The sequence below is a fragment of the Nuphar pumila genome, chromosome 9, assembly GCF_984573655.1.
Source record: "Nuphar pumila chromosome 9, dmNupPumi1.hap1.1, whole genome shotgun sequence".
Lineage (NCBI taxonomy): Eukaryota > Viridiplantae > Streptophyta > Magnoliopsida > Nymphaeales > Nymphaeaceae > Nuphar > Nuphar pumila.
The window spans coordinates 108654379-108798557 of record NC_143257.1 but is presented as its reverse complement, the minus strand read 5'-3'; the positions used below and the strand labels follow the sequence as shown (position 1 = coordinate 108798557).

Below are 144179 nucleotides of genomic sequence, written 5' to 3'. Positions count from 1 at the left end.
GAAAATCGAGTCAAACTTGATATTTTATGATATTTTTACCATTTTAGGGTTTTTATCATGTAAATAAGCATATAGAATCATATTAGGGTTAATTTCAATATCATTTGCATTCCACATTTTCTATTTTTCCAAAATTTATTTCAGAAACCCCTGGTTTCAAGGCCATAGTCTTGTTATCAGGGGCATTTTGGTCATTTTGACCTAAATTTCGAAATTTCCAACTTCAAATTTCCAAATTTTTGTGCATATCATCATATTTCATCATATTCTGTTTGATTTATTTCATTTAATTTTTAAATTTCCAAATTTTACAAAAATTCTTTAAGAAAACCCTGATTTCAAGGTCATGAGGGCATTTTGGTCATTTTGACCCCAATTTCGAATTTACAAGTTTATTTTCAAAATTTATTCCTTATTTCTCATGTTTATATCAAGAGGGGTATGAATTTGGGTTTATATCTGAATAATATCCGATAATTTCCAATATTTTCGGATAAATTAAGAAAAACCTACATTTTTGTGCTAACATTGTTTTCTAGTTTTGCAGGAACATTCAAAAAGAAGACTTAGATTTTATTCTTTTATTTTTATTCAATGTAAAGATGTAATAATTTGGAATAAGAATTTACATTTCTGCTTAGAATACGACTGTCTGTTCGAAACATACCATTCTGTCAGATATGGCTGGGACTCTTTTGTTACTCTTCCACTTTTTCTCGGTCCTCGTGTCTCTGCTGATTATAAAGAGTGGTGGCAAACTGTCTGTCTGTCCCCTCTTTCTCAAGTTTATTATTGATGCAATCATGTTTTCCCTTCAATGAATAAAAAATCTTTCAAATTCTTCATTCTTGGTTTGACGACCTCGCCTAGGTAACAAGGCATAATTTTCAGTTGTTTATTTTTTTTGCAAAGGAATGACAACGCAATTGTCGTAATCCCAGCGATGACTCAATCCCTAGTAATGGGATATTCTTTCAATTGTCTACCAAATTTTTCAGCAAATATTTTCTTCAATCCTCCTGTTTTAAAGAAATATTTGCTCAATCCTCCTGTTTTAAAGTTGTTAGAATTAGGAAAGCCCCTATTGCTATACATCTCAGTTAATTAAGTAGCTTGCAACGGATTCTTGGCGCAATACGAAGAAGGCAGGCTGATAGAGCATGCAATTTACTATGTCAGCAAAACCTTCATTGATTATGAGAAGAAATACTCTCAGATAGAGAAGACATGTCTAGCTCTGGTTTGGATGTGTCAAAAATTGAGACACTATCTGTTAGCATCTGAAGTCAAAATTCTATCCAAATTAAATCCTCTCAAGTACATTCTCGAGCAACCCTTTCTCAGTGGACGGATTGCCAAATGGCAAGTCCTATTGATGCAGTATGATCTGAAGTATGTCTCCCAACAATCTATCAAAGGCCAAGCGATCGCAAATCAATTGGCAGATTTTCCTCTAGCAGAGGATGTTAAAGCTGAGGATGATTTTCCCGATGAGCGGATCTGTAATATTCAACAATCTTTAGTTTGAAATTTATTCTTCGACGGTTTCAAGAACATGTCAGGCATAGGAATCAGGATTCTGCTAATCACACCAGAGAAGGAGATGATCCCCTTTTCTCTCAAACTGGATTTTCAGTGCACTCATAATATGGCCGAGTATGAAGCTTTGATACAGGGTCTGAAAATTCTACAGTACTTCAATGTCAGAAGAGTGCATGCTTATGGCGACTCTTTTCTCGTCGTCAATCAAGTCCTAGCCGAATGCCAAGTGAAGGATCAAAAATTACTTCCTTATCAGAAGATTGTCTCAACTCTTGCCAATAAATTCAAAGAATTCCAACTTTTCCATATAGAGAGACTTCAATCAAGTTGCAGACAGGTTAGCCAATCTGGGATCCATCATGTCTTTCAAGAGCAAAGAATCTTGTCGCTCCTTTGAAATTGGCAGACTTAATCAACCTACTTTCGTCCCAGTAGAGCAGATAAACCAGGCTGAACAAAAGAAAAATCCCTGGTATCATGACATCAAAAATTTCATTGAAACTGACGAATTTTCTCCAAAACTCTCAAAGAAAGAACATCGAGCAATTCAATGCATGTCTGCTTGATATTTTATTCTTGCTGATGTTCTCTATCATTGTGGATTTAGTTCTGAGTATTTCAGATGTTTGGACGAAGAAGAATCCAAAGAAGTCGTGCGAGAGGCACACAAAGGCATTTGCGCTGGTCATGTTGGCTACCAAACTCTTGTCAAGCAAATCATTCGAGCAAGATACTACTGGAAGCAACAAGATTGTTATCATTTTGTGAAGAAGTGCATTCAATGCCAGATGCATGCACCTTTCATTCATGCGCCAACGACAAATTTGCAATTTGTCGTCTTGCCATGACCATGTTTTATGTGGGCTTTTGATGTTGTAGGCCCCATCACTCCTTCTACTTCAAATGGCCACAAATATTTTCTTGTCATAACAGAATATTTCACTAAATGGGTAGAAGCAGTCACTCTACGCACGGTAGAAGGTCGACATGTAGTCTCATTCATCCACAAGAATATCTTGTGTCGCTTTGGTATACCGCATGATATTGTGTCAGACAATGGCAATCATTTCAAGAATGAGAGAATGAGGATATTCTGCTCAAAGTTCAGAATCCATCATCATTTCTCAGCTCCTTATTATCCTCAAGGGAATGGTCAGGCAGAGGCCACCAATAGGATTCTGATTCGAATCCTGGAGCGAACTTTGGAAACAGGCCGTGACTGGAATGAAAAGATCCATGATGTAATGTAGGCATACAGAACCACCATTCGAACTCCAACTAATGCTACTCCGTCAGAACTTGTCTACGGAACTGAAGTAATACTGTCTCTACATGTTCAGAAACCTGCTCTGAAATTTGCATCACTTCTAGAATTACCTCTTGATCAGTATCAGCAACAGTGGCTAGTACAACTTGATTTGCTAGATGAAAGAAGACTCAGAGCAGCAGAGCACGCTCAATCGTATCGTTAGAGGATAGCCAGACAATATGCAAAATCTGTTATTGAAAGAAAATTCTGAGTCAACAATCTAGTGCTCAGATCAACGGCTTATCTCAAGCATCGCCCGGGTGGCAAGTGGTCGCTAAATTGGGAAGGTCCCTATGTTGTCAAAGAGGCATTACCCCACAATTCATATCGGCTCATCAATGTCGACGGAGTGGAATTACCAGATCCCATCAATGCTCGGCATTTGAAAAAAATTTATACTTAAATCATGTCTTATTCTTTGTAATTCCTCAACTTTTTTTCAATAATGATCAAATTCTCTTTTCCCGGTTATACTGAGGCATTTTTAAAATTTCTTTTTTATCCGCAAATACCCTGTATGCAAGCAGGATAAACAAATCTCTCATTTTGCACGCATGTGCACCCATTTACATCATTTTGCATTTATTTGCACACATGGGCATTCAATTGCATTCATCTGCGTTCATTTGCATCAATTTGCATTTGCATCAAATTCACTACCCACTCAGGATAAGGGATAATCCTGAGACCCCGACAATCATTCTCGTTACAATTCCCAAATACTTTAAGAGCATAAGCCTCTTTCAAAAATTCAAGTCTCAATTTAAAAACAAGGTATCTTTTCAAAATCCAGTGCTCAAATTCGACCTTACATCAACACAATGGTTCGAAACATACCATTTTGTCAGATATGGCTGGGACTCTTTTGTTACTCTTCCACTTTTTCTCGGTCCTCGTGTCTCTGCTGATTATAAAGAGTGGTGGCAAACTGTCTGTCTGTCCCCTCTTTCTCAAGTTTATTATTGATGCAATCATGTTTTCCCTTCAATGAATAAAAAATCTTTCAAATTCTTCATTCTTGGTTTGACGACCTCGCCTAGGTAACAAGGCATAATTTTCAGTTGTTTATTTTTTTTGCAAAGGAATGACAACGCAATTGTCGTAATCCCAGCGATGACTCAATCCCTAGTAATGGGATATTCTTTCAATTGTCTACCAAATTTTTCAGCAAATATTTTCTTCCAATCAAAATCTCTCTAAAAAACCTAACCATCAGCTTTGCCTTGCAGAGAGCGTTCATGATATTCAATGGTTCAGACAAGGTCAGGGAAGAAAGTTGCATCAATCGAAGGCATTGCATATTCAACCGCTTCAGAAGAATAGATGGACTCACCCCGATCTGTCAAAAGTCAGGGTCAGCAAGCAGATGATGGCATTGATCCTCAGATGTATGCCATGTTTAAAAAGATGATGACCAAGATACTGGCAGAACAAGCTGAAGCCAGTACAGAGCAAACCCAGGTCAAGAAGAAGGCAAAAGGTCGGGTGGTCAAGAAAGTTTTGAAGATAGCCAAGAAGCATGTTCAGAATGCTTATACAACTGATGAGGAAGAATCAGTAGAAGACACATATGAAGAAATTCAAACTCAGCAGGTACTCCGCAAGTCTACTCAAGGGAAGGGGTCAACCCATAAATTTAAAGAGTAGTCTGTCAATGACTCTGACCAGTCGCAATTCAGAGATATGGTCAGGATGGTTCGAGATCTGCAAGCCCGCGACAAGGGCAAGAAAGTCTTCACCAGCGAAGACTTCTACGATGGTTTGGACGGGGATGATAATCTCGAGAATCTCCCCAGAAAGTTTATCAAATTTGATGGTTCTGGCGACCCCAAGGCACATCTAGCTATGTTCTGCGCTGAATGCACCAAATTCAAGCGAGATAATCAGGCTCTTTTCCTTTGTTTCCCTCGCAGCCTGGAGGGAACCGCAGCTAAGTGGTATTCAGAACATGTCAACCCTATTGAGCTGAAAGAATTTGATAAAGTGGTGAATATGTTCATTGAAAGATTTTTGTTTAATGCTGAGGCACTTCCCACCCTCAGTCATCTCTGCGACCTCAAGCAGAGAGAAAATGAGAAGGCCAGAGATTTTATTCATCGCTGGAGGTCAGCCTGCAATAAAATGAGAGATCCCATATCATAGGGGCATGCTTTGTCCCTAATTTTTGTGTAATTTCTCACAGCCTCTTAGGGGCCTCATCTCTACTGCACCATCCAGAACATTTATTGAGCTAACAGAGCGAACCGAATGGCTCGAATTGAGCGTGGAAAATGGAGTTTATGAAGGCTTCACATTTACTAAGAACAGTAGTCAGAATGAGCAGAAAAAGAAGACTCACTTCACCCATTCTGTCAGAAAGGACAAATGGAATCATCGCAAAGGGTAGAATAGAGATTTTTGTTATGGTGCAGAGGGTTCAAATCCCCATAAGAATGATCAGAAAGGAAAATCTATCCCTCAATTCAACAAGCCGCTCCAACTAGAGCAGGGACCAAAACCTCGAGAGAAAGTGAAACATAAAGGCTGGACTTATGACAGGAAATTCACTCCACTGGATCAATCACTCAAAACTGTGCTCGAGTACATGTTGACCAAGGAGATGGTCAAATTGCCCAGATTAGTCGATCCCCCTGTGCCCATGGGGAAATTCAAAGATCAATTTTGCAAATTTCACAAAATAGTGGGGCATAATACTGAGAATTGCTTTGTTCTCAAGAATATTGTTCAGGATCTCATCGACAAAAATCTTTTGATAGAGGGTGCCGAAGATGAGAATATGGAAATTCTGAAGAAACTGTTTCCTCATCATTCTACAGTGGTTATTTATGAACAACCTTTTCAGCGACAGAAGCATATCAGGCCATGCTCTGAAAAAGATATGAAAGTTCAACATCAGGTCCTTGTGCTGCAACAGGCTCAGTCCAGTACTCAGAAGATGGACCTCATCTCAGCCTTTGGCAAAATGAAGGTATCTGCAAAACCTGCCAAAGCATCCTCTGAGGCTACTAAAGGAATTCCTGAATTCCTCAAACACTTCATCAAGCCTGCCCCAGAGAAAAATGATACTTCAACTCAAAAGTTGATAATTGCATTGTTCAATGTCTCAATTTTGGATCTAGCCCAAGCTTCCGCCAAACATCAGCGGGTGTTGGATGATCTGTTGCGGAAAATCAAGGTGAAACAGAGTATAACTCCTTAAGACATGGCCCAGATAGTCAATCAGGCCATGATGAATGCTCTGATTACTTTTTCAGATGAGGATCTCCCGAAGCCTCATGTATTCCACAATAATGCTTTATACGTTGTGATTCGAACCAGAGGAATGATTGTTCCTCATGTGCTGATAGATGGAGGCAACAACCTCAATATATGCCCAGAAATGACAGCCAAAGCCTTGGGCATCAAATAAGAGGAGTACATTCCAGACCCAATCACCATCTATGGGTTTGATAATCACGTCCAGACGACGAAAGGAAAAATCTTCGTAGGGATCTTCATTGATTACTCAATCCATTCAGTTCTCTTCCATGTGGTCAATGTGCCGCCAACCTATAATCTATTGTTGGGACGACCATGGATCCACAACACGAACGTAGTGCCGTCTACTCTGCATCAGTGTGTCAAGTGGTCAAAAGGTGGAATGATCACAACAGTCTTGGGCGAGAATCCAGAGCAGAGACTTGCACAACCCATGGTTCCCAGACCCACTTTCACTACCGATATCCCTAGTATTAGGGGAATTGATGAGGTCAGTTTCGAAGAGAATTCAAGAATACTGCAGACGGCAAAGCAGCCAGAGCACACAGTGGCTATGACTCGATGGAGAGACCCACAATTCTTTAAGATCGGAGGACAAATTGACTACAACACATTCAAGGATCATCCTCTGTTCTCTCAATTTATGAAAGCCAAAAAGGGATTCGATCTGTTAGTAAAACATGGCTATCAGCCTTTTCAAGGCCTAGGCAAGAATGGAAATGGCCGCCTCGAGCCAATCATTCCTCAACACTATCTTCAGAGAGCCGGATTGGGCTTCAATGGCAGAAGATCTTAGAAGGGCACTGTTTTCGTCAAAGGAACGCACTAAAGGCATATGCTTGTCTTTTCATTTCTATTCTTTTGTTTCCGCATTGGGATGATATCCCATTTTATTTCAACTATCGTCATTTGATCAATTCTATCTTTCAATAAAGTTGCAAGTTTCCTTTGTCTATACGGATGCCATTTGTCTCTTTACTTCTCAATATCAAATCTTTGCAAAATTGTCATTATTTTGCTCTTTTTCAATTATTTTCTCAATAAAAAGCAATTTGTTTTATGATGGGAGATTTCTCTGAATCAATTTATTCTCCATTTTTCAGAATGTCTTCCCGATCTATCAAGAAGTTCGTTCTTAATCCAAATGCCTTTTCGAAGCCGACAATAATTCATCAGGTCAAAGTAAGAGCAAAATGCAGTCAGACTACAAAGCAGTCAGAAGAACTCGTAGAGTTTGATTCAGCTCTTAAAAAATTACCAGAATTTGCTTCAATTCAGAAACAAGATGAGCCATCATCCTTAGTTCAAGATCTGACTGAGGACGTCAATATTGGGTCAGAAGATGATCCTAAAATTCTCAAGATTGGTAGCAGTTTGAGCCCAGAAGAGAAAGAAAGGCTCACCAATTTTTTCAAGCAACATGAAGAAGTGTTCGCATGGACTTATGAGGACATGCCAAGTCTGGATACCAAATTGGTTAAGCATCGCCTCGTCCTAAAACCAGATGTCAAGCCAGTTAAGCAGAAACTGAGAAAAATGGATCCCTGAGTAGAGCAACAAGTCAATGAAGGTCTGGAAGACCTACTCAAAGCAGGGTTCATTTGAACCATTGACTATCCAGATTGGCTGGCAAATATTGTCGTTGTCTCTAAAAAGAATGGCAAAGTTCGAATTTGCATCGACTTCAGAGATCTCAATAAATCGACCCCTAAGAATGATTATCCGCTTCCTAATATTGATCTTTTGATCGACAACACGGTGGGTCATGCTATGTTCTCTTTTATGGACGGATATTCTGGATATAATCAGATCAAATTGGCCGCTCGTGACCGGTCCAAGACATCTTTCACTACTCCTTGGGGCACTTTCTGTTATACAGTCGTGCCATTTGGGCTTAAGAATGCTGGAGCTACCTATCAACGTGCTATGGTCGTCATTTTCCATGATCAGATGCACAAAATCATGAATGCATATGTCGATGATATTATGGTAAAATCCAAAGAAGAGGAAGATCACATTGAGGCTCTCAATCAAGTTTTCAAGTGGCTCATTCTTTACAAGCTAAGACTCAATCCACAAAAATGTGTTTTTGGAGTCGAATATGACAAGTTGTTAGGCTTTCTAGTCAGCAAAAAGGGAATAGAAGTGGATCTCGCTAAGGCCAAAGCCATCATTGACATGCCGCCTCCGACTAATCTCAAAGAATTGCGTAGCCTTCAGGGACGTATGCAATCAATCCGGCGATTCATATCCAATTTGGCCATGAGATGTGAGCCTTTCAATCATTTGTTCAGAAAAGGAGTGAGGTTCGAATGGGGACCAGAGTGTCAGCAATTGTTCGAACGCATCAAGAAATATTTGCTCAATCCTCCTGTTTTAAAGTTGTTAGAATTAGTAAAGCCCCTATTGCTATACATCTCAGTTAATTAAGTAGCTTGCAACGGATTCTTGGCGCAATACGAATAAGGCAGTCTGATAGAGCATGCAATTTACTATGTGAGCAAAACCTTCATTGATTATGAGAAGAAATACTCTCAGATAGAGAAGACATGTCTAGCTCTGGTTTGGATGTGTCAAAAATTGAGACACTATCTGTTAGCATCTGAAGTCAAAATTCTATCCAAATTAAATCCTCTCAAGTACATTCTCGAGCAACCCTTTCTCAGTGGACGGATTGCCAAATGGCAAGTCCTATTGATGCAGTATGATCTGAAGTATGTCTCCCAACAATCTATCAAAGGCCAAGCGATCGCAAATCAATTGGCAGATTTTCCTCTAGCAGACGATGTTAAAGCTGAGGATGATTTTCCCGATGAGCGGATCTGTAATATTCAATAATCTTTAGTTTGAAATTTATTCTTCGACGGTTTCAAGAACATGGCAGGCATAGGAATCAGGATTCTGCTAATCACACCAGAGAAGGAGATGATCCCCTTTTCTATCAAACTGGATTTTCAGTGCACTCATAATATGGCCGAGTATGAAGCTTTGATACAGGGTCTGAAAATTCTACAGTGCTTCAATGTCAGAAGAGTGCATGCTTATGGCGACTCTTTTCTCGTCGTCAATCAAGTCCTAGCCGAATGCCAAGTGAAGGATCAAAAATTACTTCCTTATCAGAAGATTGTCTCAACTCTTGCCAACAAATTCAAAGAATTCCAACTTTTCCATATAGAGAGACTTCAATCAAGTTGCAGACAGGTTAGCCAATCTGGGATCCATCATGTCTTTCAAGAGCAAAGAATCTTGTCGCTCCTTTGAAATTGGCAGACTTAATCAACCTACTTTCGTCCCAGTAGAGCAGATAAACCAGGCTGAACAAAAGAAAAATCCCTGGTATCATGACATCAAAAATTTCATTGAAACTGACGAATTTTCTCCAAAACTCTCAAAGAAAGAACATCGAGCAATTCAATGCATGTCTGCTTGATATTTTATTCTTGCTGATGTTCTCTATCATCGTGGATTTAGTTCTGAGTATTTCAGATGTTTGGACGAAGAAGAATCCAAAGAAGTCGTGCGAGAGGCACACAAAGGCATTTGCGCTGGTCATGTTGGCTACCAAACTCTTGTCAAGCAAATCATTCGAGCAGGATACTACTGGAAGCAACAAGATTGTTATCATTTTGTGAAGAAGTGCATTCAATGCCAGATGCATGCACCTTTCATTCATGCGCCAACGACATATTTGCAATTTGTCGTCTTGCCATGACCATTTTTTATGTGGGCTTTTGATGTTGTAGGCCCCATCACTCCTTCTACTTCAAATGGCCACAAATATTTTCTTGTCATAACAGAATATTTCACTAAATGGGTAGAAGCAGTCACTCTACGCACGGTAGAAGGTCGACATGTAGTCTTATTCATCCACAAGAATATCTTGTGTCGCTTTGGTATACCGCATGATATTGTGTCAGACAATGGCAATCATTTCAAGAATGAGAGAATGAGGATATTCTGCTCAAAGTTCAGAATCCATCATCATTTCTCAGCTCCTTATTATCCTCAAGGGAATGGTCAAGCAGAGGACACCAATAGGATTCTGATTCGAATCCTGGAGCGAACTTTGGAAACAAGCCGTGACTGGAATGAAAAGATCCATGATGTATTGTAGGCATACAGAACCACCATTCGAACTCCAACTAATGCTACTCCGTCAGAACTTGTCTACGGAACTGAAGTAATACTGCCTCTACATGTTTAGAAACCTGCTCTGAAATTTGCATCACTTGTAGAATTACCTCTTGATCAGTATCAGCAACAGTGACTAGTACAACTTGATTTGCTAGATGAAAGAAGACTCAGAGCAGCAGAGCACGCTCAATCGTATCGTCAGAGGATAGCCAGACAATATGCAAAATCTGTTATTGAAAGAAAATTCTGAGTCAACAATCTAGTGCTCAGATCAACGACTTATCTCAAGCATCGCCCGGGTGGCAAGTGGTCGCTAAATTGGGAAGGTCCCTATGTTGTCAAAGAGGCATTACCCCACAATTCATATTGGCTCATCAATGTCGACGGAGTGGAATTACCAGATCCCATCAATGCTCGACATTTGAAAAAAATTTATACTTAAATCATGTCTTATTCTTTGTAATTCCTCAACTTTTCTTCAATAATGATCAAATTCTCTTTTCCCGGTTATACTGAGGCATTTTTAAAATTTCATTTTTATCCGCAAATACCCTGTATGCAAGCAGGATAAACAAATCTCTCATTTTGCACGCATGTGCACCCATTTACATCATTTTGCATTTATTTGCACACATGGGCATTCAATTGCATTCATCTGCGTTCATTTGCATCAATTTGCATTTGCATCAAATTCACTACCCACTCAGGATAAGGGATAATCCTGAGACCCCGACAATCATTCTCGTTACAATTCCCAAATACTTTAAGAGCATAAGCCTCTTTCAAAAATTCAAGTCTCAATTTAAAAACAAGGTATGTTTTCAAAATTCAGTGCTCAAATTCGACCTTACATCAACACAATGGTTCGAAACATACCATTTTGTCAGATATGGCTGGGACTCTTTTGTTACTCTTCCACTTTTTCTCGATCCTCGTGTCTCTGCTGATTATAAAGAGTGGTGGCAAACTGTCTGTCTGTCCCCTCTTTCTCAAGTTTATTATTGATGCAATCATGTTTTCCCTTCAATGAATAAAAAATCTTTCAAATTCTTCATTCTTGGTTTGACGACCTCGCCTAGGTAACAAGGCATAATTTTCAGTTGTTTATTTTTTTTGCAAAGGAATGACAACGCAATTGTCGTAATCCCAGCGATGACTCAATCCCTAGTAATGGGATATTCTTTCAATTGTCTACCAAATTTTTCAGCAAATATTTTCTTCCAATCAAAATCTCTCTAAAAAACCTAACCATCAGCTTTGCCTTGCAGAGAGCGTTCATGATATTCAATGGTTCAGACAAGGTCAGGGAAGAAAGTTGCATCAATCGAAGGCATTGCATATTCAACCGCTTCAGAAGAATAGATGGACTCACCCCGATCTGTCAAAAGTCAGGGTCAGCAAGCAGATGATGGCATTGATCCTCAGATGTATGCCATGTTTAAAAAGATGATGACCAAGATACTGGCAGAACAAGCTGAAGCCAGTACAGAGCAAACCCAGGTCAAGAAGAAGGCAAAAGGTCGGGTGGTCAAGAAAGTTTTGAAGATAGCCAAGAAGCATGTTCAGAATGCTTATACAACTGATGAGGAAGAATCAGTAGAAGACACATATGAAGAAATTCAAACTCAGCAGGTACTCCGCAAGTCTACTCAAGGGAAGGGGTCAGCCCATAAATTTAAAGAGTAGTCTGTCAATGACTCTGACCAGTCGCAATTCAGAGATATGGTCAGGATGGTTCGAGATCTGCAAGCCCGCGACAAGGGCAAGAAAGTCTTCACCAGCGAAGACTTCTACGATGGTTTGGACGGGGATGATAATCTCGAGAATCTCCCCAGAAAGTTTATCAAATTTGATGGTTCTGGCGACCCCAAGGCACATCTAGCTATGTTCTGCGCTGAATGCACCAAATTCAAGCGAGATAATCAGGCTCTTTTCCTTTGTTTCCCTCGCAGCCTGGAGGGAACCGCAGCTAAGTGGTATTCAGAACATGTCAACCCTATTGAGCTGAAAGAATTTGATAAAGTGGTGAATATGTTCATTGAAAGATTTTTGTTTAATGCTGAGGCACTTCCCACCCTCAGTCATCTCTGCGACCTCAAGCAGAGAGAAAATGAGAAGGCCAGAGATTTTATTCATCGCTGGAGGTCAGCCTGCAATAAAATGAGAGATCCCATATCATAGGGGCATGCTTTGTCCCTAATTTTTGTGTAATTTCTCACAGCCTCTTAGGGGCCTCATCTCTACTGCACCATCCAGAACATTTATTGAGCTAACAGAGCGAACCGAATGGCTCGAATTGAGCGTGGAAAATGGAGTTTATGAAGGCTTCACATTTACTAAGAACAATAGTCAGAATGAGCAGAAAAAGAAGACTCACTTCACCCATTCTGTCAGAAAGGACAAATGGAATCATCGCAAAGGGTAGAATAGAGATTTTTGTTATGGTGCAGAGGGTTCAAATCCCCATAAGAATGATCAGAAAGGAAAATCTATCCCTCAATTCAACAAGCCGCTCCAGCTAGAGCAGGGACCAAAACCTCGAGAGAAAGTGAAACATAAAGGCTGGAGTTATGACAGGAAATTCACTCCACTGGATCAATCACTCGAAACTGTGCTCGAGTACATGTTGACCAAGGAGATGGTCAAATTGCCCAGATTAGTCGATCCCCCTGTGCCCATGGGGAAATTCAAAGATCAATTTTGCAAATTTCACAAAATAGTGGGGCATAATACTGAGAATTGCTTTGTTCTCAAGAATATTGTTCAGGATCTCATCGACAAAAATCTTTTGATAGAGGGTGCCGAAGATGAGAATATGGAAATTCTGAAGAAACTGTTTCCTCATCATTCTACAGTGGTTATTTATGAACAACCTTTTCAGCGACAGAAGCATATCAGGCCATGCTCTGAAAAAGATATGAAAGTTCAACATCAGGTCCTTGTGCTGCAACAGGCTCAGTCCAATACTCAGAAGATGGACCTCATCTCAGCCTTTGGCAAAATGAAGGTATCTGCAAAACCTGCCAAAGCATCCTTTGAGGCTACTAAAGGAATTCCTGAATTCCTCAAACACTTCATCAAGCCTGCCCCAGAGAAAAATGATACTTCAACTCAAAAGCTGATAATTGCATTGTTCAATGTCTCAATTTTGGATCTAGCCCAAGCTTCCGCCAAACATCAGCAGGTGTTGGATGATCTGTTGCGGAAAATCAAGGTGAAACAGAGTATAACTCCTTAAGACATGGCCCAGATAGTCAATCAGGCCATGATGAATGCTCTGATTACTTTTTCAGATGAGGATCTCCCGAAGCCTCATGTATTCCACAACAATGCTTTATACGTTGTGATTCGAACCAGAGGAATGATTGTTCCTCATGTGCTGATAGATGGAGGCAACAACCTCAATATATGCCCAGAAATGACAGCCAAAGCCTTGAGCATCAAATAAGAGGAGTACATTCCAGACCCAATCACCATCTATGGGTTTGATAATCACGTCCAGACGACGAAAGGAAAAATCTTTGTAGGGATCTTCATTGATTACTCAATCCATTCAGTTCTCTTCCATGTGGTCAATGTGCCGCCAACCTATAATCTATTGTTGGGACGACCATGGATCCACAACACGAACGTAGTGCCGTCTACTCTGCATCAGTGTGTCAAGTGGTCAAAAGGTGGAATGATCACAACAGTCTTGGGCGAGAATCCAGAGCAGAGACTTGCACAACCCATGGTTCCCAGACCCACTTTCACTACCGATATCCCTAGTATTAGGGGAATTGATGAGGTCAGTTTCGAAGAGAATTCAAGAATACTGCAGACGGCAAAGCAGCCAGAGCACACAGTGGCTATGACTCGATGGAGAGACCCACAATTCTTTAAGATCGGAGGACAAATTGACTACAACACATTCAAGGATCATCCTCTGTTCTCTCAATTTATGAAAGCCAAAAAGGGATTCGATCTGTGAGTAAAACATGGCTATCAGCCTTTTCAAGGCCTAGGCAAGAATGGAAATGGCCGCCTCGAGCCAATCATTCCTCAACACTATCTTCAGAGAGCCGGATTGGGCTTCAATGGCAGAAGATCTTAGAAGGGCACTGTTTTCGTCAAAGGAACGCACTAAAGGCATATGCTTGTCTTTTCATTTCTATTCTTTTGTTTCCGCATTGGGATGATATCCCATTTTATTTCAACTATTGTCATTTGATCAATTCTATCTTTCAATAAAGTTGCAAGTTTCCTTTGTCTATACGGATGCCATTTGTCTCTTTACTTCATAATATCAAATCTTTGCAAAATTGTCATTATTTTGCTCTTTTTCAATTATTTTCTCAATATAAAGCAATTTGTTTTATGATGGGAGATTTCTCTGAATCAATTTATTCTCCAATTTTCAGAATGTCTTCCCGATCTATCAAGAAGTTCGTTCTTAATCCAAATGCCTTTTCGAAGCCGACAATAATTCATCAGGTCAAAGTAAGAGCAAAATGCAGTCAGACTACAAAGCAGTCAGAAGAACTCGTAGAGTTTGATTCAGCTCTTCAAAAATTACCAGAATTTGCTTCAATTCAGAAACAAGATGAGCCATCATCCTTAGTTCAAGATCTGACTGAGGACGTCAATATTGGGTCAGAAGATGATCCTAAAATTCTCAAGATTGGTAGCAGTTTGAGCCCAGAAGAGAAAGAAAGGCTCACCAATTTTCTCAAGCAACATGAAGAAGTGTTCGCATGGACTTATGAGGACATGCCAAGTCTGGATACCAAATTGGTTAAGCATCGCCTCGTCCTAAAACCAGATGTCAAGCCAGTTAAGCAGAAACTGAGAAAAATGGATCCCTGAGTAGAGCAACAAGTCAATAAAGGTCTGGAAGACCTACTCAAAGCAGGGTTCATTTGAACCATTGACTATCCAGATTGGTTGGCAAATATTGTCGTTGTCTCTAAAAAGAATGACAAAGTTCGAATTTGCATTGACTTCAGAGATTTCAATAAATTGACCCCTAAGAATGATTATCCGCTTCCTAATATTGATCTTTTGATCGACAACACGGTGGGTCATGCTATGTTCTCTTTTATGGACGGATATTCTGGATATAATCAGATCAAATTGGCCGCTCGTGACCAGTCCAAGACATCTTTCACTACTCCTTGGGGCACTTTCTGTTATACAGTCGTGCCATTTGGGCTTAAGAATGCTGGAGCTACCTATCAACGTGCTATGGTCGTCATTTTCCATGATCAGATGCACAAAATCATGAATGCATATGTCGATGATATTATGGTAAAATCCAAAGAAGAGAAAGATCACATTGAGGCTCTCAATCAAGTTTTCAAGTGGCTCATTCTTTACAAGCTAAGACTCAATCCACAAAAATGTGTTTTTGGAGTCGAATATGACAAGTTGTGAGGCTTTCTAGTCAGCAAAAAGGGAATAGAAGTGGATCTCGCTAAGGCCAAAGCCATCATTGACATGCCGCCTCCGACTAATCTCAAAGAATTGCGTAGCCTTCAGGGACGTATGCAATCAATCCGGCGATTCATATCCAATTTGGCCATGAGATGTGAGCCTTTCAATCATTTGTTCAGAAAAGGAGTGAGGTTCGAATGGGGACCAGAGTGTCAGCAATTGTTCGAACGCATCAAGAAATATTTGCTCAATCCTCCTGTTTTAAAGCTGTTAGAATTAGGAAAGCCCCTACTGCTATACATCTCAGTTAATTAAGTAGCTTGCAACGGATTCTTGGCGCAATACGAAGAAGGCGGTCTGATAGAGCATGCAATTTACTATGTGAGCAAAACCTTCATTGATTATGAGAAGAAATACTCTCAGATAGAGAAGACATGTCTAGCTCTGGTTTGGATGTGTCAAAAATTGAGACACTATCTGTTAGCATCTGAAGTCAAAATTCTATCCAAATTAAATCCTCTCAATTACATTCTCGAGCAACCCTTTCTCAGTGGACGGATTGTCAAATGGCAAGTCCTATTGATGCAGTATGATCTGAAGTATGTCTCCCAACAATCTATCAAAGGCCAAGCGATCGCAAATCAATTGGCAGATTTTCCTCTAGCAGAGGATGTTAAAGCTGAGGATGATTTTCCCGATGAGCGGATATGTAATATTCAACAATCTTTAGTTTGAAATTTATTCTTCGACGGTTTCAAGAACATGGCAGGCATAGGAATCAGGATTCTGCTAATCACACCAGAGAAGGAGATGATCCCCTTTTCTCTCAAACTGGATTTTCAGTGCACTCATAATATGGCCGAGTATGAAGCTTTGATACAGGGTCTGAAAATTTTACAGTACTTCAATGTCAGAAGAGTGCATGCTTATGGCGACTTTTTGCTCGTCGTCAATCAAGTCCTAGCCGAATGCCAAGTGAAGGATCAAAAATTACTTCCTGATCAGAAGATTGTCTCAACTCTTGCCAACAAATTCAAAGAATTCTAACTTTTTCATATCAAGAGAGACTTCAATCAAGTTGCAGACAGGTTAGCCAATCTGGGATCCATCATGTCTTTCAAGAGCAAAGAATCTTGTCGCTCCTTTGAAATTGGCAGACTTAATCAACCTGCTTTCGTCCCAGTAGAGCAGATAAACCAGGCTGAACAAAAGAAAAATCCCTGGTATCATGACATCAAAAATTTCATTGAAACTGACGAATTTCCTCCAAAACTCTCAAAGAAAGAACATCGAGCAATTCAATGCATGTCTGCTTGATATTTTATTCTTGCTGATGTTCTCTATCATCGTGGATTTAGTTCTGAGTATTTCAGATGTTTGGACGAAGAAGAATCCAAAGAAGTCGTGCGAGAGGCACACAAAGGCATTTGCGCTGGTCATGTTGGCTACCAAACTCTTGTCAAGCAAATCCTCCGAGCAGGATACTACTGGAAGCAACAAGATTGTTATCATTTTGTGAAGAAGTGCATTCAATGCCAGATGCATGCACCTTTCATTCATGCGCCAACGACATATTTGCAATTTGTCGTCTTGCCATGACCATTTTTTATGTGGGCTTTTGATGTTGTAGGCCCCATCACTCCTTCTACTTCAAATGGCCACAAATATTTTCTTGTCATAACAGAATATTTCACTAAATGGGTAGAAGCAGTCACTCTATGCACGGTAGAAGGTCGACATATAGTCTTATTCATCCACAAGAATATCTTGTGTCGCTTTGGTATACCGCATGATATTGTGTCAGACAATGGCAATCATTTCAAGAATGAGAGAATGAGGATATTCTGCTCAAAGTTCAGAATCCATCATCATTTCTCAGCTCCTTATTATCCTCAAGGGAATGGTCAGGCAGAGGCCACCAATAGGATTCTGATTCGAATCCTGGAGCGAATTTTGGAAACAGGCCGTGACTGGAATGAAAAGATCCATGATGTATTGTAGGCATACAGAACCACCATTCGAACTCCAACTAATGCTACTCCGTCAGAACTTGTCTACGGAACTGAAGTAATACTGCCTCTACATGTTCAGAAACCTGCTCTGAAATTTGCATCACTTCTAGAATTACCTCTTGATCAGTATCAGCAACAGTGGCTAGTACAACTTGATTTGCTAGATGAAAAAAGACTCAGAGCAACAGAGCACGCTCAATCGTATCGTCAGAGGATAGCCAGACAATATGCAAAATCTGTTATTGAAAGAAAATTCTGAGTCAACAATCTAGTGCTCAGATCAACGGCTTATCTCAAGCATCGCCCGGGTGGCAAGTGGTCGCTAAATTGGGAAGGTCCCTATGTTGTCAAAGAGGCATTACCCCACAATTCATATCGGCTCATCAATGTCGACGGAGTGGAATTACCAGATCCCATCAATGCTCGGCATTCGAAAAAAATTTATACTTAAATCATGTCTTATTCTTTGTAATTCCTCAACTTTTCTTCAATAATGATCAAATTCTCTTTTCCCGGTTATACTGGGGCATTTTTAAAATTTCATTTTGATCCGCAAATACCCTGTATGCAAGCAGGATAAACAAATCTCTCATTTTGCACGCATGTGCACCCATTTACATCATTTTGCATTTATTTGCACACATGGGCATTCAATTGCATTCATCTGCGTTCATTTGCATCAATTTGCATTTGCATCAAATTCACTACCCACTCAGGATAAGGGATAATCCTGAGACCCCGACAATCATTCTCGTTACGATTCCCAAATACTTTAAGAGCATAGGCTCTTTCAAAAATTCAAGTCTCAATTTAAAAACAAGGTATGTTTTCAAAATCCAGTGCTCAAACTGGTATATTTTCAAAACTCAGTGCTCGAACTGGTATATTTTCAAAACCTAGTGCTCGAACTGGTACATTTTCAAAATCCAGTGTTCGAGCTGGTACATTTTCAAAATCCAGTGTTCGAGCTGGTACATTTTCAAAATCCAGTGCTCAAGCTGGTATATTTTAAAAAAAAAAAAATACAGTGCTCGAACTGGTACATTTTTAAAATCCAGTGCTCGAACTGGTACACTTTCAAAACCTAGTGCTCGAACTGGTATATTTTCAAAATCCAATGTCTATGTTGACATATTTTCAAAACCCGATATTCATACTGGTATTCTTTCAAAATTGAGCACTCGTGTTAGTGTCTCACTGGTTGGTCGTGTCAGTCAACCTCTTGGGTTCAGTCTTCGTGCTGATTATTCATCAGAATTCAAGTTTTATGCCAATTCCGGCCCTCAGGCCACCCAAATTTCTAATTTCGACCTTCGGGTCAATCAATTTCCAAATTCTCAATTTTGACCTGTGGGTCAACCAATTTCCAATTTCCAATTTCCAATTTCCAATTTCCAATTCCGACCTTCGGGTCAATCAATTTCCAATTTCCAATTTCCAATTTCCAATTTCCAATTTCCAATTTCCAATTTCCAATTTCCAATTTCCAATTTCCAATTTCCAATTTCCAATTTCCAATTTCCAATTTCCAATTTCCAATTTCCAATTTCCAATTTCCAATTTCCAATTTTTAAATTCAAAATTCCAATTTCCAAATTTCCAATCTCCAATTTCCAAATACCAATTTCAGTCATTTCCTCTTACGAGAGATCCTTTTTACAGGGAGAGTTCAAGGGAGCTCGTTCTTTTTGCATGCTATTTTTTGTTCACTTAGCCCCTTTTTAGGGAGAGTTTGAAGGGACGTGTGTCTTTGTGGACCGTTTGCAAAACAAATTTCCAATTTCACACAAGAAACCCTTAGTTCAGGGAGAACTTCGACGGAAGTTCGCTTTTCTTGTGAACTCAATTTCATACTAGGCCATTTCATCATGGAGGACCATCTTTTCAAGGAGAGTGTGATGGACTCGCTCCTTCATGACCAATTCACTGACCTCACCATTATCGGCCCCCTTTCCATAAGAGAAGCCTAATGTTAGGAAGTTTTGACGAAAGCTTAATTTCTCTTCGAAAGTTTGTTTTGTAAATACCTCCTCTTCAGGGAAGAGAGGAGTAATTTCTATTTCCCATTTTTGAATCTTCTCCTTTGGGGAAAGGAGAGGAAAATTTTTTTCATGGATGTGTTGAGTCATGCTTCAGATGCTCGCTTTCACAAAGGATTTGAAGAACATTTTGTCAATTTGTTGTCAAATACTTGTTGATTTCAAAATCTTTATTGCACAAAAGAATTACCTTAGAATACCTTCAGTATTACTTTCAAAAAGACAAAGCTTTCACGAAAAAAAATTCAAAATTCAAAATCTTTCTATTGGCCAACCAAAAGGTTGAAGAATAAATTCTTGATATGGCCAGCAAAGTCATAAGTGATCAGTATTGATCGCAGTCAATGGCACATTTTTAAAGATCATTCTTGGAAAATAAGGCAGTCGAAATATCCTGGGTGATACAGAAAAATCCATTCAATTTCCATATCTCCTCAATCACCTAAGTTGCAATTAAATATCTGCAAAAGGGATCTCTCAATTGTCGTCAAGATGAAGATGAATTATGCGAGTTAGACCCCTGGAGCCAAAGAAGATTTGGATCATCTCCAAGTTGAAGGAGTTTGTGATGGATCCTTCCAGGGAAAGTTCAGATCACTGTCAAGATGAAGGCGACTGCGATGAGCCTCCCGACAAACCCTAAAGGGTATTTAATTTCTGCTATCATTAAGAGACTTCCAACCAAAGAGCCAATAACCGTCAATATAATCTCTGAGAGAAAAGAAGGATCAGAACATCTCAGAGATGAAGAAGTTTGTGACGTACCCTTCCAAAAAAAGAGAGAGAAAAGTCAGAACATCTCCAAAATGAAGGATGATGTAATAAAATTCCCCAAAACCCAAAAGAGCTCTAATTCTGCCAAAAAGAAAAAGAGTGCAGAAAGATCATCATGAGAAAAGAATCCTAGGATATCAGACTGCCAAATTTGTCAAGAATTCTCTTTAAAATTTGTGAAATTCTATTATCAATATTCTTTCACCAATTGCTTTCATAATATAAAAAATACTCTCTTTTCTGATCATATCAAGGAAATTGATAGCTTCCTTGAAAGAAAGTCAATTACAAGCAATTTGAATTCGAAACTTGATTCTACAGAGTTAAGCCCAGTCGAAGGTAATACTTCAGGTAGACAAGAGGGAATATTTTTGCACCAATATGCATCATTTTCAATTATTTTGAATCAACAATAATTTTCAACATTTTGACAATAGTTTCTAGTTGTCCTAGCATGAAGCGAGAGCTTGAGGTTCATCTTTGGCATATTCTGACACCATTTGTTATCCCTTTTAGGACTTGATAACGGGAGTTTTCAATATTCCTTCCCTTCTTTGGTATAATCTGAGCGCCTGACTCTCAGATTTGCACACTTCCCTGTGTCACCACTATCCCACATAGACAGTCCAATTTCGGCTTGAGGTTAAGCCACCAATCATTTTCTCGCAAAAGGTCATCAATTTCAAAAGTTATTTAGTCTCAACAATGAGGCGCCCAAAATCAAACCCCTTTTCAAGCTTTAGGGACCCCAATTTCATCCTTTTGCAAAACCCCTATCGGATTCATTGTGTGGAAATCCGAAGGTTCCATCACATGTTTTTCTTTCGAGAATCCCATCTTTTTCATTTCCAGGTCAGGTTAAGGGTTAAACTTGAGCCTCATTTTGATGAGGTATTTCATTTCCCGGTCAGGTTAAGGGTTAAACCTGAGCCTCATTTTGATAAGGTATTTCATTCCCCGGTCAGGTTAAGGGTTAAACTTGAACTTCGTTTCTATGCGAGGTATTTTTCATCCCATTTAGGTTAAAGGCAAAACTTGAATCTCATTTCTTTTGAAGCAAATTTTTCTTCTTCATTCTCCATTTCATATCTACCATTTTCATCACGGCTAATTTCTACATACCCAGTCAGATCCTTCTAACATGGGCATTTTTTATAGCCCAAATTTGGTGTGTTTTTCTTTGCCACTAAGCTCGACCCTAAATAGGCTTAGTAGCAAAGAGGGGCATCTGTAAACACCCCAAATTTTTCTCATCCATTCTCAAACAACCCTCCTCGTGCAGTGCCAACCCTGTCAGGTCGGTGTAGGAGTCAAACCCCGAGTCAATTTCAGAAAATCACCACTTTACCCATTTTCACTAGGAAAATTGCCATTTTACAACTAGGACATCTCGGACCCCAGTCAACCGGAGTCAACCAAGCTCATTGGTCAGTTCAGAACAGTTAGAATATCAGTCATTTCAAGCTCACCCGAGCTCACAATGAACAAACCATTTTCATTTCTGACCATTCCTGCCAAAATGGGATCATTTCTTCATAAATGAGCTCATTTCTCACTCAAATCCAAGCCAATTGTCTTCGATTCAGTCATTCATAGTCAGTCATATTCCCCAGAGTCTAACTTGAGCTCACCAAGAGTTCAAGTGCTCCAGTTTCAGTTCAAAACCATTTCCAAGTGTCTAGGAGCCCGTTTCAGCTCTTTCAACTCAAATTAAGCTGAGTTTGGTCGATTGAGCTAGTGTTTGAGCTTCGATTTTAGTTCATGTCAGTATTACTGATCTTTGTTTTAGCTCAAACCCAGCTGAGATTTGTAATTCACTTTACTCCACTGACCATTTCTTACCATTTCTCTAAAAATGGCAGCTTTTCTTGAAAATTTAGTCGGAGAGTTCAGTTGAGTCAATGTCTTGTCAGTCCAATTGGGTTCTCAAACTCTAAAACCCAGCTCAATCCAGTTCATTTTAGTTCAATCCAGCTCACATCCTAATTTCCAGTGTCACTCTAGCTCGGTAGAATCCGAAAACTATTTCTTGAATCATTTTGCAAATTTTATCAATTTTAACACTTTTAGAACTGGTACAAGTGTCAATCGGGGTCTAACATCCAAAATTCTTCATTCAGGGTATGCATTTCGCATAGCATTTCATGTCATTTCTCATCATTTCATATCATTTTTCAGCATTTCATAACATTTCATCACATCTCATTCCATTTTCGAAGCCCAGAACTCCAGTTTTATAAATTTCAATCCAGATTGAGTTTTAAAAGTTTTCAGAAATCAATTTCAAACACTAGGTTTCCAAAATTAACATTTTTACCCCTGGGAGTCTAATATTGGAAATATTTTCTCAAGAAAAATAATCTGGATTTATTTTAAACTCAAATTTTCAAATTCTACGTTGGATTTGCTTCGCAACTGGGTATTGAACTTCAAAATCCAAGCTCGTTTCAAAAACTGCCAAAAATAGCTCGTTTCGTCCGGAAATTTTCTAAAAAGACCATTTTACCCCTATGATTATCAAAATGAATTTCAAATTTGGAAAGAGCGCCCACTCTGAGATGGCTCCTTCATTCTCATTTTAATAAAAAAAAGATGTTATCTTCTCTTTTTCTTTTTGATTTCTTTCATTTTTTTTTGTTTTTTATTTATTTTTTTTATTATAAGAGGCGGTGGGACTCACAAGGGAGTCGACCAGCCCCCTCTCCTCTTCCCTTTCTTTCCTTTTTCCTTCCCCATTTTCTTCTTCTTCTTCTTCTTTTCTTTCCTTTTTCTTCCCTTTCCTCTTCTTCTTTTTTTTTCTTCTTTTTCTTCCTCTTTCTTCCTTCTTTCCCTTCTTTAGCCCACTCACGTAGAGCTCCCCCTCTCCCTTCACTTCTTCCTCTTTTCTCTTCTTCTTCTTCTTTCCTTTTTCCTTTTTCCTTTTTCCTTTTTCTTCCTCTTTCCTTTCTTCTCTTCCCTTTCTTTCCTTCTTTCCTTCTTTCTCTCTTTCCAAATAACTACCCCATACGGCTGAAGCAAGGGGTCTCCTCTAATCTCACGCACACCTCTCTCTCATAAGATTGATCTCTCATTAGAACCTAGGTTTTTAATTTATTTTTCCCTAAGTTCATAGTCTCCAATCCTAAAGGGCTCTCTCTCACGGTGGTTTCTCTCCAGCCCTATCTTCCCTTCTCACGCTCCACTCCTTCCAGCCAAAAGAGCTCTCTCTCTTCAGATCATTGCAGATACAGCCTCCAAACTCCTTGGCTCCAGCCATAGTCACCCCATCTACAAGGTGCAGCCATCTATACCTTCATGCCAGCCATCACTGCAAGCATCTTCTTTGCAGCAAGAGACGCCCAACAGTCCACCTTCAACTCGGCTTCACCCCCTACAACACCTCCTTCACGCCCAGGTGGTGACCATCTTCTTCAAGTCACAGCTATAGTCATTGCAGCCAGCATCTCCATTACAGCACCCATCTTCAGCAAGTCTAGCCTTCTAAGGCTCTTCCTCACGTAGCGGCTACCTCCCTTTGGTGTAGTTAGCCCTAGTCGTAGTCGCAGCCTCCTTCAACCTTCAGCCGGTTCCAACCAAGCTTCCCTCTCAAGGTAAGAGTAATGATTTCTTTGTTTTATTTGTTATCATTATCAATGTTATAAATACAACATATGAGCTCATTTTTTTTTTAGATGAAAGGCTGTGTGAGGGAAGAAGACCCATCCGATGAATAGATCGGATCACTTCACTCCACAACCACATTAAAAATTTATGATTCGTATGTCCCTTATTATCTTGTTTTTATGTTTAGATGTATACTATAGGCATGGTGTTTAGTTTGATTTGTGGGTTTCTGATTACAAACTACATTAGTTTCATTAAAATGCATCTAGTATTCTGTAGGGTTATCATCAATATGCATCATCTAGTCATTATTTCATGTAGAGGATAGTCATGTTAAATTCTGAATTTTTTTTTTAAATGTACTTGTTTGTTACGGATTCTCTGTAAAAAATACAGAATGGTTTGACACCTGCAACTCTGCTTTAAAAATCCAAAATCATATCCTGTTTTAAACCCCCTGGAAAATCCAAATTCTATTTTAGCAGACTTTAGGGTCCTAAATCACCCCCGTGGGAGATCTGGATCCTCTTTTAAAAATTACAGTAGATTCACGGTGGAATATACTAATTGTCTAAAAAAATTTGAGATGTTTATAAACAGATTTGGCTTCTGTAAAAAAAATCAATTTTTTCATACCTCTGGGAAAAGCTCGATTTTTCTTTGTCAGGGTATAGACCAACTCTAATGTGTTGTGTCCGCTCAACCCATAGCCCGAATGCCAAAACTTTAAACATGAAAGTTATTACTAACCCATTCCTCTGTCATTTCCCAAAATTTGGGAATTTTTTGGATTGTCAAATATTTTTCCCAAAATTATCTTTTCTGTCTGACAGATTCCAATATCCAGAAACTCCAGAGATCCAGATCTCTGATAACAGTGTGCCCATTTCCAAACTGTAACCTGAATCCCAATGTTATAAAAAAATGAAATTTGACCCTTTTTGTCAGAGACATTTTCCCACAATTACAGCCATTTTCCCATCTGTCTGCTATTTTTCCCACATTTTCTCCCAAAACCTGTCTGTTTGCCCTAAACCCTAGAGTCGCCGAATTCCGATCCGAGTTGCCGGAGCTGTCCAACTCTAACCATATGTAAAAACCAGAATATATAAAAGAAAAAATCCTTGCCTTACTGTCCTCTGTCACCCCATAAAATTTGGGAAATTTTTATGGAAGTTTGATATCCGAAATCCAATTTAGAATCATCATTTTAGGCAAAATCTTGATTTTTTAGAATTTTTAGCTATTTTCTATATTAAGAAAATACAAAAAAATATATTTTTTCGAGCTTCATTCTGTTTTTAGGGTTATTCTAGGTGTCCATGCCAAATTTGGCTCAAATCTAAGTTCATTTGCTTTGCATGTTAGTTTATTTTTAAATTCAGAGGCGAAAATCGAGTCAAACTTGATATTTTATGATATTTTCACCATTTTAGGGTTTTTATCATGTAAATAAGCATATAGAATCATATTAAGGTTAATTTCAATATCATTTGCATTCCACATTTTCTATTTTTCCAAAATTTATTTCAGAAAACCCTGGTTTCAAGGTCATAGTCTTGTTATCAAGGGCATTTTGGTCATTTTGACCTAAATTTTGAAATTTCCAACTTCAATTTTCCAAATTTTCGTGTATATAATCATATTTCATCATATTCTGTTTGATTTATTTTATTTTATTTTATTTTTAAATTTCCAAATTTTACAAAAATTCTTTAAGAAAACCCTGATTTCAAGGTCATGAGGGGCATTTTTGGTCATTTTGACCCCAATTTCGAATTTACAAGTTTATTTTCAAAATTTATTCCTTTTTTCTCATGTTTATATCAAGAGGGGTATGAATTTGGGTTTATATCTGAATAATATCTGATAATTTCTAATATTTTCGGATAAATTCAGAAAACCTACATTTTTGTGCTAACACTGTTTTCTAGTTTTGCAGGAACATTCAAGAAGAAGACTTAGCTTTTATTCTTTTATTTTTATTCAATGTAAAGATGTAATAATTTGGAATAAGAATTTACATTTCTGCTTAGAATAAGATTGCATTGGATATAGTTTAATTTCTGCAAATTCTGACATCTGATGCATATGCATATTTTCCAAAATCACTATGGTTGACACGAATGGCACATGCACAAGCTCTTATGGAGTTTATAAACTTGTTGGGATATGTATTTATGGTCATAGTCAGAATACAAAGAAAACCAAGATTTATGATCTTCGTATTAGTCACATTCAGCCTACACTCTTAGGCTAATTTCAAGAAAATGCACTGCATTTCTCAAAGTTTCAAAAGGATTTCCCAATTCTTCAATGAAATTCTCTTTCAAATTCATTCATTCATTCAAATTGCATTATTTTCAAGTTCATTTTCCAATTCCAATTTAAAAAAAAATCAGTTTTCTCAAGAATTTCTAAGTCTTTCTCAGGATTTGATTTCCTCAGAACTCTGAATTTTCAAATTAGATTCCAAAGTATTTCCCAAGTTCAAATCAATATTTTCCAAGATTTCCACATTCTCAATTTCATTTTCAAATCCCAAAATCGATTTTCTCAAAGATTTGATTTTCCTGAGAATCAATTTTCCAATGCAAATTTCTGATTTCCAATGAAGTTCAGTGATTTTCCCAGGAATTCCATTTTCAAGGCACATTCCAATTATTTTACAAGCATATTTCAACTTTCCAAGCAAACATCATCCTTTCAAAACTTGCATCTTTTCAAAATTTCATAGCACATGCCTGATTCTTTGTGCATTCTAGGAAAATAGAGCATAATTTAGATAATTTAACTTAGTCAAAGCCCACATTTGATCCTTGGTTCGATTGCCCCTGGTAAAGGCACCAGGAACGGTTGAACCTCGTACCGACAGGCGGATCCCATTCCACAAAATTCTCCCAAAATTTTTCAAAACGGAGGTGAGTAATTTTCAAAAACCATTTTTAAAACTTTGGTCAAGTTTGACTCGATGGATCGTTCTTCTAACTCTCACAGAGAGAGGAGTAAAAATTTTGCGATGATAACAACGATTGCATTCGCATCAAAATTTTGAAGAAAACAAAAGTAATTTTATCAAAATTGGAGTTCATACAAACTCAAAACATGCTCGACAAGTTTAAGGGTATATTGGTAATTTTAGTAAATTTTGAGGTTCACGACGACCTAATGGTCGTGGTCATTCATACCTAGGTTGACCAAGCCTAGTCAAATACATATAAACATTTTTGACTCATATAAAACTTCATTTTTATAAATAAAATTGTTTTTTTGAATTGAATTAGAAATTAACTAAAACATAGAGACCTAGTTTTTAAAAACTAGATCCCTACTAGGAGTTGAAATCCAACCAAACCAGTGAAATCAATGTTATTTCATGATGAGGTTTACTTAGTTGCTTGCAAAGCTAAAGAATAAGCAAAGAATATGCATCTATCTGAGGCACTATCTATCGAGATCAGTCCTTTGGCAGTCATCCAACTATCTCAAATAGTGAACGATATTGACGTCCCAAACATTCAGTTCAGGCATGCAAAAGGCTTACAATTGTCTGAACTATTTAAGGATATAGATGTTCGACGTGCAGGCAATGAAGAATGAACAATTGATGTTGTACATGATCAAAGGATCACTACAAAGGATATAAAACCACATGATCAAAGGATCACTACAAAGGATATGGAACCACGTGGGCAAACAAGTTCTAGTGATCTTTATCAAAGTAATTTAAATGACATCCAACCTTCCTGAGTAAATGAGAAAGCTAGGTACAAGTTATTGGACTTTGTAATTTATGCTTGAAGTTTTTATGATTAATCTTGAATGTTGTAAATATAGGAATGTTGAATGCATGAAAGTAACAGATATGATGAATTTTGATTTAGTTTATGCAACCAAATAGTCAATTAGTGGTAGAAGCTATCACGTCGATAGTGGAGAATCAGATGATATTGACGATCATGACTATACCATATCGATGAAAGGGGAGGAAGCCAATGATGACATTGGACAAATGGCATTTGAGAAGTCAAACCCTTAGTATGTTATATAACATATATGAATATTTATTGGATGGTATAATTGTTTTATGTTATTGCAATAATGAGACATAGTTGAATAGGTTCTTGTTCAATGGATTCTCTTACAACAAGAATCAATTGAAAATCATTGAAACGGAGGCATCTCGTTTGTATGGAGACTTGCATAATGAACTTAATGATTGTGAATAATTTGAGTGGCTAACAACATGCTCAAATAATGAAGAAATTACTTTTGGCAAAAGGCTTAATGATCTTCAATACTCTCAAAAGTTTTTGAAAAGTCATGAGAGGAAGAATAACTATAAAGCAAAAATTTTAAAGAGATGCAATAACAAAGTTATGGTCGTATATACGTATATACGAGAAAGAACTCATAGATGATGGTTGATTTCCCTTGAAAGATCTATTGCACAAAGGTGCACGAAGCAAGATTCTTTCAAATGAAGAAGTATCAAAGTGAACGTACATATGGTAAATCACTAGGCAACTTTATAGTGAAGAAAATGTCTTCCAAGTAGAATTTAAATGTTATTCATAAACGCATGCACAACAACTCAAAGATATCTCCAAGAGAAATCATAAATGACATCAATCGCAAGGAAGGTGTGGAGGTTACTTATAAAGAAGTATGGTGTGGATGAGAATACACTAAGGCTGCATTATATGGTTCATTCAAACAGTCTATCAAAATGCTTTTTGCCTATTTGGATCATCTGATGAAAGCTAACCAAGGATTATTAGGGTATATTGAGGCCTATTATAAAGATCGATTTCACTACATGTTTTTATCTTTTTGTCCAAGCATCGATAAGTTTTTTAAAGGATGCCCTCAAATTCTTAAAGTCGATGGCATGTTTCTAAAAGAAAAATACTCAGGTATATTGTTATATGCATATAGTATTGATCCTTGTAGTGAGATATTTTTGGTAGCATTTGATGTTGTTGATAAGGAGTCGAAGGATTCATGGGCGTGGCTTTTAAAGCATCTACAGGAATAACTCATATTTTGATGAATATAATGAGATAATACAACTTATAGTTATCTCAGATATGCATGAAGGTCTAAAGTATGTTGTTTCCCATATATGGCCTATATGTCGTGCTAGATATTACATGAATCATCTGGCAGAAAACTTTTCTAAGAAATTTAGTTCATCACTCATTGCACTTTGGTGGAGTGCAACTCAAGCAGCCATGAGATAACAGTGTAATTATTTTTTTCAAAAATTTTGAAAGCAAGATGAAGCCGCATACAATTATGTTATCATTGACGTGAAATAAGAACATTGGGCTAAGAGTCACTTTCTAATGAAAAGATATAGGTGCTTAACATTTAATATAATAGAGAGCTTCAATTTGTGAATTCTCATCCTAGATGATAAGACCTTAATTCTTCTTATTGAAAGGCTTTATCTCATGCTGATGAAAGTTTTTGAGAAAAGAAAAAATACCGAGCAGTATATCTCAAGCATTGTGGTGATGAAGGTAAAAGAAAAGCTAAAGAAACTGAAAAAAAAGTCACAACAACTGTGTGTGCATGTGGTGCATTGCCACCAAAGTCAGTACGAAGCCCGCGATTGATCTTATGGTTACAATATTCATCTTCAGAAGCACTTGTACTCTTGTGAAGAGTGGCGGGTTAGCATAATGAATCCATTATATGAGCATGTTTGTTTTTTAAATGAATAAAACAAATGCAATATATGAGCAGGTTCATTTTTTGAATGAATGCAATATATGAGCTTGTTCATTTTTTAAATGAATTGAATGAATAAAATATATGAGCATGTTCATTTTTTTTAATGAATAGAATAAATGCAATGAATGAGAAGGTTTATTTTTTTTAATGAATAGTATAAATAAGAAAATTCAGTTTTGAATGAATAAAATGAATGCACTGTATGACAAGGTTCATTTTTTTGAATGAATAAAATTAATGCAGTGTATGAGCTGGTTCATTTTTTTTAATAAATGCAATATAGAAGTAGGTTCATTTTTTTAAATGAATGCAAATATAAGCATATTAAGTTTTAAATGAATAGAATAAATGCAATGTAAATGCAGATTTATATGAATTGTAAAACTTTAAAGATGTTCCTTAAACAAATAAACTGTAAACTTATGAGGATGAGAAAGTTCACATAAAATATAGACGAATAATGACCAATATTTGCGAGAATGAGAAAGTCCATAAGGTATATGCGAACTTAGTTCAGTATTTGCATAAAATATATGCGAACTTCATCTACTATTTGTGATGTTACATGGTTCAGTTTAACTTCACATATGTTTTAACAAAATTCACATATATAGAACGAAGTTCGCACAAATGTATATGTAAACTTTATGTAACTGAAACGTGTCAAAATTTCACAAATATTGCATAAGAGATTCGCAAATTTACTGAAGACTTAAATGTGAACCTTCCCATATTTTGTGAAAGTCCCTACCAACATTAATTATAATGTTTTAATTTTTATAATGAAGCTTCGATAGTAAAAAAGCAATGGTTCGCATTTTAGTGTTTGTTTTCATCTTTAAAAAGCAATAATGACGAAGATTTTGGAACAACAAAGGGAGGATATCATGGCCGAGGTGGACAAGATTTTGGAGAAGATGATTTATTTTTTGGCTTCTTAGTGTCAGTTCGGTTATTGTTTTTGTCTGCAGACCCTCTATTTTTTCAAGCAAATAATTGAGGCAAAATCGATTGACAATGACCCATGTAGATGAGGTGGTTTCACCTCAATCATTTTCTCAAGAGAAGAGAGAGTTTGTAGACAAAATCAGTAACCCGTTTGGCATTAAGAAGCTAAAGAACAAACAGCTTGATGTTGAGTCTTCCTATTTCATCAATTAATGACCCTATGTGGCGTAGTCTACCAAACCCTCTAATATCGAGCTATATACTATGAATGTTTGTAGCATGTTTATTTTTTAATGAATCGAATGAATATATATATATATATATATATATATATATATATATATATATATATATATATATATATATATATATATATATATATATATATATATATATATATATATATATATATATGAGCGGGTTTATTTTCAAATGATTAAAATGAATATATATGTATGAGCAGGTTTATTTTTTAATGAATATAAATTAATGCAGTGAATATATGTATGACCACTTTTAGTTAGAATGAATTTAATGAAGTTGTATTGCACCCTCTAATTAAAAGATAGATTCACACAATTTTTTTTATGGATCTCACGATATTTGCATAAAATATAGGTAAAAAATGATAAATATTTGCAACGATGAGGAAGTTGACATAAAATATAGGAGAGAATGATTAAGTCCACATAAAATACATACGAGGATGAGAAAGTTCACATATATTTTATACGTACTTCCTCATCCTTGCAAATATTAGTCATTTTTTGCCTATATTTTATGTGTGCTTCATGAGGTCTTCCTGATAAAATATATGTGGACTTCCTCATCCTGGCATAAAATATATGCAAACTTGTTTGCATTCATTTCATTCTTTTACAAAATGTAGGTGCTCATATATTGCAATCATTTCATTCTTTCAAAAACTAAATTTGCTCATATATTACATTTATTCTATTCTTTTACAAAATGAAGTTGCTCATACATTACAATCATTTTATTCTTTCACAAAATAAAGTTGCGTATACATTTCATTCATTTCATTTTTTCACAAAATAAAGTTGCTCATACATTGCATTCATGTCATTCTTTAATAAAAAAAATGAATAGTAATACATTGCATTCATTTCATTCTTTTACAAAATGAAGTCACTCATATATTATATTTATTTCATTCTTTCATAAAAATGTTATTTCTCATTGCCTCTTTGATGGAGAGAAAACAAAGTATGTGCAAAGGTACCTCATCTCTTGGGCCTCAAAAATGCTAAATATCACTGCATCTTTAATGAGGAGAAAACACAGTATACCATCATTGGTACTATAATCTGTGTTGTTCTCTTAATTTTTCTATCTCATCCATATCATGTGATTGAACACTGATTATGAGATACGTCGACTATGTGTTAATGAAAAAAAATATAGTATACCATTTATTCTATATCAATATCGTCCAACGCATCTATCTGGTTATCACAGTTCATTAAATCCATAGACTTCACATCAATTCTTCATCATCATCGTTCGCGTTCTCTATGATGAGAATGAATTGCAAACTTTCATTTCTTATCACACCCATACCATAAGATGCGCTTACCAAAAAACTCACCGTCGATTATTTTTTACTGATGAAGTGCCACTGATCTTCTCACTGACAATGCTTGGCCCAGAGAAAATAACCACAATTTCTCACTGGTTGGAGGCCACAAAAACCCTAGATTTTGTTAAACCCTAGTCTTGCTTTTATACTATGCTTGTATGAAAATCTGCATGTTTTATAAGAAGATTGCATATCTAATTGTGAAGAGAGACGCAAATATATCACATCTCAAAATTTCTTATGTTCATAATATAAAATAAGCATTTTTTCTCATAAAAATTGTATTGTATAGGTACTAAATATATACAATTTTACTAAGGTATTTGCAAAGTTATAATTATAAGGAGGTTCGCAAAACCTATTTTTGCGCACTTTGTTAAGGCTACAAAAAATATATGAAAAATGATGGTACTGTATGGCTAATTTGACACATTTCTCAAAATGCCCCATAATTTTTGTTATTCTCCCCATGTCCAAAATCACAAATATTCGATTTTAAAATAACCTTTTTACCATTTGCACATGCGAAGTTCCAAAATATACTTAAATTTTCTCTCAAATACGTGATTATTTTCTGCAAAATAGTCTTTGTTCTCAAATTTGTATTTCTCTGATTCGATGTCAAAAACTTGCAGTCATTGGAAAGCTAAGACACAAGCCTATAACTTTCTCGTTTTGAGTCAAAAGTGAAAACCCCTCTAAGGTTTCTGTTTTTTAGTTTTAAAACCAGAATATAAGCATACTCTACAGACTAGAATAGGTGTGACTGCACCTTTTTTGTCTATTCTATGCTATTTTCTGACCACCTATATTAAAAATCAAGAAAAATAGAAAAAAGAAAAAGGACAGATCGAGATGTTAGCTTTCCAATGTCACTATGATCACCTTGATCTGATGAGTAGTTAGGGAGAAATATTCTCTAGAAGATAGACTATTCTGATTTTGAAACTCAAAAATAAGAACCCTAGAGGGGTTTTAGGCTCTTAAAACAAGAAAATTATAGGCCCGAGCTTTCTAATGATTGTAAAAATATAGATCTTTGATATCATATTGAAGAGATACAAATCTGAGAATAGAGACTGCTTTGTAGAAAACATATATATGAGTTATGATTTTCTTTCTATATATATAATTTTTCTCAATATATGTGATTTTCTTCTTATATATGTGATTTTGGTCTTATATATATATATATATATATATATGTAAAGTTTCTCATATATATGTGATTTCTTTTTAAATATGTGGTTTTCTCCTAAATATATATGAAGTTCCTCCTATACATGCGATTTTCTCCTAAATATATGTGGAGTTCCTCGTATATATAAGATTTTCCTCCTAAACATGTGATTTTATTTTAAATACATGCAATTTTTGAAGTTTAACAGGATATTCACACCTATTTTTATGCAAACTTGTAAGGTAATGCAAACTTAGTAAGATATTTGTGAAGTTTTGAGGTTTGAGTTTAACAGGATGTTACACTTATTTTTATACAAACTTTCTCATTTTATGCGAACTTCCTCATCCTTGCTTATAGTTTATGCAGACTTCTTCACTCTCATGTATATTTTATGCAAACTTTCTAATCCTCGCATGTATTTTATGCAGACTTTTTCATTTTATGTGAATTTCATCATCATTCTCTATATTGAAGATGATGTTTCTTTCTAACCTCTCATCAGATCAAGGTGATCTTAGTGGTATTAGAAAGTTAACATCCATATCTATTTTTTTATATTATTTTTTCAACGATTCAATGCAAATGACCAAAAAATATCATAGAATAAACAAAAAAGGCACAATTATACCTATTTATCTCTTATTTTAGAAATATTATCAGGGTTATATCTTATCGCTTGTTAATCATTTTTTCAAATGAAGTGTCATTGAAAAAGTATTGTTTGTTCAAGTCTGCAAAGTATATTTTTATTCTGGTTTTGAAACTCAAAAATGAGAACCCTAGAGGGGTTTTCGGTTCTCAAAACATAAAAGTTATTATTATGTGTCTCAACTTTTTAATGACTATAAAAATAAAGTTTTTGATGTCAGATCAATGAGATACAAATCTAGAAAAAAAAGAATGTTTTGTAAAAAGGTTATATATTTGAAAGAAGTTGGGATATATAGGAAGTTCACGTGCAAAGGGTAAAAAAGTCTTTTTAAATCTAGATATTTACAATTTTAAACATAAAAAAAATATAAAAAATTAAAAGGCATTTCATAAAATATGTCAAATTAATCGTATAGTATAATTTTTTTGAAAAATATATGCAAACGTACATTTAAGTATGGGTTAAATAAAGGAGAAAGAAGGTTCACACGATGTTCAACAACTTTGGTATAAAATATATGATTTTATTAAGGTATTTGCAATTTTACAATTAACATAAAAAACCACATAAATAACATAAATTTTTGCGTGCTTCATGAGATCCGCAAAAAAAATTCCAAACCTCCTTTTAAGTGAGAGTTTGTGATACCCAACGAGTGAAACGATATATCATGCAAACTTTGTAAGTTCCATGCATGCGATGGGTAAAAAGGTCCTAACAAAGTTAGCTATTTACGGCTTTGGCCATCAGGCAAATTTAACAAATTATAAGGTTTTTAGAAAAATGTCATTTTTACCATACAAGACTGTCATTTTTCATTTTTTATAATTCTATTTCTCTCAGCTCTAGAACAATGCATTTTTCTATAAACAAGTCAGCTCAAACTCGACTTCTTTTAACTCGAGCTCATTATGAGCTCAAACTCAGCTTGGCTTGCCACACGAATGAGCGAAGCTAACACTTCAAGCTCAGCTCATTTACCAGCCCTAACCATAAGAGCATAGACCCCAAGGAGTTGCCTACATGGCCTCAGGCTCGTGGATAGGAAGAAATCCCCTTACCCTAAGTTTGAGTTCCTGTGTAGCCACCCTCGGCAGTAAAGCAAAGCAGGAGGCTCCCCGAGGATCAAGAGAGGGCACCATAGTTTTACACAACCTGAACAGCGACCCTAGGTACGACGGCGAAGTCCAGCTCAACTAGGTCTCTGATTACAGGGGTGTTTTCTTCGTTCCACATGAAAAAAAGAAAAAACAAGTAGCGTAATAGCATGTACCCACCACTCTCTTAGGTCAGGAGGCCAACGGCAGGAAAATGAAGATATTGAACTAGAAATGTCAAGAGACATTAAAGTTAACATCAAAATATGCGCACAATGATCATACCAAGTCCACAAAGATATCAAGGTTGACATAATAGAATTCATTGCACTTTTCTCCCTTCGCTTGGGAAATTAATTTAGAAGTAGCATTTATGTTGAATAACAAAAACTCCTAAACAAGACCCATATCTCAAAAATAAGGGGAAGAAATAGATTGGATAAAAAATTTAATGAAAAAAAATTATAAACATGATAACCTCACAACATGATTTCTATGTACAGTGAACTTTGTATAAGAGACAATTAGAAACCTGAAAGAATTCAATCCACTCTGAACCAAATACCTGAAAAAATAAACCAGACAATACTCAGGCCCTTCACTTTTCTGCAATAACAGAACTGTCACAGAACATGATACCAGATGACCATTACGCACATTGAACCAAATGTGCGAAGACAATATTGGACAACAATTATATGAATATCATCAATTTTTGGTGAATAGACATGGCTTCAAATTTCAACTGGGGACAGCCAAAGAAACTTACCGCAAAAATGGACAAGAGGTGATAGTCGATCACTATGAGAAACACAAGGAGCCCCTTCTGCAGGCTTGGACAAGCTCACACCAAACCTTTGAGCAACCAATCCAGACCACCACTAGTAATCTAACATACCAAAACCAGTCAAGATCCAAAATGTGATCTATTCCTCTTCAACATCTCCAAAGCATTCTTTTTCTGTGTGGCATAAGTTGACAACGTCATGGAGCTCAGGGAACACTGCTTCGAGAAGCAACTCAAGAAGGCTGTAAGCCAATTGCTTCATACAAACAGCAGACTGAATGGGAGCAAAAAGAAAAAGAAAAATCCTTCATGAAAATTGTAGAATGCATACCAAGAAATTAAACACTTAATATTTTCAGCTTGCATTCAGAATTTAACTGATATAGATGTACTTCCAAACACCATATTACTGCTTTTGGGAAGTGGAATGTTTTCAAGCAATAATATCAATGAGATCAAAAGCAGGTGATAGTAAAACCACTTCCCAAAATTAAATTAAAGAAAAAACATGGCCATATCTCAACACAGAACTAGCAAGCTACCTGAATGAAAAAATAAACATCCTTTGCACAACGTTCATACTCCTTACGACCAACAAGACTAACAAGAGCAGCAGGTGCATTATCTGCAAAATGCTCAACAATAGCACAAAGGAGAAAACATCGAGCTAAATCAATGCATAATCTATCAGGCAGAGAAAAAGAAATTGTTGCTGGAAGTTGTAAGATCATATAAAAGGAAATCAGTCTGAATCATTCAAGGGAGCATCCATCAAGTTCATTAGGCTATTCTGGAAGGACGTAATACATTAATGACAATTATGACTCCCTTGAAATGAAATAAGCGGAAAGCAAAAATACAAATGTGCAGAAACACAAATATAAATTCACTAAGGAATAATACAAAAGCACTAATGCACTACACAAGCACAAAGTGCATACAATGACTACAAAGAGCCTAAATGTGCACAAACACAAGTCCTCAAAGGGACAACACACGATCCAACAAATGGCAAATATATAAGATTACAATACAAGAGACATTAATGAACACAAAAAACATAAAATAATAATCTTTTATTGATGTAGAATGCTTAGGAAAAGCATTACAAACAAATGAAGGTGAGATCCCTTTTTTATACACATCAAGAGACTCAAAGAGCAGTTGGCCCTGATCGGACCCCAACTAGGTCACTGATTCAAGACCGCTGATCCACATGCCTCTTATGTGTTTTTTCTCATGCATTTTGTGGTTTTAATGCATAAAAACCATAAAAGAATACTTGTTATAAAGAATCATATGTTTTTAACTCATAAATATTAATAATTATGCATAGTTGAATACTTATATAGCTTAGTCATCGATGTAATGTGCTTAATTTAGTGATTATATAGTATGGATTTTGATCTTTTTCATATCTTAACACTAGAAAATGCATAGTCCTAACTTGTCCGAGTTACCAAGTTGACCCGCTGACTTGCAAGTCAAGGGTTGGGCGATCCTAATCCAAGTCACGAGTTTGTCAACTATGATAAATAGTCGTTGGGGAGTTTCCAACGGCTCTTAGGGCCTTTGACCAAAGTGCCCTTAGCCTATTACAAAAAACAATATAAAACAATAAAAATAAAAGAAAAGAATAAAAAGACTGATGTGCCCCTAATGGGCACAGCCTATTACAAAAGACAAAAATACCCCTAGAGGGTATTACCTATTACAATATTATAAATTATATATATATATATGTACAATATGAAACAAATATAAATATGTATGTAAATACATACATAATATATATAAATATACATGTACAACTTAACACACCCCTTCAAACTTACTTTGTGATTACCGAAAGTTTGAAAATACAAAAACAAATGGAAGGATCCAAGTCTTCATTGATAGTCTTCACCAAATGCCTTCATTGGCTATCTCAATCTTCATGATACATCAAAAACATAATTTCTTTCTCAACTCATGTCATCTTTAAGGACCTATAGAGAGAACCTATGTAACATGGACACTCTATTTGGGGTGTTGTACCCATGTCAACATGGGACGCAATGTGGATACGACATGGATCAAGTCCCGCACTGCGTTAGGTCGGGTCCAAAAAAAATGATCCGTGTTGGTTTTTTTTAAAGACCCCTCCCACCGACTCTCACTCTTTCTCTCTCTCAGTCCTCTCTGCCCTAACCCCCCAACTCGCTTTCTCTCTCTCAGCTCCACCCCTCACAGTATTGCCTCCACCCCTCGCAGCGTCATCTCTCTCAGTCCCTTGTAGTGTCGCCCTCTTTGTGCAACTCAAGTACTCTCGTCTTTGTCTCTCTCTATGTCTCCCTCTCGACTCGTCTCTCATCTTTGTCTCCCTCTCGACAGATACGATATTCCTATCAACGGATTGCCTCTCATGTAGAGAGGGGTTATTGTTGATGATGTTCTAGACGGTAATCATATGCTGAAGTTGTGGCTTTACTAGTTATTGAATTTTGATTCTTTAAATAAAAGTTGTTATCATGTTCTGTTACTACTTTAGTTGGTTGTTAAATCTTAAATGTTAATTATTTAAATATTAAATTAATTTATATTTTCTTGTAGGAATAATAGATTTTGATTTTTTAAATTTATTTTATATTTATATAATATTTAAATTTTTTTCATATATATACCGTCATGTCCCCGTACCCACATTTTTTGGAATTGTTGTGTTGTACCCTCTGTACTTGCACCCATACATGTACCCATGTGACTTAGGAGAAAACAAAAGAGAGAGATTTCAACTATACAAAGGAAGATATCAGATTTAAAAGAAAACATTTTAAGACAATAGTCAAAAAAAAGTTATATGTTATATGTATATAGCTTTAAAACAAATATATTTTGAACAAGAATATATGAGTGAGTGGTAGTTGTGCAACCCTTAGGTGTGCAGCTACCGATGGAATGCCTGTGGTCATCCATCACAGAGCCAAAACAAAACGAAAAAGGGGCAAAACTCGCTATTTGTGCATTTTTTCCCCTTTAGCGGTGGTCAAAACCGTGGACGGCCAAAAAATGCAAAAAAGGGGCAAAATGCACCATTTGCACATTTTTTCCCTTTATCCGCATTCAAAAATCGCCTTTAAAACGCACAAATAGCACATTTTAGCATTTTTTGCGCTAGCTGTCCATCAAGCCCCGCGATGGACGGCCAGCGCAATTTCGAAGGTAGTTGTGCACCTAAGGGTTGTGCAACTACAACTTTTCTATATATATATATATATATATATATATATATATATATATATATATATATATATATATATATATATATATATATATAAAGAGAGGATGATTAAGTTTAATATCGATATAAAGGTTAAAAAGCGAGTAAGATATTTACTTTAATCAATAATTTAAATGTTTTAGCAATATTAGCAACAATTCAAGCAAGTTACAATAGCCATTAAGATCGACACAAGGAATATATATAAAAATCAATTTTTAAGAATCTCATTTAGACAATCATATAAAAATAATATATTTTTCAAGAAAACAAATTTTGAACATATTAGAATTTTTTATCACTAAAGTCCAAAAGACAAGTACATATTAGACAAACAATTTTGCAATAAAGTTCCAAAGGCTTAGGTAAATTTTCAAATAAAGAGTCATCTCATCAAAAAACCCGACATGTGTATTAAATGTAAGAACTCAAGGAGTTCACAATAAACAAGGAATTAATTAAATTCATACAAAAATGCAAGATATCTAAATATCCTCAACATATATATCCACCATGCAATTAAAGCATATTTAATATAGATGATAATGAATGAGAACAAGCACAATGGGCCTATCAACAATCTTAAAAATATAAATATTATTATTATCAATAAAATGCACATAAGATGCATGAAATAGTTTTAATGAATAAGCATTTTCCATACAAGGAAAAACGGACAGTAAAAAAGATTAAAAATAACATGAAGATATTTAAAAATCACACATACAACAAAACATATCTAAAGAAATGATATTTGAAAGTTTCAACAACAGTTTGCTCACTACAAGCAAACACCTCTTTGACCTCCAACTCAATAAAATGAATAAGATGCATGAAATAGTTTTAATGAATAAGCATTTTCCATACAAGGAAAAACGGACAGTAAAAAAGATTAAAAATAACATGAAGATATTTAAAAATCACACATACAACAAAACATATCTAAAGAAATGATATTTGCAAGTTTCAACAACAGTTTGCTCACTACAAGCAAACACCTCTTTGACCTCCAACTCAATAAAATGAATAAGATGCATGAAATAGTTTTAATGAATAAGCATTTTCCATACAAGGAAAAACGGACAGTAAAAAAGATTAAAAATAACATGAAGATATTTAAAAATCACACATACAACAAAACATATCTAAAGAAATGATATTTGCAAGTTTCAACAACAGTTTGCTCACTACAAGCAAACACCTCTTTGACCTCCAACTCAATATCTTAAAAATTCAAGTATATCAACGCATAGGACAAGAGATCAAACAAAAATGTCAGCAATAACCAAACTAGTGGCCATGCACCAGCAATACTAGCTATCTAAACTGGCAATAACAACCAGCTACAACCATAAAAGGTGCACGTCCCTCACCTCACAAATGATTGTAAAACTGTAAACATCAATTTCAATAGGTGCACATAACTCACTATATTGAAAAAACAAAATCTCTTATCTAAAGAAAAATTACTCAAATAAGAGGAAAGAGAGGAGAAAGCAAGATAGGCAAAAATACAGTAACGAAGACAAACTGATGTCAAAAAGCAAGAAGATTTAAAAATAATATTCAAATTAAAGCAATAAATTTTGCAATAATATGAGATTTAATCCATAAAGACCACTATAATCACAAGCAAATAACAATTGAGTCATCACTAACAAAGATTGATACGAGCATCCAATAAACAACAAAGGCCAAATAAGCAATTGAGTGATACAACTCACTTATAGAACCAGAGGTCAATCAACTGTCAGTCAGAGCCAAAACAAGTGCCAATACAACATTCATAAAATTGGCAATCTAAAGATAGAGGTGCACATATAACTCACCTCAACAACTAACTTTGGCTACACAACACCGAGATGCATAAAAAAAGTAATTGAATGATACAACTCACTCATAGAACCATAGGTCAATCAACTGTCAATCAGAGCCAAAACAAGTGCCAATACGACACTCATAAACTTGACAATCTATACTGACAAGAAGATAGAGGTGTACATATAACTCACCCCGAACAACTAACTCTGGCTCCGCAACATCGAGGTACACACATAACTCACCTCGAAAAGGCCAACCAAATAATAATGGATGTATCGAATAAAAGAGTGATGGACTAAGCCATATAAAGAGGCAAATAAGAATCCTTGAAAGATACATTCCAAGGAATAAGAACCGATTTGACAAAAAAAATTCAAATCAAGTGAAATAACAAGAGTTTGAATCCTCATATAAGTTTAGTAAAAATATGCAATAAATGCAATCATATGACAAGATAAAATGACCCCCAATGAGTCTTCAACAAGAATGTCTAATAGGTACAAAATGGACAAGAACAAAAGTGAACCACAAAGGGTACACTTACAAAACTCAAAAAGGGCATACACAAGGAAGGCTCTCAAAAACTCACAAATTTTATTAATACCAAGTATACAAAAAAGAATAATACTTAAATCTCATGTGAGGTAACACAATGTAAAAACATGTAAGATAGCGTTCACAAAGGAGCCATGAATCCAAGAAATATCACAATCACAAGGCATAAACCATTCAAGTGCAATAAAAATACCTCCCAAGAGGCAAGAAAACAAGCCTTAAAGGGGCACAACCACAAGGGCTACTAAAGCGCCAAAAGAACAAAACAAGCATAAAGAAAAAGCATTATAAAATCAAAAGAGCATTATGATCCTATAAATTTAATGCATGGCAAGATACAATATTACAAATCTAACCAAGGTAAGAATATGAATATGTTATTTATAAAGAGAGCATATCAAAATCTTCTAAAGTGCTTATGCATGGAAAACTTCTTTATAATAATATATAGTATCAAATAAGACTACAAAGAACTTTATACAAAAGATAATTTAAAAGTATGCAACCTTCAAAACGAAAGGGCATGAATTTGAAGTCATACATAAAGACATGATTTGACATTTATAACCATGAAGTGTTCAAATAAAGCATCTGAGTGTCAAGAACACATAAACTCAAAAAATGCTATATCACATACATATTAGATAAAGAGATTTATAAACGCACATGTATGCATAATTATTATTTCATAAGATAATATAAGCCTTATGAAAACATTTTAATAAACTAGTACAAATATGAATGCAATTTAAATCTAACAATATTTTTGAAAAAAAAATTAAAATATTTTGCTAAATAACCCCATATACCCAAGGGAATTCAAAAATCTCAATCATTTGCTAATAAACACTCATAAAACAAAGGAGATTTCAAAAAAGTTTTAAGAAATAACAAATAATTTTTCAAATATAAAAAATGAGTGTTTTTCTCATGTATAATGCATGAGATAAACAACACAAATAACCAAAAGATTTAAGATACATACCGAGTCAAAATCTCCCTTGAATCCAAGCCATACATCGATCATTATTTTTTCACGAGGCACAAATCCAAACCAAGGAATCCCAAAAACCCAAAGAGACAAAATACCAAGAAAATTTTCTTAGCTCTGATACCATGAAATGAAATAAGCGAAAAGCAAAAGTACAATGTGCATAAACACAAATATAAATCTAGTAGGAGATAATACAAAGGCACTAAGGCACTACACAAGCACAAAGTGCATACAATGGCTACAAAGAGCCTAAATGTGCACAAGCACATGTCTTCAAAGGGACAACACACAATCCAACCAATGGAAAATACATAAGATTATAAGAGACATTAATGAACACAAGCAAAAGAACACAAAAGCATAAAATAATAATCTTTTATTGATGTAGAATGCTTAGGAAAAACATTAAAAATAAATGGGGTGAGATCCCCTTTTTATACACATTAAGAGGCTTAAAGAGTTGTCGGGAGCATTGCAATGGCTATAAATATAGTTGTTGTAATGATCCCAACGGTTCTTAGGGCCTTTGACCAAAGTTCCCTTAGTCTATTACAAAAAGGCAAAAAAAATAATAAAAATAAAATAAATAATAATAATAAAAGACTAATGTGCCCCTAATGGGCACAACCTATTATAAAAGATGAAAATACCCCTAGAGGGTATTACCTATTACAACATTATAAATAAAATATATGTATATATATATATATGTATATGTATATAAGTACAATGTAAAACAAATATATATATATATATGTATGTATGTACATAAATACATATATATACATGTATAACTTAACATCCCCAACCATCAATTCATTATCTTTTTTCCATTTACACAACAAAAGGAAATGATACAATGAAGGAATTATCTTGGTCAATCCCAGACCTTCACAAGTACACTTCATTTCAATTCCTTTCACAAGTGACTAAAATGATCCTAAACACAATACCTACGTCGAGTAGAGAATTAATGTTAGATTCACTATAGTTGCATAATTATATGTTAAGAATTAATGTGAAAATCAAAGAAAAGATGCTGCTTCAATTTAAATATGATTAAATATATATACTTATGTTACAATTTAGCACTCCCCCTCAAACTTTAAGTTTGTTAAGTAGAAAATGAAATCGGCGAGAGGAAAGCGCTTTGATGAAGATATCAGTCAACTGAAATTCCGATGCTACTACCCAGTATTTCCTTGAGCAACATGATCAAGAGAGATGTCTTATTTAAGCCAAGTCCCAATGTTCCTCGGACCGATCTTAAAGAGAAAGCACCTGAATTTTACTTTATTCCTCAAGTGCATAGAAGCTTTCATCCTTCAATTCCTCCTCGTTTTGTTTCTTATGAGTCTTTTTCTGCTACTCACCAAGCATTCTTGGCCATGATTCGATCTTATTATGAACCAAGTCCTATCTTGGAGTCTGAGTAGCAGAAAGCTATGTTTGAAGCTGTCACCTAGCTACAGATACGGTGCAGATACGTAGGGTACGACATGGCAAGTTTGAAAAATGTGGATACAGGGATAAGGCTATATATATAATATTTTTAAATAAAAGAAAATAATAATAGCATTTTAAATGCAAAAGGGGAAGAAGGGTTAAAATGATTTTTTTTAAATAAAAGGTGTTTTAAAAATGTGTTTGAAAAAATATAAAAAGGAATCTTTTGGTTATTTTTAAATAAGAGGAAGAAGATGCTATTATGAATTCAAAAAGGAGTAAAAAGAATTTTTTTTAAGAATATCAAGATTGGTAGGGGCCTCAATGAAATTTTTAATTTCATTAAGAAGAAAAAGGGTGTGGGACGGGCACTGACTTTCTCTCTCATCGATCTCGCTCTGCAAGGAAGCCCTGGAGGAGGCGGAGGCAGCAGCACTAGGTACGGGCCATTCCTCTCTCTCTCCCCTAACCCCTCTGGTTTACCACCCCCCCCCCTCATTTTCCCCTCCCCCAACTCCAATGGTTTACCTCTCTCTCTCTCTCAAGTGACCTTAAAGTCATCGAGAGAGAGAGAAAGAGAGTAGGGGGAAATGAGAGAGGGGAAGACAAGAGCCAGAGAGCGGGGGAAGAGCGAGACTAGAGAGAGTCGAGGGTTTCGACAGCGAGACTAGGGAGAGAGTCGAGGGTTTCGGGAGGGGGTGATATTGTTTTTTTTTTCTTTTCTGAGGTTTGGGTTTGCATAAGACTTGATCCGACCGGAACTGGAGCAATGCGGCCTGGTACCCATACCGGTGTCAACATGGGTACGACAATCGAACTATTGTGTCGCGGTATCATAGGTTTGAAGAGTTAGAGGCACTGGAAAGAATAAAGGCTTGGGAGTTGGTAAAGCTGCCACATGGAAAAAATATGGTTGGATGTAAATGGATAAACAAGATCAAAACCAAGGCACACAAATCAAAAGAAAAATACAAAGCTCATCTTGCAGAAAAGGGATATGGTCAACAATTCAAGATAGACTTTGCTGAGACTTTTGCACCAACAAACCATATGACCACTATCAGAACCTTATCAGCAGTGGCTGCAGCTAGAAGGTGAGACTCGTGGCAGATAGATGTCAATAATGTCTTTTTGAATGGGGATCTAGAAGAAAAAGTGTACATGGAGTTCGCTTAGAGAGTAGATGATAAGGAGGGCAGAGTGTGTAAGTTGAAGAGAGCTTTGCATGGTTTGAAACTTTGAAGCAAGCTCCAAGAGCTTGGTTTGACAAATTCAATATTGTGATTATGAAATTAGAGCTCAAACAAAGCTTTCATTGTAACACCCCAAAAATCCAGGACTTATAACTTTTAGAATAGTTTAGAAAGCTTTGAAATCATACAATAATCAGAGTTTAAATAGTACTTCAGCGGCAAATGATATTTTTAAAACCACAAGTCAATGGACCTTGAGTGCATTACAGCGTAAACTTTCATTTGCCGAATTCCGCACAACTACTGAAATCAAATGGTTTTGAAATGCAATTTCAATGATGGAGAATTTGTTTGTTGAAACCGAGAAGAAGTTTACTAAAACAGCTTTAGTAACTCAAGGTTTAATAAAAAGAGAAATTTTGGAATACCCTTTATACCAAATTTACCAACATGTCCTCAGGAGCGAAACGTCAGAGAAAGAGCTCTATCGTGATCTCATCACGCCATCGTGTCATCGCAGACTATATTACCTATCCAAAATCTGCCCATAAAATGGGTCAGTTTCACTAAAAACTGGTAGGTGCACAGACAGGACAATATAGAACATAATTAAGCAGAATAATTTAATATGTCAAGTAGACAGACAATTAAATAGCAATTTGCTTTCAGCAAAGTCATAGAGCAAACTATCATGAGCATAATGCTAAAATTATTACAAGCATTTTACTGGCACAAGTAGGCTAACTACTACAAGCAAAAAACTGCATAAGAAATTTAACTGGCAAAATACAATATTTCATCAACCACACACACAATTCCATAAGTATTGAACTTGTTGTACCCTATAACTTTCATACGTGCATAACTGAACACATTGTGTGATCGGATTTAAATTATGTTTTGATATTATCTGGCCAAGCGGGTACGCACAAGGCACGACTCTAGAAACAGCCTAGACTGATCTGGGGGTTTATTATGCTATTTATTTTATGATAACCCGGATAGTTGACTGAGTCCGCACCTAAGGGGACGATCGGTGACCAAGAGAGAAATCCCCAAAGCAGCATAAACAATGGATGCATACCAAACATGGAGAGCTACCACCTAGGATAATTATTGTAGTCCCATTCCCCTAACTCCGATGACTGGGGAAGCCGAGTCTTTTGCTCGTAACTGCCATTAATGGCCTGTCCATCGAAGTTTTGTACCTTTTTGTCCTCTCTCCTGACAGGAGTCAGCGATTCGAATGAGTACATCAGGGGTAGTTAACTGAAGACCCATTCTACATACTCTGGTCTTTCGACCAACTCGAGTATCTTGTCGGTGAAGGCGAAAACATCACTTATTTAGGTGATCACAACATTTTGTTATTTGCACTCATCGAGGTTGCCACAACCTACTTATCCAATCATCGCAACGTAAGAAGACGTACTTGTCAAAAAGTACGGTCGTACTTGTCAAAAAGTACGGTCGTACTTGTCAAAAGTACGACTACGATGAAAGGGAAATGGTTCCACAAAAGAAACCCCAACAGATCTTATCTGCAAAAGAATTTATACAACACATCCTGGCAAGATAAGTCTTGAATTCAATTCAACAACATTTTTCATATTTCATGATACAAGGTCATCTCGAATCTCTCGTCCGATCAACAAAGTACTTAACATGTTGTGCATGTCTAAAAGTACGCTATACTGAACCAGGGAGGTGTGTGAGAAAGGAACACACAACTTCATAACGATCCAAAGAATAAAGGAGTGCTCATTTGACACGATTCATCCTTAAAACCCATAATGCCACATTAAGTCATTCACGCAAGGCACAACACTATCAAACTCGCATCCAAAATTTATCTTAGTATCGACATGTGACACTAGATTGATAAATAAAAAATGGGTCCTTCAACAGAACCCCACTCATTCATATGCTCATGCCCCTGATCGGGGTTATTCGAATTGGGTCGCAACTCGAATCGGGGTTATAAAATATTTCTCCCAAGTGTGCGGACTTGGGAGGACTCAAATGCAACTTCGAAATCCTGCGAGGATTAAAACTTAACTTTGCAAAAGTTGTGTCATTTGAAGAGCACTGGGTTCGCAGGAGGAAACCCTCTTTTAAAGAACTGCAATGCACAAGTACAACTTCTAGTGTTTTGAAAGCAACTGAATCAGAATAGGCACAAGACTTCATTTATGTAAGTACATATTTACCATAAATGTGAGCATATGCAGGTTATAACATGACGACAAGCAACTCTCAACTTGTGATGCCGCACATCAAGCGAAAAACACATAAGTAACACACGAGGTGCCAAACCATACCTTAACCACTTAGATAGGCAAACACATAAGGTCATAAGTAATACATGAGACACGAAATCGTACCTCACTCAAAGGAAACATGCAGGCAAAAATATATGCAACCAAACAAGGGCATAGGTATTTCAAGAAGTACGAAACCACAACTCACACCCATAAACAACTACACAAAATAATAATCGAAGAATGAAATTATACATCGACCCACAAGAACGTACAGGCAAGTAATAGATTTAGTGCTATCACGTTACAATTGGGATTTTATTACATATGTCTTAACACCCCCCCTCAAACTTTACGAGGGAATGACCGAAAGTTTGCCAAGAAGGAACAAGAAGCGAGGAGCAGGCAGAGCTTTGGTAAAGAAATCTGCAAGTTGATATTCTGAAGTGACATATGGCAGTGTAACTGTCCCACGAAGATATTCATCACGTACATAATGACAGTCCATTTCAATATGTTTAGTCTTCTCATGAAAGGTGTGGTTGCTGGCAATGTAGATGGCATTTTTGTTGTCGCAACAAAGCTTCGAAGCACCGGTAATTTCGACTCTCATATCTTGAAGAAGACTTCGAAGCCACACAAGCTCCATTGTAGTAGTTGCCATAGCCCTGTATTCTGCTTCAGTAGAAGACAATGAGACTTTCTGCTGTTTCTTGTAGTCATCTTCTTTGGCGGATGATTCTTCAACGGAAGCCACCTTTGGCTTGAATGCTCCATTTAGCTTTGGGCAAACGGGTTTAATATGCCTCGGCTCATAACAATGATGACATATAATCATTTTTCTTCCACCACTCCCTTGCTTACCAAAATGAGGTGGTTTGTATGTTTTGACATGATTGTCGGGTTTAGATACGGCAAGAACTTCATCTATGCTTTTACCCATATTATGCCTAGTCTCTTCTTGAGTAATCTCGGCAATAGCCTCTTCTAAGGGAGGAAACGTAGATCTATGGAGAAGTGAGGATCTAACTTGTTCAAATTCGGGACGAAGCCCAAATAAAAATTGAAACAATCTATCTTGTTCCATTTGTTTTTGTCTTAGTACCACATCCTCCATAGACACCCATTTAGGCTCTAAAAGAGTCAATTCATCCCAGAAAGGATTTAGAGCACTATAATAGTCTTGTATGCTCATGTCACCTTGTTTTGTGGTTCTCACTTTTTCTTGCAAGATCCTTTTGGGTAAACATACCCTTCATAAAAAACCAAGCTTCATTTGCCCAGCGGAATTTTACAATATTTGCACATACCTTAAGTACAACATTATTCATAAACCATGCTAGGATTTTTGCATGGTTGCTCTCCCAATCTTCCATTTGGTGACGATAATCTTCAATAGCCTTGAGACGAGCATCGCCTTCAAGAGCTTTCTCTTGATCTTCTTCCATCTTTGTGAGCTTAAGTTGGGGTTCCGGAATGGTTTCCATTACATAACCCCAAAGCTTCTTGCCTTTGAGATTATTCTCTATTGCGGATGCCCACATCATGTAATTTTTCCCATTGAGCTTGAATGATAGATCGATCTTGACTTCCATTGCTACAAAATGGAGGTGTGAGAAAAAAAGGAAGTAGAGAGATACACGATTTTACCTTAGAAGATCGTATGGCTCTGATACCTATGTATTATTACATATTATTACATATGTCTTAACAAGTATATATGCAAGCAATTAAGGGCATAAGTATTGCAAAAAGTACGAAACCACCTTCAACCACATAAGCAAATACGCAAATTAATACTCGAAGAGTACAACCATACCCCAACTCATAATTATGCAGACAAGAAAATATGCAACGCAGAAGCAATATAAATCTAAGTATATCCAGCATGGCATCTTAATCATTTCAACTTAAATACGTTCATCAATTGCCCTTTGTGCGATTTTACCCTACCTCAGAATGTCGTGCAGCTGTGTACGCCTACGCGTGAGGATAATACGAGGGTTGAGCCGCGGAGCACGATCGGGACCTGTTGCGTAAATATGCAAGTGTTAAATATTCAATTTTGCTAATATAATTAATGGTGCGACGAGGACATGGGTAGGTTTAGGCGACAGGGACGAGCCACTGCCGAAAACAACAAGGCGGCAGAGGCCCTCGGCTCCTTCCGACAGAACAATAAAATAGCAAGGGCTTCGGCCCCTGCCTGACAAGGAAGCGAAGGGCAGGGGCCCCTGCCCCTGCCAAACAAGGTCACGCATGGCAGGGGCATCGGCCCCTACCTGACAAAACAGCCGATAGGGGCCTCGGCCCCTGCCTCACGAAGGTAACAAGTGGCAGGGACACTGGTCCCTGCGCGCCAGCTCAGAATGGTAGGGGTCTCGGCCCATGCCAGACAGGATAATGAAGGGCAGGGGTATCGGCCCCTACCTCGCAAAACAGAGAACGGCAGGGGCCTCGGCCCCCTTGCCTGAAGAACAGGGAATGGCAGGGGCCTCGGCCCCTGCTTGGCACAAAAATGAATGGCAGGGGCCTTGGCCCCTGCCTGACAAAAATAGGGAATGACGAATCAAGGGACGGCAAGGGCCTCGGCCCCTGCCAAAAGAACCAACAAATGGCAGGGGCCTCGACCCCTGCCTGACAAATCCACGGAGCCGCAAGGGTGACAAGCCCCCTGCGTGCCGAGAATCAAGGGGCAGCAGGGGGATATCCCCTGCCCTCCCAGAAGCCAAGAGGCGGCAGGGGGCGAGCCCCTGCCAGCCCAGCAAAACAAAGGGCGACAGGGGCATCGCCCCTGCCGGTCGGGAAAACAGGAAATGGCAGGGGCATTGCCCCTGCCCATCGGAGATTGAGAGGCAGCAGGGGGGCTAACCCCTGCCAGAGAGAGAGAGAGCTCGGGACGGGGGTGATAGGGGGCAACCGACCTCCTGTTGGTTTCCCTATCACCCACAGGGGTGTCGCAGGGGCCATTGGTCCCCTGCGGCACTCCAGCGCACCCCCAGAGGGAAGAGGGGACGACAGGGGCCTCGTAGGCCACCTGTCGGGCCTCCAATGGGCACGGAGGGAGGTGGGAGGGCGCGGCAGGGGCCGTGCGCCGCCTGCCAGCGTCCTGGCGAGGTGACAGAGAGAGATTGGAGGGGGAGGAGAAGAGGGAGGAGGCGACGTACCTGGGAAGAGTACCTGGGAAGAGGCCGACGACGATGGCCGGCGTCGTCAATCGGCATCGGCGGGGGGTTGCAGCAGCGGCGGCACTGGAGGCGTGCGCAGGGAAGGAGACGCAAGGGGGAGGTGTGCCTCCCCTTGTCCTCCACTGGTGCTCTTAAAGAGCTCGGGGGAGGATGCGTGAAATCGGGAAACCCCGATTTCCATCCTTATCGGGTTGAAAAAGGGGGGGGGGGGGTTGCGGCGCACAGGGGAAAGACCTCCTGTGTCGGTTTTTTTTAAAAACCCTAACGACGATGGGCCTGGGTCGGGTCCGGACCCGACCCGTCCCGGGTCCGATAATTTTTTTTTTTATATGCGGGTTTTACATTCATGACCCTGCATTGTTTGTTGCATCTTCTACTTGAGGACAATGTATACTTTTATTATATGTGGATGACATGATAATTGTGGGGGATGATAAGACTATGATTGAGAATGTGAAAGCTCAGTTGGCAAAAATTTTTGAGATAAAAGACTTGAGAAAATTAAAGTATTTCTTGGGACCTGAGGTTGCATACTCTCAAAGAGGTTATTTGTTGACTCAATATAAGTATGCAGTTGAATTGATTGACAAATCAAAGCTAAGTGAAGACAAAAAACAAATAGATATTACTATGGAAGCTAACTGCAAGCTAAAGCATTTAGATGGTGAACTTCTTAATGGCACTATTGTAGATAGACAATTAGTATGAAGACTAATTTACTTGACCATCTCCAGGCCAGATATTACCTTCAATGTACATGTGGTGAGTCAATTCATGAGTGTTCCTAGATCTTCTCACTTGGCAGTTGTATTAAGGATTATTAGATATATTAAGAGCACAATGCATTATGCTTTGTTCTTTTCTACATTTGCGTTATAATTGAAAGCATATTGTGATGCAGACTTTGGGGGAATATCTCACGACCAACATTCTATAATTGGGTGTTGCATATTTTTAGGAGATTCTTTGATTTTGTGGGAGAGCAAGAACCAGTAGAGAGTTGCTTTGTGCATGGCAAAAGCAAAGTATTGTGCTATGGCTCAGGTCACTGCAGAGATCATAGGGTTGAGATGGTTATTGCAAGATATGGGAGTTACTGTTGAGAGTGTCACTACCTTGTATTATGACAATCAGAAGACTATTCATATAGCTAAAATTCAGAATTTCATGAGGACCAAACACATTGAGATAAATTGTCACTTCGCTCATAGGGCCTACTTGGAAGGAATCATCTCATTGTCTTACATTGAGACCACCAGTCGAATAGTGGTTTGTTTCACCAAGAGTCTACCTTTAAAGACATTCTAACCCTTTCTTTTCAAACTTGGAATGATTGTGTTCTCATCATCTCAAGTTTGAGGGGGAGTGTTGAGGAATGTAAAGCTTATATTACATGTGTATGTGCTACCTCCTAACTTTTATACATATGTCTATTCTAGAGGGGTAGTTTTGTAACATAGTTATAAGGACTACAGTCAATCATTTTTGTCTTATTGTGTAAGCTAAAAGGGATGTCCTGTGTATGTTGTGTATGTTGTATCTTTCATTCTTTAAAAGCTAATGAAGTTCCACATTTGTAGTCAGTTTTCTCTCTTCTCTTCTCTTCTCTTCTTTCTCTTTGTGGTTGCCCTACTACCACGCTTGTGTGAAACACCCACCATCTCCATGTAAAGAGTCTTACATACAATCAAGTCTACAAACAACTTGACAAAACATACATTCACCCAATATGGTAAACCAAAATAGCATACAAAATGCTCCACAGCACAAACATAAGAATAGTGTTGTTGGGCAGCATGCCCTTATTTATAGAGAGGTTACATGAGAGGAGCTATTAAAATAGCTGTTGGGATAGCTGTTGGGCTACTCCCAACAGCTCTCTAATTAGAATTGCAAGAAAGAAATAAGAAAGAAATAAAATTGCAAAAATAAATAAATAAAAAAGTATTACAAGAATATAAGTATATACTTTAAATATATAGTTATATACATATATATATATATACATATATATATATATACATATACATACTCTTGTATTACGAAAAGTATGTATATATATATATATAAATATATATATATATATATTCAAGTATATACATATATATGTCATTTTCTAACAGTCTCCCTCAAACTTATGGTGAAATCACCGAAAGTTTGTCAAGTAAAAAGTTGAATCTTGGTGAGCATAGTGCCTTGGTGAAGAAGTCAGCAAGTTGATATCCTGATGTCACATAGGGAAGATCAATAGTCTTCTTCAAATATTCTTCACGAACAAAATGGCAATCCATCTCTATATGCTTAGTTCTTTCATGAAATGTATGATTTCGAGCAATGTATATCGAACTCTTATTGTCACAGCACAATCTTGTAGGATTCTGAAGGTGAATCCTCATATCTGAAATCAGTTGTTTGAGTCACACGACTTTTATAGTAGTAGTTGTCATTGCTCTATATTCAGCTTTTGTAGATGATAATGACACCTTTTGTTGTTTCTTGCACCTCCATGAAATCAAAGATTCACCTAGAAATATACAAAAACCAGTTGTTGAGCGCCTGTTATTTGGATCTCCTCTCCAATCAGCATCAGAATATGCAATAAGATCTAAGGAAGAAGAAGAGGACAGAAAGACTCCCTTATTTATAGTGCCTCTGATATATTTAATAATTATCATGACTGCACTCATATGAGCTGATGTTGGAGCATGTTGAAATTGACTGGCTATATGTACAACATGGGCTATGTCTGGTCTCGTAATACTTAAATACATAAGAGATCCCACTAGCTGTCTGAAGGGAGTTGGATTGTCCAAAGGAACTCCATCATCGCCTCGCATTTTCATTCCAACAATCTCTGGAGTATCAACAACTTTATCATCTGAAAGTCCTGACCTGTCAATAATATCTGAAGCAAACTTTGTTTGTGACAATATGTATCCTCGGTTAGAGTATGAAACTTCTATACCAAGAAAGTGTTAAAATGTACCTATTATATATATATATATATATATATATATATATATATATATATATATATATATAAATTCTGTATATTACATCAATACCCGATAGGGATATTTTTGTAATTTCACATAGTTGTTGTAGAAAACAACTATTTTTCTTTTTTGAATAAATATAATTTTTATTTTTATTTTTTTCAATTCATTTTTATTCTTTTTGAGGACCTAAAGGGGCTCCAACATAGAAGTCGTTGGAGCCCCCAACGGTCACAAATGTGACCGTTGGGGGCTCCCAACGACTCTATGGGAGCCACCTTTTGGCTCTCCTTTTGAGGCCCTTTGGCCCTCCTTTTTCCTCCTCTTCCTCTTGTATAAATAGGGGTGAACCCCTTGTGTATTCTCATCTTGGAGAGCTTCTCTCTCTTTTCAATAAGAGGCTTTGTATATTGTTGCCTTCTTAAAGGCTTGTGCTTGTATTGTCCCTGGACTTGTGATATTTCTCTTTTATTCATTGTTGTATGTGCTTGTATGCACTCTTTATATTTCCGCAATATCTCATTACATGGTATCAGAGCCACTCGATTCTTGAAGGAAAGGTGTGGTTCGTGTATCTCACATTTAGTGAACATCTTCTCACTTCTTGGCAACATCATGGAGACAAAGATTGATCTTTCTTTCAAGCTCAATGGAAAGAATTATATGATGTGGGCATCAGCAATGGAGAATAATCTCAAAGGAAAGAAGCTTTGGGGTTATGTCATGGGGACCGTTCCGGAACCTAAGCTTATGCTCACAAAGATGGAAGAAGATCACGAAAAGGCTCTTGAGGGAGATGCTCGTCTCAAGGCCATTGAAAATCATCAAAAGGAAGTGGAAGATTGGGAAAGCAATCATGCAAAAATCCTTGCGTGGTTTATGAACAATGTGGAGCTTAAGGTATGTGCTAATATAGCTAAATTTCGTAGAGCCAATGAGGCTTGGTCCTTTATGAGGGGTATGTATACCCAAAAGGATCTTGCAAGAGCATACTTCTTGCAAGAAAAGATTAGAACCACCAAGCAAGGTGATTCTAGCATTCAAGACTACTATAGTGCCCTAAACCCACTATGGGATGAATTGGCTCTCTTGGAGCCAAAGTGGGTTTCTATGGAAGATATTGATTTAAGACAAAAACAAATGGAACAAGAGCGATTGTTTCAATTTCTTTTTGGGCTACGTCCCGAATTTGAGCAAGTGAGATCCTCACTTCTCCATAGATCTATTTTTCCTCCTATTGAGGATGCTATTGCCGAAATCACTTAAGAGGAGACAAGGCTTGGCATGAGTAAGCATGTTGATGAAGTCCTTGCCGTATCCAAACCGGGTAACAATGTTAGAACCTATAAGCCTCCTCATTTTGGGAAACAAGGGAACTACAATGGAGGAAGAAAAATGATTGTTTGTCATTATTGCAATGAGCCGGGTCACATTAGACCCGCTTGTCCAAAGCTTATGGGAACCTTCAAGCCTAAAGTAGCCTCTCTTGAAGAAACCACCACCAAAGAAGATGAAGGCAAAAACAATGACATTAAAGAAACTCTTGGACAAATATTTATGGCTCTCCAACAAATGCTAAAAGTTTTTTCCTCCACATCGGGTGCGGCTATTGCTTCAACATCATCACCCGGTACGTATTCTTGGATCCTTGACTCCGGAGCTTCTTTTCATATGACCCCTCATGAAAATGCACTTAGTGATGTTTGCATCAATTCAAAGGACTCTTGTGTCTCAACGGCCGATGGAACTTTTTTGAAAATTTCAAGTATTGGCTCTTTTAAAGATTCACAAAATTTTTGTGTTCCAAAAGTAAGAGTTGTTCCCAAATTAAATTTAAACCTTTTTTCGGTTTCTCAAATTGCCGACCATGGATGTGAAATATCTTTCTCATCTAATGGTTGCTTTGTGCAGGATCTCCGGTCCGGGAAGCGGATTGGGCAAGGCCATAGAAAGGGAGACCTCTATTATATGGACCATCTTAATCTCCCTACAAACTTTTTTTGTTCTTATGTCCAAGAAAAAAATATGGAAACTTGGCATAAAAGACTTGGTCATCCAAGTTATTCCAAAATGTATCTCTTTCCTTTTGGAAACAAATTTTGTAAGGAAAAGAAATTAATTGCAAAGATTGCATTTTTGGAAAAATGAAGTCTATTCCATTTCCAACTAGATCTTTTCTCTCATCAAGGCCTTTTGAATTGGTGCATTCGGATGTTTGGGGTCCTTCTCCGGTTATGTCTAAAGGGGGCTATTCATATTATGTTACGTTTATTGATGACTTTACTCGGTATGTTTGGATTTATTTCCTTAGTCATAAGTCGGAAGTATTTACTTTCTTTAAAGATTTTCATAAAAAGGTTCAAAATCAATTTCAAAGTAACATATCTATTTTAAGATCCGATTCCGGTGGTGAATACTTATCTCACGAATTCCAAAACTATTTAAACCAAAATGGCATTTGCCATCAAAAGTCATGTCCTAGGACTCCTCAACAAAATGGCCTAGCGGAAAGGAAACATAGGCACATTATAGAAACCGCTAGAACATTACTTGTGTCTAGAAATATTTCAAAAAAAATTTGGGCGGAAGCCGTTCTTACCTCAACCTATCTAATCAATAGAATGCCCTCTTCTAAGTTAAAAAATGCTTCTCCCTATGAGAAACTCTTTAAGTTTTCACCCGATTTTAATCGACCTCGTATTTTTGGTTGCAAATGTTTTGTCCTACTACATAAAAGGGATAAGTTATCTCCAAAAGCAATTGAATGTGTATTTTTTGGATATGGTGAAAATAAAAAAGGGTATAGATGTTATGATTTTAAGAATAATAAACTATATGTTTCGAAAGATGTAACATTTCTAGAAGAAGAAAACGGTTTTGATAAAATAGAAGAGACAAATGAAATCGATTATATATTCTTATATGATCTTATTGATGACATACAAGAAGATTCTCTTGAAAACATAGATGACACTCACGAGGTATCCCCTCTTGACATAACACTCTCAAATGATAGTAATTCAAATACAAATGTTCATGATAGTGATGCCAATATAAATGTTTACTCAAGAAGAAATCAAGAAAAACCTATTAGTGCCCTCAAAAAATACTCTCAAATTTCCGAATCCACTAAGGAACCACAAGTTAGGCATTCTTCTAGAATATCAATACCCCCAAATAGGTTTGTATCCTATGATTCTTTAACTCCCAACTATTGGGCATGTTTGATAACTCTACATTCTTATTTTGAACCGACTCACTATAATCAAGCTAAATCTATACCTCATTGGGTTGAAGCAATGCAAGTTGAACTAAATGCTTTAAAAAAGGCCAATACCTGGGAAATAGTTGATATACCCTCACACAAAAAACCTATTGGTTGTCGTTGGGTCTTCAAAGTTAAAACTAAAAGCGATGGCTCTTTAGAACGATATAAAGCCAGATTAGTTGCTAAGGGATACTCCCAAGAATATGGTATTGATTACGAAGAAACATTCGCCCCCGTAGCTCGTATGACTAGTGTCAGAACCTTAATAGCTGTCGCATCAACCAAAAAATAGCCTATTTATCAACTTGACGTAAAAAATGCTTTTTTAAATGGAAGTTTAAGTGAAGAAGTTTATATGGATCCACCACCCGGAATAAATATTAAGCAAGGTCAAACACTTCGGCTTTTGAAGGCATTATATGGTCTTAAACAAGCCCCTAAGGCTTGGTATGATCGTTTTAGTGATATCATGATAAAGTTAGGATTTCATTCTTGTTATACTGACACTGCTCTTTTTGTTAAAAATGCAGGTTCTAGTATCGTAATTTTGTTGCTTTATGTTGATGATATGATTATCACTGAGAATGATCAAAGTAGTAGTATTAATGTTAAAAATATGTTGAAAGATAATTTTGATATGTTTGATTTAGGTTTTCTCAGATACTTTCTTGGAATTGAGGTTGCATATTCTCCTAAAGGATATATTTTGTCACGGATGAAGCTTGCTGCAGATATATGTTCTAAGTTTGGGATTTCTGATGATAAGAAGGTAGAGACTCCCGAGGTTATTAATGCCAAATTGCGGTTAGAGGATGGGGTTCTTCTGGAAGATCCCACACCGTACAGACAACTCATTGGGTCTCTTACATATTTGACCATCACCAGACCAGATATCACTCATGCGGTTCACTTAGTCAGTCAATTTCAGCATGCTCCTACAACAGTGCATATGAGTGCGGTTCTCCGAATCATCCGCTACATTCGGAATACCATCAATAAAGGGCTATTTCTATCCTCCTCTTCCTCTTTGAATCTTCTTGCTTATACTGATGCAGATTGGGGAGGTAATCCCAATGATCGAGTCTCAACTACTGGTTTTTGTGTCTTTTTAGGGGACTCATTGATTGCCTGGCGATGCAAGAAGCAGCAGAAAGTTTCACTATCATCCACTGAAGCTGAGTACCGGGCGATGGCAACCACAACAATGGAACTTGTATGGCTTCGCAGTTTGCTTAAAGATATGGGAGTTGATATTACTAAAGCCTCAAAGCTGTGTTGCGACAACAAGAGTGCCATCTATATTGCGAGCAATCATACTTTTCATGAACGTACGAAACATATCGAAATGGATTGCCACTATGTTCGTGACGAATTTTTACGAGGAACTATTGCTCTGCCATATGTCACTTCAGAATATCAGTTGGCGGACTTCTTCACTAAAGCTCTTCCGGCTCCTCGCTTTATGTTTCTTCTTGGCAAACTTTCCGTCATTCCCCCGTAAAGTTTGAGGGGGGGTGTTAAAATGTACCTATTATATATATATATATATATATATATATATATATATATATATATATATATATATAAATTCTGTATATTACATCAATACCCGATAGGGGTATTTTTGTAATTCCACATAGTTGTTGTAGAAAACAACTATTTTTCTTTTTTGAATACATGTAAATTTTATTTTTATTTTTTTCAATTCATTTTTATTCTTTTTGAGGACCTAAAGGGGCTCCAACATAAAAGTCGTTGGAGCCCCCAACGGTCACAAATGTGACCGTTGGGGGCTCCCAACGACTCTATGGGAGCCCCCTTTTGGCTCTCCTTTTGAGGCCCTTTGGCCCTCCTTTTTCCTCCTCTTCCTCTTGTATAAATAGGGGTGAACCCCTTGTGTATTCTCATCTTGGAGAGCTTCTCTCTCTTTTCAATAAGAGGCTTTGTATATTGTTGCCTTCTTAAAGGCTTGTGCTTGTATTGTCCCTTCGTGGACTTGTGATATTTCTCTTTTATTCATTGTTGTATGTGCTTGTATACACTCTTTATATTTCCGCAATATCTCATTACAGAAAGTATGTTAGAAACCCAAGATCTTTCATTTCAAAAGAATTTTTCAAAAACTGTTTTACTTTCTTGATTCCCTCCTTGTCACTACCTGTAATTAACATATCATCAACATATAAAAGTAAAATTATAATACCAGCAGAAGAGTTCTTGATAAACAAAGCTGTATCAGTATAGCATGGTTTAAAACCATACCTTGTAATAACATTGTTAAAAGTATCAAACCAAGATTTAGGTGCTTGTTTGAGGCCATATAATGCCTTTTTTAATTTAAGCACTTTACCTGAAGGAATTATTAATCCAGGTGGAATATCCATATATACTTCCTCATTGAGATTCTCATTTAAAAATGCATTTTTAACATCCATTTGAAATATATTCCAATTTTTAATAGCTGAAATAGCTACAAGCATTCGAACAGTGGTCATCCTGGCAATAGGAGCAAAAGTTTCTTCGTAATCTACTCTGTATTCTTGAGAATATCCTTTGGCAACTAATCTGGCTTTATGCCTTTCCAAGGATCCATCACTTTTGGTTTTTACTTTAAAAACCCATCTACAACCTATTGTCTTTTTTCCTATAGGTAAATCCAGAATTTCCCAAGTATTAGCATCTTTAAGAGCTTCTAATTCTATGTGCATAGCTTTTATCCATTCAGGTAAATTTTTTGCTTCATTGTAACATGAGGGTTCAAAATATGAGTGGATAGCTATAAGACATGCTCTATGTTTAGGAGAGAATGAATTATAAGACACAAATTTATTTGGGATTCTTGAGGTTTGTTCTGATCTACGAATAGTGGTTTGTTCTGAAGGAATTTCTGATGCTTCATGATTACTTTGATTTACACCTTCATTGAATGCATTTCGATTTCTTCTAGTGTATACTATTGGTTCAACTATTGTTCTATTTTCAATAAGAGGTTCTACATAAATATTTTCATCATTAGATAATAGTTTGAACAAGAAAGAATAATCAGAGTTTATGTCTTTCGACATGTTTTCTTCAAATCCACTTTCATTTTCAACAAAATTAGCATTCCTTGAAATGAGAAGTTTATCATTTTTGGTATCATAACATTTAAATCCTTTTTGTGTTTCTGAATAACCAATGAACGCACAGGAAATAGCTTTAGAAGATAGTTTATCTCCTTTATCATTCAAAACATAACATTTGCAACCAAAGATTCTCAGTCTAGTCAGGTTGATATTTGAATAATTTTTCAAAAGGAATTTCATTAGATAAAGTTTTGGAAGGCATCCTATTTATAAGATATACTGAGGTTAATGCAGCTTCAGCCCAAAGATTTTTTGGAACATTTTTAGCAATAAGAAGAGTTCTTGTAGTTTCCATAATATGTTTGTGTTTTCTTTCTGAAATTCCGTCTTGTTGTGGGGTTCTAGGACATGATTTTTGATGTAAAATTCCTTAGTTTTCTAAAAATTGTTTAAACTCATTTGACAAATATTCTCCTCTAGAGTCAGATCTGAGAATTTTGATCTTGCTTTCAAATTGATTTTTAATCATGTTATGGAATGTTTTGAAGGTTGCAGATACATCTGATTTAAACTTAAGAAAGTAAATCCAATAATATTTAGTGAAGTCATCGATAAACACAATGTAGTAGGAGAATCCTCCTTTAGAAGCAACAGGAGCAGGACCCCCCACATCCGAATGAACTAATTCAAAAGGCATTGAAGAGTAAAAAGTTCTTTGACCATAAGGCAAGACTGTCATTTTACTCCGTAAACATTCTTTACATTCAAAATTATCTTTACAAAGATTCTTGGTAATAGGTATAAAATTTAATTTTCTTATATTTGGATGCCCAAGTCTATGATGCCAAGTCCGTATGTCTTTTGTTTGGGCAGTGTTGCAAAATGATTCCTTTGGAATACAAAGGAAATCCATATAATAGAGATCTCCTTGCCTAGAACCTTCCCCAATCAATTTCCCGGACTGGCGATCATGCATCCAACATTTACTTGATGAGAAAATGACATCACATCCATGATCCGAGATTTTAGAAACAGAAAGTAGATTAAGATGAAGTTTTGGTATATGTCTTATTTTCGGAATATAAAAGTTGTTATGTTTTGACAAATCATTTTTAAAAATTCCAACACCCTCTATTTCCAAGGCAGTACCATCGGCAGTGGAAACAAATGATGCATTTGAATTAGGTTGACATTCGGATAGTATAGATCTATGTGGGGTCATATGAAAAGAAGCTCCTGAATCAAGAAGCCAAGAGCACGTACCAGGAGTAGAAGAGGTTGCAATGGCCGCTACTGAGGTAGATCCTTTAAGCAGTGGTTGCAATGCCTCCGTCAGTTGAGATAATGATTTGGTGAGGTCTTTGAGATTCAAAGTATCTTCATCTTGTTTGGATGGTACAGCCGCAACACGCTTTTCTTGAGGCCTATATTTGTATCTAGGACATTGAGGCCTAATATGACCGGGCTCATTACAATTATGGCAAATGAATTTTGATTCTCCTCGATTCTTATTAAAATAAGGAGGTTTATATGGCTTGATATAGTGTCCTGGTTTTGATGCGGCAAGTGCGCAATACTCTTCTTGATCATTGCTAGAAGTAGCAAGCACACTAACATTTTTACTCATGTTTAGCCTAGTCTCTTCTCCACTAAGTTTAGTGAGAATCTCATGAATAGGAGGAGGTGATGAAGATGATAGCAAGGAGGCCCTTGTTTGTTCAAACTCGGGTCTCAAACCATAGAGAAAAGCGAAAAGTCTCTCTTCTTCAACTTGAACTCTCCGCATTTTTATACACTTTCCTTCCCATTTGGGTTCAAATTGGGCAAGTTGGGTCCAAATGGAAGATAACTCCATAAAATAATCTCTTATATTCTTATCTCCTTGTTTAATGTTTCTAACTTTTTCTTTGAGATAATACTTGTGAGTCATATCTTTTTCGGTAAACATACCTCTAAGATATTCCCATGCTTCATTTGCCTTTTTGTAACACAAAAGGTTCGAGGCAATTTTTGTCTCAACTCCACTAAGCATCCATGAAAGAATTTTGGCATTTTTCATTTCTCATTCATCTAATTTTTTGTAGTATTCTTCCATGGCTTTGTTTTTTTCTTCAAGACTAGTCTCAACGTCATTTTCACCTAATGTAATTTTGGGAGTGGGTTCAAGAATAGTACCTCTTTCAAATCCCCACAAACCTTGACCCTTGATGAATGTCTCCAAGTGTTCCGCCCAAATGTTATAGTTGCTTCCTTCAAGTTTGAATGGCGGAATGAAGTTGGAGTTGCTTGTATTGTGCGAAAAAAATCCACCCATGATGAATCCAAAGAAAAAAAGGAACCACCAATCACGAAAGAAAGAAGGCACGCTTTACGAGGCAGCTCACCAATGCACGGTTGATCATACACCAAACTCTGATATCATGTAAAGAGTCTTACACACAATCAAGTCTACAAACAACTTGACAAAACATACATTCACCCAATATGGTAAACCAAAATAGCATACAAAATGCTTCACAGCACAAACATAAGAATAGTGCATAAATGCACTTGAATCTGAATATGTAAGAGGTAAAACCCTCTACCTTTGTATTAAAATTACAATGGGCAGCATGCCCTTATTTATAGAGAGGTTACATGAGAGGAGCTATTAAAATAGCTGTTGGGATAGCTGTTGGGATAGCTGTTGGGATAGCTGTTGGGCTACTCCCAATAGCTCTAATTAGAGCCGTTGGGAGTAGCCCAACAGCTCTATTCAAACAGTCAACATTTTGACTGTTTGACAGAACCTGACAGAAAGGCTGTTGGCTGTTTTGACAGTCCAACAGCTCTAGTCAATTATGACTGTTTGACAAAAAGACAAAAAAATAAGAAAGAAATAAAATTACAAAAATAAATAAATAAAAAAGTATTACAAGAATATAAGTATATACTTTAAATATATATATATATACATATACATACTCTTGTATTACGAAAAGTATGTATATATATATATATATATATATATATATATATATTCAAGTATATACATATATATGTCATTTTCTAACACTCCATGACCTATTTCTTTCTATTTCTCTTTCAAGCAATCTATTTTTCAATATCTTTGAATGATTCTAGAAAAAAATTACTAAGCTATGTCTATATAAGATTTATATACAGACATAGATATTTGATCATGAATTCATGTAACACCCATTGCCAATACTAAGTAGCAGTCACAAATTTGTAACCTTAAACAAGAACTTGATACTGTAATGAAATATGCGAAAAATATAAACAAAGGCCTCAAAGAGCTTACAAGAACACAATCACAAAGTGCACAAGCACAAGTCAACGATGGGACAATACAAGAGCCAATAATGGCAACACAAAAAGATAAAAGAATACAACTTTATTGAGCATATGCTTGAGCTCCAAGCATTGAAGAATGAAGAGGGGGTAAAACCCCTATTTATACAAAATACAAGAGGGAGAGGGAGGCCACTTGGGAGCTCCCAACAGTCATATTTATGATTAAAACCTAAAAACTAAAAAAAAATAGAATAAATACTATTACTAATGACAATTTCTTATATATAAAAAGACTAAAATGCCCCCACTTTAAAACCTAAAAGACTAAAAAGAAAATTAAATAAAATAGAATAAATACTGTTACAAATGACAATTCCTTATATGTAAAAAAACTAAAATGCCCCTATAGAGCTTTACATATTACAAAATTATCTATAACTAAAAAAATATATATAAATATATATTCATAAGCATATATATATATATATTAACACCCCTCCTCAAACTTACAATGAAACAACCAAAAGTTTGTTAAGGAGAAAGATAAACCGAGGTGCAGAAAGAGCTTTAGTGAAGAAACAACCAGCTGGTACTTCGATGTAACAAACGAGAACTTAATAGTTTCTCTCAGATACTCTTCACGTACATAATGACAATTCATCTGTAATATCGTATATTTTTTCGTGATTTTTAAAATCAAAAGATATAATTTTTAAACTATATATTTACTTAAATCGATGAAATCGTGAAAAAATATAGCATTTTATAGGTGATGTCAGCCGGGTCTGGGCATAGCCGAGAGCCCACTGAAAAAACCTAGTTGAGCTAATTGTAATTTGAGAATATTTTCCGTTCTTAACATTTAAATTCGAGCAAAAATAGAGCGGAATTCAAGTTAAATTCAGGCAAAATTAAGGTATGAACTAGAGTTACCGGAAGCTTCTTAGGTAGGTGGGAAGCTTGCTTCCCGGAAACTCGCTTCGGAAGCGCGATACTTCTCGCTTCTGAAACTTCATGGGAAGCTTGATTCCAGCACGCTTCTTCAATGCTTCTCATACACATGGTCTATGCATACTATACATTTTTCTCACATTTTTTTTCATCTTGTTCATGTATTTTCTCTTACGCTTTCACTCACTTTCCATGTACTTTATTTAAATTGGTAACCATCATTGTTAGATTTTAACAAAAATTTAACTATTTTACAAAAAAATCATGAAATATAAGAATGATCAATTTTATTTTAGTTTTTATTTGTTTCTTGTTTGATTCCATATTGCTTTATTTTTTATTCATATTTCACTTTTAAATTTAAACTCCGCTTCCTACTTCGTATAAATTATAAAAATGCCTTGCTTCCGCTTCCTGTATTGTCTGCTTTCGCTTCCTAGTTTGGCAACCTTGGTATGGACACTGTTAAATCCGCCTCGGAATACTGATCACGTTGGCAACCTATTTTTCTAAAATTGAATTACGGATGGCCAAAAAAGTGCATTTTTCAAAAATGAGCCGTCTCTATTTTTTACTTTTTTAGATTGGATCGGACTGGATCCGCTCTGTTTGATCCAAGTTAATATGGATCTGGACCCATTCCATGATTCATATTGACTAGGATCTAGTCCAGGTATGATCCATGTGGATTTGGATATAGATTTGGATCTTAGATCTAGATCTAGATCCGAAATCCATCCATGGTTATTTTAAAACTTTAAAATCAACCTTCAAATTAAAAGAGGATTAGGAGGTAGAACTCTACCCCAAAGAGTCTTTCAGAGGGGCGACACCCTCTAGAATATTCTTCAGAATATTAAATGAAAATAATTAAGTAATTAATAAAAAAAAGATAAGATCTAGAAGAGATGGAGTCCTACCTATGGTAGAACTCTACTCTCTAAAAGAGAGCTCTAGAGGGGATGTCACCCCTATCTAGAAGCTATTAAAAAAAAGAAAATAAATAAAATAAAATAAAATAAAACAAAACAATATAAAAAAGACTTATCTATGCCTCTCTCTAGAACTCGAGTTTCTAGAGAAAGAAATGATGAGTTGTGGAGCCTGATTCATAGTTTTTTCCCTTTCAGAAGGGAGGTCCGGGGGTTCCCCCCGACGCCCCCCCCCCGAAGAAATTTTTCTTGGGCTTATGTTTGAGACCCGGTTTCTTATAGATCAGACCCGATTTGGTTAGGGTTAGGGTTGTCGCTCTTGCCTTGTATAAATTCTCTCTTTTCTTTCTCCCTCTTGTAACAGTCGAAAAAGAGCAATAAGATTTCTCTCTGGGCGGCCGTGGTTTTTTACTTTCTCTTGGATTTGAGGAGAGATTTTTTCACGTAAATATGTGTGTTCTTCCTGTGTTTTGTTTGATCGTTCTTGTTCTTTGTTTCCTTTGGTTGTTTCTTGCTCGCGGTTTTCCTAACAAGAAAGAGGTAGAGAGAGTGAGATAGAGAAAACCCAAAACTCGTGTGAGGAGAGAGAAAAAGGAAGAAAGAAGGTGAAGAAGAAAAAAATAGTTTTTCTAAGGCATCCATCGATTTTTCCGATCTTTTTTCACGCTACGAATCAAGGTACAGGTTTCTCTCTAAATTCTTACGGGCAAAAAATACGTATAATCGATCTATGTATAAGTATTAGAGGGAAAAGGGAAATCTGATTTCATGTGTATACATGTATATATAAATACATAAAATCGAATTTATATATATGTAAATGTAGATTTATTCTTATGAATGACAATTTCTTTTGTGCATCAAAAATCTGAAAAAATATACATGTCGTTTTCATGATGCACACATCTGAATATGTATAGGCATATACATATTCAGATTTTACATCAAGAAAACAAGCATGTTGATACATATATGTCAATTTTTTTTCATATCGGAAAATATTCATGTAGTTCAGGTTTTATCGATGCATTTGAAAATATATGTGTGGTGCAGTTTTGGTAATATTCTTGTTCATATACGCTGAAAATATACATATATTTCCATGATCAGATTTATCGAGTTTTATACTTCTGGAAATCTGAACATATATATATTTGGGTTGCCGAGTTTCAGCATGTGTTTAAATACATATCTTGTTTTAGATCTTTTCAAATTTGAAAGCATGCATCTGAATAAGTTTTAACTGCTTTAGATTTATTGATTCGCATGTACATGCATCTGAAATTATATTCGTTGAACCAAATTTACATTTGTGCATAATTCATTATTCAAAATGTCATGTTCCTTACGCATACAGATTTGATATTCGATTTGCCGCATTATATATATATATATAGATATATATAGATATATATATGGCTCAGATCTGCCAAGTTGTCAAGCATTGTAGATCTGGTCAGATCTACCGAGTTCACATGTTCACAGATCTGGTTCAAATCTGGTTAAATTTGCTGAGTTCATATGTTCACAGATCTGGTTCAGATCCGTTGTGTTTATACATGCATATTTGGTTCAGATCTACCGAGCATATGTTCACGCAAATCTGGTCCAGATCTGCCGAGTACAGGTTTAATGCATTTTAGATCTGTTTGAGTGCAGGCTTATGTATTTGAATACATGTTTTATTCTGATTCAGACCTATCCAGCCACATGCTCATGCATCTGAATGTGATGTTTCTGAATTACATGCTCATGCATCTGAATGTGATGTTTCTGAATTATATGCTCATGCATCTGTGTATTATCATAGGTTTTAGTTTTATTGATGTATATGGTACAGGCTGTTATGAGCATAGTTTTGGGTTTGTCCGACCCATGTACATTATTTTGATCATGTACATGGATCAGCAAGCATACTGAAAATATGTATTTTTCAGCATTGGCCGACCCATGTACATGAATTTGATTATGTACATGGATCATCTCAGTTATTGGCTCGATAAGAAGGTTTTGCATAATTGTTTAAGTACATGAGTTCGGTCATGTACATATTTAAGACTGATGTATGTATTCTTTCTAAGATGATACATAAACATGATTTTAATTTGATCAACTTGCAGTTGTGCATATCATACGCATGAATCTGAAATTTATTTGATGTTTACATAATTGTGATCATATGCATGTGTTGTTGTCTAATTAGAGTTGTTGGGAATAGCCCAACGACTCTTTCAAAGTGTAATGTATTATAAATAAGGGCAATGAGCCCATTGTAATAGTGAATTAATGAAAGGGTTTTATCCCCTCATTGCAATAACACAGTGCATTTGAAGCACTTGTTTTCTCTTGTGGTGTAAAGTTTTTTTATGTTATTTTGTGTTGGCATATGTTAACTTGATTGTGTGTAAGACTTTTCACATGGTATTAGAGCTTGGTGTATGATCAATTGTGCATTGATGGGTTGCCTCGAAAAGCGTGTTTATTCTCCTTCGTGGTGGTGATTAGTTTTTCTCTTCTAATTCACTATGGGTAAATTTTTTCCACACAATACAAGCAACTCCAACTTTATTCCACCATTCAAACTTGAAGGAAGCAACTATAACATTTGGGCGGGGCACTTGGAGACATTTATCAAGGGTCAAGGTTTGTGGAGATTTGTAAGAGGTACTATTCTTGAACCTACTCCCAAAATTACATGAGGTGAAAATGAGATTGAGACTAGTCTTGACGAAAGAAACAAAGCCATGGAAGAATATTACAAGAAATTGGATGAATGGAAAATGAAAAACACAAAAAAACTTTCATGGATGCTAAGAGGAGTTGAGACAAAAATTGCCTCAAACCTATTATGCTACAAAAAGGCAAATGAAACATGGGAATATCTTAGAGGTATGTTTACCGAAAAAGATATGACCTACAAGTATTATCTCCAAGAAAAAGTTAGAAATATCAAACGAGATAAAAATGTAAGAGATTACTTTATGAAGTTATCTTTCATATGGACCCAACTTGCCCAATTTGAACCCAAATGGGAAGGTAAATGTATAGAAATGCGAAGAGTTCAAGTTAAAGAAGATAGACTCTTCGCTTTTTTCTATGGTTTGAGATCCGAGTTTGAACAAACAAGGGCCTCCTTGCTATCATCTTCGTCTCCTCCTATTCATGAGATTCTCACCAAACTTAGTATAGAAGAAACTAGACTAAATATGAGTAAAAATGTTAGTGTGTTTGCTACTTCTAGTAATGGCCAAGAAGAGGATTGCGCACTTGCCGCATCAAAACCAAGGCATCATATCAAGTCATATAAACCTCCTCATTTTAGCAAGAATAGAGGAGAATAAAAAATCATTTGCCATAAATGTAATGAACCTGGTCATATTAAGCATCAATGTCCTAGATACAAATATAGGCCTCAAGAAAAACGTGTTGCCGTTGCACCATCAAAACAAGATAAGGATACTGTAAATCTCAAAGACCTCACCAAATCATTATCTCAACTAACAGAAGCATTGCAACCATTACTCAAAGGATCTACTTCAGGAGCGGCCATTGCATCATCTTCTACTCCTGGTATGTGCTCTTGGCTTCTTGATTCAGGAGCTTCTTTTCATATGACCCCACATAAGTCTATATTATCCGAATGTCAACCTAATTCGAATGCATCTTTTGTTTCCACTACCGATGGCACTGCCTTGGAAATAGAGGGTGTTGGAACTTTTAAAAATGATTTGTCAAAACATAACAAATTTTACATTCCAAAAATAAGACTTATACAAAAACTTCATCTTAACCTGCTTTCAGTTTCTCAAATCTCGGATCATGAATATGATGTCATTTTCTCATCAAGTAAATGTTGGGTACAGGATCGCTAATCCGAGAAATTGATTGGGGAAGATTCTAGGCAAGGAGATCTCTATTATATGGATTTCCTTTGTATTCCAAAGGAATAATTTTGTAACACTGCCCAAACAAAAGATATACGGACTTGGCATCATAGACTTGAGCATCAAAATATAAAAAAATTAAATTTTGAACCGGTTACCAAGAATCTTTGTAAAGATAATTTTGAATGTAAAGAATGTTTACGGAGTAAAATGACAGTCTTGCCTTATGGTCAAAGAACTTTTTACTCTTCAATGCCTTTTGAATTAGTTCATTCGGATGTGGGGGGTCCTGCTCCTATTGCTTCTAAAGGAGGATTCTCCTACTACATTGTGTTTATCGATGACTTCACTAAATATTATTGGATTTACTTTCTTAAGTTTAAATCAGATGTATCTGCAACCTTCAAAACATTCCATAACATGATTAAAAATCAATTTGAAAGCAAGATCAAAATTCTCAGATCTGACTCTAGAGGAGAATATTTGTCAAATGAGTTTAAACAATTTTTAGAAAACTAAGGAATTTTACATCAAAAATCATGTCCTAGAACCCCACAACAAGACGGAATTTCAGAAAGAAAACACAGACATATTATGGAAACTACAAGAACCATTCTTATTGCTAGAAATGTTCCTAAAAATCTTTGGGGTGAAGCTGCATTAACCACAGTATATCTCATAAACAGGATGTCTTCAAAAACTTTGTCAAATGAGATTCCTTTTGAAAAATTATTCAAATATCAACCTGACTATCAAAGATTGAAAATCTTTGGTTGTAAATGTTATGTTTTAAATGATAAAGGAGATAAACTATCCTCTAAGGCTATCCCCTGTGCATTCATTGGTTACTCTGAAACACGAAAAGGATTTAAATGCTACAATATCAAAATTTATAAACTTCTGGTCTCAAGAAATGTTAATTTTGTTGAAAATGAAAGTGGATTTTAAGGAAACACGTCACAAGACATAAATTTTGATTATTCTTTCTTGTTTAAACTATTGTCTAATGATGAAGATAGTTATGTAGAATCTCCTATTGAAGATAGAACAACAGTTGAACCAATAGTATACACTAGAAGAAATCAAAATGCAACCAATGAAAGTATAAATCAAAATAACAATAAAACATTAGAAATTCCTTCAGAACAAACCACCATTCGTAGATCTGAACGAACCTCAAGAATTTCAAATAAATTTATGTCTTATGACTCATTCTCTCCTAGACATAGAGCATGTCATATAGCTATTCATTCATATTTTGAGCCCTCATGTTACAATGAAGCAAAAAATTTACCCAAATGGATAAAAGCTATGCATATAGAATTAGACGCTCAACTAACCAAAGTTGCATTAGAAACCAGATTTGGAGCTAGATCCTGACTTTGGCAACATTGCCTTCCAAGAAAAACTCTCCATAACTAAGCCATGATTTCCAAAGGCCCAAGCAATTCCCTTATTTGGGTTAGGATTCTACATCCAACCAAAATTACCAAGAGCACATTCGCTGAAGATAGAGAAAGCCTACTAGATAGAAAGCTACCACCACCATTTTGCAATTAAGGCTTGGTTCAAGCTTTTCATATGGATAATGCCCAGCACACTCATCTGTCCAAGTTACCTCTTCCTAAGAAACAAAATGTAGGGAAGGGTAATATAACCGAACAAATCTAGAATAAATTCAAATTTCTGATTTCTGGATCTGATCAATATCATAATTGCTAAAAAAGGGTCATACACAGATGAAATTGGAACAAAGATAAATTCTTTTTCATTACAAAATAAGTGGCAGAATCAACTTTGTTAATGAAATTCACTTATGAGTGTGAATTGTTTGAATAACTGCATGGTGCCAAAGATATTAGTTTTTAACAGAATCAAAAGATGTGTTTAGCAAGCCACTGCAATCATACTTTCACAAAGCATAGGATTTCAATTTATGACATATGCTTGCTATCCACAAAATCTATCATTATTAAATAACACTATGATATTAGAACCATCAGTATTGCTGAAGTCCCTATAACATTTTTCTTATAAGGGAAAGAAATAGCTTAAGCAATATTTGATTCACATCTACTCTATCAAAAATGTAAGACATCTAATTTTTCTTGGGCATGAAACTCCAAATTCACGTGCTTACTACCATTTTGAGGACAACTTAAATAAACGTGGAGCATACTAGCATAATTGCATAAATAGTGGCAGCAGGCCAGTTACATATTTATAGCTTCTTTCTGCAACTTTTCACATCTATGGCAATAAAAAAAGAAAAAGTAATAGCCACAGGCTGATCAATAGGATCCGTAAAATTAGGGCACACTGCATGCTGCACTTTGCACAGAAAAAAGGCACATGTTAAGACCAGAAACACCAGGAAGACTTTGTCACATGTGACAGCAGACAGTAGCTGGGACTTCTTTTTTAAAGTGAACAGCCTTGAGACAAAAACTCTTTAAGAACTCCATGAAATTATTTTTTGTAATAAACCTATGACTAAATACTGATGCATCCTCTTTTCACTGCCTCCTGCCTTGGTAATTTTAGCGAAAAAAGTCAAAACTGAAGACCCATTTTTTGAAAATTTTCAGTTAATGAGGACAATTTGCTGCATAATAAAGCATATCCAACAGAAGGAAATGTGACCAACTATCAGAATATATGCAGATGAAGCTCGTCAACATGATCTATATAATATAGCCACAGTTAGAGAGAGAGAGAGGTCCTCTAACCAATCATTAATTCACGCACAAACTTGGCTCTAGAAGCAGCTTCCAATAGTTGTTCTTCAGTCAATGGCGGTTTCCCTTTTAGTTTAGTTTTCTCAAGTTTCTCACTCTTGGATGAAGCATTTTGTCCACCAGAATGCAAGCTTTGAGATGAATTTCCAGATGGAGGAGGATGTTGACGTTTTGGATGTTTTGAGATGAAGATACCATCAGGCCACAAGATCTACGATCGATTAAAAAAGATAAAACTGATAACTCTTGAAATCAAATGAATATTTCACAGTATCATAAAACCATGAAAAAGGTCAACCACTAAATTACAGGCTTGATTATCAATAAGATAAACATCAACTAAAGAATATAAAAATGAAGTAAAAAAAGGAAAAAATCTGATGAAAATCCAAGAAAAGGTCATGTCAAGGATAAAAGTTCATAAGCAACAACCATAGAATGTCGTAGTAATAAAAGTTACTCATGTCAATGAGGGGAAACAATCCTGAGACAGTTAAAAGGACAACAAAATCACCGATCACTATATAAAGTATGGTAAGAGAGAGAGAGATAGCTTTCTCATGCCAAGTTGATGACCCAGAGATGTTAGTGTGATTACAACAGTAAACCTAGAGTATCAAATCCTCAAAGAATCCAACCTAAAGACATTATACTAGCAAGCAACCTTAAACAGCTCAGTGCGACGACCTATACTCTGGCTCTATGCAAAACCGCAAAGCTTCACAATTAGTATAGAATCCCGAGCGCCCAACATCATCGATTGAGAATCATCTATTTATTTCAAAAAACAATTTTCAATTTGCATACTTAAATTCAAATTTAACTTCAAAGAACACATTTAAATTAAAATGTAACTTGCATATTTCAAATCAAATTGAAATTTCAAATTCAAGTTCGAAGCTGAAATTGAAATAGAAATTTTGATTTGAAATTAAAATAAATTCTCAAATCTAGAGTTGAATTCAACATGCAAACTCAAAATTAAATTCAAATTTGGTGTCAATGTGAATTCAAACTTCATCCAATCTTAATTCAAGCTCCACGTTAGTTCAAATATTATATCCCATATCCGAGATTCAAAATCAATTTTGAACTCAAACTTAATATTGAAATTTATGTTTTATGTTAATTAAAACTGGAATTCAAATTTGTTGTTAATGAAAACTAAATTTTGAATTAAACTTGATTTTCAAATTTCAATTAAGTTGAAATTCAAATTTAAACTTCATGTCGAAAATCAATTTTCAAATTAAAGTACGAATTTATAATAAAACTCAAATTCAAATCTAAATCGAAATACAACTTTGAAATTTGAATCAAAACTTGTATTAAATTAAGATTCGAAAGTTCAACTTACAATTCAAAGCTGAAAATAGAATAAGACACAAAAATTCAAATTTTTGCTTAAATTGGAAATTGGAAATTGGAAATTGGAAATTGAAAAATCAAAGAAAATTCAAAATTATGTTTTTGTTCGAAATTTGAAATTAAAATTTAACTTCAATTTTTATTTCAAAATAAAGATTCAATTTCAAGTCCAAATTCGAAATTCAAATTCAATTTGGAAGTCAAACTTGAAATTGAAATTCAAGTTTTGATGTTAAGATTAAAATTCACATTTGAATTTGAATTCAAGAAGAAATGTTTAGTGAAATGTTGGTTCGAGTGTTGTGCCGAAAGTTGGTCAATCCACCCAACACTTCCTCTCAATTCAACATTGTTATTGCCCATCCAATAGCTCAGTACAACAACCTCTACTCGGGCTCTACGTGAAACCCCAATGCTTTGCATCTGATATAGAGCCCTGAGTGACCAACATGATCGGTTGAGAATTAGGAAGTTGAACACTAAAAGCCAAATTTCAATTTGCATACTTAAATTCAAATTTAATTTCAAAGATCAAATTTAAATTTAAAATGTAACTTAGATATTTAAAATAAAATATGCAAAGAAACCCATTTTTCAGGTTCCTGATCCTCTCAACTAGACAAGAGAAAGAAATTGGAACTTTCACAAGCTCATTCGTGTATCACCAAGCCCCTGTGCCTAATATACAAAGCACAACCCAAATGGAATGTTATTTTCCAAACGTTGTACACTTTCATTTTCTACTAGTTTTTATTCGTCACCTAACATATTCTTCATTATGGTTCTATTAATGTATGGTAACACGCACATTAAGAAAAAAAAAAGCTTTGGAGGAAGGTAATCTTATCCACGAGTATGAGTATCAAGAGGCCTATGATACAGCTTTTTATTCCAAAAAATCTTAAATTTTCCAATAATGGGAACCACTTGGTATATTATACTAGATCAAAATGTTTGGTTATTGGCATGCTCTAAAAAATGCTGCTGAAAAGAATACGTTCATACACAGCTAAATGTTTGGTAAAATTGAAGGGTTTTTTTTTTGCAAGTTTTTTTCATTTTTATGTTATTTTTAAATCTGACAATATTTTGCAGAAAAATGCCATGATATATTGCTCTGCAGAGAATGTCACAAGAATGATAATTGTGACTCTTGAACCAACACATAGCTTTAAAATGCATAAAATCACGTGCTGAGAAAATCATAAAAAAATTGACCAAAGTACCTGTTCAATTCGCATGATTCCTGAGGCAATCACAGAACCCTTCCTCAGAAGTTGGATTTTCTCAATCAACCAATCATCAAAAGCGTCACCCATCCCAAGTTGCAATACTTGTTTGGCAACCCAAAATGCCTTACGCCTGTTTTAAATGTCAATCATCCACAATGACTAACTTCAGCTGATTTATTACACCAATTATCATAAACACGCGCATAAATGTGCTTGTATGCACATAATAATAGTGAAAACCAGTGCTATGATCATATACCTTCAATGAATTAGCTCTTTCTTTTTGCAAGAGATGCTTCAAGGAAAAATTGGTACTAAACACAGTCACAAATACCGGTCAACTATATGTTGGCAAGGCAATTTCTTGTAATAATATAGGTTTAGTTGATAAATCTCGGGAAGAAAACTCAGCACTTAAAAACTGTAAAACATATACAAAAATAGCAGAAATAAATAAGAAAACAGCATGTTTGGATAATAAAATACACATATAATAAACGAATTAAGTAAAAAGTATAAAAGAAAGTAAAATATATTTAAGATATCGAAGTAAAAAAGTAAAAGTAACTGATAATATTGTGACACTATAATACTGTGATATTATTGTGATAATATCACTATATTTATATATATAAGTTTCTGATATTTTCAAAATATCACATGATTTGCCTTTAATATCATTTTATGAATTTACAGAGATATTATTGCAATATTTTCAAAATATCACTGATATTTGTGACTAAGGTACTAAATACATCTTAGATGTCAGTTTCAAGAGTGACAAGCCAGATGGTGATCCAACATACATAAACTTAGGAGCCATGTATACATCCTCTTACTGAAGAAATGGATAACTTGGAAGATATCATAACAAGGCCAAAAAGAAGAAAGCTATAGATTAAAAGGAAATGAAGGTAAAATTACTGAATATCAAAGAGCTTCAGCCTATGAAGCACTTGCTAACAGCTGCCTGACAGAAGTTGCACACAAAACAATGTACTAAGAAGATAAGCACAACATGAAAAAAAAGAATCTCAAAGTATGTAACATACAACCAAGTTTGCTGATTTGTATGTGTATGAAATTTGTGCACTAAGTGTGTTGCATTTAAAAAAATAGAAAAAAAAAGAAAAATTTACAAATACCTGCCCAACCTTTGCCCTATTTACAAACACATGCCTAAGCTTTGAAATATTACAAAGAGCAGTTCAGTTTAGAAACTAATTCTCAAAGACCCGCTTCTCCCAACCATAGTTCTTTAACCCTAGTCAAACCCTGGTTACCTACTGCAAATTAACATTTTTACCCCTTCTACAGGCTTCATAATCCCCTTCTCTCCCATTGGTTAAAACCAGGGTTACCGGAAGCGCCTAGCTAAAAGGGGAAGCGCGCTTCGGAAGCGCGGAACGTCGCGCTTCCGAAGCGTGGGGGGAAGCGTCCCCCTTTTTTGGGAAGCGCGTCCCCCTTTTTTGGGAGGCGCGCTTCCCTTTAATGGGGGACGCGTTTCCCTTTAATGGGGGACGCGCTTTCCTTTAATGGGAAGCGTGCTTCCCTTTAATGGGAAGCGTGCTTCCCTTTAATGGGAAGCGCGCTTCCCCCTCGCTTCCCCTGTTTTTTTCAATTTTTTTGTATTTTTTATTTTTGTTTTTTTCGCTTCCCCCTCGCTTCCGAGACTCTTCCTAGGTCGCTTCCGAGACGCTTCCTAGGTCGCTTCCGAGACGCTTCCTAGGTCGCTTCCGAGACACTTCCCGAATCGCTCCTAAGTGGTCCCACGCTTCCCCGCTTCCTAAAATTTTGAAAGTGCCTCGCTTCCCGCTCCCGCTTCCCGCTCCCGCTTCCCGTATCGCTTCCCGCTCCCGCTTCCTCAACTGGCAACCATGGTTAAAACGAGGGTTGCACTGCAGCATAATGGTTGAAGATTTGCCTCCCTTTGATCGCCACTGAGCTTCTGCTACATAATGATCTGAGACTTCACTACCCTTTGATCACCATAGGATTTTCAACTTTTCATTGTCATCTCTCTCTCTCTCTCTCTCTCTCTCTCTCTCAAATACAAAAAAAAAGCACTCAACAACCAATTTCTTAGTCCCAAATGCAAAAAGAACTCAATCAGTTTCTCAATCCCGCATATGAAAAAAATGGCTGGTGAGATTGGTCCGAGCAAAGGGAGAAGGGGCTCCAACATGGTACCTATGCATGCATCCCGGCAACAAGAGGTTTGACCTGGATTTGATGGTGAACTTTCGGTCACTAAATGATGCGTTCCTGTTTCGTGGCTGACCCTGGGTGAGGAAATTTAGGCAGCGGGTGCAATGAAACAACAAGTGCACAAATACAATGCCACAAAGTGGCTACAAAGGTGCACACACACAAGTACAAAAGCCTATAATGGGCCAAATACAAAGTGCCACTAAGGGCTAACACACAATCTCTCCAAAGAGATCAAGAACACAAGTAAAAATAATAAAGCTTTATTTAAATATGCTTGGCAACAAGCATTAGTTTATACAAGATAATGAGTGCCTTTAAATAGGTACTCCCATGGTTAAGCTGTTGGGCCAGCCTCAACGGCTAGATTTCTAGCCGTTGGGGCTAGTCCAACAGCTAGTTGGACTAGCGCCCAACACCTTTTACAACAGTAAATCAAAAGAAATGAAAATAAAAAATGAAAAACAAAAGCCGTCGGTCCCTAGTGGACTAACACCTATTACAAGCTGAAATGATTGAAATACCCTTGATGGGTATTTCAGTTTACATATACAATAATATATATATATATATATATATATATATATATATCACATACACAATACATTTTAACCCCCTCAAACTTACGATGTGATCACCGACAGTTTGTCAAGAAGAAAATAAAATCGAGGTGACGGAAGCACCTTGGTGAAGAAGTCTGCTAGTTGATACTCGGAAGTAACATAAGGTAGAGCGATGGTGTGCCTCAAAAATTCTTCACGTACATAGTGGCAATCCATTTCGATATGCTTGGTTCTTTTATGAAATGTATAGTTGTGAGCTATATATATTGCACTCTTATTATCACAGCACAATCTGCAAGGTGTCTGAAGATGAATGCTCATGTCTTCAAGTAATTTTCGCAACCAAACGATCTCTGATGGGGCAGGCATTGCACGGTACTCAGCTTCAGTGGATGATAAAGATACTTTTTGTTGCTTTTTGCACTTCCATGATACTAAAGAATCACCTTCAAAAACCAGTAGTTGTGCATCGATTGTTTGGATCTCCTCCCCAATCTGAGTCAGAATAAGCAATCAACTCAAGAGATGAAGAGGAGGATAATATAAGACCTCTAGAAGTAGAAGTTTGTAAATATCTAACAATTTTTATCATAGCACTTATGTGAACTGTGGTAGGAGAATGTAAGAACCACAAATTTTACACTAAAACTTAAGAATTATGTGGATTTGGGCCTAGGATCCGTTATTGGACCCAAAAGAAAATTTCGGATATTAGAATATTTTAGTAATATTATATAAATAAATATTTAAGAAATTAAATATTTCAAATCCTTGGTTCAGACCCAAGTGGATCCAACCCTTGGGTCCACTGCTGTTTAAGCGACCCGGACCCAAATCAAATTTGGGTCCAGCATTTCGGGTCGTGGTTCGGACCCGGACCCGATCCACCCCCCCTGTTAAAATTAAAGAGGGGTTAATAAGGGGGCAACCCGATATGGGTTGCCCGATAAAATTTTTTGAGGGGAAACCCTCTCCCCTGCGATAATGGGTGTTAGGGTTCAGCCGAACCCTAACACCTAAGATGATGGGAGGTGGGGAAGCACCCCGCAGCCGCCAGGAGGGTGTGCTTCCCTTCCTTTTCGGGGGGCCACCCACCTACAAAGGGGGACCTCGACCTCTTCCTTCTCCCTCTCTCGCTGTCCCATTCTCTCTCTCTCACCCTTTTCTACCTTTCTAAAACCTCGAAGCTCCCTCCAATCCCAAGCCGCAGCTCGAGGCCTTGCAGTGAGGAGCCAACCTAGCCGGTGGTGGTGCTGTCCAGGCCGACCGACCCCTCTCGTAGCTGCCGCAACAACCTCACCGGGAAAATGGTAGGGTTTCTCTAATGTTTCTTCAGGTCGATCATGGATTGGGTGGGGTGTGGGTTGTCAAAAAACCCAAAACGACTGATTTAAGGGGGGGGTTTGGTTGCCGGACAGTCAATAAGATCGGAGATTGGGGAAAATTGTGTTTTTCTCACCGATTGGGTGTTTTGCTTCATTCTAGGATTAGATACTTTGACCGAAAGTTAGATGGAAAACTCTATCTTTTTTTTTATCAAAAACCCTAGTTTGAACTAGGTTTTTCTTGACCTTGGTCTGTGGGTTTTTATGCAATCCTTCCAAGTCTGAAAATGTGCATGACTGTGTCAAATTAGGATCTGATATGGTGTTGAATCATTGCTGCAATTATTTTGTATACTGTAATACATTTTAGGAGTTTTAGTTATATGAGTTGCCATTATGATGCACAAGTTGTTAAAATGTGAAATAGTTCCTAAATAATAGAAATTCTGTTATAATAGAAATTTACTTATAACAGGTTAGCCGATTCCTTGAGTCTGGTTCATTTAAGATTTCATAACAATGGTTATCAGATTTTCCTTCCGGTCATTTTCTCGATTAATATGCTGTTATTAAATGCTATTAAGACTGAATACCTATGTTTTAACTACCGGTAACCATACTTTATTCATTTTTATCAGAATTGAATTCCTCGGATTACATGTGTACAGTGATGACATTTGTGTATCATTAAAGTAGGTAAACTTCATAAATTTCCGGGAATCATACATATAGTCAGGGTTTGAACTCTTAGGGTGTTCTATAGAAAATGGATTTGGGTCTTTCCTGAATAAATCGTATTAGGAACTGTGATAAATCACTGTGGGATGATTCATGTTTCCATCTTGTATATGCATGATTCATGATTTATTGATCGGAATTGGGGACATGTTTTAAACAGGAAATGGTGAGTTTGCATGACATATTAAAATAGTAAATTAGGAATGTGTGTTTTGTTGAAATAACAAATCTCTAAGTGTATGACAGTATAGAGATGTTATGCTATTTTGATGGTTATAATACTAGAGCAATACGTTAATTTGGGGTTTTCTATTAAGTCTGTAGTTTTCTATTAGTTGTTAGATGTGATCAGGTCTGAGTACTTGAAACCATGTATAAGAGTGTATAATTGTATGCATGATGTTGGGTGAAATTCTATATGTCACAGTCTCATAAGTTTCTTTCTCATAGTTAAAGTATTCTGGAAAATGATGTTGAACTTAGCATAGTTTATAATCAGCCTATGTTGATTAAATTATTATGTAAACCTATGTTAAACATCACATAATTTATGTTGACTGATACTAATGGTTTCATTCTGTAAAATATAGCATGTTGATGCTGGCCGATTGGTACAGCTGTTGCTTTGTGATTATAAGTCTTCCATGCTAATTCTGATCACCCACTTGATATTCTTGTTATTGCTCAATGTTGATGGTTTAGTCTGTAAAGTTATGCTGAACTTAGCATAGTTATAATTAGCCTATGTTGATTAAATTATTATGATAACTCATGTTAACTATTGAAGATACTGGTAGTTACCAGGTTTGTTGGGAATTGTCATAGTGAGACCCTACATGAAAATAAATTATGCTGAGCATACATAGAAGTTGTTACATATTAGATGTCGATTCAACACATAACTTGGTGTACGCTGCAATCTTTAGACATGTGCCTTGCCTAATGGGCAAGACAGATTGGACTACCCGATACAGGTTAGGTACCTAATGAAGGTGTGTGGTCTGGTTCAAGTATATTGGTAAGGGAATTAAATAATAACTTGTGTGCTTGACTGGTTTAAAGGCACCGGAGCACTATGGGTGGGTTATGCAATTAAAATGACAAATGACTGAGACTGTTATATACACCTGGGTAGAATGACTAAGGTTGAGAATCCTACTACTATGATAGTAGAAAGAAGTTGGGGAAATGCCCCATACTTCGGAAAATTAACTAATGAAAAGATTAACCCACTCAGTTTCGGGCTTACCTTGGAGAGGGTAAGTGGTACAAAACTCTGGGGACATGTGTTTGGTTTCGAGCGTAAAGCGACTCGTTGGTCCCAGTCCTCAGAGTCGGGGGACCCGGACTACCAATTGTGTCCTAGGCGGTAGTTCCATGTTCTTCTGCAGAAGTTAGGGATGCATCCTGTCTTGGTTTTGGCCTTTGGGAGTTTCTCTCGGTCACTGACCGATCCCTTGGGATTTCAGTCACAGTTAGAATGTTCGGGTTAATAAAACAACCTTGAATAATATACCCCCGAACGTTCTCTTCTGTGATGGTTGCCTTGGCCCGTGTGTACCCACGGGATAAGAAAAGATAAATATTAACTAGAACAGTTAGGTATCACTGTGTTGGAGTCATTAAAGAGACAACTGTTTACTTTTTCATCATGCTGTATATTCGGTGCTTATGATAAAACAACATCCGAAACTGTGCATATATTAGTTAATTGAATTCATATTATGGATGTTATATAGATGTTATTCATGTTAGCGTAAGTTCTGTTTTAATTGCTCAATACCTTATTTAATTGATGTAGTTGAGAAAAATGCTTTTTGTGTTTAAGTATAAACTGTTACATAATCTACCTTTCTATTCAGATATATGTCTATTATTGCTATTGCATCGAATTCCCTATGTGTTTATGTTTAGACTGAAATTCCAACACAACACCCACATCACACCTGACACATGATTTACTTGCAAGAATAATTACAGTTTTCCTACTTAGACGTGGTAGTCTAATTCCTATAATTTTTATCATTTTCAGGCTCAGAGTAGCCCAGGGGCGAAGCAGGATGAGGCGCTGACCATGACTGGATTTATTTGTTTCCTGGCGGCCCTACTTTCTTTAGGATTGGAAAGTTTTATTTTGAGACTTATGATGTGAAAACTCTGATTCTATTATTTTTGAAATAAGAATAAATGGTGTGGTTTGCTTTTACTTTCCTGTATCGTCCTGAAATGCTTAACCCTGTAATCATTTGTTGTTTCCGCTTTAAAAGAAAAAAAAAATCCTCAAAAAATCTGGGTTAAAAATTTCGGGGCGTTACAGAGAATGTTAGAATTGGATAGCAGTATCAAGCATCAGGGCTAGTAATGGTTAAATAAGTCAGAGCGTCAATCATTTGGCCATATGGAGTAGGATCATCCAGAGGTGTCCCATCGTTAATCTTCATATTGGCATTAATAACTTCAGATATATCCACCCTTTTTTCATCAGTAATGCCTCACTTGTCAATAATATCATTAGCAAACTTGGTTTAAGAAAGCAAGTATCCTCTAGGAGAGTAAGCATCTTTTACTCCAAGAAAAAATCTAAGAAATTCAAGGCAGTCATTTCAAAATATTTTTTTAATAATATATTTAATATACTTTACTCCATGTTTGTCTTCACCTATAATGATCATATAAAGGTGAAGTATAACAAGTAAACATAGCAATATCAGTATAACAAGATTTAAAATCAAGCTTTAGCATAATAAAACTAAAGAGATAATACCAGGCTTTGGGTGTCTGTTTCAAACCATAAAGAACTTTTCTTAATCGAAGTACCTTACCAAAGGGGACTTCATATCCAGGAGGTGAATCCATATAAACTTCTTCTTTTAAATCTCCATTTAAAAATATATTCTTTACATCCATTAGGTATATATGCCAACCTTTAATAGCAGCAACAAAAACATAGTAGTATCAGTATAGCAAGACAAAACTAAAGCGATCATACCAGACTTTGGGTGTTTGTTTCAAACCATAAAGAGTTTTTCTTAATCAAAGTACCTTATCAGAGGGGATTTCATATCGAGAAGGTGAATCCATATAAAATTCTTTTAAATCTCTATTTAAAAATGCATTTTTTACATCCATTAGGTATTTACTGAAAAGATGGGTCTAGATCTCAAAACCCGGACCCAATCCCTCTATGTTTTAGTGTTTTATTTAACATATGCTCATTAATTTTATTAATGGCATGCTGTAATTTCCATCTCTTATGTAAAGGGTATTTTTGTACCCTAATCAAACTGTATGTGTATATATCTAATAAAGAGAAACCGCAGACCCTATTCTTTGGGTTTCTGTAGCCACTGACTTCTCTCTCCCCTTATACTCCTCTTTCTCTTGTGACTAACAGTGGATTACCATTTCTAACATGGTATCAGAGCTTCAGATCTTTCCTTGAAGATCGTGTTCAGCCTCTTTGCTATCGTCTAAGGTATTTTTCTCGGTTCACATTGTTTCTTCCTTTCTTCACAATCCATAATATTTCATTTCTTCTTCTCTTGTCTGTTTCTTTCTTCATTATTTTTTCTTTCATATTGCTGCATCTGTTTTCTCTCACTAATCTCCTTTATCCCATACATATTAGAATCTATGTTTGTGTGATTTCAAAGATTGAAATCATGTCAAACTCGTTCTTCTTTTCTTCATATTAACGTCATAACAGAATCTGACCTAAATAGATTTTTGTTCCACCTTGATTGATTAATATCCCTATATCTACCTCTCCACTTTGGAATTTCTCATTTTTTAGAAAGAAAACGCGTTATTTGCATATTAACGAGTTTTCTTGTTGATCACTACTTATTTTCCTTTACAACAGTTTTTTCTTTTCTTTACTGAATATTTTGTTCTCTGTCTCGAGTCTGCAATAAAAAAAAACAGTCGAGAACCGAGTTCTCTGAAACTCCATTATTTGTTCTAAGTCTTTTTTTTATTATTCTGCTTGCTCAAAAGCGACTTCGGTTTCCGGTCTCCTTATCCTTCGCTTCCATTGACTATGGATTCATCTTCGTCTTCGCAATCTGTCCTTTCTTCCAACTTTCTCAGTCAGCTTGTCTCTAAGAAACTGAACAATTCCAACTTTTTAACCTAGAAGAGACAAATCATCCCATTCATAAGGAGTTAAGATCTTTCTGAACATCTGGATGGATCTATTCCTGTTCCTCCAAAGTTCATCTCACAAGAAGGCAAGAATGGGGAGGGTGACAATTCAATTACCTTCGTTAGAAATCCAGAGTATGTCTCCTGGATGAAGCGAGATCAGGCTTTGGTTGCCTACATCACTTTCACTCTGTCACAGAAGGTGCTTATGACAATCCCAGATGACTGCTCAGCTATGCAGTTATGGCATCGTCTTGTTCAGACTTTTTCTCAAGTTTCTCAGGCTAGAATTTTATTTTTAAAGAAAGAGTTTCAAATGCTGAGAAAGGACTCCATGACGGTCATGGAGTACCTAAACAAAATGAAAACTATCACGAATCAGTTGGCCATCGTGGGTTGCACCGTCAGTGACAAAGATATGGTGCAGCAGACTTTGAACGGGCTGGGACCCGATTATCACATGATGGTTACCTCTCTGCTGTGTTTTTGAGACTTACCTACATTTGAAGACCTTCGTGCTAAGCTCTTACAGTATGAGATGACCTTGAAGAGATTCTCCGAAGGTTCTCACAATCCCATTGGAGCACATGATGTTCTTGTTACAGGAGTTACTTATGGTTGAGGACGTGGCAGGTATGAATCTCGAGAAAAGGGAGGTCAAGAGAAGAATGGACAAGGAGCCCGTGGAATATTACCTACTCCCAGTATGCCTCCTAATCTGCAAAGGCAACGAACAATACCTACCTGCTTTCTCTGTAACAAAAGGGGGCGCATCAAAGCAAATTGTTGGTATAATCCGCAAAATAAGAGAAAACAATTAGAGGCAAGAAAGAGAACAGATACATTGAAGAATACTGGAGAAGTCAAAGAGTTGTTGTCTGCCTTAGCTGAATTGAACATCAAACAGAATGATCAAGGTACTTGGCATGTTGATTCTGGTGCAACCACTCATGTCACTGGTGATGTTGGTAAGCTCTTAAATCTTGTTCCTTATGTTGGTAGAAATAATATTGTCACTGGAGATGGGTTTCATCACCATATTTCACACATTGAAAATTCTGTAATTCCTATGCCCAATTCTTCCCTTGCTCTTTCAAATGTCATTTATGCTCCTAATATCAAGAAGAATATTGTTTCAGTTTCTAAACTTGTCGATGACATCAATGTCTCAGTTGAGTTTACTCATTTTTCTATTCATGTTAAGGACCTTCGCACGAGGGAAACGTTTGCTGAAGAAAAATGGCAAGGGAATATGTACGTGTTCCAAGAGAATCCTTTTCTCATGTTCAGAATGTTGATTCCATCTTGAACCTCACATCATCATCTTCAGCTCCTCCTAAGAGTGTCCTTAATATTTCTGAATGTATTGAGCCAAATCTTTGGCATGGTCGTCTGGGTCATTGTCGTAGTCGCTTTATTGATAAGCTTGTTTCAAGCAGTCTTATTCCTAAGTCAAGTCTGAATTTAAGTGTCGATAATAAAAAGTATTCTAGTTGTCTTCAGTGTAAGAGTCATGTTCTTCCTTTTTATTCCATTAATAAAAGAGCTTCAAAACCATTTAAAATTATATGTTCTGATGTTTGGGGTCCGACTCCAGTCCCTTTTATGTCTGGCACTAGATATTATCTCATTTTTGTCGATAGCTATTCTCGATATATATGGATCTTCTTTATGAAAAATAAATTTGAAACCTTCAAATTGTTTCAAAAATTTTACTCCTTTGTTCAAAATAAATTCTCTGAGAATATTACTTGTTTTCAATGTGATGGAGGGGGTGAGTTCTCTCCAAATGACTTTATTAATTTCCTCCAGACAAATGGAATAAGTAGGCAGGTGTCTTGCCCTCATACACCTCAACAAAATGGAATTGCTGAACGCAAGCATCGCCATATTGTCGAAAGTGCAATAAGCATGATGCATGATAGCAATCTTCCAGTTACCTTCTGAGCAGAGGCTTTTCATATGGCAGGCTATCTCATAAATCGATTGCCCATGAATATCATGGAAAACAAATCACCCCATTTCTCTCTAAATGGTGTGCACCCAAATTATCATGATCTACGTATGTTTGGGTGCGTATGTTATGTTTATATTGACAGTTCAATGTGGAACAAGTTTCAGGATAAAGCCTTACAGTGCATATTTGTGTGATATGCTGATGATTACAAAAGATACAGATGATATGATCCCGTGAGCAAGCGCGTCAAGATATCTAGAAATGTGTTTGATGAATCAAACTTTGGTCATAATGTTGACACTCCTGAAATTGAAATTTTTCATCCTTGGTTGAACTCAGATCTTCTTTCTAGTATTGATGGTGTTTGTTCTTCAGACTGTAATCAAAGAGATGAGGGAAATGTGTCCACTGCAGCGCAAAGAACTCAAGAAAATGTGATCTCTGAACCGTCATTAGCCCCCGACAGGTATAAAGGTATTGTTTACTCTCGACGTGAGAAGGAGACATTTCCCAGCTCTAATAAGAAATTGAATTCTCCTTCTGTTTCCATTCAATCTCCTGTTCACTGAAGGTCTACCCGGCCTCGACACCCTATTGATAGGTGGGTTAGTTATGAGAACTTCACAATGGATTTTCAACTCTTCTTAACCTCTTTGAGCAAGGAAGATCAACCCACCACGTTTTATCAAGCAATAAATTCTAAAATATGGATTGAAGCTATGAATGAAGAAATGGAGGCTCTTCATGAGTGTGGCACTTGGGATATTGTTCCCAGACCACATAATCGAAATGTGGTTGGTTCAAAGTAGGTATATAAGATAAAGTACAAGCCGGATGGTACTATCAAACGATACAAAGCTAGACTGGTTGCCAAAAGCTTCACACTGGAGCAAGGACAAGACTATGATGAGACCTTCAGTCCAGTCGTGAAAATGGGCACTATCCGCATTATATTATCATTGGCTATTGAACACCAGTGGACTCTCAGTCAACTAGATGTAAAAAATGCATTTCTCTATGAAACTCTGAAAGAGGAAGTATACATGGAACAACCCACTGGGTTTGCTGAAGGGAATTCCAAAGAATACGTGTGCAGGTTAAAGAGAGCTATATATGGTCTGAAGCAGGCATCTCGATCTTGGTTTGACGGTTTCTCCCTTGAAGTAGAAAATTATGGTTTTAGTCGGTCTCTTCTTGACCATTCTTTTTTCATATTCAAATGCAAAGATATAGTTACCCTGTTATTGATATATGTTGATGACATTATTATCACAGGTAACTCTGATGAACATATTGAACAAGTCAAAGAAACTTTGAATCATAGATTTAAGATAGAAAGATCTTGGTAAACTGCGATACTTCCTTGGAGTAGAAGTTGACAGGACTCCTGAAGGCATAACACTTACTCAACACAAGTATATGGTTGATGTTCTTAGCAAAGCAAGTATGACAGATTGCAAGCCTCTAAGCATACCCAGTGTACTTTATCAGAGACTCAGCTCCCAAGATGGAGATTTGTATGAGGACCCCACAGGATATCGCAGAGTAGTAGGAATGCTTCAATATCTTACCTTCACTCGGCCTGACATTGTCTATTTGATCAATCAGGTATCTCAGTTCATGCATGAACCGCATATTGGACATATGGAAGCTGTTAAACGCATTTTTCGATATTTAAAGGGAACTATTGGAGATGGTCTCCTGTACAGAAAGAGTATGCATGGCCATCACATGCATGAACTTCTTACTTACACAGATGCAGATTGGGCAGGAGCTGCAGATGAACGTAGATCAGTCTCAGGATATTGTGTTTTCATTGGCCTAAATCTTGTCTCCTAGAGTAGTAGGAAACAAAAGGCCATAGCTAGGTCAAGCACAGAAGCAGAATATAGATCAATGGCAGCTGCAACAGCCGAAGTAACATGGATCCGGCAGCCGAAGTAGGAGAATCGATTTCTAAAAGCATTCTCTTGTGTGACAATCAAAGTGCTATCAACATGTCATTCAATCCTATCTACCACAGTCGTGCCAAGCATATTGAAATTGATTAACATTTTGTAAGGCAGAAGGTCGAAGAGAAGGAAATCGAACCAGAATACATTCGAACTGTTGATCAAGTTGTTGACTTGTTTACAAAAGAACTTGTCAAAGGCAGATTTTGGATGTTAAAAGGCAAGTTGTTCATAGTTCAAAACCATATACAACTTGAGGGAGGGTGAAAAGATGGGTCTGGATCTCAGAACCCAGACCCAATCCCTCTGTGTTTTAGTGTTTTATTTAACACATGCTCATTAATGTCATTAATGGCATGCTGTAATTTTCATCCCTTATGTAAAGGGTATTTTCGTACCCTAATCAAACTGTATGCGTATATTGTAAAAGTATCTTCAACAAGATACTATAATCAAGACTTCAATATTCTTGATAAAGAATGGCACACATGCACAAAAAGAACACTTACAACACTTATGCATAAAAGCACAAAATCACAAACTTCCCACAAATGCACCAAAGGCATAAAAATAAATATTCGAACTTTATTAGGAGCTTGGGCTTTGACTCAAAGCCATAAGAATACAAGGGGTTGAAGCCCCTATTTATGAGCATACAAAGGAGCCACATAGGGGGCTCCCAAGAGAGTTGTTGGGAGCCCCCAACGGTTACATATGTGACCGTTGGAGGCTCCCCAACGACTCTTTGGGGAGCCTCCTTATGTGGCATATATTACAAAAATAAAAAATAAAAGAAAAAGAAAAAAAAAGAAAAAAGAAAAATAAAAGGAAAAAGTCACAAGCATATTCCAAAATGGAATATGCGTAAAACAGGAATTTACATAAATACCCTTTTCGGGTGAACAATGAGACAAAAGGAAATATATAAATATATTTATATATATAGATAGAGATACATATACATATATACATAATACATATGTATATGTATCTCTCTATATATATATGAATATATGTATATGAGATTACAATGTTGATACATAATTTAACACCCCCCCTCAAACTTAGGGCATGATGACCGAAAGTTTGCCAAGGAGAAAGTTGAATCGTGGTGCACATAAGGCTTTAGTGAAAAAATCTGTCAACTGATATTCTGAAGTAACATAAGGTAGATCAATGACTCCTTTTAAATAGACTTCACGAACATAGTGACAGTCCATTTCAATGTGCTTAGTTCGCTCGTGGAAAGTATGATTTTTGACAATGTAAATTGCACTCTTGTTATCACAGCATAGCTTAGTGGGCCCTTCAATAGTGATCCCCATGTCTTCAAGCAGCTGATGGATCCAAACAATTTCCATGGTAGTAGTTGTCATGCACGATATTCGGCTTCAGTTGACGATAAAGACACTTTTGTTGCTTTTTACATCTCCACGAAATGAGTGAGTCTCCTAAGAACACACAAAAACCAGTGGTGGAGTGACGGTTATTCGGGTCACCTCCCCAATCAGAGTCAGTATAAACAATTAATTTTAAATCAGAAGAAGAGGACAGAAAAACTCCTTTATTTAGAGTACCTTTTATGTATCTTACGACTCGCAAGATGGCACTCATGTAGACGAAAGTTGGTGCATGCTGAAACTGGTTTGCAGTATGGACTGCATGAGAGATATCTGGTTTGGTGATACTTAGATACATCAATGATTCAACAAGCTGTCTGTACGGAGTAGGATCTGGAAGAACACCATCATCAATCTTCATTTTAGACCCTACTATAGCAGGAGTTTATAAACCTTTTCATTTGTAATACCTAATATGTCAATGATCTCAGAAGCAAGCTTAGTTTGAGACAAGAAATACCCTCTATGATAGTATGCAACTTCAATACCCAAAAAATAAGTCAAAAAACCCAGATCAGACATTTCAAACTTATTCTTTAAAATTGATTTTATGCTCTTAACCCCTTTAGAGTCACTACCAGTTATGAGCATATCATCCGCATACAACAGTAAGATGACAATTCCTGCATTGGATTTTCTAACAAACAAAGCAGTATCAGTAAAACAGGATGAAAAACCATTTTCTATCATTACGGAATTAAACCTATCATACCAAGCCTTGGGGGTTTGTTTCAAACCATAAAGTGTTTTTCGAAGACGAAGCACCTTTCCTTTAGAAGTCTTCATTCCAGAAGGAGCATCCATATATACTTCTTCATTTAGATCTCCGTTTAGTAAGGCATTCTTAGCATCCATTTGATAGATGTTTCACTTGTTGATTGAGGCAACAGTTATGAGACATCGGACAGTGACCATTCGAGCCACCGGGGCAAAGGTCTCTTCATAATCAATCTCATATTCTTTACTATGCCCTTTTGCAACCAGACGGGCCTTATATCTCTCGAGGGACCCATCACTCTTAGTCTTAACCTTAAATACCCATCTACACCCTATTGCTTTCTTACCTTTAGAAAGGTCTTGAATTTCTCATGTCTTGGCTCTTCTCAGAGCTTCGAGTTCATTATTCATTGCGGCTATCCATTCAAGACATTTTCGTGCTTCCTCGAAGTTTCTAGGTTCTATGTAAGAATAAATGGCGCTTAGACAGGCTCTATGTTTAGGTGAAAAAGATTCATATGAGATGAACCTAGAAAGAGTTTTTCTATGTTTTTTGGTCCTATGAAGGTTCTCCTCACTTTGAAGAGCAGTTCTACTAGTATCATCATATCTTTCAAGAGCACTTCTGAAGGTCTTTCTATCTCTATGAGTATAGGTGATGGGATCTCTAGGAGGTTCCTCATCGATATGTTGATGAAATAGAGAGGATACAGCACTGGTTTCCCTGGTTTCCCTGGTTTCATTATCACTTGAGTTATTCTGATTTGACTCATCATCACTAGTATCATCTCCTTCAGTTAAAAAATCAAATAGAAAAGAATAGTCTACATTCTCGTCATTAGATTCAAGATTTTCGAAACCACTAAGATTTTCCAAAAAACTTACATTTCTGGAAACATATAATTTATCATTTTTAATATCATATAAGGACAAAACATTTACATCCAAAAACCCTTAACCTACTGTAATCAGGTTCTTTCTCGTACAATCGTTCAAATGGAAAAATCTTGTTCAAATTTTTTGATGAGTCTATTTATGAGATAGACCGATGTAAGGGTTGCCTCAGCCTAGAGTCTTTTTGGAGTATTCTGCAAAAGGAGCAAGGTTCTAGTTGTTTCAATGATATGCCTATGCTTTCGCTCAGCCAACCCATTTTGTTGTGGGGTTTTTGGACAAGATTTTTTATGGAAAATACTATGACTTTCAAGATAACTTTTGAATTCATTTGAAAGATATTCGCCATCGGAGTCTGTCCTAAGAATTTTTAAACTTCCATTGAATTGATTTAAAACCATCATATGAAATGTTTTAAAAATTGAAAAAACTTCATGTTTATGTTTAAGAAAATATATCCAACAAAATCTAGTGTAATCGTCCACAAAAATAACATAGTATGAGAATCCTCCTTTAGATATCACAGGAGCCGGACCCCATACATCGGAGTGAACAATTTCAAAAGATTTTGTTGTAAACATGGATCTTTGAGTAAATGGTAGACTTTTCATTTTCCCAAGAATACATTCATTACATACAAAATTCTCATTACAAAGATGCTTAATAAAAGGCAAATAAGAGATTTTAACAATGTTGGGATGCCCCAGTCACTTATACCATACATGAATATATTTGTTTTAAGCAACATTACAAAACTGGTTCTTGGGAATTTGGAGAAAATCAACATAGTAGAGGTCTCATCTCCTAGAGTCTTCCCCAATCAACTACCCGGACGGGCGATCTTGTATCCAACATTTATTAGAAGAGAATTTTATATCGCAACCATAGTCCGAGAGTTGAGAGACCGAAAGTAAATTTAAGTTTAATTTTGGTATAAGACGAATTTTTGGAACAAAGAAATCTTGTTTTTCAAAATTGTATATTCCTTTAATTTCAAGAGGTGTTTCATCTGTCGTTGAGACAAAAGATGGAAGAGAATTTTTAGAAAAATCGGAAAGAGAACAAGCACTTGGAGTCATGTGAAAAGATGCACCGGAATCTAGGAGCCAAGATGTCTTACCGGGAGATGATGAGGATGACATAGCGGCTCCGAAAATGCCTCCCTTGAAAAGAGGTTGTAAAGCATCCGCAATTTGTTGAAGGTAAAGAGGCCCATTTGATGAAGATGGTTGTTCATCTAGTTGGGATGTCATAGCCGCAGCAAGTATTTTCTTCCATTTGGGGAAAATGGGTTTGATATGCCCGGGTTCTTTACAAAAATGCCAAGTTAATTTGCTATAGTCTCTTTTGCCATATCGATCATTTCCTCCTTGACCTTGATTTTTGAAATGATGAGTTTTGTAGGCCTTCATATTATTTTTGGGTCTTGACACGACATTTACCCCTTCACAATCATTTTGAGAAGAAGAGGTAGCAAGGATGCTAGAATTATTCTTACTAATCCCCATACGGGTTTCCTCACCACATAGCTTAGTGATTACATCTTCAATGGAGGGAGATGTGAAAGCGAATAGAAGAGAGGACCGAATTTGTTCAAATTCAGGTTTAGGTCCATTTAGAAAATTGAAAAATTGATCTTCCTCTAGTTGTTTGTGTCTTAATTCGATTGCTTCTCTGCTCCGTTTTGGTTCGAGCATAGCGAGCTCATCCCAAATAGAAGATAGTTCGGCAAAATATTCCCGAATAGACATATCGTTTTGTTGAAGAGTCAATGCCCTCTTTTGGAAGTAATACTTGTATGATAAATCCCTTGAAGTATACATTTTTTCAAGGTACAACCAAGCTTCGGAGGCCTTTTTGAACTTAATGATGTTGGTGTTGATCTTGGTTTCTACGGATGAAAAAATCCAAAACAAGAATTTGAAGTTCTTCATCTCCCACTCATCATACCTTTTTTAATACTCTTCTAGGGCTTTTTGTCTATCTTCCCCTTCGAGAATCTTAATATCCCCTTTTCAATGATGGTAAGTTTGGGTTCGGGTTCGGGTTCCGGTATTGAACCTTGAACGTACCCCCAAAGGCCCTTTCCTTTGATATGGGCTTCCATATTGCCGACCCAAACATGATAGTTCGAACCACTAAATTTAAAACCAAGGGAGAAGTGGGAGTCTTTTTCGCCCATTAGAGGGATAGAAGATGAGAAAAAACACGTACCTCAAAAGTTTTCGCGTCTTTCTTGACAAGAGAAGTTTTTAAAATATTGCCCGAGAAGATTGACTCACTTCAATCTTCAAAATCTTGAAGGCACAATTTTCGAGGTACTCGAAAATGAGGATACGCACGATCCTCCTTATTCAACGAGGCTCTGATACCATGTAAAAGTATCTTCAACAAGATACTATGATCAAGACTTCAATATTCTTGATAAAGAATGGCACACATGCACAAAAAGAACACTTACAACACTTGTGAATAAAAGCACAAAATCACAAACTTCTCGTAAATGCACCAAAGGCATAAAAATAAATATTTGAACTTTATTAGGAGCTTGGGCTTTGACTCAAAGCCATAAGAATACAAGGGGTTGAAGCCCCTATTTATAAGCATACAAAGGAGCCACACAGGGGGCTCCCAAGAGAGTCGTTGGGAGCCCCCAACAGTCACATATGTGACCGTTGGAGGCTCCCCAACGACTATTTGGGGAGCCTCCCTACGTGGCACATATTACAAAAACAAAAAATAAAAGAAAAAATAAAAGAAAAAAGTTACAAGCATATTCCAAAATGGAATATGCGTAAAACAGGAATTTACAGAATACTCTTTTCGGGTGAACAATGAGACAAAAGGAAATATATAAATATATTTATATATATAGATAGAGATACATATACATATATACATAGTACATCTCTCTCTCTCTCTCTCTCTCTCTCTATATATATATATATATATATATATATATATATATATATATATATGAGATTACAATGTTGGTACATAATTTAACATATATATCTAATGAAGAGAAACCGCAGACCCTATTCTTTGGGTTTCTGCAGCCACCGACTTCTCTCTCCCCCTCTACTCCTCTTCCTCTTGTGACTAACAGTGGATTACCATTTCTAACATATAGGTCAACCTTTAATAGCAGCAACAAGAATAAAGGTCTTAACTGAAGTCATCCTAACTCCAGGTGCAAATGTCCCATCATAGTCTACCCTGTAATCTTATGCATACCTTTTAGCAACTAACCTGACCTAGTTTCTTTATAGGGTTCCATCACTTTTACTTTTGGCTTTACACCCATCTAAGGCATATAGTTTTCTTACCTTTAGGCAAGTCTTATACTTTCCAAGTCATAGATTTTTCGAGTGCTCTTAATTCTTCACTCATAGCTTTTACCCATTTAGGATATTCTTTTACTTCTTTATATGTGGTAGGTTAAAAATAGGCCAAATTTTAGTTAGACAAGCCTTATATTGTGATGAAAAGGATTCATATGAGACAAATCTATCTGGTGGTCTAAAAGTCCTATCTGATCTTTTGACTCCTTCGGATTGTTGATTTTGTAAGGTACAGTTTTCTAAGTCATTTAGTTGGCTATCATTTTCACGCTATATCACATAGACTCTTCTAACAGGGCACTGCACCCGCGTTAGGTGAAGTCAACCACACTGAGATCCATTTCTATCCAAAAGTAGATTTGGTTAACCCTAATCAAGTCCATTTTTATCTATATTATATATATATATATATAAATACATAAATGCACACAAATACACATAGTGTTAACTTAAAACTATTAAAAATTATATATATATCCTCTCCGCACCCCTACACCCAAGTTTTTTTGAAGTGCCGCATCGATGCATCTGCACCCGTACCCGCACCTGCATCCGCACCCGCACCTATGTGACATAGTTTCCACGTCTTTTATATTGAATTATGCTAGGTCCTCCAATTTCAATGTTTTCACCATCCTGATGTGATTGAGGCTCTTCATCTCTAACATTCTCATACAAAGAATCACCCTTATTTTGAGGCAATAATTCAAGAAAAAATGAACTCAAAGTCTTTCTTAAGTACATTTTGAAAAAAAACTTTCATTTTCCAGAAAACAAACATTCCTGGATATATATAGTTTGTCATTTTATAAATCAAAGTATCTAAACTCTTTCTGAGTTTCTCTGTATCCAAAGAAGTCTTTCAGAGAGAATTTATCATTTTTGTTACTGAGAACAAAGCATTTGCATCCAAAAGATTTTAATCTAAGATAATCGAGAGAAATTTTAAAAAGTTTTTCATAAAGAGAGATGTTTTGAATCTTAGATAATGAAAGTCACTTGATGAGATATACGGTTGTCAAGCATTCTTCAACACAAAAATGTTTTGGAACATTTTTTGCAATTAAAATAGTTCTAATAGTTTCAATTATGTGCCTATGTTTTCTTTCAACTAATCCATTTTGTTGAGGAGTATAAGCAAATGATCTTTAATGAATAATTTCATTATTTTCAAAATAGGTTTTGAAATCATGACATAAATTCTCCCCCAGAGTCGGAGTAAAAGATAGAATTTTTTGTCTCACATTGATTTTTGATAAAGTTATGGTATTTTTTAAAGTTCTCAAAAACCTCATTTTTGTGCCTAAGAAAGTATATTCACGAGTATTTTATATAGTCATCAACGAATATTATATAGTAAGAGAAATCACCTTTAGATAAAATAGGAAAAAGTCCTCATACATCCGAGTGCACTAACTCAAATGGTTTAGAAGAAAAGAAGGTTATTTTTGAAAAAGAAAGAACTTTCATTTAGCCAACAATACAATCCTCACAATAAATTTTTTTATTACAAAATTTACTTAAATGAGGTACATAAAATAATTTTAACAAACTTGGATGTCCCAATCTTTGATGTCATAAAGTTAAATTTGCATTTTAAACATCATAACAAAATTTGCTTTTTAGAAAAAGATAATTCATGTAGGAAAGGTCTTCTATATGTCCTTTCCCAATCTGCTTCTCGGACTGGAGATCCGACATAACACTTTTTGGATTAGAAGGAAACACTACACCCATGGTTGATGATTTGTGAAACAGAAAAAAGATTTAAATTTAGTTTTGGGACAAGTCTAACTTTTGGAATAGAGAATTTCTAGGTACTTTCAAATTTTTCAATGCTTTTTATGCTAAAAGAGGATCCATCGGTGGTGAAAACATTTTTTTTTGTTGAATTAGTGTAACATTTGGAAAGTAAAGAGAGAATGTATTCATATGAAAAGAGCTCTAGAATGCAAAAGCCATGAAATCTTACGGGTAGGTGATGATGTTGGGGTTGGCCCAACTAGTTGTTGGGCCAACCCCAACGGCTAGATTTCTAGCCTCAGGGTTGGACCCGCTCCCAACACCTTTTACAACAGTCAATCAAAAGAAATGAAAAACAAAAGTCATCAATCCCTAGTGGACCGACACCTATTACAAGCTGAAATGACTAAAGTACCCTTGATGGGTATTTCAGTTGACATACACAGTACCATATATATATATATATATATATATATATATATATATATATATATATATATATATATATATATATATATATATATATATATATATATATATATATATATATATATAATGTCACACACACACACACAATACATTTTAATAGCGGATAGGCTCAGCTTGGTTAAGGATTAGGTCAAAGTCAAAACAAGTAAAATAGGGTTGGTATGTGAAATTGTCTACGAAGAGACAATACGCATACAAGCATAAATACTTAAAAAAGAAGTGCACGAAGGCACTCTCACAACACTTGAACACAATACGCAAAAAGCGTATAAATAATAAACATGCAATAATGCATGTATTTCATAAAAAGGAAGCAAGTGCTTGAGACTCTCAAGCTTGTTTTACAACAAGGGGGAACACCCCTATTTATACAAAAAAGAAGAGGTGCAAGAGGGGGCTCCCCAAAGGAGTCGTTGGGGAGCTCCCAACGGTCACAATTGTGACCGTTGGGGGCTCCCCAACGACTCTATTGGGGAGACCCCCAATGCACCTTTTTGAATATGCAAAAAGCAAAAAATTAAAATAAAAAGAATTACAAAAATAAAATGAAAAAAAATACAGCATATTCCAAATGGAATATGCGCAAAATGTAAAAAGACTGAAATACCCTTTTCGGGTAAAAAGAGAAAAATGTATAAATATATATACTTATATATAGAGATACGTATACATATAACATATGTATACGTATCTCTATGTATATAAGTATATATATTTATACTTACAATAATGTTTTTGAGTATACATTTTAACACCCCCCCTCAAACTTACGGTGTGATAACCGCAAGTTTGTCAAGAAGGAAATGAAATCTAGGCGAACAAAGAGCTTTTGTGAAGAAGTCCGCAAGTTGATACTCAGACGTCACGTATGGTAGATCAATGACCTTCTTCAAGTATTCTTCCTTGACATAATGGCAGTCCATCTCTATATGCTTTGTTCGTTCGTGAAAGGTGTGGTTTTTGGCAATATAGATTACACTTTTATTGTCACAGCACAACTTTGTTGGTTCTCTGATAGGCACTCCCATATCTTCCAAAAGGCGTCGAATCCATACAATTTCCATGGTAGTGGATGTCATGGCTCTGTATTCGGCTTCAGTGGATGACAGAGAGACCTTCTGTTGCTTTTTACATTGCCATGAAATCAAAGATTCACCTAAGAAAACACAAAAACCAGTGGTGGAGTGACGGTTACTAGGGTCACCTCCCCAATCTGAGTCAGTATAAGCAAGTAATTTTAAATCAGAAGAAGAAGATAAAAATACTCCCTTATTTACTGTGCCCTTCAAGTATCTGATGATGCGAAGAACAACACTCATATAAACGGTTGTGGGAGCGTGCTGAAACTGACTGGCGATGTGTATAGCATGTGACAAGTCAGGTCGAGTAATACTAAGATACATTAACGAACCTACCAACTGCCTGTAAGGGGTAGGATCGGTTAAGGGAACACCATCGTCAATTTTCATTTTTGCTCCCACAACTTCAGGAGTTTCGCATACTTTGTCATCAGAAATCCCGGATCTGTCAATAATCTCACAAGCAAGTTTAGACTGAGATAGAAAATAACCACGTTGCGAATAGGCAACCTCAATTCCAAGAAAATATGTCAGAAAACCCAAGTTTGACATCTCAAATTTTGAAGTCAAGACGGACTTAATACCCTTGACTCCTTGAACATCATCACCTGTAATTAACATATCATCAACATAGAGCAATAATATAACAATCTCTGCCTTAGATTTTTTAGTAAATAGAGCAGTGTCAGTATAACATGAGGATAAACCATTTTCCAACATTACACTGGTAAATCTGTCATACCAGGCTTTGGGAACCTGTTTTAAACCATAGAGAGCATTTCGAAGACAAAGAACTTTATCTTTAGGAATCTTCATGCCTGGTGGGGCATCCATATACACTTCTTCGTTAAGATCACCATTTAAAAAAGCATTTTTCACATCCATTTGAAAAATGTTCCAATTTTTAATAGATGCAATAGTAATGAGACATCTAACTGTAACCATTCGGGCTACAGGAGCAAAAGTTTCTTCATAATCAATTTCATACTCTTGTCCATACCCTTTTGCAACTAAGCGAGCTTTATACCTTTCCAGGGATCCGTCGCTTTTAGTTTTAACTTTAAAAACCCATCGACAACCTATAGTTTCTTTCCTATGGGTAGAGTTTGAAAATCCCAAGTTTCAGTCATTTTGAGAGCACTAAGTTCATTTTGCATGGCTTCTTGCCATTCTATACATTTTTTAGCTTCTTCAAAATTCCTTGGCTCAAAATAAGAGTGAATGGCACTAAGACAAGCCCTATACCGGGGTGAAAAAGAATCAAAAGAGACAAAACGAGTTGGCTGTCTCCTATTCCTCTCAGATCTTCGGTGATCGAGAGTAGGTACAAGCTCACTATATTGGTCAATGGCACTTCTAAAGGTGTCTTGGTTTCTACGGGAGTAGGTTATCGGATCACTTGAAATCTTGTTTTCTTGATCATTGAGAGGGTTATGTTCTTCAACATCACCATCATTTTCCTCATCGTGATTTGATGATACATCATGATTACTAGCCAATAAATAAAAAAGGAATGAGTAATCAAAATTTTCTTGTTGAGAAACATTTTTTTCAAATCCACTCTCATTTTCTAAAAACGTTACATTTCTAGAAACATATAACTTATCATCTCGAAGATAATAGCAACGAAACCCTTTTTGAGTTTCGGAATACCCAAGAAAGGCGCAGGGGATAGCTTTGGGAGAGAGCTTGTCATTTTTATCCGTAAGTATAAAACATTTACACCCAAAAACACGTAACCTATTATAATCAGGTTCAAGTTTATATAAGATCTCAAAAGGGGATATTTTTCCTAATATCCTAGATGGTAAGCGGTTTATCAGATAAACAAAAGCGAGGGTTGCTTCAGCCCAAAAGTTCTTTGGAATGTTTTGAGAAATAAGCAGGGTCCTAGTAGTCTCAATGATGTGCCTATGTTTTCTTTCGGCCAATCTATTCTGTTGAGGGGCTTTAGGACAAGACCTTTGGTGAATAATTCTGTGATCCTCAAGATATGTTTTAAATTGGTTGGAGAGATATTCTCCTCCAGAATCACTTCTAAAAATCTTTATATTACTGTTGAATTGATTCTTGATCATTGAGTGGAAGGTTTTAAAACATGTAAAAACTTCATGTTTGTACTTTAGGAAATAGATCCATGAATACCTGGAGAAATCATCCACAAAAATAACATAGTAAGAAAAGCCTCCTTTTGAAACAACAGGTGCGGGTCCCCAAACATTGGAATGAACAATTTTGAAGGTTTTAGATGAGAACATAGTTCTTTGCTCATAAGGTAAACTTTGCATTTTTCCGAGAATACAATCATTACAGGAAAATGAACTTTTACATAGATCCTTTGCAAAATGTAAATAAGATAACTTGGTGACATTAGGATGACCAAGTCTTTTGTGCCATATGTTTATATCTTTGTTCCGGGCAACATTACAAAATGATTTTGGAACTTGGAGAAATTCCATATAGTATAAGTCTCCTTATCTAAAGCCTTCCCCAATCAATTTCCCGGACCGGTGATCCTGTATTAAACATTTGTCACATGAAAATTTAATATCGCATCCATGGTCCGAGAGTTGAGAAACAGAGAGAAGGTTTAAGTTAAGTTTAGGTATAAATCTAATTTTTGGAATGAAAAAATCTTGAGTTTCAAAATTACCTATTCCTTTAATTTCAAGAGAGGTTCCATCCGCAGTGGAAACAAAGGATGGAGAAACATTTTTTGAAAAATCGGAAAGTGAAAAAATGTTTGGGGACATATGAAAAGATGCACCTGAGTCCAAAAGCCAAGAGACTTTACCTGGAATGGAAGAGGTAGACACGGCGGCACCGGATGTAGCTCCCTTGAGAAGAGGTTAAAGGGCTTCCACTATTTGATTCAACGAGAGTGACCCACTTGATGATGCCTCTTCCTTTTGTGGTACACCGGTGGTGGCCATAGCGAGAAGCCTCTTCCATTTGGGACATACGGGCTTGATATGCCCTGGTTCCTTACAAAAGTGACAAATAGTCTTGCTATAGTCCCTCTTTCCTCTTTGTCCACCATCTCCTCCTTGATTTTGGAATTTGAAATGAAGAGGACGATAGGTCTTTACATTATTTTCGGGTCTTGATACGGCATTGACCTCAGTGTTTTCTTCATGATTACAAGGAACCACAAGAACATTTGATCCTTGTTTACATAAACTCATACGAGTCTCCTCACCACTTAATTTGGTGAGAACATCTTCAAGAGATGGAGGAGTAAATGAGGATAGAAGTGATGACCTTATTTGCTCAAATTCCGGTCTTAACCCATTCAAAAAGTTGAAGAACTGATCTTCTTCAAGTTGCTTGTGGCGGAGTTCAATTGCCTCTCCACTCCATTTTGGTTCAAGCATGAAAAGCTCATCCTAAATGGAGGAGAGGTCAGCATAATATTCCCTAATGGACATTTCACCTTGAGTAAGGGAGAGGGCCTTCTTTTGAAGGTAATACTTATGGGATAGATCTCTTGATGTATACATTTTCTCGAGATAATGCCAAGCTTCTGATGCTTTCTTGAACTTGATAATGTTGGCATTAATCTTTGTTTCGACGGATGCAAAGAACCAAGAAAGAATCTTGAAGTTCTTCATTTCCCATTTGTCGTGCTTCTTGGAGTATTCTTCAAGAGCTTTGATCCTTTCCTCTCCCTCAAGAATCTTGATTTCATTTCCGTTCATCACGGTTATTTTGGGTTCCGGTTCCGGAATTGTGCCTTGCACATAACCCCATAATCCTTTACCTTTTATGTGAGCCTCCATGTTCCCGACCCAAATATGGTAGTTGGACCCATTCAACTTGAAGCCAAGAGCGAAGTGAGACTCTTTTTCACCCATTAAGGAGTAAAGAAAAGGAGGAGGCGTACCAACACAATGCTTCAACTTCTAGCTTGCACAAGATCCTTCTAAAATATTTGAGAAGCAAGATCCACCACTTTAACTTCTAAGAATCCGAAGGCACGATTTTTGAGGCACTCGAAAAAAGAAAAATCCCACGATCCTTAATCACCAACCGATCTCTGATACCATGTGAAATTGTCTACGAAGAGACAATACGCATACAAGCATAAATACTTAAAAAAGAAGTGCACGAAGGCACTCTCACAACACTTGAACACAATACGCAAAAAGCGTATAAATAATAAACATGCAATAATGCATGTATTTCATAAAAAGGAAGCAAGTGCTTGAGACTCTCAAGCTTGTTTTACAACAAGAGGGAACGCCCCTATTTATACAAGAAAGAAGAGGTGCAAGAGGGGGCTCCCCAAAGGAGTCGTTGGGGAGCTCCCAACGGTCACAATTGTGACCATTGGGGGCTCCCCAACGACTCTATTGGGGAGACCTCCAATGCACCTTTTTGAATATGCAAAAAGCAAAAAATTAAAATAAAAAGAATTACAAAAATAAAATGGAAAAAAATACAGCATATTCCAAATGGAATATGTGCAAAATGTAAAAAGACTGAAATACCCTTTTCGGGTAAAAAGAGAAAAATGTATAAATATATATACTTATATATAGAGATACGTATACATATAACATATGTATACGTATCTCTATGTATATAAGTATATATATTTATACTTACAATAATGTTTTTGAGTATACATTTTAACACCCCCCCCCCTTAACCGTTAGGTTTCGATAGGAAAATTGGTTCGACCAAACAGTGGGGAGGAAAATTCCCAAATTTTGAGGGATGATTCTGGACACCTTAATGAAGGTACGAACCAAGTTTCAGGATGTACAAATTTTAAAAATGGGAGAGACGGGCGGGACAGGGTAACGTCTTGTTCAATTTGGTTATGATAGAATTCGGGCGAAAATTCAGTTCTCTCAAACTACTACACAAAAAATTACCAAATTTTAAGACAAAGGCTCTAAACACGTGGAATAAGGTCTTATTAAAATCTCAAAGCCTAACTCCACTGGGTTCAGGGTCTTCTAGAATGGGATCCACCTCGATTGGTCGATGTAATGGATCTAGAGCGGGGTATTCAAGAATTTGGTTTGCATCACTAAATGTGCCATAGAACTTCGTTTTACCCAATAAGAGAATGGGATTATGATGAAAGGGATAAGGAATGGGTAAACATGTCAATTTACAATGGGTAGACAAGGTTTGACCAGGGTCAAAAGACTAAAGTTTGCTCAAGCGTGTGTTTGAGAATTACTTTTTAAACCCAAGCGGCCTTTTGTAATATTTCAAAGGTTAGGCAGGTGTTTGTAAATAGGGCAAAAGTTAGGTGGGTATTTGTAAATTTTTCAAAAAAAATCATAGCACAGAACTCACCACAAGCTCATATCAAAATTCAAACAAAAAATAAGATACAATTATTTTAGAAGCACATTACCTTATCCAACCACCATCCTGAAGCTGGAATATGTCATCCACCAGATCCAATATGGGGACACTTAAATTAGGAGGAACCCACTGCATTGGACATCAAGAAATCAGTGTATATTTCCAACATAGCAACAGCTATAGTTTCATGCACTAAATTAAAATTATTTGAGAAAATTAAGCAAACTTAACTATTGAGCCCCACCACCTAAAGCATAGTATTACAGCAAATGAAATTTTATTTTCATTTTACTTGAAGGTCACTTTGTAAACAAAAACTATCAAAGAGACGAATTGCAAGAAACTAAGTAAAATATTAAAATGTAAATGCCAAAAGAAATAGCAAACTTCAAGAGTCATTTCCTCAATTGCACAAGCATTTAAGAAGGCTGATCCTCTACCAAACTATGAGGAATGAGATTAAGAAAACTGATCCTCTATCAAACTGTGAGGAGTGAGACAATCACCTCAGTAGGAATCATCAGATCAGAAGCACCTTCACTTGGAACCTCCATGTCTTTAGCCATACTTGTTGAAGCCTTATCAGATTTTCTAGAGCCAGTCTTCTGCATCCCACCGTCAGAATCGCTATCCAAGTGATAAGTGAATTTATTTGCAATTTGTTTCCTAGGGTTTGTTTCTGAACTTTGTTCAAACTCTCTTGTTTTCAATTTTGAATCATCTGAGAAGCAACTGTGTTCCATCTGTACACTTAAATCCTTTGTCAGAGTATCTGGATGCTCTGCTCTCACAGACATTTGGTTTACTTTCTCATCCATGCAACTCTGATCCTTTCTCAAATTCTCATGTGGTCTGTCATCCAAGTCAACTTCAATAGTTCACAAGGATCAAACAGATTAATCAGAAGTAGAGTAAAACAAAGAGGAGCAAAAAAGAAAGAAAGAAAAGAAGCCATTAAGATAAGTGATGGCCCCTTAAGAAGAGTCAGACTTACTAGAAAAAGTTTCAATAATTGAAAGAGAATTTGAAAACACGTAGGTCTGCAAGGAAACAAGGGCACTGAGAAACTTCTTGCTTTTGTTATAAACAGGAGATATAATAGATGATAAGTCATGTAGCATACCTGGGAGTCAACACTCAGAAAATCCCAAACTTCGATGGATCTTGATATGATTGGAAGCTGAAGTATGTTCTGCAGCCAAGAGTTTGATTCAGAATCCACAAACAAAGAGGATCTTTAAGAAAGCTGATGATAAACAGCAGAACAAGATGCAACTACTTGAACATAAAACTAACAATTATCATTTATATGTGTTAATAATGTGATGCAGTGGAGGTGCCGGATTTCTGGAATGCTTGAGGGCCGGCTCCAAGGAATCCACAATCTCAGCGTGGGTAACGAACTGGAGTTGAGGCAGAGAACAGGCCACCGACTCAGTGGTGTAAACTGAATGCTTTGTCTTTATTTTTATTTCAATAAGAATCAACTTAACACAGAACCCAACTTAATGAAAAGTAAAACAACCAATTTAAACCTTAACCTAACAAGGAAAACCAATGAAATGAAATGAATAACAGGGAACGTAATAAGAAACAGGAAAAGAAAAGAAACTGCGGCTGAAAAAGAACAAAGCTGCTGCACTTCTGAATGTTCTCTGCCTGCGCACAAAACCCTAGAGGGGTTTTAAAGACTTTGGCTGGATCCGGGTAGCGGGTCCGGCCCCGGACCCAATGCCGATGCTGCTCCGGCATGCTGTTGGATCTGGAGCGATCCGACCCATACTCTCTATGCTTGTCTGGCATTGGTACACAGTGGTACCTCCCCTCCACGTTTTGGAACCAGTATGGGAATTGGATCCACTGCTTGGATCCAATTTCCAAAGTGCAAATCCAGTCCCCTACGTGAGTCACGCGGTATGAACCCAGGTCCATCCTGCTTTGCATCATTCTCCCCTGGTTGGGAAAAAGTCGACTCCGACGACTTTTTGTTCTTACAGTAAGCACTTAGATCATGCACAGTAAATGTAGGAGAAGAATGCCAATTCTTGGGTTGCTCAAGGAGGTAAGATCGGTCTAGTAGGTTCGTGAGCCGGGGAAGCTCGGGCTCCTTGGTCGGAAGAAGAATTATCTTGTGGCCCTGAAAAACAAATATGTACGTGTTCCTACGGCCGTCATGAATGGTTTTATGGTCGAACTGTCAGGGACGCCCCAAAAGGATGTGGCACGCACTCATAGGGGCCACATCACACCACACTTCATCATGGTAATGCTCCCCCGTGGAGAATCGCACTAGGCAACGCAGGGTGATGGGTACCTCGTTCCCTTTTTTGAACGATGCCATTTTATAGGGTTGGAACAGTTTTTCTGTTTTTAAACTCAAGGCGAACACGAGACTCTCGGACACCATATTCTCGCATGCCCCAGTATCAATGATAACATTACATGCGCGCCCCTCACAGTTGCACCGAGTTCTAAAAATATTATTCCGCAACCATTTTGTCAGGGTCGACTCTCGGGATGTGGTCAACACATGACGGATGGTTAACAAATTTTCGATGCTGCCATCGAACTCTATGACTTTCACCTCGTCACTTCCCTCAACAAGTGACTCACCTTCGCTCTCACTGTCGGACGCAGACTTAACAATGCCCTCTGCTAGATGAGTGTTCTTATTCGTAGTGGGACACCTGGACGCAATATGACCTAAATCTTGACACCTAAAACAACGAACGGTGGACTCACCGGGCTTACCCTTGGATCTGGTGTGGTACGCGGGTCCAGACTGATCGGGTTTGCTAGGGTCTCCTGGGGTGGACTTTGAGTCTTCTTTCCTAGGGGAGCTCGCTCCCCTGGTTGAGAAACTCGACTTGGATTGACTAGACTAGTCACTACGGGAAGTCCTATGTTCTTGCCTCCTTTTCAGTTTCTCCTCCACATTCATGGCATAACTACTAGCCTGATCCAATGACTCAACTGTGAGACAACTGAAGTCGTCAGAAATAGCAGGACGGAGACCAGAAATATACCTAGTGACCTGCTGGCAGGCGGTCTCCTCGATTTGCACTCGCAGGGAAAGACGATGAAACTCAGCGGTGTACTCTGCCACAGTACTGGTGCCTTGACGCAGTGTCAGGTACTCCTTGTAGGCCCTCTCAGCGTGATCTGACGACACGAACTTAGACTGCATCAACCTCTGCATCTCTTCCCATGACTGTGTGCGCTCTAGTCCCTGCCGTTCTCGCGACTTCTGTAACTCAACCCACCACGTCTGTGCTAGGCCTCTCAACCGAGTGGAGGCTAGGGAGACACGACGGTGTTCAGCTACATCATGGTAGTCAAAGAAGAACTGGACGGCATAAGACCAGTCGAAGAACTGCTCCGCGTCGAACCGACCTGTGAATTCTGGAAGGTCCAACTTCACCCCATACGTGGAAGGGCGCTCTGGTGCTCTCTGCTATCGGGCCTCCACCATGCCTGTTGAGTACTCGTTCAAAAAAGTACCATCATCCCATACTGCTTCATCACCCTCTGTGCGGTACTGCTCGCCTGGATGCTGGTGCTGGCGAACTCCACCGATGGGTGGCCGACGCTCATGTCGCGCCGGTCCCTGCTGATTCTGCCTCGGTCTGGCTTGCCCGTGGGCGGGAGCCATCTGCGGCCGACGTTAGGGCACCGGGATGACAGGAAGTCCAAGGTAAGGTGGATGGGGCTGGTGGGTAGGGATGTCATAACATCAGTTTGGGTTAGGATACTGGGGTTGGGTCGAATATTGTATTGGATTCTGGGTGAGGATTGGGTTGATAGGTTGGTTCGGGTTTGGGTACAGGGTTGGGTTGATAGGTTGGTTTAGGTTTGGGTACAAGGTCTGGTTGATATATGGTTGGGTTGACTCGCTCGATGGGATGTGGATCGGGTCTATTCCTAAACTACTCGTCGGACCCAGATATGGATAGGTTGGATTGGGGATCGAGTTGTGGGGATAAGTGGCTTGGTTTGAACTCGATCCTCGATCCACGATCCATATGATTATGGGTCGGGTTTTGACCCGGCTCAAATCCAAACTGGAGCTCTGTCCGGGCCCGATATGGGTTTGGGTCAGTAAGGGGTCCGTTTTGAGGTTCAAAATTACTGGTTCGGGTCGGATTTGGGACGACCTGCGAATCCAACCCCACTGGGTAAGTCGGGTTAAAGGTTTCAACACTCGGACCCACTCCTGGGGACCCAAAGGGTGGTCCCCGAAACCCGGGCCCGGGCCCCGTATTTGAGAACTCGAGTCTGGACCCTCTCGGGTTCAGACCCGGCCCGTGGTCTGCTGCCCTCTTGCCTCCACGCACAGAATCCTCAAAAAAGACTACCTTCCCAGGTCGTGCTGCCACGCATGGATCAGCAGCCAAGCCCAGCGAGTTGCTGGGACCCTGCTGGCACGACCCACCCAATGGGATCGTTCCAGCAGCTCGCAGCCACATGCCTGGACCTTCGACAGGACCCAGCGTGGAGCTGGGGTCCTGAAAAACAGGTATGGCCTGCGGTGCAGCCGTAGGAATTTGTTGCAGAGAAAGGGGTACACCCGAGGGAGGCGGCATACCTCTGTGGTTCGTCTGGAGCGGAGGAGACAAATCAGAGTAGGGAGGGAGAGCGGACGTTGGAACTTGGTGTTGGACAGGCTGAGCGTGCAGCGGCTGACGACCCAGATTTGTCCCCTGAGTTTGGGTTGACGCTGTGCGCCCCTCTCCCTGTGCTTCGAGGGCGACCAGTCGATCCTCCATTCCGTCCAATCGTTTTGATATGCCCACTATATCTCTGTTCATCCTCGACACAGTTTCCTCCATTCGGATCATCGTCTGAAGCATACGCAACATCGGATCACTGCTGCCGACAACCTCCTGCTCGTTTCCGATCGCCGGATCACTCCCCGCCTCTTGAACCATATCGTCGATGACGGAGGAGATGTTGGTGCTCTGATACCACTTTGATGCAGTGGAGGTGCCAGATTTCTGAAATGCTTGGGGGCCGGCTCCAAGGAATCCACGATCTCAGCGTGGGTAACGAACTGGAGTCGAGGCAGAGAACAGGCCACTGACTCGGTGGTGTAAACTGAATGAATAACAGGGAACGTAATAAGAAACAGGAAAAGAAAAGAAACTGCGGCTGAAAAGGAACAAAGTTGTTACACTTCTGAATGTTCTCTGCCTGCGCACAAAACCCTAGAGGGGTTTTAAAGACTTTGGCTGGATCCGGGTAGCGGGTCCGGCCCCGGACCCGATGTCGATGCTGTTCCGACATGCTGTTGGATCTGGAGCGGTCTGACCCATACTCTCTATGCTTGCCTGGCATTGGTACACAGTGGTACCTCCCCTCCACGTTTTGGAACCAGTATGGGAATTGGATCCACTGCTTGGATCCGATTCCCAAAGTGCAAATCCAGTCCCCTACGTGAGTCACGCGGTATGAACCCAGGTCCATCCTGCTCTGCATCATAATGTAATGAAACAAGATGTGCACAAACACAATGCTAACAAAGGGCTACCAAGTGCACAAACCCAAGAGGGCCTCCAATGGAGCAATTACAATCTCACAAAAGAGATACACAATAATAACAACTCACAAGAGAGCAACAATGTAAAAAATATAAATGTATTACTTCACACTAAATGCTCAGAAAAGCGTTGTAAAATACAAGGGGAAAACCCCCATTTATAACCAAACAAAAGGGAGAGTGGGAGCAGCCCAACTAGCAGTTGGGCTAGCCCCAAACGGTCATATTTATGACTGTTGGACTGTCCCAACAGCCATAAACAAAAAACATAAAAAAGAAAAAAGAAAAAGACAGAAAAGTCCAGCCCTATAGGCTGATCCCTGTTACAATGTGAAATTACTGAAATACCCCTGATGGGTATTTCAATTTACATAGACAGAAATAAATATTTAGAATTATATAGATATATCATATATATATATATATGATCTATACTAAGTCACAGGGACTCGGCAAAGCAGGTGCCGCACCCGCGTCGATGTGACGCGATGTGGGTGCGTATGCGGTTGCGGCACCCAGTGCGGTCAACACAACCCTGGGTGCGGTCAACGCACCCAAGGTCGTTTTCGTCCAATTTTTTAACGCAATTTGTGTTTTCTTCTTGTAACTTGTGTTTGGTTGGTAAATACTAGCCGATACATGTTCCTAGGCATCATGGAAAAAAATAAGGGCGTTACCACTAATGATTACTTAAAAGGGTTTCATGGAAAATGAAAGAAGAATTAATTCTACATAATTTTTAGTTACTTTTATCTTGGGAATTAATTCTACAAAGGAACGGACTGCTCAGTTCCCATTCATTACTCTATCTCTCTATATAAGTAATCAATAAATGCATTAGAAAAGTTAATTACTTTTATCTTGGGAATTAATTCTACATAATTTTTAGTTACTTTTAGCTTGGGAATTAATTCTACAAAGGAACGGACTGCTCAGTTCCCATTAATTACTCTATCTCTCTATATATATAAGTAATCAATAAATGCATTAGAAAAGTTAATTGCTTTGACCGGTAAAATATCATGTCCATTTATGTTTTACACCCTGCAGTATAGGGATGAAAGTGGGGTTGGGTAGACCTGACCCAACCCGAATTGACCTAGCTTGACTTGGTCATGCCCAAGATGAACATTCATTAGTGTTAATGTTAACTGTTAAAACTTAAAAATTATATATATATACATATATATATATATATATATATATTTTTTTTTTGCTGCACTCCCGCACCCGCACCCATGTGACATAGGATCTATACAACATATTTTAACAAATAATATATCATACGCCTACATTAACTCATGCTCTACGACAACATATCAGCATTGTTTTCCTTGTTCCTTCATCTTCCTAAAGTCAAAAATAGGAGTGAACAAAAAGCAACAAAGTCTGACCCTGATCCAATAGAAAGTAAAATTTAGTATTAGGTCCTATTTTAAGACCATATTAGTTTTTCCATTCAAAATTTTTAACAGGTGCTAGTCAATAACTTATGGCACAGGTTTCCATCTTATTTCAGCCTCAACCCAAGACCATGCATACCTTACTAGATTACTTCTCAATTATCTATAAGGTAAATAACTTTACATGATGGCCAAGATCTTATTCATAGTTTCAAAAGTGCATGGCACCCTACGTAAAAGGAAAAATGTCCTCAATATAATTGTAACAGAGCCTATTGAGGTTAAAAAAATATCCTGTTAGTTGTTCAAGTTTTGTTTACTTGCATGTTTCAAGTCACTATGTGTTAGATTGTTTTATTTCACTTTTACATGCCATTAAATAAGCATTTAATATTGACTTTACTGTTTTATCTTGAATTTTATGATATTATTTATTGTAGATATTATTTCTTATGTTTCATTCACTTTGGAATTTGCATTTCAGTAGCAGTTTCCCATGCCTCACCTAGACTAACAGTTTGGAACAGGGAGAAGAAAGAATCGCCTGGATGAATATAGTGAAGATTTTGGCTCGGATACCCACAAATAATGAACGTAACTGCAATCATGCGCCGGGCTACAACTTGTAGAAAAAAATACCAGCAACTCTTTTGTCACCAAATAATCAGAATCAACAATAACTGCAATTTCAGAGGTCTACCATTTTCAGGATGAAATGGAGCAGTCAATTTATCAAAGACCATAATCATGAATTGAGACAAAATATTTCTTTCCTTTTCAGAAAGCACGAGGGTCCAAAACAATGTACAAAGAATATTTGCCACTACAAAAGCAATGATCCTGTCAGTTGATTTCATAACAGAGTAAATCTTTATTATGTATACATGATTAAACATTTTGTTCTGTTTCTTTTTGGTTGGTGGGCTAAATTCTGCATAAGTATATCCAATCTTGGTTGTTAGCTTCAAGGCAGAGGATCAAGATGATAGGCCTACACAAGATACACAAGTGAGATGTTGATCTCATCAACAAAGGTTGTTAGGAATGTGTTTTGCTCAGAGCTCACCAGCCTTAAATAGGGAGACCAATCTAGCCAGCTACACATCACTTGTAATGAAAGATGCCACACAGGATGCAGAAGGTGAGATAAGTCTGGACCATATTACCTTCAAGATCAACGACCAACATCATGCCTAAACACAAATAGGATCCCACAAGGACACCTAACAGAGGTTCTGATGCATGGACTTCTATTAGTCATATTAAAGTTAACCAAAAATCCATATTAAGATAGGATAACACGGCTTCAACTGTCTTCAGAGGAAAAATAAAATTTGACAATATCGTTCATGAAAGATAAAATAAGGTCATATTTTCCTGTCATGGGAAGGCTCCAGGAAAGGACAACTTTGTGTATTCATAAGTACTTGTGAAAAGTTCTAAACAGCAAATCTCTTCCAAATGCAGTATGGGTTTCATAAAACTGAAGTCTATACAAGAGAAATTAATATCTGTTTCCAACCCACACAGATGATGGGAACTGGAAATCTTCAGGTTTTGCATAAATTGTTCAATAAAGTCCTAATTATAAGGTCAAAGAGTAGCTTTTGGCATCATTTTTTATGTAATACATTTGTTGAAGTATCCACACAAGCAAAAGGAAGGCCCTTTCTTCCTTTCCTACAATAGAATTGGAAAAAGCTTCATATCTAGCTGACAGAACCTTTTACTGCAATCAAAGTTGAAACATGTCATAACCCCATGGAAAGGGAAAATACAAGAGCCAAAACGAGTTCTAACAAATTAGATTGAAGCTATGTCACATGGGTGCGGGTGCGGCACTTTCAAAAAACTTGGGTGCGGGGGTGCGGCAAAAATATAAAAAATTATATATATGTATATATATATATATATATATAAAGTCCAAAAGTTGGACATAAATGACCCTGGGTGCATTGACTGCACCCGGGGTCAGGTTGACCGCATCGGGTGCGACACGGGTGCGGCACCTAGTTGGAGAATCCCTGTGACATAGAAGAAGACATAATCCTTAAAATCTATGAAACAGAAAAAAAAAAAGGAGACAAAAATCAACCTGTAAAAAAAAGTGCACATGGCTGATTTGTTCCTAGACAAACCATCCTTACCTACAATACTGGCATGATATAGGCTCTTTTGCTTGACCGCTACTATGTAGATTACTGGAAAGTTTCTCTTAGGACACATCTAAATGGCTTCTAGTATATGGACAAGTAAATGGAAGGGCTAATATATATCCTGTTAGAAGGAGAACTTTGATTAATCTCGTCTTTGAATAGTCTTCTTGCCTTTTGAGTATTTATTCTACAATCATAGAACTGGAGTATAATTTAGCTGCTTTGATAAAAAAATTCTTAAGCATGGAAAAGACATCAGGCAAAGTATTCACTACATAATACTATGCTATCTCTCCCCCTAAAAATAATCTGCTATCTGGAAATTGAGAAATTAACCAAATATAATTTCTCCGCTGTTTTGTATTCTTAATAGAGAACGCGAGAACGCCACGTGATACGGTATCACCTATGTAACATGGGTGCGGGTGCGGGTGCGGGTGCGGGTGCGGGGGTGCGGCACTTTAAAAAAACTTGGGTGCGGGGGTGTGGGGGTGCGGCAAATATATATATATATATATATATATATATATATATATATATATATATATATATATATATATAAAGTTCAAAAGTTGGACATAAATGACCCTGGGTGTGTTGACCGCACCCAGGGTCAGGTTGACTGCACCGGGTGCTGCACCCACATTGTGTCGCGTTGACGCGGGTGCAGCACTAGTTGGCCGAGTCCATGTGACATAGGGTATCACATAGCATACAAGAAGGGTATGTGTTATAGATTATCAGACCATCTGCCAGTGGGAGATACTTCATCCTTTAGATTACTATTAGAATAAATGAATAATACATGATTATCAATGGCATATTTCAATTCTAAGAGGATAAATGGCACAGGGGCATTAATAAAATTGCTTCCCTTTCAATATCTCCCCCCTAAAAACATCTACTGTCTGGAAATTGAGAAATTAATCAAATATAAATTCTCAGTTGTTCTGTATTCTTAATAGAGAACTCCACAAGATACGGTATCACATAGCATACAAGAAGGGTCTTTGTGATAGATTATCAGTGTAAAACCCTCGAAAAAAAAATTGGATCCGGACCTGGAGCCGACCCGAGGCCACCGCCTCTCTCTGCCTATTAAAGGCAGCAAGGCAAGGGAGGGTTTCAATTACGAAACCCGTTTCCACTCTGCTTTCCCATGCTCACTCTCTCGTATCTCTCTCGATACCCAACCCGGATCCAAAAAGAGACAGGCGGTCGGGCACCGCCTCACCATTCACTGCCTGCGTGTTTTAAAGATAAAACACGCAGGGAAAGGGACAGTCGGCAAGCCCCTCCCCCAAGCGTCAGCCACCGCCCTCCACCTGGCAATGATCACCGCTCCCCCTATCCTCGCGTCTACCGAGTAGCGGCCACCGGCGACTCCCCCCTTCTTCAGTCGCCTGACGCCGGCGTGGTCGCGAGTCCCAACGACGAGACCTCTCGTCCGACCTCGTGCGTCGATGGCCTCAGCCAACCCCCCGTCTCGGTCACCCGCTGCTTGCCGGAGGCCACCTGACGATCGATTCCTTGAGCAACCCTCGATGACCCCGTTACCCTCTCCCTCGTACCTCTTCGGTTCCGCAGAGGAGGCCCCGACGTCGGAGCTCCCTCTGCTAGTCAAAGCCTAATGCTGGCGATCTCGAGAGCAGCCTCTCCTTCCTTCGTCCCTTTTCTCCCATCGAACGAGGTCCCACTGTTGCCGCCATCTCCTGAGTCGTCCCTGGACTCACCCATCGCTGTCGTCTTCCGAGGTAACTCCCTCTCTCGTTGCTTTCTTGTTGGAGACGCCGGCAGGAGGTCGCCGACCTCCTGCCTCCCTTTGCCCCCCCCCCCCCCCCCCCTTTTCCTTATTTGTTGTCGGTGGACCAGAGCCACCATCGTGGGTGGCTCTGGGTCTACCAAGAGGGTGGTGCCGAGCACCCCTCCTCGTTGTCTCCTTCTCTCCTCTTCATCTCCCTCGACCCTCTTGTTCAAGGGTCGGTGGACCAGAGCCACCATCGTGGTGGCTTTGGGTCTGCCATGGAGGGAGGTGTTGAGCACCTCCCCTCATTCTTTCCCCCTCTCCTTTTCGGCAGGTGGCAGGGTTGCCGCCTGCGCGCTTCATCTCTCGGTCGTAGGGCTTCCGGGGGAGGGGCTGCTCGTAACTTGGTCGGCATGGTGGAAAGGCCCCCCTGCCTGCCTCTTGTTCAGGTAAGTCGGCAGGGGTCGAGCCCCTGCCACTTTGCCGACAGGTCGGCAAGGGTAAAACCCCTGCTGCCTGTGAGAAGGGTCTTGGCAGAGGGTTTTGGGGCCCATTCCTGCCCTTTCGTTTTCACCAGGGAGGGTCGAGACCCCTCCCTGTCTTTTCTTTTTCACAGGGAGGGTCGAGCCCTCCCTATCTCCTTTTTTATTGCACAAGGGAGGGTTCGACCCTCCCTACCATTATTTGTTTCGGGGAGAGGATCAAGCCCTCCCTGCCTTCAAGCTACACAGGGGGAGGGGTCAAGCCCCTGCTTGTTTATTGCGCAAGGAAGGGAGGGGGGGTCAGCTCCCTCCCTGCTTCTCTGTTTCGCTGAGGAGGGGCCGAGACCCCTTTCCTTCCTTGGTTTGGGCAGGGGAGGGACTGAGCCCCCTCCCTGCACCCTCTTCTTTAGGGTAAGGGCATCGCCCCTGCAATCGCCAGTTTTCGGCAGGCTCTGTACTTTCCGACAGACAAGGGTGAAGCCCTGCCTCCTCGTAGTTTGTTGTCAGCAGGAGCTCGCAGCCCCTGCCCCTGCTTCTTGCGCTTATAGCAGGTGCGCAGGGGCACGATTCCCCTGCCTTTGCTTTCTTCACGTCAGGACAGCGACAGTGCCCCTGACATTCTATTTTTTGTATTAGTTTGCTAAGACTGTCACTTTTGCAGCTTGTACGACGGATCACGCTCGCGTTCCGCGACCCGAGCCGTCAATCGTTTACACCTGCAGGCGCCAACAAGCTTGCAACTCCCCAAGGTAGGGGAAGATTGCACGAAAGGCTTCGACAATTGAATTGAGTCCAATTAACTAAAAAGGACAATTAAATAAATATATATGCATATATATATATATATATATATATATATATATATATTTATACGAGTACACATTTAACTCAAGAAAGCAGTTTCGCAATCTTTGTCCTTTACTTTCTGTCATGTCTTTACTTTGCCGTCGCGCTTTGCGCCAAGGCTCTTGCTTTTGCAAATGTTTCGTTACTGCCTTGCCATTGCAAATGACGCTCAGGTTTTCGCTCATTGCATGTGCTATAAAGGCATCCTCGTGGAAGATGTAAGGGGCATTTGTTAAAATATATCTCAATCTTGTAATATAATATATATTTTATATATATAAAAGGTATTACATATACATATATATTATATATATGTATATACCTATTTATATATAAAATATATATTTATAACTGTTTAGTTATACACTGCCGGTCCTAAGCCCGGATAAAAGAGGAGGGTTGCGGTAGGCCTGTGACAGCCAGCATAAAAACTTAGTCATACCCTATGAATATGAACCAATATGAGAATTTCGTTGGGGCGTTCCCTACTGAGCGACGCGTTGTACTCTATAGGCCCGGAGGCAGTGATAAATGGGCAAGGGTTGCTAGGTCGTCGCCCGGAAGCAACGCGTCACACCGGCGCCCGGGTGTGGTGTCAAATAGGCAAGGGTTCCCTCACTTTGTTGGACGGGTGGGGGTAAAGAAGTTAGTCCAAGACCATAAAATTATGTTAGCCACTTGGAACATAGGGTCTTTAACTGGTAAGTTGGTAGAGTTAGTAGATGTTATGTGTAGGAGAAAGATTGATATTTTATGTCTACAAGAGGCCAAATGGGTAGGTGAGAAAGCAAAAGTGATAGAACCTTGGGGATATAAGATTTGGTATACAGGAATAAATAGGAATAGGAATGGAGTAGGGATTGTTATGAGTCATGAGTTTATAGATAATGTAGTTGAGGTCCGTAGGAAGGGTGATAGGATTTTACTTATTAAATTAGTATTAGGTACGGATATTATTAATATTATTAGTGTTTATGCACCTCAAGTAGGTTTAGATGATTCCACTAAGCGTCAATTTTGGGAAGATTTAGATGGAGTAGTACAAGGGATATCTTATGGAGAAAGGCTTTTCATCGGCGGTGACCTTAATGGGCATGTAGGCATTAGTAGGGATGGATTTGAGAGTATCCATGGAGGCTATGGTATAGGAGAAAGAAACGATAGTGGAGAAAGGATTTTAGATTTTGGTTTGTCCTATGATATGATCTTAGCAAACACTTGGTTTAGGAAGAGGGAGTCTCACCTAATAACATTTAAAAGTGGGGTTAATACGAGTCAGATAGATTTTTTCCTACTTAGAAAGAGAGATAGGGGTTGTTGCATCGATTGTAAGGTTATACCGGGAGAAAGTGTAGCTACACAACATAGAGTCTTAATTTTAGATCTTAGAATTAGACAATGTCGCAAAAGGGATAGACAGAAGATAGATCCTAGAATTAAGTGGTGGACACTGAAAGGAGCTAAACAAGGAATGTTTGTAGAGCGGGTAGTTAAGGAAGTTGATTGGTGTCTCGAGGAGAATTCAGAATCTATGTGGAATAAGATAGCGGGTGGCATGAGAAAGGTGGCTAAGGAGGTATTTGGTGAGTCTAAAGGCGGTGCACCGCTAGGTAAGGATACATCGTGGTGGAACGAGGATGTCAAATTAGCTATTAAGATTAAAAGAGAGTGTTATAGAAATCTAAGTAAAAGTCGTGATAATGAGAATTTGGAAAAGTATATGACAGCAAAGAAGGAAGCTAAAAAAGTAGTTCGGAACGCGAGAGATAAGGTATATAAGGAGGTTTATGACAAGTTGGATACCAAAGAGGGTGAGAAGGATATTTATAGGATTGCAAAAATGAGAGATAGGAAATCGAGGGATCTGGGTATGGTTAGATGTATCAAAGATGAAACACAAAGGATTTTAGTCAAAGATGAGGAGATTAAGGAGAGATGGAAAGATTATTTTGATAAGCTATTTAATGAAAGTCATGCTCAAGATCTTGGAGACTTTTCGATTCCTTTTCATGAGATGAATCGTGACTTCATGCGCAAGATTCAAAAGAAAGAAATTGCAGAGGCTTTGAAGAAAATGAAATCAAGAAGGGCAGTTGGCCCAGATGGTATACCTATCGAGGCTTGGAAATGCTGGGGAGAGAAAGGTTTAGAATGGTTGACAAATCTTTTTAACAAGATTTGGCGGATAAATAAGATGCCTAATGAGTGGAGGAAGAGTACTTTGGTGCCTCTATATAAGAATAAGGGTGATATTCAAGATTGCACAAACTATCGTGGTATAAAACTCATGAGTCATACTATGAAACTTTGGGAGAGGGTGATTGAGTCTAGGTTGAGGAAGGTTGTCATGATATCGGAGAATCAATTTGGTTTTATGCCTGGAAGATCTACTATGGAAGCTATACATCTTCTTAGACAACTTATTGAGAGAAATAGAGAGAGGAACAAAGATTTTCATATGGTTTTTATTGATTTGGAGAAGGCTTACGATAGAGTACCTAGGGACGTTCTCTGGTGGACAATGATGAAGAAAGGTGTTTCTCTCAAGTACATTAGTATAATTAAAGATATGTATGAAGGAGTAGTAACCAATGTCCTCACTTGTGGAGGGGTGACAACCAATTTTCCTATAACGGTTGGGTTACATCAAGGATCTGCTTTAAGCCCTTTCCTATTTGCTATAGTGATGGATGAGCTTACGAGATCAATTCAAGAAAAAGTGTCGTGGTGTATGTTGTTTGCTGATGATATTGTTTTGATTGATGAGTCTAGAGCTGGGGTTAATGCTAAGTTAGAATTATGGAGACATACATTGGAAGCAAGAGGTTTTAAGTTGAGTAAGAGTAAGACAAAATACATGGAATGTCGATTTAGTAAGCAACGAAATAGAGATGGGAGTGTAGTGAAGCTTGGTGAGCAAGAAATACCGGTAGATGATTCTTTCAAATATTTGGGATCTATCATTCAAAAGTATGGAGAAATTGATGGAGATGTAAATCATAGGATAAAGGTTGGGTGGATGAAATGGAAGAGTGCAACTGGAGTGTTGTGCGATCGTAGAATGCCATTGCGGTTGAAGGGAAAGTTTTATAGGACGACTATTAGGCCCGCTTTACTATGTGGTACGGAATGTTGGGCTGCCAAGAGACATCATATTCAAAAAATGAGTGTAGCTGAGATGCGTATGCTGAGATGGATGTATGGAAATACAATAAAAGATAAGATTCGGAACGAGGAGATACGTAAGAAGGTAGGCGTTGCACCCATTGAAAATAAGATGAGAGAGAATCGTTTACGGTAGTTTGGACATATTCGACGAAGGCCTAATGATGCTCCAGTTAGAAGGATGGAGAAATGGGAAAATATATTAGTTAAAAGAGGTCGGGGTAGGCCTAGGAAGACATGGATGGAGGTGATAGGAAAGGATATGAATGCTTTGAACCTCACCGAGGACATGGCATTGGATAGAAATGAATGGAGGAGAAGGATTCATGTGGAAGACCCAGAATGATTTTCTTTGTTGGTTCATATCGCCGACCCCAATTGTTTTGGGATGAAGGCGTAGTTGTTGTTGTTGTTGTTGTATATTTCCTCTTTCTTAGCCGTAGGAGTAGCTTAGGCATTTCCTTTGTATTTTTGCGCATATCCACATTACGAATATGCATGTATTTGTTATTCTTTTCTTTTATTTCTTTTTTTCTCTCTTTGACTTTTTGACCCCAACTTGGGGGGCCAACCATGTAGTCGTTGGGCCCTTACAACGGTCACAATTGTGACCGTTGGAGGGGCTCCAACAGCTACAGGTGGACCCCTCCAAGTCCTCTCTAAATGTATAAATAGGGGCTTCCTCCCCTTGTAAATGTTAAGGGTTTTGGGACTATAGCCCAACCTTTTTTTATGCTTATGAATCTTATGAGTGCATTTGCACATTTGTGAGTTTGTGTATTGTGCATAAGTGTTTCAAGTATTCTTGTTGTGCATATGTGCACGTATTGGTTTCCAAGAATAGTGTACTTTTGATTGTAGTATCTTGTTGAAGATACTTTCACATGGTATCAGAGTCTCGTTTGAAGGAGGATCGTGTGTTTCTTCTCTTTTGAGTGCCTCGAAAAACATACCTTCAAGCTATTGGAGTTTGGAGTGGATCATCTCCTTCGGGCAATATTTTAGAAGTCTCTTTTGTCAAGAAAGAGTTAAAAAGCCTTTGAGGTACGTGTTGTTTCTCAAAATCTCTCCTCTAATGGGTGAAAAAGACTCTCATTTCTCTCTTGGGTTCAAACTCAATGGGTCCAACTATCATGTTTGGGTCGGTAACATGGAAGCTCACATCAAAGAAAAAGGACTTTGGGAATATGTCCAAGGCTTGATTCCCGAAACGAAACCCAAGATAACTTCAATAGAAGGAGAGATAAAGATTCTTGAAGGAGATGAAAGAATCAAGGCCCTTGATAAAGTTCAAGAAGGCTTCTCAAGCATGGGAATATCTTTTGAAGATATATACTTCTAGGGATTTATCTCATAAATACTATCTCCAAAAGAGAGCGCTAACGCTTCAACAAGGAGAAATGTTTATTAGAGAGTACTTTGTCGAGCTCTCTTATATTTGGGATGAGCTTGCTATGCTCGAACCCAAATGGAGTGGTGAAGCCATAGAGCTTCGTCACAAACAATTGAAAGAAGATAGATTTTTCAATTTCTTGAATGGGCTTACGCCCGAATTCGAACAAATCTGATCTTCTCTTTTATCCGCCTTCTTTTCTCCCCCTCTCGAAGATGTATTAACTAAATTAAGTGAGGAAGAAACTCGGATGGGTATAAGCAAGAATAACTCAAGTGTTTTAGTCACACCTACAAATAATGAAGATAATGAAGATGTAAATGTCGTTTCAAGACCAGGGAACAACTTAAAGACATACAAGCCTCTTCATTTCAAAAATCAAAAACCAAGTGAACAAGGAGGAAGAAGGGACTATAGCAAACTTAATTGCTACTTTTGCAAAGAACCGGGGCACATCAAACCCATGTGTCCAAAGTTAAAGAAGCTTCTTGTCATGGCTACTACATCTCAAGAATGCCTATCATCTTCAAATGGAGCTCTCTCTCTTCAACAAATCGTAGAAGCTCTTCAACACCTTCTAAAAGGGGCCACTTCCGGTGCGGCCATGTCAACCTCCTCTCCTCCCGGTACAACTTCTTGGCTTTTGGATTCGGGTGTTTCTTTTCATTTAACTCCAAGTTTTAATTCTTTTTCCGAGTATACAAAAAAATTTCTTTCATCCTTTGTTTCAACCGCGGATGGAACGCCTCTTGAAGTAAAAGGAATTGGTAACTTTGAAAAACAAGGATTCTTTATTCCAAAAATTAGATTTATACCCAAATTAAACTTAAAATTACTTTTTGTTTCTCAACTCTCGGATCATGGGTGTGATATAAAATTCCCATCTAACAAATGTTGGATACAGGATCTCCAGTTCGGAAGGTTGATTGGTGAAGGCTCTAGGAAGGGTGATCTTTACTATGTTGATTCCCTTCATGTTCCCAAGAATCATTTTTGTAATGTTGTCCAAAAAGATATTAATGTGTGGCACAAAAGACTTGGACATCCAAATATTGTAAAAATTTTCCATTTGCCTTTTGTCAAAAGTTTATGCAAAAGTGATTTCACTTGTAATGATTGTATACTTGAGAAAATGAAAAAATTACCTTTCCTTCAAAGATCTATGTTTACAACTAGACCATTTGAAACTGTTCATTCTGATGTATGGGGTCCGGCACTAGTTTTATCAAAAGGTGGCTTTGCTTATTATGTTATTTTTGTTGACAATTATACGAGATATTGTTGGATTTATTTTCTTAAACACAAATATGAAGTGTTTTCAATTTTTAAAACCTATCATATGATGATTAAGAATCAGTTTAATGGGAATCTCAAAATTTTTAGAACTGACTCAGGTGGAGAATACCTTTCAAATGAGTTCAAAAACTACCTTGAAAATTATGGTATTCTTCACCGAAGATCTTGCCCAAAAACCCCTGAACAGAATGGGTTAGCCGAAAGAAAACATAGACATATAATAGAGACAACCCGAACTTTGTTGGTCTCTCAAAACACCCCAAAAGGTTTTTGGGTTGAAGCTGCTCTTGCATCTGTCTATCTGATAAATCGGCTACCCTCTAAAAATTTGAACAATATCTCGCTATTTGAAAAACTCTATACTAAAGAGCCTGACTACAGTCGATTAAGAATATTTGGTTGTAAATGCTTTGTTCTTACTGATAAGAACGATAAGCTCTCACCTAAAGCAATTCCCTATGCTTTTCTTGGATATTCTGAAACCCAAAAGGGGTTTCATTGTTATGATATCAAGAATGATAAGTTTTTTTTCAGAAATGTGAGTTTTCTGGAAAATGTTAATGGTTTTGAAAAAGGTAAATCTCTTGAAGATAACATGGATTATTTTTTCCTATTTTAAATGTTAGCTCATGATGATGTCAATGAGGATAGTGATGATGACTCTACTTCTAATGACATCAATGAGAATGAAGATAGTTCCCCTCCTCTTCCCTTGGTACCTCAACATAGTAATGAAGAAGGTTTAAGAGAACCCATAACATATACCCATAGAGATAGAAGTAATTTCAGGAGTGCTACTGAAAAATACAGTGAACCTAGTAGTTCTAACTCAGCAAATGACGATCTATGAAGAACTGGGAGAAGTAGAAGAGTACCCTCTAGGTTTGTCTCATTTGATTCTTTTTCACCCAAATATAGGGCATGTCTTAGCGCTATCCACTCTTACTTTGAACCAAGGAATTTTGAGGAAGCTAAAAAATGTATAGAATGGCAAGATGCTATGCAAAATGAACTCACTTCTCTTAGGAAAGCAGAGACATAGGAATTCCAAACTCTACCTTCAAGAAAGAAAACCATAGGTTGTCGTTGGGTATTTAAGGTTAAAACTAATACCGATGGATCTCTATAAAGATACAAAGCTCGCTTAATAGCTAAAGGGTATAGTCAAGAGTATGGAATTGACTATAAATAAATTTTTGCGCCTGTTGCCCGAATGGTAACTGTCTGATGTCTCATTTCTGTTGCATCTATCAACAAATGGAACATCTATCAGATGGATGTTAAGAATGCTTTTCTGAATGGTGATTTGAAGAAAGAGGTTTACATGGATGCTCCACCTGGAATGGAGACTCCCAAAGGGAAGGTGCTTCGCCTTAGGAAAGCTCTTTATGGTTTAAAACAAGCTCCTAAGGCTTGGTATGATAGGTTTAACTCTGTAATGTTAGAAAATGGTTTTTCATCTTGCTTTACTGATACTGCTTTATTCGTTAAAAAATCTAATGCAGAGATTGTTATTTTGCTTCTATATGTGAATGATAAGCTTATAATCGGAAGTGATTCTAAAGGGGTTAAAAGCATAAAATCAATTTTAAAGGATAAGTTTGAAATGTCTGACTTGGGTTTTTTAACTTATTTTTTGGGTATTGAAGTAGCTTACTCTCATAGAGGATATTTTTTGTCTCAAACTAAGCTTGCATCTGAGATTATTGACAGGTCAGGTATTACTGATGATAAGGTTTGTGAAACTCCTGTTATAGTAGGAGCTAAAATGAAGATTGATGATGATGTTCCTCTCTCCGATCCTACTCCCTACAGACAGCTTGTAGGATCGTTGATGTATCTGAGTATTACCAGACCAGATATCTCACATGCAGTTCATACGGCAAACAGTTTCAGCATGCACCAACCTCCGTCCACATGAGTGTCGTCTTACAGGTCGTAAGATACATAAAGGGTACTCTAAATAAGGAAGTTTTCTTGTCCTCTTCCTCTGTTTTAAAATTAATTGCATATACTGATTCTGATTAAAGAGGTGACCCAAATAACCGTCACTCCACCACTGATTTTTGTATGTTTTTAAGGGACTCATTGATCTCATGGAGATGTAAGAAACAGCAAAAAGTGTCTCTATCATGAACTGAAGCCGAATACCGTGCCATAGCAACTACTACCATGGAAATTGTGTAGATTCATCAGTTGCTGAAAGATATGGGGATCTCAATTGAAAGGTCTACCAAGCTATGCTGTGACAACAAAAGTGCAATTTATATTGCTAAGAATCACACTTTTCATGAGCATACCAAACACATAGAAATGGATTGTCACTATGTTCGTGAGGCGTATCTCCAAGAAGTCATTGACCTTCCATATGTCACGTCAGAATATCAGTTGACGGACTTCTTCACTAAAGCTTTATGCGCTCCGCGCTTCAATTTTCTTCTAAGCAAACTCTCGGTCATCCTGCCCTAAGTTTGAGGGGGGGTGTTAAAATATATCTCAATCTTGTAATACAATATATATTTTATATATATAAAAGGTATTACATATACATATATATTATATATATGTATATGTATATACCTATTTATATATAAAATATATATTTCCTCTTTTTTAGCAGTAGGGGTAGCTTAGGCATTTCCTTTGTATTTTTGTGCATATCCACATTATAAATATGCATGTATTTTTTATTCTTTTCTTTTATTTCTTTTTTTCTCTCTTTGACTTTTTGACCCACCTTGGGGGGCCCAACCATGTAGTCGTTGGGCCCTTACAACAGTCACAATTGTGACCGTTGGAGGGGCTCCAACAGCTATAGGTTGGCCCCTCCAAGGCCTCTCTAAATGTATAAATAAGGGCTTCCTCCCCTTGTAAATGTTAAGGGTTTTGAGACTATAGACCAACCTTTTTTGATGCTTATGAATCTTATGAGTGCATTTGCACATTTGTGAGTTTGTGTTGTGCATAAGTGTTTCAAGTGTTCTTGTTGTGTATATGTGCACGTATTGGTTTTCAAGAATAGTGTACTTTTAATTGTAGTATCTTGTTGAAGATACTTTCACAACATTTACAACTCTCTCTCTCTCTCTTGCGACAAGAGTTGAGTCGGGAGCTAGCGATACATCCTCGTCTAAGGAGAGGGATCCCTAGCAGGGATCCTGGCTTTTCGAGTCAGCAATCCTACAAAGTAGACTTGAGAATTTAGGGAGCTACGCAAAAGCATTAAAGACTGCCCAAATCGAAGTATTTGGAAGGATGTGATTGGCTGGTTTTGTTCGTCTATCCGATATATCTCGAGTAACCCCGAATTGAGGCATAAGCAAGCTTTTTAACGGGGGTTCTGTTGATAAACCTGTATCCCGTCTATCGAGGCCAGTATCGAGTCATGTGAGATATATAGATACCACGATAGCGGATGAGATTCTAGAAAATCGCATGCCAAATGTAGTCCACAAACTGTTGGTTGTTTCAAAAGATAAAGAATGTCAAAAGTAAAGCTTGAGAGACATTACATCATTGTGAAACACTTTTGTTGAGGTTCCTATTGAGGAGCTATACTCCTTTCGTCCTAGAGTAATTGTAGTCGTGCACTACACGCTGGTACTGCGATGATCGGATGAGACAGTTGTGCGACCTCGAATAATGTTAAATGCACAATATTGTAAACACCTAAAGAAATTATGTATGACTTTGGTGTCTCCAAGATTCTTATGATTGTGATGCTTATGCAGGTAAATGACACATCACGCCTACATAGTTGTATTGCAGAAGATTGCATTATGATTGTTTGTGTGAATATAGCATACCTGTATAACATGATTGATAAGTATTATGAATATTTGATTGAAATGTCTTGAAGATATGTGCGTGAGTTACATGCTAGAAAGGTCGAATGTGATGTGCTTTGAGATAAAAATTGTGAATACATATGATGATGCAATGATCTGAATTGTCTTACATGAATATATAATTTGAATCCTGTGAATTTATTGAACTACGTAGGGATTACATATGTTGATTAGTTGATTCATATTATGCAATCTGCATGTTTTCATGTGTTGTTTATGTATGCTTTGAGGTCCTATTTGAGGAATGTAATGTTCCTAGTGGCAATAATACAATGCGTAGTATAATATGCTTCTGTGTGAAGTGATTGTTATGCCACGTGATAAGAAATGTTGAAAGCATGCGATAAATGATTATGGTTTATGGAACCTTGTTTGAAGAACGTGATCTTGTGTTTTTTTTTGCCATATGAAGTGATACGATATATATTGCCGATATACATGCATGTTCCCATATTGGTGGCTACTGACCCCAAGAGCAGTCAATTGTTCGGAGCAGTCGATTGTTTTGATGCATATATCATTGAATACGGTATCTGTTGAGGACTTGATCTTTAAAGAATTATCTGCGAGGGTGTGTATGATCAATATCAAGTGACCAAGCTAGAGTGGTAGATTCTCGGTGAGGATGTACACTGTCCACGAGCGAGTAGCCGCAAAGACGGTGAACTCCTGTGAGGAAGTGTATTGTCCAAGACTAGGTATATCATCGAGGGCGGTAATTCCTTGTGAGGTTGTACATTTCCCAGACCAGGTGATCCGGCGTTGATCTTGTTAATTATAATAGTGGCTATCGATCCTGAGAGCGGTCATTTGTGTTGATGTGTGTATCACAATAATTTTTATTTAATATGGCATTTGCTGAGGATCGGGTTCCCAAAGAATCTTTGTGAGGAAGTACACTGTCCAAGAGCGGGTAGCCGCAAAGACGGTGAAATCCTGTGAGGAAGTATATTGTCCAAGACTAGGTATACTATCTAGGGCGGTAATTCCTTGTGAGGTCGTACATTTTTTGGACCAAGCGATCCGACGTGGAACTTGTGATTTTTTATTACCATAAAAAGTTATGGTCAGCTGTGATGATCTTCTGAGATTGATTGATATAGTCAGTTATGAATCTATAGATTTGGCTTTCTGTTTTAGCATGGTTATATGTTGAACCCAGATGTGAGAATCAGATCCTTATTGATTTTAGATCATGTTTTGGACCTTCCATGGAAAGGTAGGTTTTTCTGAGAAAGTATGACGCCTTAAGTGACTCATAACAGGTGTCAGTTGGTCACGTAAGGCCTTGAGAGATGAGAATAATTAAGGTTGTTCAGGACAAAGAGTTTGTTAGAAATAGTGAGAGCGACAAACGATGATCTGATAATGATTAAATACAAAGACCCCGTTCAAGGAACGAAAACAAGCTATTTGCGTGGTAGTTCAAAGCTTACGATCAAATGAATTGTCATGTTGTGTTTGACAATTGCATTGCTTACTTGTTTTAAACTGTTTAACTGTTGATCTGCTTTAAACTGCTTAGCATGCTGAATTAAATGTACTTAATTTAGTTATCTATAGTCTCTCTTGTGCACCTACTAGTTTTTTGCGAAACCAACCCATTCTATGAGTACAGGTGATGATTAGGTACACCACGGGCGATGGTGCGATTGCAAGATGGCTTCAAAACTTCCTTTTTCTGCTCTTAGCTCGCGTTTTGGACGTTTTTGAGTTTTGTAACGAATTTTCTTTGGGATATCCGAATTTTGTGCTCTCTGAAAACTTCTTTAAATGAAAGTGGTTTTTCCAAGTGTTTTGCAAGTAACACGGATTGTGAGTTTTGGTTCTTTTAGCTAACGTGCCCAAAGTTGTCAGCTTGCCTTTCTGAATTTAACAAAAGAATAGTCTTCCACTGATTTCATAAACAAACTCTGAAGAAAAAATATTTTTTTCTAGTCTCTTGCATGTTTTTTGAAAGGTTCGCAAGTTTGAAATTTTGGGGCGTTACAATCAGACCATCAGCAAGTGGGAGATACTTTATCCTTTAGATGACTATTAGAATAATACATGATTATCAACGACATATTTCAATTCTAAGAGGATAAATGACACAGGGGCATTAACATAATTGCTTCCTTTTCAAAACCCTCTTAAAGCGAAAATATTGGCTATACTCATGTTCTGAACCACCTAGTTGTGTTGACCAAATATGACCCCATGGATGCATTCAATATGGTCAAAGCAGTAGGAATCAACCCTTGGATGATATTTCTCAATGCATGCTCTTAATAATCATAAGATACACTAGAAATCCATCTTTTAGTTTGTCTTGCCACAGTTCCATATATTTTTCGACGAAAGCCCTGCATTGAGTTTCCTCAGGCAATAGAGACCCATGAGAGGCACCTGGTTCCATTCAGCAGTTTTTTGATCGGTGAAGAATCGGCATATTGGGCCATTGATTTTTCAACTCCTTAAAAATCCATCTATACATGGGAAAAACATGATCTAAGGGCCACTTTCTACTAAACCAAGCATGTAGATCACATCTGAAGGGTCAGACGTGCAAAAACAAAAAAAACAAGATTTTTCACTTATGGGTTCACAACCCACGAGTATAGCGAATGTTTTGCACTCTGAAAGCAACCAAGTATCGATGACACTTAGCTTTAAGAAGTCCATAAGTGGAAAAGTTTTGAACCTTGCCTTCATAAAGGGATGCAAAGATGTATAAAATGCTAAGAAGAAATAAACCGTTCATACTGCATTTTTGTCCCCTAAAACCAGATCCATTATACAGAAGTATGTGCATAGTCCTACTTGATGGTACAATATCATGTTATTGAATCTTCTACCTTCTACATTTGCAGAGACCGCAGACATGGAGATAGGTTTGGTCAAAAACAGCTGGCTTTCAAATATCCAGAGTATCTTACATAGAAGCTGTAGGAAACTACATGAAGTCATCAATTCATTCACCTTCTGAAGGATTAGTTGGTCACTAAATTAAATCAAAATATCCCATTGACATAAACACCAACATTGAACATGATGGACTGATAGATAAAGGTTGTCACACTCATTCAAACAGATCCAGGGTTCAAGTCCCACACTCCTCCAGCACTAAAAGGAAAATAAAAAAGATCAACTGATAAAAAAAAGATTCATGAATAAATCCCTTGAACAAGAAAAAAATAGACATTAACTGATAAATTGATGACGTATTGATGAAAAGTCCACAAACCATGTTCGTGCCATGCAAATGATAACCATATTTATTAGAAATGGGAATTAATCTAGACATATTCATAGACATTATTTTATTTGTTCAAATATTTCAACTAAAAATATGAAATCATGAACCATTTTTATTATCCTCTTAATTGATTGATTTATCTCATAAAGACACATTGCATTACACAAGAAAATTATTACCAGTCCCACCTAACACAATTAAGTATATTATTAGCTGATATGTAAAGGGTATTAGGTAGGTATGAAACCAGACAAGATAAATGAGTGTAACCATCTCAATCTCTGAAGAAAAATAGGGCAGAGAGTATATGTTAGGATGCAGCTGATAAATTGATAAGCATCCATGATACATAAATGAACACTTAATCTAACTCCTCAGGAAAGGAGGGACAATGTGTAAAGAACATCATTATGGAGTAAGATATCCATTACAATGAGTAGAGAAATTTAAAGATTACCTAGATACGAAGCTTTGGAAAGAAAGTAGTAATAAAACAACAAAACAAGACACACCTTAAGATATTTGTCTAGTAATTTACACCTCTCCTGAACAACAGGCATTTCTAAACCAGATAACAGGAAATGCTTGGGTGGCAAATGGAGGTTGTATTCTGAGAATTCCTTCAGCCGTCGGTGTAGCTCCTCAAAATGACGAAACCTAATACCAAATCCTCACAAAATCAGGGTGGCCAGAGCCAAGTCTACCCAACATTAGAGATATGTTCCCCTATAAAGGCATTCAAATGTTGAAAGCCGAGCAAGCATCTTACAAAAGATGATATCCTATGTCACATGGGTGCGGGTGCGGGTGCGGGTGCGGGTGCGGGTGCGGCACTTTCAAAAAACTTGGGTGCGGGGGTGCGGCAAAGATATATAAAAAGAAATATATATAAAGTCCAAAAGTTGGACATAAATGACCCTGGGTGTGGTCAACGCATCCATGGTCAGGTTGACCGCACCAGGTGCCGCACGCGCACCTGCATCGCATCAACGCAGGTGCGGCACCCAGTTTGCCGAGTCCCTGTGACATAGATGATATCTGAAAATCAGAAAAATAAACAAATACAGGCAATTCATATTGCACCTTCGTTTGATCGTCCAGACATTGTTATCAGCATCTGTCACTGATATTGAATACACAGCAAATGTTCTTGAACCACTCCTGACAACATTGGCACCCAAAACCTGTAGCAACCAACTCAATAAGTGCTTCACGTTCATCGGTAAACCAAAACAAACATAAAAAAAAATGATTGAATAAACAAATTATCAAACTTTGTGTTGTGATATACCTCGCATCTCAATCTGAAGAATGGATTCACCAGCTCAGAATTTTCAGAGGACTTTGTTGACATATTATAAGATTCTATAGAAGCAGAAACAGGATTGGCTGATGAAGCAGCAGCAGCCCCACTATTATCCTTATCCCAACTACCAGTTTCAAGGTCATCACTTAATTCATCATCCCTTACATCTCCCTTAGATGCATTAAGTATGTCCTGTCCATCTCCAAGCAAGAAAGAAGTCCGTTCCCCCTCTTGCCATGTCTCGAGCTTGCGGCTACTCAATCTAGACTTTCTCTTTGATGAAAGGGTTTTGACTGGCTTGTGAAAGTGAATATGACCTTTAGCACCCCTTTTCATTAAGTGACCTTCCAAACTCTCAAGAGGATGGCGTATGTGTGATACACCATCTCTTCTATTGTTTTTACTATCCCAAACTTTAGTTCCAGGAGAATCCAGACCTGTGACACCGCTGCTTTCATCTTCAGTTGAACCAGAGCCATCACTTCCCAACTTGAACTCCTCCAAGCGAGGAACGGGTTCATCCTCCATACTTTCTTGATATAAATTAACTGGAGAGATACCAACGGAAGGCGTATGAGTAATGACAGAAGAATCCAATCTCATAGATTTTTCTTGCTGCAAAACAGCAGGAACTGTCTCAAGGGTACCACTCTTAATCTTTCCATTTTGTGTACCGGATTCAGATTTTACCTTCTTAGAGTGTATTCTGGTATCAGAATTACTATCCACTTGCTTTTCTGCACCTTGAACAGAGGACTGATTCACACTGTCTTTCTTTTTATAATTTCTCCCTTTTGTCCACATATTTTCAAAATGTTCTGGTGCAAGCGCTTGGGTCTTTCTCCTATACATCATATCCAACATCTCACCCCACTCTCCTCTAGACCGTTGAATATGGATTTTTTTTCTATCGGCCATATGAGAATCAGGTGGAACGGGGTTTCTATAACTGGATGAATAAGCATCACTTCCTACACCATTCGAATTCATATGAATGGTGTCCGTGCCTGTGCCACCTGCATCAGAGTAGGTTTACAATGAATTTAGGTGAGAAAGCTAAGATCTCTTCAAAAGGATTGAAGTAATACCACTTCTATCCATAGTCTCAATCTTCACCTGAACTGATTTTAAGATTATTGGAATTGAACTGCACAAGCTCAACACCAGAAATAGAATGGTCTTGGGACCCAGAAAAATGATCAGCCGATGATCTCAAAGGTGCATTTGGCCTGGCTTGGAGACTTTCTTGGGCCAATTTAGTAGCTGCTTTCTCAGACTTCTTGGCTCTAGAAAGAACAAAAGCTTCAATCCTCTCGTTTATGAACCTGATAGACAGACATAATGTCTCAGCAGAGTTAGAGAATTAACGCAAGCAAGGCAAGCTAAAGAAGGAATGAAGACAGAGTAATTGCCTTGGGTTAGCCAAGTTCAGAACCGGTCGCATCACTGCACAAGCTAGGAGCTCTCTAGCTGTATAGCGAAAGAAATTGCATTTTAATTCCTCGGGCTTGAAAGTGAAAGAGATAAGTCCGGCTATCAGATGCTGCAGAACCTGAAGAAAAAAATATATGAAACTACCAAATGCATAAACAAAGCAGCCGAGGAATCGGATAATATAGTCTTATAACGAAGAGGTATAATCTAATGGGTCTTATGAATTTTATACAAATAAGTTGAGGACCTTGTGTTCTGCTTCAGGAGAAAACAGAGCAGGGTGTAATTTGTTTTCAGCTGCCAGAACAAGCTTCAGCCGCATATCCCGCTCATCCATGGTTAGCTTCTCCATTTCGTGGTTGCCAATCTTGGTTTGTCCCATACGATACAGTTCCAAATGTCCACATAAAAGGTTGACAATGTCCCTGAATTCATTTTGTGCATCAAACCAATTAAGTTCGCAGTTTGCCACATTCCTAGTAAAAAGCATGACAGAGATGGAGAAGGGAGTAGGATTGAATACCTGGTGAGAAGATCAATGAGATTGACATTCCGCAGACGAAGCGAAATCTCTCCAATTACATCATTCATGATGTTCATGAGCTCCTCGGGAGCGTCCCGGTCGGGAGTGAGACGAGAGTACCAAAGATCAGTGACCCACTCGGACACAATGTGCCTTGTCAATTTGTCGATGGCGGCTTCAACCACCGGGGAGTCGACCTTGATTCTCCAGCTTCTAGCTTCAGAGGCGGCATCGTGATTGGTATCTCCTACAGGTTTCTTCAGAGAAGGGTAATTGGTGGAGGGGATCGACCGCGCATTGCCCGCGTTAAGTCTACTCCGCGTCTCGAGGCCGTGAGAAATGTACCGGAGGAGGACGATCACTGCCACAGCAGCGGGCATGTTGAACCAAACGGAGGAGCTTGTCACTGTTACAATCCACAATTACAACCTTTTTCAAATCCCATCGGTGAAGTTTTGGAATCTTCCGCAATTCATGAGTTGAAAAAGAGATCATTCTCATTCCAATAGCCCCGGCCACAACCCCCAACACAGAGAAAGGAAACCAAATTCGAAATAAAGCCGAAAGATGTAATTTTTCCTTTTGGTTTCTTCACCGGGGTTTATCAACTGAATTTCAACGAAATTACAGCTGCTAGCGCTCCGAAAACCATAATCAGGAGCTCGAAACTGGCCGAAATCTGGGCGGCTCTGACTTAGCAGATAACGAACTCAACTGTCTTGAAAAGGGTTGACTATTGGCATCAAAGAACATAACAGATGACAGGAAACGAAGAGCGCGGAAAGGGCAATTGAAGAACTTACGCGACATGAGATAGGACAGACCGATCACGCATATGAACAAGAAGACGACCCTCTTCTTCGCTTCCTCGACAAGGTCACTGGCGGTAGGTCTCCTGGGAGGCATGGTCGATCCGACCTATCGTCAATACAAAAAAAAAATCCCGACCTCCGCAAGGCGCAATCGAAGCGGCTACAACGCGAGGCGGAACCGCCTTTCCATCATCATTCTGAGATGTCGATCAGGAAGCTGAAATCCCACGTCTTCTGAACCGAATTCACAAACCGCGGAGACTTGGGTCGCCTGCATGCTAGAAGAAACTTGGAGGAGGGAAAGGGAGACTGGTAGGTTTGGTTAAAATTCGCCCCATATGTCTTCCCTGCCTCACGACTCGCCTTCTCTCTTTCTTTTTCTCTTCTTTTTTTTTTTTTTTACGGTGGGGCTTTGCTTTTTTGCTCCTTCACCTGTCCTCACGACACCCAGTGGTGATGAAGGTGGCGTTGTGCCGGTGGGGGCATCATGCGGGCGACCATCTTCTGGTTACCAATTGCGGGGAGCAAACGTCGTCGATGCAGCGGTTTTGTTTTCCAAAAGAGCCCCTCTCTCTCCGCATTTAATTTTTCTTTCGTTCCCTGGGCTGGACTATCCATCCGCATTATTCCGTCGACACAAAATTCCTCGCTTAACCAACGGCATCAACGCAACCGCTGACGGACTCGCAGCTCGATACTCTCTCCGTGACGCTGTCGAGACTGTCGCAGGTCGGTTGGAGTTAACTTGGACTTGACTTGGACTTGGATAGAGAGCTGAAAGCAAAAGTTTTACGTTACATGGGTGTTTCTTTTTCTGTTTAGTAGAGAAGCGCACGCTAGCAGTTATACATCGGTTATTTTAGATCAGCACAACGAAGAATATTGAACAGTTTATTTGGAAACATAATTACTTGCTATAAAAAAATAAATTATTTATATATAGAGAGGGAGAGAGAGTCAAAAAGGTACAAACCGTCCAAATGTTTTTAAGAATTATATTTAAAAAAAATTAGGAAATCTGACCACGCGTGCTATCTTCACCATCAAAAACCTAAAAACTGATTATTATTGTGAACTTTCTTGATGCATAGATTGGATTTTTACTAAAAAAACTTCAAAATTTTCAAACAATTGTTTTTAGCGCCTTATAAAAGCCTATGTAAGTATCAAAAAATTGCTACAAGAACTGGCTCTTGGGTTTTTTTTACCAAAGAGATTGCATACTATTTTCTACTTTCTTTTGCTCTTTTGGTTGGACAGTCGGTCTCTCTTTATATATATATATATATATATATATATATATATATATATGCCCAATCATCGGCAGTGTAGTCAAACACGTGTTCTGCTGGCCGTTGGATCTTAATAGGATCCAATGGCTAGCGCAAGCCTTTCTTAAAGAGCAAATCATCATCGTTTTCCTGCTCTCCTATCTCTCTTTCCTTCTCCCTTTCCCTCTTCTTTCTTATTTTCAGGACTCTCTACCATCATGTTGTTGTCGTTGTCTCTCTTATCTACAAAATTTTATAGTATTAATTATGATCATTTTACCATAGTTAATGATAAAACACCGTAGTAAATAAGATTTAGCTATGCTTAACTATTGTAATAGATTGTATCATATCTAATATCTATTAACTATGGCTGAGCGTGAATATGGCCATGAGCATAACATTAATTAGAGCGGATAGTCATGGCAAATAAGGATACTGAGTAATGACAAACTATTAACTATACTTAAAAGTTGTAATCATTGACTTATGATCATAATTAATTTTTTTTTTTAACTACAACCTATACTTATAATTAATTTTTTTTTTTTTACATGCAGATCTAAAACTAATTCATAGTTATTCATATGCCAAAATGCAATATAAACCAAACAAGAGCTAAGAAAAACATCACATGGATTCCTATGATGTTTGCAATTTCTCGTTGTTTCTCTGTAGAGGCAATCACCGTATGTTATTAAAAGAGGAAGCCTCCAAATTTGCCGCTGTCAGTGGCTGGAGCCTTTTAAGGATATACGAAGTAGAAATCATTGGGCAACTTCTCTCTTTTCATGATACACGATGATACATGATATATCTAAGCCAATGTCATATTCATTCTAGTGTGTACTGAAGTACAAATCTCTGTGCAACTTGTGTGTCCATATACAGGATAATGCAACGACAAATGAACATATATAATATAAGCTAACGTGAGATTTTTAGTGGACTTGTACTCATGTAAAACTATTCTAGTTCACAGTTCAATCACGCATTAGAGTAAGATTGCTATATTGATGCAATTAAGGCAGATGAGGTATTGTTGGTGAATGAATGCTCTCTCTCTCTCTCTCTATCTCTCTCTCTCTCTCTCTCTCTCTCATCAGGCGAGACCCCGCCTGAGGTGAACCCTTGCTTGAGGGAGCCTCAGGCTCGAGCCTGCAATGGGTTTTTTTTTTCGGAAGGGACGATGGGGGGTTGTTTGATTTTTCGCAGGGTCAGTTAGAGCAAGGACGTTGCCTCAGGCTTGCAGTCTGAGGTAAACCCTTGCTTGAGCTTGCCCCTCAAACTCGAGCTTGTAATGGGTTTTTTTAGGTTTGTTTGATTTTATGCTGGGGTGGTTAGAACAAGGACATTGCCTCGGGCTCGCAGCCTGATGTGAACCCTTGCTTGAGCCAGCCTCAGGCTCGAAACTGCAATGGGGGGTTTTGTTGAGCATCTGTTTTCTGTTTGGATGCTTGATGGAACCAACCTTTGTGTGAGAAAATCCGGTTGGTGAGTGTTTGTTTTTTGCTTTGATGATGGATTTGCATGAGATTTTCTAGGTCTTGGGAAATTTTTTATTTTGTTGTGATGGTTTCTCTGTTTGGTATGGAAGATGGATTTTCTAATTTTTGTCAAGCTATTGTAATTTCTGATTTCTTGTTTTGCGTTAGAATTTTTTGATTATCTGATTCTCTATTTGGTGCCGGAGATGGTTTCTTTGTTTTAATGATGGATTTGCATGAGATTGTATGGATCCTTGGAAATTTTTTATTTTCTTGTGTTGGTTTCTCTATTTGGTGTGTAAGATGGATTTTTTTATTTTCGTCAACCTATAGTAATTTTTTATTTTCTGATTTGTCGTTAGAAATTTTTTATTTTTTGTCAAAAATTTCTGATTTTTTGTCAGAATTTTTTATTTTTCATCAATTTTTTTTGATTTTTTTATTCTATGTTACTTCAAGTTATAGCAATTTTTTATTTTCTTGTATTCATGGTGAAATTTGGTTTCCCCTATGTTATTTGCATAATCGAGATAATTGTTGTGTTGCAAACTAATTAGTTTTGGATACAAACAAAGATGTAGGTAGTGAAGCTGGAAGGGTCGAGAAACTTTGTAACTCATGTTTCAGATTTTCCTGCTTTTCAAATCCCAAACATGATATCAAATTCAAATATGTTAATTTTTAAATTGTTCATTGCTTGCGCATCACCTTTGTGTTAATGGTGTTGTGTATTTGAACTGGATCAAAATTGTTTGCTTATAACTTGGTTTGAGCTTGGCAGGGGTCAAACCAGATGCATCTTAAGCTGGAACAAGTTAGCAATTCATTAAAGGAAAAATATTTGTTAAAGAATGAATACATGAATGTAACACCTCAATTTTTAAATCTCGAAAATCATGAAATTTTTATTTTTTGAAATGCTTATAATTACTTTAACAAAAATTGCAGCAAAAAAATCTATCGAGACTAAAACTTGGCGCATTACTTCTCAAATATATTTATAACCGTATAAGCATTTGAATTAGAAATTAAATATTCATAATTATCCAAAATTAAATACAAATGTCCAATTAACAAATAAGTTTAATTATCAGAGTCTAGAACAATTAAAAGTCCTCTCAATCTAAAACGTCAGAGGTTTGGGAAAGGCATGGCTCGGTCTCCACCGCAACTTCCCACTATCACACGTGAGTTCATTCACTTTCTGAAAACATTAAAATCATAGGGTCGAACATACATTGTCTCAGTAAGGTAAAATTATGCTAAACAAGCAAATCAGAATACATAAAGATGAATTTCATCCAATTTTCATGCAATTAATTAAATTAAATATAAATGAATTCAACACGCATCTCAAGTAAGCACGTTATTGCAAAAATAACAATTATTCATCTTTCATTCAGGCTTTAACAAATAAAAATGTATGAACAATTAAAAATATATGTACTTACCAATGCAGAAGTCTTTCATATGCATTAACTGATTCTTATCTTTAACTATCTTTTCTTTCTTAGATGATGCATGTCATGCTTATCTAATGCACATACATTTAGGTTTCACTTCTTAGCCCCATGAGTACAAACACAAGCATATGTCTAGATCAAGGACATGGTGTAGACAGTGTTTTCATACAAGGGTGGTTTTGGCCTGGCCGGATACCTTTCACCAGTCTCGGGTGAGGGACGACAAGAGCAGAAGAAGCTCCCAATACTACCATCCTGATGCATCGGACTTTCACTCATGAGTTTCTTCTTCCTACGCTGCAGTCTATTACAAAAGGTTTCTTCTATGTTTGTGGGAGATGAGGAGCAATTTTTTGTGCTCAAAACATATTTTTACGAAGCCATTAGTATCGTTTACTCTCTCCTTGTAAGCCCTTGCTTTAGTGTCACATGTTTCACTTATTTAAATTAAATGTCTTACATACAACATCATGATTGAATCCCTCAAAGCGAATTCGGCCACTTTGGACAATGGATGCATATTTAGAACATTGTATTTGATACATGCTCAAATTTCTTGCTTTGCAAACATGCATACATACCAATAAACAATATGATAATTTTTTATAACTTTGCATGCATCCATATATTTACATCATCATCACCACCACCACCACCATCATCATCATCATAAAAATATGCACAGTCATACATCAGGGATAACATCATAACATTTATCATTAAGATTGCAACTCGGACCTTACGTGTCTCTTAGTGCATGACCATATAAGCAAGCACATTCATTCATTAAGCATTCAATCATGCCCCAATAATTGGGCATATCATTCCTTGCAGAAATTCAGACATTTACAGAGCATACACAAGCTGAGAAGTATTTGTAAAGGTATACATATCGAGGGATGATTTATGCAACTATTCAAAGATCAGTTATTAAATCGGTTCCAAACTTGCGAAAAGTCAAACTCTGTCTAACTGTTATAGAAGCTATAGAAATTTTTTTTAGTCGATGATCTGAGTTGATTTTTTTACCGTTTATAGAAAATTTTATCAGTTTTTTAATACCGTAAACCATTCATAAAAATCCATCCATATGAGAGAGTTACAAACATTTTAGTGTAGACCTGTACTTTTCTATTCTGAATGTCATAGAACAGTTCTCACTCAACGAATAGAGCTAAAAATTACATGTAGATGTAAAATTTTGTCAGCTTTTCAATGCAACAAAACACCCATCAAAACTTCTCCAGATGATGGAGATACGAGCGATTTATCGGTCGGGTGTCAGGACAAAAATATGTAATATCGAGTATATGCATTCGAGTGGGGCTTAAACGGGCCACCCGAATTCATATTTTTGATTTTTTTTGTTATGAATTAAGCAAGAAAATTTATAAATCTTTAACTATACTAAACTAAGACATATTACCACAGACAAATCTTATTTTTGTAACTACTTGGCAGGAAAACAGACCCATCTCACATAGGACTTATTTTCTCAGAAATAATTTTGGTAAATTTCACAATAAAAGAAGTAAATCACATAATTTGCCTTCAATCAAAAATCAAAAAATTATACAACAATTCTAGACTATTCACATGCATGTACACTACAATTTTTAATTAAATTTTGTATAAAATTATTAAGACACATCATAGTTTTTGCTAAAATTATCAAATTTTTTTTAGAAACCCGATCACACAAAATATGTAATTTCCTAGAAATTTGACCATGAAAATCATTCAAATTTTTACAGAGCATTCACATTGACATGATCTACTAATCAAAATCGAAATTTGCAAAAAAATAATTAGATAACACATGTATTTCAATTTTTTTATGTTTTTATTTTCTGAGAAATCAATTTTTAGAAAAATATGGTTTTTAGAGTGGTTTTCTTTCGAAAACCCCTTTCTATCACATGCTTTGATAGCCCTAAGCCAAACCCGCGTGTGAGAGGCATGGTTTAGGGTCTATACTCATGAAAAATAAAAAAAAAATCATGCCCACAAATTTCATTTTATATGTAAAGCATCAAACCCCCTACCTTTTTAGTAAAAACTCGATCCTACATGCGTAGATCACTCTTCTAGCATGAACTTGCCGTTTCACACGAATAATGCCCTCGCTCATGACCTCCTTACGCTCCCTTCACGAACGTGTTCTATGACACACCAAGTTGTCTGCACACCATCATCAAACAATAGGCATTTGGAATACAACATCCAAGTATGGTCCAAACAAGCGTTGGACTTGGTACAATTGTTATGGTATGAACAAAATGAGTGTTGTGTCCCATCTTTTTTGTTCATTCCGTCCAATCATGGACAAACCATCAAACATGATGTCAACTCGGATTTGTGTAAGATGAAAGGCACCTATCCAAACTTTGAGGCCACTTTGGAGAAGCAGCTCCATTATCTATTAGCAGATGCAACAATAATAAGGCAAGCAGATTTTTCCTAATCTACTCATGAACACAAGGCCCATGATTTAGTGACTCGTAAATGCAAAGCTAATGAAGAGGTTGGTGATCTTAAAGAAAGATGGATGAAGCAAAGGAGAATCAAGGTTGCGCAGAGGGTGCTGAAGGATGACTAGGCTGCTTTTATGTCTGAATAAATTGCACTTGGCAAAGTGATGCATGAAATTGGAGTGCAAGCTTTGAGCATTAGTTCCTTTAGCAACAGTTTGTATCACCAGTTATAGCAAAAAAATGTGTATCAATATGGCAATGCTCACATTCTTCTATTTTCTTGCCATGAGCAAAAATTTGATTAACATTTTCACTCTTCATAAGAATGCATTGTTGTATGATTCATTTATATCTAAGCTAATCATGTTTAATTGCTTTATTTCAAAATATTATAGGCATCTAATCCCTAATGAATGGGTGTGAGGTAGTGATTAGTCTATTATGATATGATCTTTGTTTTTCTGTTCCACAAATTCAATCCAATTGTGGTATAAATTGAGAAGTATTTGTTGATCTGCTTCAATAAAATGCAATTCAAATTAGAGCTGTCAACTGATCAGGTTTGTCTTGAATACCCGACCAGGCTTGCACCCAAATACCTGGGTATGGGCATAAAAAAGTCTAATGAAAACATTATATTGGTTGACGTGAACCCGTCTTGAGTAACAGACAAGCTGGGTTTGAGAAGTAATTTTGTATGTATATCCAAGTATCCAACCCAACCTGGCTGATCCGAACATTTAAAATGTATTTTTTTAGTGTGGATATAAGTTTTAAATACCCTTTAAATTATACAAGTTGGGTTTGGGATTCATTTTCTTGACCTGACATAATTTGATCGGATACCCGAACCAAACAAGTTGTTTGAGCAGGTTTGAGTAAACCTTCAAACCCAACTTGTTGACAGCCAAACATATTGCAGGCTGCCTGATCCGACTCAACTTACATTGATCTAGCAACTGGAATGCAAACAAAGTCGAATAACAATAACTTTGATGTATGCTTCTGAAACTGTCAGAATAACAGTTCATTACATATTCATCTATATTATCAGTTACATTTTTCCTGCTCTTCTATTGATCAGGGAAGAGCATAACACAATCTAGTACAATCAGACTTCTCCATTTCTAGATACAATGATCATCAAGATAGTTCCAAGCTATTTTCAGTTATGTTCTTGGCTTGAGCAAAGAAATGGGGCTGACTTTCTTGTTACAATGCAGTCAAAACTTGTCAAAATCTTGGGAAAAGGCACCCCAACTGACAACCTTATCAATCCACAACTTGGATCATTGGCCTTGTGTTCATTAGCTTTGCATTTGCTAGTCACTAAATCATTGGCCTTGTGTTCATCGGTGGATTTGGAGAAATCTGCTTGCCTTATTCTTGCTGCCTCTGCTAATAGATCATGAAGCTGCTGCTCCAAAGTAGCTTCAAAGTTTGGATAGGTGCCTTTCATCTTACACAAATCCGAGCTGACATCTCCTTTTACCTTAGGTTTCACTGACTGACCAGAACAGAGTGCTAAAGCATAAAAAAACGATTGTGGAAACAAAAAAAACTTCCATATACTGATTCTTTAACAAATATTTTTCATTTCATGAATTGCTAACTTGTTCAAGCCTATGATGCATCTGGTCTGGCCCATGATAAGCTCAAACCAAGTTGTAAGCAAACAAGTTAGATCCAGTTCAAACACACAACACCATTGACACAGAGGCCATGTGCAAACAATGAACAAGAAAAAATAAACATATTTGAATTTGATATCATGTTTGGGATTTGGAAATCAGGAAAATCTGAAACATGAGCTACAGAGTTCCTCGACCCTTCCATCATCCCATTGCAGGCTCAAGCCTGAGGGGCTGGCTCAAGCAAGGGTTCACCTCAGGCTGCGAGCCAGAGGCAACGTCCCTGCTCTAACCGCCCCTGCGAAAAATCAAACGAACCAGTGGCGTAGCTAGGATTGATGTGAGGGGTGGGCAAACAGGAGTGTAGCAAAAAAAAAATGGTGTGATAGTCGGGGGTTCGGGGGCAGCGTCCCCGAAAAAAAAAATTGAGATAAAATAAAAAATGGCTACAATTATTAATAAAAATCTATTTTATATGGACAAATCAAACTATTTGCTGCAGTCAGGGCTGAGCTGGGCTAGGACTGGGCTTTTAAAAAAAAATTTTAACTGTTTCGGGAGGCAGGATTGGGCTACAGCCCAGTCCTGCCCCCCCCCAGCTCCGCCTCTGACCACCAAGATTGGCCATAGAACCCAGAAAAAGCTTTAAGCTAAAAAATGAATACATTTTTTTATAACACCGATGATGGCCAACATGCACCATATGCATAATTCAAGCAAAAAGAGTATAAAAATGCCTGTTAGACAAAAAATACAGACGCCCAATTATTAAAATCTGTCAATGGCCACAGTTACTCACTACAAGAATCCTAGACAATCACGAACAAGCAATTCACTCACACCAACTATCTGGTAGATAAAGATACACTATCTGTTGCCTTCGTTACATTGATAGACATCCATACCTTGTTTTAGCAGTAGGCACAAAAAGAGAGTCCTATGCACGCACGATGACCAAGAAAGGATCGCAAGATTGACTCTTCCAATGAGGTTGCGCCCAAAAAAGAGGAAAGAAACTAGACTCACGTTCAGTTGTGCCCCAAAAAGAAAGGACCAAGAACCAAATTGAAGGGTTGGCCTGTATTGCTCCTGTAGAATGGATAACTGGATACTGTATCACCAGAGCCACTCAACATGAACAAAACCCACCCTCAAATTTAGGAGATAAGAGGGTCTTCTTCAAACTGCTAGCGATGGTCGCCGGAGATTGGCGAAGGTCCGATTGACTGCGACACTGGTGCCTCGCGTCGCCGGAGATTGCAGCAGAGAGGAAGAAGCTCGAACGGGGGCACCACCACCGCAGGTTCACCGAAGGGAGGCCGACGGCACTGCAGAGCACAGGGGTTGCCGACGAATGGGGTTGCCGCCTTGCCTGTGACAGAAGGGGAACACCGGAATGGAGGGACAAAGCTTTAGAAAACTGAGGAGGGTTTTACCCCTCGTCCCTTTTGGCAGGCTCTAGACTCATCGAGAGCCCGGGTCCCGATCGACTCGGTTTCACGAGTCCCGATTCGACTCAGTTTCCCGAGTCATGAGTCGACTTGGTTTCAAATTTTAGGGTGGGTGACCGCCCACCCATGCCCACCCCTGGCTCCGCCACTGAAACAAACCCAACCCCCCCAAAAAACCCATTGCAGGCTCGAGCGTGAGGCTCCCTCAAGCAAGGGTTCACCTTAGGCGAGGCCTTGCCTGATGCAACACCTATTTCAGACGAGGCCTCACCTGATGAGAGAGAGAGACACCTCCGGCAATGTCATGGTGCTCGGCGAGAGAGACAGCGATGGCAGCGTGGTGGGAGGGAGTCGTGAAAACAGGGAAGGAGAGTGAAGGAGAGAGAGAGAGAGAGAGAGAGAGAGAGAGAGAGAGAGAGAGAGAGAGAGGAGCGGGAAAACAACGGGGATTTGCTTTTTAAGAAAGGCTTGCTCTAGCCAACGGAACTGCACCCTCATTGCGCTCCTTACTATTGTTCTCTCCAACGCATTTAGAGGCCAAATAACAATAGGGAAGCAAAAAGAAATTAAAAATCTTCTTAACCAAAAAGCACAAGAAAATGGTGAGTTTGTTGGTAACAAAAGTAAATAAATAATTTGATATGACACCATACAAGCATAGATAACCTCTCCTATATATATATATATATTAATGGCAATTGACTACTGTAAAAAAAAACATATGCACGCGCATGCTTGCTCTGCCTTTTTGCATAAATAGTTGGTCTTGATTTTGTATACTACCTATCAAAACAGAAATAAAGAGATAAAAGATGCTATTGCTTAAATCTAATAGGTTATTGAAATAAAGTAATAAGTTCTTAACTAAAAGCAAAGAAAAAGAAGGTCTCATTTGTGTCATGTCCCATGCTTCACCACCCGAATCAAGAACTTCCCTCGTTAAATATCAAAAAAGAAAACGGTACTAGGTGAACCACATGATTTCTACATTATTCGAATTCAACAGTAGAGAGCGTACCATCATATTATAAAAACAAGTCAGATTTGGCTCAAATGAAGACATTTATCCACTTTGACTTAATTGCCTGATTGGATTCCTGTTCAGATGAAAAAAAAGTTAGGATGGATCCAGATTTGACTAGCATAAAAAATTATCTAGATGTAGCATTTGCATGTATTTGGGTTCTAATATCCATCAAACTTCTCAATCAGATGGAACACTTTGCAGCAAATCTGAATTTGGTTATGATTTGTTCTAGTGAATGGGACTAAAGGGACTCATATTCAGTTAGATATCCAACCTGAATCCCAACCGTTGGCATCCCTAATCCCACCATTCTCTTTGAGGGTTGTAATAGTTTTCCAATCCACTGTCACCTTGCTATTTCTATTTTTTCCATCCTTTCAAAGGAATGTTCTATATTTGATTAAGAGATGTTTATAAAAGATTCATTTGAATCTATTTTAGATTTTAGATTTTTTTTATGAAACTTTGTATTTGGATATTAAATCTATCCAAGATTCAAAAGTAGGATTAGGGTTTATTTTTCTATAAATACTTGCTATGTGGGAGATAAGGGAAAATGAATGATTGAATATTGTTATTTTTCTTTGATTTTTTTGCAATTTCTGTTTCTTTTTTTTTCATGCTAACATAGAGATTTTTTGCATATTTAGGATCAAAAGTGCATCAATTTGACATCAGAACGAGCGATCAATGCTTCTCGACCCGCTACTTCTTCCTATCTCTATCCAATTGGCCACAACGAGAATCCGGCCACTCACTCCATACTTGCAGGGCTCATTTTTGTCGGCCCATGGCTCCACACGTGGCTTGGCCAAAGAGGTGGTGGGTGGGTCCCAAAACCCTAGCCCCATTATCCCCTTCCCCAATACTTTCCTTCCCTCTATCGTGGGGGTGGAGTCTTTGGGTTCTGAATCAGTTTTGTCTCATTGCTCTCCTTACATTCCTAATTCATTACTTGAAACCAGTTCCAATCCTCATCTACCATGTTTCAATCCAAAACCCAACCCATAACTTATCCGTTCCAACCCAAACCCTTCTAACGGGCTCAAATCCAAATTCACCCACCAAACCCAACTCCATTAAAATTGAATATCACCCCAAATACCCGGACCTTTAATTTTATCAATTAGTAAATCTCTTTAAAATGAGGTTTTATAACAAAATAATAAACTATTCACAAACTTTATGATTCTAATTAATATTTAATTATAACATAAAATTTAAGCATGCATCAATAATATCTAATCATATGATAAAACACAATAAACAATAATTTTTATGCAATTCTATATGATAAACAATTTATTAGGCTTTAAAAAAGTATAACCATTTACTGTAATTATCCAAAAAGTTGGTATCACTATTCTCAAGCTTTGCGAGGCTTTCAAAAAAATACAATAAATTTTCTGTAATTGTTTGAAAAGTATGCCACTGTTATGTCATATTGAAAAACCAAAACACTTTCTCTGAAATTCTGATAAACAAAAACACTTTCTTTATGATTTTCAACAATATGAGTTTTTTTATGGAAATGTGCACAAATATGACCGCTGTTTAGAAATTTTGGAGGTCTCCTTTGGTAATTTCAAACAATTTAAAGCAATTGAACATAAAAATATATATTATATTATTTTAAGAAACACCAAAAGAAGGGTCTCAAAGCCACAGGAGGGTTCTTTAAACCCTATTCCTCTTCTTCTCCCTTTCGGCGAGGGTTCTCCACCGAAGCCACTTTCGGTAACCTACGATGATCCTGGGGAGGGTGTTGCGTGTTCTCCC

The 144179-nt window shown here is 37.5% G+C and overlaps 1 protein-coding gene across 3 annotated transcripts; it reads right to left on the bottom strand.

Annotated features, from left to right (window-relative positions):
- Positions 1-35611: 35611 nt before the first annotated feature.
- LOC149828833 (uncharacterized) lies at positions 35612-132168 on the bottom strand. Of its 3 annotated transcripts, XM_090017753.1 has the most exons (18): positions 131588-132164; positions 130785-131190; positions 130509-130686; positions 130240-130379; positions 129944-130152; positions 129518-129843; positions 128813-129442; positions 128605-128705; positions 128034-128178; positions 103538-103606; positions 103409-103454; positions 102921-103282; positions 102464-102543; positions 74532-74667; positions 71929-72148; positions 36632-36714; positions 36072-36363; positions 35612-35867 (listed from the first exon to the last, which is right to left on the bottom strand). In XM_090017753.1, exons 1-17 carry the CDS (start codon positions 131688-131690, stop codon positions 36229-36231), a joined length of 3369 nt encoding a protein of 1122 aa, XP_089873879.1. In that variant the 5' UTR covers positions 131691-132164; the 3' UTR covers positions 35612-35867; positions 36072-36228. The 3 variants fall into 3 exon arrangements, with proteins under 3 accessions (XP_089873879.1, XP_089873877.1, XP_089873878.1); XM_090017751.1 differs by having other exon boundaries at positions 128813-129843; positions 131588-132168; XM_090017752.1 differs by having other exon boundaries at positions 128813-129843; positions 130240-130370.
- Positions 132169-144179: the final 12011 nt, after the last annotated feature.

Excerpts from the sequence above, each read along its gene's own strand:
- LOC149828833 (XM_090017751.1), bottom strand. The coding sequence starts at position 131,690 with ATGCCTCCCAGGAGACCTACCGCCAGTGACCTTGTCGAGGAAGCGAAG. Across the intron at positions 129,844-129,943 it reads TAATCTTAAAATCAGTTCAG|GTGGCACAGGCACGGACACC; the intron begins GTGAAGATTGAG and ends ACTCTGATGCAG. Across the intron at positions 74,668-102,463 it reads CAGGATGGTGGTTGGATAAG|GCGTAAGGCATTTTGGGTTG; the intron begins GTAATGTGCTTC and ends CATTTAAAACAG.